Genomic DNA, 144,179 nt, shown 5'->3' with positions numbered 1-144,179 from the left:
TATGTTACGAAAAGCTAGTTATAAAGTATATTTTTCTAACAAACAATGGTGTTTACCTCGCTCAAAGTATGAGAAAAAGTCAAGAGCAATATAAGTTTAACAACCTGTAAAGGAAAAAATTACTAATGAACCCTTTAAATTCATTCACTAAATCACTTATGCAAAGCCATACCCACCACTAAAATTTAAGATTATTTTCAGGATGTATCAAAAACAGTAATGAAATCTAGGATTATGGTAAACTAGAAAAGCACTCCGAGAGTGCAGACCTCCGCCAAGGCAGCAAAGTCTCCACCCAATGCCGTTTCACCCCTAAATTTTCATTCTATAATGATTTAGTTTTTTGAATTTTGATTATTGATTGATTATTGATCCGGATCACCACCAAAAACTAATCATCTGTTCCTTGGCCCACTTCTGACAGTTCCTGAAAATTTCATCAAAATCAGTCCATAACTTTTTGAGTTATGTTGATGACAGACAGGCAGACAGACAAACAAACAAACAGGGGTGAAAACATAACCTCCTTGGCGGAGGTAATTAAACATGACTCCTACTAGCATAATCTTGACTTTGCTATTTAATTATCACCAAAAGATAAAAACACAGTATATAATGTATTTTTACTATTTTTATGATGATATTCACTTCATATTTCTACTAATATATTGAAAGGTCAACTTTATCTAGTCAGATTTTTTAAAAACTTGTCAAATTATTGCCAATAAATTCGACCAAATGCCACCATGTATAGTTTCATATAGTATAAATTCAAGAAACAACTCGGGTTTCAGAACTAGAGGAACGGATAAGAGTATCAAGTTTGCGCCCAGAAATATAATAAATGTGCAGTTTTAAAGCTTTTGTCCGGCTGATTGACAGATTAATTACATTGTACATCCGCCAAGGAGGTTATTTTTTCACCCCTGTCTGTCTGTTTGTTTGTTTGTTTTTTTGTTTGTCATCAACATAACTCAAAAAGTTAAGGACCGATTTTGATGAAATTTTCAGGGTAGGTGGGAAATGGGTTAACTTAGAAGTGATTAGTTTTGGTGGTGATCCGGACCAATAATCAATCAATAATCAATGATAATAATAATAAATTGCTGCCTTGTACATTCTCTGTGTTACAGAGAATGTACAGAGCGGCTTTCTTCTTTGTTATGCGTCTTTAAAAGAAAAAACAAAGCACTTTTTTAAGAAATAAAAATGTTAGAAATACCTGTACAAACCTTAGTCGCCACAACTCTAGTGTTAAATATTTACAGTGCTATAGCAATAGGCGACAGCATGTTTTAATTGGGATGCGTTAATAATAATAATAATAATAACCTCATTCATTTGGGGTGAAAGTCTTTGGACAAAACAAGATGGTTTGTTTGTGCAATAACCTGATAGATTGCGTTAAGTGTCTTCTCTAACACAATCCCACGACAGTGATACTATTATGTAACCAGGTGAGCACTTTTGTGAGAGGTATTCAGATAGGACCAAGGTCAGTAGGAAGAGGAAGAAGCTTCATATGCCACATTGCCACGATTACCACACGTAGACTGGAATTTTGGCACTAAGAACTGATGTAGTTTGTTGTAAGTACTGTATACATGATATAAGGCAACACTGATCGGTTTATGTTGACGATATTTTATCAGAAAGAATGCTTATTCCTCTTCAGTTCAGGAGTAATGGCTCTTAGATATATTTGATTGACATAAACTCCAAAATGAGCTTGAAAAGTTAAATAACTTCTTATGTTGCTTTTTCCAGAAGGAAAGCATTTGTTCATAGAGAAGTGAGAAGATTATTCCAGCCGTCCAAAGGTCTGAACTCGTTATTCGTCTTAAACAAAGCAAGACGACAAAGCAGGTAACTACCGGTACATTCTCAGCTCCCAATGGGTGCCTTTTTCATCTTGCAACAGCGGCTTGTGCAAATATATACTGTTTATTAACAATAAACCGGTGGTTTTCTACAGAACTAGCCGCGACCAGGAAAGCGAACGTATATTTATTTGCTGAGCACTGTCAACCTCCGTTGACTTCAATTTTCATGATTTCAATTTCATACCATCCTTTATATTACAATCTGGAATAAAATGCTCGAACAAAGTATCTGATTTTAAAAGAAATTGAGCTAAAATGTTAGCGTTTGGATTACGAAATTATTTAAGTGGGTTAATCGGAATAAAGTAATTGGTAAAATCATTATTTTTCTGTCTATTAAAGTGATCACATTTAAATTAATCACATGTAGCAATAAAATGCTGAATTTATGTCAGACTACTCACAAAATAAGCAATATAATGTATAAATAAAGCAAGAGAAAGACCAAACACTTTCTGCATCCCTGTGCTCTGTAAACCACATGTTAATTGTCTTTGTGTTTTATGTTATCCTACAGAACCGAAACAATTTCATATTACTACATGGTAACTCCGGTTCCCGCATTTACAAAATCCTGAATTATCATTATCAAAACTAGGCTTTCTGTCAAATGTTTATATTTATCTACTTTTAATTCCGCAAATATATAAAGTTTTTACGGCCGGTTTTCTGTTTTTATGGTAAAATTATCTATGTGGGCAAATATGCAGTCTCCATCAAAATACTCCTCGTGGAGGGATATGGCTTAGCAAAGATGGAAAGAATTAAAGATTAGTATGCTGGCGTGTAACAGTGTGTACATGTACAGGGCATGCAATAGTAATAATGTCGTTTATTATTGTATAGAACGTGTAGGTTCAATTTACCTAGTACATAGCTATTCTTATGATATGATTTCTGTGTCTCTTAATGCATACTGAAATGGATCGGTGTAAAGATTATATTTCACTTTAAAAATTATTAGCTATAGTTTCTTGCATGTGGATTTCGTATAATTTATTTCATTTTTCATTTACTTTCAGTGTCTCTTAACAACCGTCTTACGATGAAATTGGACGCACTCCCAGCAAAGACATCAGATTCGTGTTCGCCAGCGCCCGCACCCATGTCAACGTTGTCTTGCGTTTGTTGTATAGTCAACTTGCAGGGTTGACGTTTGATTTAGTTTGAAATGTAATGTTTGGTTTGGGTTGTAATATTCTGCATCAAACCGTGTATCAAATGAAGTGCAGCGTGTAACGAGTGGTTTATTCATGAAACTTCTAATAAAATGGACTAAATCCAAGCGTCAACCCTGCACGTCGCTGGTTTATTATTATACATATCTAAATAAGCTGTAATACAGCGCTCTATCCGCACACATACCCATCAGTTTTCGAATCTGAAACGACACTTTTGAAGTTATCCTAAAACAAAACAAAAAAATCCCTTGCTTAAGTGATCTATGAAAATAAAATTAATTGCAAATTTATCATTAAGTGATGTGCAGGTAGAGCACTGTGCTAGTAGCCTACGACCGATTTAATGTTTTACTGTAAAATTATATGTGTGGGCAAATATGTAATAAGACGCTTTGTTATGCAATCGAAAATGCATGTTTATTCATATTAAATTGGATACAAATATAGATTTTAATGAAGCTAACTTAGGAAAAAAATTAGTCGCGACTCCATTACGTAAAATGCCTACAAGAGTTTTATTGTGGGTTCTTTGGAAAAAATGAACGAGATGTAAATCTACAATTAACTGTAAACGCCAAATATGACACTTATGAAATTGTAAAATGTGCTCAAGTTATTGCAGAATTGCCCACACGTATTGAAACGGGTCTTTTTGAAATTGTGAATATGCGGTTATGACGCATGGTAAGAATAAACTTCCTTTGGTTCCGGGTGTTTTGATGTACTAGTAGTGTGTCTGATCAGTGATAGACCTATAGTTTTATTACTGGGAGGAGGGAAATTTATGTATTTTCAGAAAATCAAACCAGGGGTTGGGTTAGTTTTTTTGGAAATTAATAAGTTTTTGTTATTGAAGAAGGAAAATTAACTTTTTACCTTCATTACAAGGCGGATACCCTCACAAAGAGAAACAGTGAATAGTAGAAATTGTTTCCTTTTGCTTCAAATAAAATGTATAAGTAGGACTGGCTTTTATCGCATCTTTTACAACTTGACATGTTAAAAAATCCTTATCAAATTCGTATAAAAAATTACAGTTGTCGAAAAGATCTGTTTTGGGGTAATGGCTATTTCCTAGTAATTAAACGAACTTTTGTAGACTGTCAACTTTTGTCAATCCACTAAAAACACGTAATTGGTCCGTTAATCGCCAATTTACTGACTTATCGTCTAAAAATCCTTTTTCTTTTGTAATTTTTTTTTTCTAATCAAATATGAAAAGTCAAAATATTATCAGAAAAATGACACTTTGATTGGTTCGAGTAAGTTTTACACAAACTTGGAAGTTCAGTGTTTTATTTAATGTTGATCTTGCACTTGGTACTTTCTTAATTCTGTTTTGCGGTCGGGATCAAGGGGTGATTGAGAACAAAAGGCCCGATTAGGTGCCAGTCCTGCAGTGCTGTTGGGTTATTTTTACTGAATGTTTCTTGATCACCGAGCACCAGAGATCTTTGAGTCTATTAGCATTTTCTGAGTAAATGTGATTAGTTGATTTAATTTAACCGGTTTTCGCATACCTTTTCAATTTTGTTTACAAATTGTTCTTAAAAATGACTATGACTAGGATAAGGTTGTAAACTGACCATGTCTTCATGTTGTTCTTGATTCGCACGACGCATACATTTAATTGTTCACTCAAAATTGTGCCATCTAAATCCTATTTTAAGATTTAAAGAAAAGAAAAGATGACGCAAAATATGAGGTACACATTTATTTATCTATGAGAAAAGCACTCATCAAATTTGCATAATTGAATAATGTTTGACTGCTGTTTGGTGTTGTGTGTGATCATCAGCATGGCGACATAGAAGTTGTGGTGTCATGAGTGTGTACCCGCGTGCGGGGGGGAACGCTTACATGAGATCATATGCATTTTAAATTTTCAATTTGATACCACCTTTGCCTTTGGATAAAAATGCCCCTCGGCGAAATTTTGTATCAGTCACAAGACTAATACACCAATGTCAACTTTGAACAATGGCTGTAAAATACTTCACGTCAAATCTTCAACTTTCTCGTCGCAGCAAAAACCTGAGAATTTCTTGTTCTGGTCAGTATTATGTCGTCTCGTATGTAGTGTTCTTGAACACTTTTTCAAAACCAAAACGATTGATCTTGAGCGACAATTTTCAAAATGCATAGAACCTCCGACACATTTAGTTATAGATAGTTGTATTTAAGCTCGATTTACATCTCGAAATGCGAAGTCGTTATAAAAATTACTTTTTATGTAGAGCCAAAACGTAATGTATGGGTTTTGCATACATCTGTATAGTGGAATTACTTGTATTTGTTATAATAAACGTACATAAAAGTTGCAAGATATGTAGTTTAAAAAATGTGCGAAACATCATTCTCGACTTTCTTTTCTTCAGCTCGACCCGAACCTTTTTCTATTAACTTAGTCTTCTTCTCCTTCTTGGTCTGTCGCCTTACCCACTGAGTCACTGCCCCAACTTACTTTTTCCTCATTCGTATGATCCTCTTGTAGTAGTCTAAATTGTTTATTTGGGTGTATTTTTGTAAAAGGTAATTTGCTAGGACCTAGAAGCGCCAGGAATCGAACTGGGGACCTTCTGTCTCAGAGGCAAGCGCGTTCACTACTTCTCTAACTGTTCCCACCCACCCTCCCCGGGCAGACTTTCTTCTTATAGTAACCGAAGAAAAATTTTGATAGCACCCCTTTGTAATTCCAAAGTGCCCAAGCTAGAAATCGGACCCCAACCCCAGGCTACCACTGAGCCGTGTAGCCATCAGGAAAACACTAAGACATTTTGTATATTCAGTAAGTTTTTTATTAAGAACAATTCAAATTTATTTTACTGTACTCAGTTATTAATAAAACATGTATCTATAAAACATCATTGTCGTAAGTCTTTTTATTACTGCAAATATCTGTGAGAATATGATTGATGTCTGCATTTAAATTCACTTAAAAGTGTAAAAATATAACATTCTTATCTATTCGACTTGACAAATAAACTGTCTACCACATTAATGGTCTTATGTTTGATCTTAATGAAACGAACAAAATCTTTCAACTTCTTAAAAAAAACAATAGTGGATCTAGTCTCCGCCCTCCCCGAGGAGAGAGACCCATTCTGGACTCACATGATCAAGTCCTCGAAAGAATTCATCACGCCCCAAATGTCAACACTTGTCCCCTTTAAAATGTCCTGGATCCGCCATTGTTTTATCTTTATATAACAATGAAAACTATGAGACATTTGTTAAATGCTCTGTTTAAAATTGCACGCTTTTTTGAAGTCCGACACTTATCGTTGGGAACGAAAAAAACGGACACGCACTTTCGTTATATTTGGCAAAAAAGTGTCAAAAGTCCCCAAAAATTAATACAACGTTTATACAGCTATTGACAAAATGTAAAGACTAATGAACATTAGATAATAAAATGAATATGAAAATTTAAAAAATCGTTACAAAAACAAACAAAAAAAATCTATTTAGAAAACAAACTACATGTTCACTTATGAAATCTGGATTAAAATCCAAGGTACATATCACGGTATTTCTCATATTTCCTACATCCATTTTCAATTTCAAAAATCTTGAAACAAATAATTTGCAACCTTCTGAACATAAATTGTTCTAAATACGAGAAAATATCACGATATTTCTGCATCATCTGGTCAATAGAAGGAAAAACGCTGGTTAGAGAGAATTGCCGAAAACAGTTAAATTTGGAAAAATAACATTATTTTCAATCACATAAATGGTCCTATCATCTTTACCCAGAACCTGTATTTGTTCAACAGATGAATGGCAAAATATAAGTCATTTTCAGGATAAAAAGTGCCATATTTTACATTGTAAGAACTACATTCAGAGATAAATACTAAAAAACAAAATAAGTTGCTTTTCCATCCTATGAATGGCATTTACATGTACAATATCAGCTTTTCAAGAAGGGAATTTTCGCAAATGAAAATTGAAATTTGTAAATTCTACATACTTCACTAGTAAAAAAAAAAAAATAATCGATCTTGTTTCGTAAAATTACATTTCTTTTTCAACAAGTCAGCAAATGTTCAAATTTCAAGGGACGATGTGCCTTTTTTCTCATCTGAACATTAAAAGAAAGACACACAATGATCGTTTGTTGTTACATTCTAGATTTCAGTCCATTTGGAGAATGAGACTGAAGCCGGTAAAAACAGAAATTAAGAATTCGACACCGGGATTGTAGAATTTATCAGCGGTTTCGATAGTGTTCTTTGGCGATTTATTTGAAATTGCTGAATGTTACAGAAAAAAATTTGGGCTTTAAACCGACATAAAATTTGGAATATTTTTGCTTCCTTAATTCGCATTCGATCTAAACTAGAAAGTCACCCATTGCTGTCTTGCTGAAGAATACCACAAATAGTATCATTTTACATGTCACGTGTGACCAACTTGAAACTACGATAGTATAGAACATATTTCAATTCAATAAAATAAGCTTTCTAAGGGATGACCATGCATTCTGATATATGATCACGTTTTAAATATATCACATTTAATTCCTATAAGAACTCAAGTTCGTGATGTTATATTGATAAATAAAACACGTGAAAAAAATCGCCTTTAGACAGAGCCTTTTCAAATCCGTCCCAAACAACATTGCGGGCTATCAACTCGCCCTTATTTCTTGAAGGGTTCATCTTATAATCTGTCACGCAGAAATCTCAAGGACTTCAATTTAGCTCACACATGAAATGAAATATCAAATTTTAATTCATGAAATCTTGTCAATATTCGAAATGGAAGTATATTACTGTACCCCCTTAATACTTGAATTATGTTCTTTACTCCAGAAATGGACGTTATCATATATATATATATATATATATATATATATATATATATATTTATATATTTATATATATATATATACCTAAAAGGCTGTATCATATTCTATAATTCCACTACCAACTGCTCACTAAATATCAACATGTCAATGGCCAGACCCTTACAAGTCATTTCACAGCATTTTCCCCTCCTTGGCCATTTTTCACGGTAAACTTCCACTGCCAATACTATTTCTACCGACGAAGTTCAAAATACTGAAAATGAAGTGCAACTGCATCTTCCTTTGATTTATGAGATGCAATGAGATGAAGTGGTGGAGGAAATAAATAGTACGTGGGGAAAATGTTGGGAAATGACCAAAACCACTTTTAAGCAAACGGGCGTCAAAATACTTTTCAAAAATAAATCACAATTAACTTATCACCAAATACCTGACATTGATTTCTCAAAACGTTATATTGATATGGCTGAAATTACGACATTCTTATACTTAATATCTAAGCCGCCTTCGATCCACTTCCTGATCATTGAGCACTGAGGCAGTGACGTCTCCTTCCAGGCTGTCCATCCCATTACATTCATGGTAGGGGGAGGTGGCAGGCTAAAGTGGCCGCCTTTCCTTTTCAACTCTCACCAATATTTTACGGATGAAACTTCATTTGTACTTTACAACATTAAAAATACATTGGACGAATTTGTGTTTAGCATATTTCAAAAAATGCCAGACGAAAATTAACCTCAGATCCTTATCAACCCTAAATTGAAACGACATTATGTAGGTCACTGGCTATCTTGATGTGACGCAATATGGTACAATGATTTAAATATCTGAGCAGTTTTTGTTGTTTGACCAACAGACCATGAGATTGAGCCATTTGGAGGTAAACAGAAATGCTGCAATCGGAAACTCGGTACTTTGTTCGAGATTTATAAATTTATTATAAATTTATAAATCTCGAGCAAAGTTATAGACATAAAATAACCGGCGAATTATTTGTGAATATACGATGCTTTGATATTTTTATCTGTACAATAAAAGATATTTTATGCATATAATTCTCTCATCTTTGTTCATATTCTTTCATGAATGCATGTGTGAGTGTGTGTGTGCGCGCGCGCATTCTCTATTGTTAGCAAATGCACCAATCGAATGGCGATATGGTACCATACAACTAATGATTTATTGTAAATAAAGTGATAGACAAATATGAGGAAAACAGTAAAGTTATAGGTTATCTACAAACTATAAGAGCTGTTCACGTACAGTTGCCGCCTTACTGAAGGTCAAAACCACATCAAGCGTGAGGAGTTCGATACGTTAGTAAGGTCAGCGTTTGACAAAACAACATTTTTCAATATCTCTAATATGAAATACGCATCTTGATATTAACGCAATAAAAAATAATAAAATCATTAGACTACTGCATATCTGCACCCTATGGCTGTACATAAGAAAGAATGAAAAACTGCAGCGAATCAAAAAAAAAAAAAAAAAAAAAATCATCTCGTCTTTTAACCCAGGGAGACTTATATCACACTTATTTTAAAACAGTTGCACTGGCTCCCTGATAGAGCACGTATTTTATTCAAAATTTTAACTTTTGAGCATGCAGTTTTTTTTAATTAACACTCAGATGATAACTAAAAGCTGTCGAAGAGAGCCACGGTCCTCAGATGTATAAATTGGAGCGGGAGAATACAAAGGAACTCTTTATTTGCGTAGTTTAAAATATGCATGTTATCACTAGCTGGTGAAACACACTACATGTATTGCGGTCTATTTTATCACAGGTGAGGTGAAAATAGCTTAGCTTAAGCTTTGTTCATTGAAGAAAAATGATGAACCTCTGAGAGCTGTTTAAAAAAGAGATTAAAACCAAGTTTTCAGCTCACCTTATCTACACCTGAAATTGACAGTTATATAAACACACGTCAATCATTACACTGATAAGTTAATATAGGTGTAATATAGTGACTACGCCAAAAGACAACGGGATATCTCCAGAGGTATTGATGAATGGAAAATAATTTTTTCTTTTTTATATTTACACAAGTTCATTTGCCGCCAGTTTTAACTCGACTGCAACTGCAATTGCCAATACTTCCATGTAACAGTTAATAAACAGTTATTATGCACGAATAGTAACAATTTATTATACCTCGCCAATATCCTCCAGTTATTTCAACCGGCCAGTACTATTCCATACACACATCTCCAACACATATCATATATCACATGATTATTCGACATACAACACTCAAATGGCATTATGTTTTATCTTATAAAAGAAATGAAATTTAAAGCGCTTGTATTTTATTTCCCCGGGAAATGATATTTTAGCATGGGTCCAAACGTAAAAACAACTTTTCATATACGCGGTATATGCTAACATCTGTCCTGTCTCAACATGGTTGTGACGACAACCACAAAATTAATGGAAATGTGCTAGATGTGATAAGCCGTTGACCACTGTAAATATGTACATACAGGAGGCCATAAAATCACCATTTATCTCACTAAAGAATATCGTTAAAAGGTTTTAATTAACGTCTCTTAGCAGGTTAGTTCCTCATCCAGATATTTCTGTACAAATGTAGAATGAAGTTGTTCATATATCTGTAATAAAAAGTATTATTTGCAATGTATAATACCACAATGTGTTTTTCATTTGTGTCACACGTGAACAGCTCTTATAGTTTGAAGATAGCCTATAGCTTTACTGTTCTCCTCATATTTGTCTATCACTTTATTTATAATAAATCATTAATTGTATGGTGCCAAATCGCCATGGTGCATTTGCTAACAATAGAGAATTTGTGTTTTACATTTGCCGAGCAAAGCGAGACACATTTTATCCTGCGCCACCCTTCCTGTTTCAACTCAAAGTCAACAGGGTATAATTTGCAAAACCTAGTTATTTCTAACTTATTTTCGAACTGGTCATTTTAAGTGACGTCACATTCTACAAACATGTTGCCTACCGCATTCGAAAAGGACATCTTTTTTTTTCAAATGAAAGTCAAAGAAATTACGTTGTAGCTTAATACCACAATCCAACGTTAAATAAATCCTCTCTCGAGCGTGCGCACGCCTTCGCATGCAAAAGCAATAAGGTCACAGACAGACTACACCTGTTCCCTGTGCACCTACAGTAACTATGTCATTTTTCTTTGTTTCCTCTAATGTCAAAATACAACTTTGTATCTATTACAGAGAGAGAGAGAAAGACGCTATTTCTACAGTGAACTTGAACTGTAAATGCGCATAAAGCTTGAATTTTTCCTGTGAAAAATGTAATTTTATGTAATCTGTGTCGACGATATATTGTTTAAGGCTCTACTTGCCTTTCATATTGTAATTTTTCTACTGGTTATAACAAGATAACAAAGATGAAGATGAATGTTCAATGACTCAATAATATACATAAAAATCACGAATTATTCGATTTCAAGAAAGCGAGATCTGGAGCACAGAGAGAAAGCCGTCTCCAAGACATACCCCCACCCACTCCATAATACCGTGTTTTCAGAATCATAAACAGACTATACCTCATTTCGATAGTTCAGAACTAGAGGTCAAAATCTGGTTTTTGAATTTAATTCCTTTCATGCAGAAAACCAGATTATTACCATTGGTTTGAATGAATAGTAATAAAAAGTACTGAGTGAAACTATTTCTGGCAATCAAGTTAACACTCGTACCTGCTACGTCAGTCTTTGAATCAAAATGGATGTAAATAGTTTATACGTTTTTAATTATGGTCATTTAATTTTCATCAGTACTTGAAATACACGTAAGGTAAAGCTTACACAAAAGGAGATCTAATGACAGAAGTCCAGTAACAGAAACACCCTTCCTCGTCTTAATACATATATGTACACATTAGTTGGGCCAAAGAGGGCAGTCCTGAGAAAGTTCCGTGCGTTTGATTTTTAAAATTAATGATGAAATAAGAAATCTTAAACAAAATTTAATTTTGAAGGAATTTTAAAAATTAAAAAATTTTGTTTTAATTAACACACATTTTATACATGTATGTACATTATGTAGAATACATATATATTTACTACTATCTCTGTGTCAGTTATTAAACTCATCACACAAATCTATGAGTTGCAGAAGATACAGGTATATCTAATTATGTCAATAACAATACCTTACGACATTTTGGAGGTGTAGATTGCCGCTTTAAATGAAATTAAATTGGTGTCGGTAACTCATTCAAAATACAGAACATATAGACTAATAAGAGTATCACTTAAACTTGCACAGAAGTTTGAAAGCATCACGGAAGGATTATTGGGGAGGGGGGGGGGGGGGGCAGGGCCATCCGGGCACATTTACGTCTTAGAAGCACTCGAGCTTCAATGGAATAATGCTCGCCTGCAACGCGGGCAGTCCGTGTTTGATTCCCAACAGATGCAAAATCTGTTAAACCGACAACTATTTGGAAAAAATGATGTGTATTAATCCTGTCTTTAGAAACGTATTCTTTGCACAAGGGTGTTTCCTGGGTAGAATACTTTATGGTACGGCAGCTATGGATATGTTTCTAAATGAATTCCTGGGTGGCAGGCTTTGACAGTGATGCGCTTTTATAACTGTTCTCTGATAACTACAAGAAACTTTTGTTATTTGTTCTAAAAACTGCTTGTTAAAAAAAAGAACCAGAAACAGACCTCTTTCAGGTTGTTTTACTTCGACCAAGTGTAGTATAGTTGTTCCCAAAAATTGCACATAGTTGATGCCAAAATAAATCCTAGTTAGCATGTGGCCCATCCTAAATGCATGGCTCAATTTTTGGGGCCCACCCCTAGCCTTTTAGTAGACAAAAAGAATGTAACCCACCCCTACTGATTCCGCCCCCCCTCTCCCCCTGATAAGCCGTCTCCAAGACATACCCCCACCCACTCCATAATACCGTGTTTTCAGAATCATATACAGACTATGCCTCATTTCGAGAGTTCAGAACTAGTAGAAGTCAAAATGTTCAGATTGACACTTCGTTGAAGCTCTCGACCTTGGGTCTTTCTGCTAAATACAAATCACAATAAATCACAATAACTATCACAGTGTACGTCTGGACCTGGTAATGTTACGATGCCAAACCCCCTCCCTCCTTGCACAGGTATCTTGGCCGCAGTCCATTACAAATCCTAAGCCTCACCTTTTTCACAGCGCCATCTATATTCAACAATGTTTATATATGCCGCGTGCAAAGGATGACGCTGAAAAGCCGGATTTTTCATCAAACGTTCTGTACACTGAGAGTCACCTTCCATCAGGACACTTTTCTTAGATGGTTTTGTTATAGATTCTGTTGGCAAACTTTATCGGTGAGTTCAGGATGAGACATCTGAAGTGAAGGAAACAAGTGGTATCGACTGTGTCAGTTGTTCAATTCACAGCTGTCACATCACGATGCAATGTGCTGGTGAAGATTTTACAATGTGCCACAGAACATTGACGCTGCAGATTAAAGTGCTTTTGAAGAACGCTGTCATCTACTTCAAACTCTCCATTCAGAAAATTGACTGGAGAACTGACGTTGTTTCTTCTATTATAATTTGTAAGTAGGCCTTCTTCTTGTTCCTCAGGCTCTTGAGTAATCTGTCGAAGTCGTAATATATGAACTGAACTAAGAATAACACAAACCATGGAGTGTACACTTACGTGACCTAGCACGACCATCCCAAGTTTCAATTAATTAAATTCAATTCATTTATTATGTACAGACACAGAGGTGTCTGTACATATTGCCATCACCTGCGTCTGTCGTCGCCGCTCATGTCGCCGTCACCGTCGCCGTCGCCGTGCACTTTCAGCGTTAACACCATAAGTGGAAGACAGTTTTACTTTTTGGCTTTATATTTACAGAGCTGACGAATATTCATAAAACGCAGGTCAAGTTCGAAAATCAGCATGATCGGGCCATTATTGTAGAATTTGTAATGTCTTGTCTAGTGGCAACACCATGCAGTGGCAAGAGCTCTTTAGGAAATAAAGGATAGTAAGATGGCATGGTCTTGAGTGATGAGTAAAAGATAGTAATGATAGTCACTAATCTATAACCCACGCAGAGTGCAAACAAGCACAAGACATAACATGGTGTCAGAAGCGGTCTCAAGACAAAAGTAAACTGCAGTAATAGAGACATAATGGCAACTGGATTTTCACCTCCAAAGTTCAGGGCACGTGATGTCGCCGCGCAAAATGTCGCGTGGAAAGAATATAAGGAGGAACTGAAAATTTATCTCCTTGCTGCTGGGTTGGAAGACGCAGAGGACAAACGAAAGGTAGCAATTTTAATTTACGGCCTAGATAACAAACACAAAAAGGTGTTTGAGACATTTACCTTCGACAATGAAGAAGATAAAGACGACTTTCAAATCGTATTAGAAAAGTTTGACAAACATTTTGAACCACAAAAACTGGTAAAGTTATATATGAAAAAATTTGATACATGCTATCAGAATGAAGGAGAGAGTCTGTCAGATTACGTATCAAGACTGAGAGAAATTGCTAAGTACTGTGAATATGGAAAAACACTAGAAAACCAGTTGTGCAAGCAGATATCTGTGGGAGTGAAATCTAAAGAATTAAGAGATAAATTGTGGAATGAAGATTTAACATTAGAGCAAATAATGACAAAAGGACATCTCCACGAACAAAAGCTAGAATCCAAAACTATATTAGAACAAAGAGAGACCAGTACAACAGTCCATGTAGTCAAGGGTGCCAGTGGTAGGAAACCGCAATTCCGCAGAGAAACCAGGCAATATAGAGGTCCATTACAGCAACCACAGCGACCCAGAGGACAACCTCAACGAGGAATATTTAACCCATGTCCAAGGACACAATGCACACGCTGCGCAGGAATACATTTCCGTGACACTATTTGTCCAGCTATGGGTAAAACTTGTTTAAAATGCGGAAAGCAGAACCACTATGCAAAATGTTGCTTGACTAAAGAAAGAAACTATAACAGTAACAAGTCAAATGTATATTATGAGTCTGATAGTATTGTAGATGATATGGAAAATGTCCATGTTTGGACAAACAGAGTAAATGGTGTGAATGCACAGAAAAGTTGGTCAAAAGAAATTTCTGTGAAGGGTCATGGTTTAATTGATTTCAAATTAGACACGGGAGCTGAAACATCAGTAATGTCAGAAGAAACATTTACATCCCCAGAAATGCACTGCATGACGTCACGCCTAGCCCACTGCGCATGCGTGCATTTTTAATGAGTTGCTAGATTGCCATAGGAAAATGAATGGGTTCGCGATTCGTGGGTAATTCGTGAGAATTGACAAACTATCGGCCTGATGCCGATAGACAGCAACGCTGTACTATGCTTCAAGCAACTCCTGACCAAATATCGCTAGGGTTTTAAAAAAAATTCTGTTGTACACACGTACTAAGAAGTTTGCTGTATATTGCCTAGACTACCCTCAGCAAAACGCAAATATTTTCAGTAATAGTGATTTTAGACGGTAGATTCACTCAGAAACAAAGGGAAATTAATTCGTTGCCGATAGCACCAGCTGATAGCAGTAACATACAGAGTCTGATTAAAAAATTTCATGGCAATTGAAGATTTTTTACCACTGTACAATGGAGTCCAAAAAGAGCACTTGGCACAAATGTAAAACTGCCCAGTGCAAGGCCAAGAATTCAATCAGTATTTTCAATCATATTATCAGATTCTACATAAATTGACTGACCATATCACTACTCAGTATTTAACTAATCTCTTAATCCAAAATTCCTATCATCATTTATTAATTATGCAAAATTCTTCTTTCAGATTGCTATTTATTAAAATTTTTAATGCTGCAACTGTTCCAAAATAATCTTGTAGTACAGGAAAAATGCAAATAAGAAGTGGAAGACCAATTTTACCCACAGTATTCAATTATTTGAATATAAAAAGAATAAGATCACGATTTAACAAATTAAAATAATCTTTCATGAACTCTTTCATGAATAACATATTAAACAAAAATGAAAGTTATAAATCAGTGGTAATGGCTTATTCTGGAATATATGACCTCTGTACATCATCAGTACCTGACTTGGTACATTATAGTTACTACTTGGATACAGAGTTAGATTTAATAATGTAACAATAAGAACAATATATATTATAATAATAAACTTCTCTGCACATATCAGACGCTTGTTACCATGAACTAACACTACTTGACAATGGGCGGAGCACTTATCACAGAGTCTGTGTGCGATGCCATTCTTGTGCTGTGATTGGTTAGTTGAGTCACGTGAAGCCCTACTGTTGTGCCCTCGCGTATCGCATAAATACTGCACATTTCTGGCCATGAACACTTTAAGAAATGTAGCACTGTTGAAAAGTGATATGTTGATCTATGGTTTAGGCAGAAACCCAAGAATAAATAAACATTTTTTACTATTGTGTTGTTATTATTCATGAATGAATGTGATGTATATATATTAGCTAGCATCAGGCATAAACGGTTTTGAGAATGGCCTACCCATCGTCTTTATTAAGGTCAAGAAGCATTGTCATTACTGGACTGCCTGAACAAATTACAGACTCTGAATTGAAAGACTTTAAAATTCCATCTGGTATTCCATTTAAGCAGTGGTTGTTTGAAGTCAAAGCTCTTCGATGTGGCGGTATTTATTCCGATGCCGTTTTATTACATGCGATCAGAAGTCACTAAAAGGTCCTGCGTCTGATGTTTTATATCACCTTGGTTTGGTTCGGAATGTCGCATTCGATGGTAAACACAAGATTGCTGATAGATGGCAGAGTGAAGTGTTTGTGGTAGTAGATCAGCCGAATGATGGTATTCCAGTGTATGTAGTGAAAAGAGAAGATGGTGCAGGAAAATCAAAGACGCTACATCAAAACATGTTACTTCCCATCTATGAAATGAAACAGGAATATGAAGAAAAACAGAATGAAGAACTTGCAGAAGTACGACCCACAAGAAGTAGGAACAGGCCAGAATGGATGAATAACAAAGATTGGATATTGTAAATAAAATTATATGGCATAATAAATATAAATCAAAGATTGATGTTGTTGTTGTTTTTTTTAATGGTGTGGAACCCATTTCGGGGGGAGGGGAGAATGTAAGGTTTGCTGTGTTTGTTGTGTTAGCTGTGATTGTGTTCGGTGTGTATCGTGTATGTTCGTATGTGTACGTGGAGGTCAAGGGTTGAAAGACCGCGCCCCATAAAATTTGATTTCCACCTGAGAGTCGGACGGAGATGCAGGTTGAATAACTGAAATAGGTATTCCAGTGAGCTTGCAGGTAAGTTTAACTATATTTAATAAAGGACCAATCCATAGTTTAAATTCATACATTTCTAAATTGATATATTTATTTTTTATGGTGTTTTTGGCATTGCTATATTTTTATTTCTTTGTTCTGTCTTTGTCTTTCGTCAGTGTAAATTTTGTATATGTAATTGTTTAAAATTAATTTGTTTATATTGCTCTTCCAGATATTTGGAGATATTTGCAGATATTTGTACAATAACAATAAAGAAACATCAACCCGAGCTATCGGTCTGTTACATTACCCTACCAATACAGCTGAGTCAGTGGCACAGAGAATGAAAGGAGTTAAGTACATGACAGTTTTAGATGCCAATCAGGGATATTTTCAACTAGAATTAGATGATAAATCCAAGAACTACGCGGCATTTGTTACACCATTTGGCAGATATAGATACAAGACACTACCTATGGGAATTACGTCAGCACCAGAGTTGTTTATGAGAGCATTTGGAGATATTTTTGGAGACATAGAAGGTCTTGAAATGATAATGGACGATTTCCTGATCATAGGCAGTACATTAGAAGAATACAATAAAACATTGAAACAAATGCTGCAGAGGGCAAAAGAAAATCACATTACATTCAACATTAAGAAAGTACAGACAAAGAAATGGTTTAGTGTACATGGGATTCCAGAGCAGGTAACAAGTGGTCTTCCATTTAACAGCAGTGAATGGAAACATTTTGCAGAATCTTACAATTTTGTACACAAGACTTCATCACCAGAACATCCGCAGGCAAATGGGATGGTAGAAAAATATGTAGGGATTGCGAAGAAGATGTTAATTAAATGCAATGAGACCAGGAGTGATCCATATTTAGCCTTACTAAACATCAGAAATACCCCCAGAGATGAGAACACACGCTCACCTGTTCAGAGGTTGTTTAGCAGAAGAACAAGGACAATTATACCAACATCAGTTGAAAAGTTAAAACCACAGGTAAAACAATAAGAAAAGGTACAAAAGCAATTACATGAAGATAGGCATGTTAGAAATAGAAAGTATTATGATAGGAATGCAAAAGAGTTAAACCCCATACAGAGAGATTCCACTGTAAGAGTTAGAAAGAATGGGAAGTGGCAACCAGCTTTATTATTACCCCAACATCAGAAAAACCCAAGGTCATATAACATACAAATGCCTATAGTGGCAGAATTACAAGAAGAAACAGAAAAGACCTGTTGAAGTTGATTGTACATGTAGTAGTAACAGTAATTTAGTTTAAAGTGTTTTATTGAATTTCATAAAGAATGAACATCAAGATGTAATATCAGACTTAAGGTGAAATGTAAAAAAAAAAAAAAAAAAAAATAGTTGCTGTATAGGGTTAGAGAAAATAGGTGAAACTGTATAAGACTTACAGTAAAGACTGAGATAAGTGAGGAAGAAAACTACTTTACAAGTTAAAGTAAGAGATTTAAGTAAATAAGAAAAAAGCTGCTTTACAAGTTAAAGTTGTGAGATACGAGTAAGGTTAAAGTGTATTAAATAATATGTCATTGTTAATCACGTTGTGTAAGTTGAAGTATTGTTAATATTTTTTTTTGTTTGTTTGGAAAGAAAAGAGGGTGTAATGTCTTGTCTAGTGGCGACACTAGTGGCAAGAGCTGTTTAGGAAATGAAGGATAGTAAGATGGCATGGTCTTGAGTGATGAGTAAAAGATAGTAATGATAGTCACTAATCTATAACCCACGCAGAGTGCAAACAAGCACAAGACATAACAGAATTTATGTTGTTTTTTCAGCATATATGCAACACTGTTAACACATTTCAAGGAAAACCGATAGGCCTGTTGTCATGAAACTCACAGGAGTAATCAATCTTACTAAAACGTAGGTCAAGTTCGAAAATCGGCATGATCGGGCCACTATTTTAGTAGTTATGCTGTTCTTTCACTTTTCAGCATATATGCAACACTGTTAACACATTTCAAAGAAAACCGATAGGCCTGTTGTCATGAAACTCACAGGAGTGGTCAATCTTACTAAAATGCAGGTTGAGTTTGAAAATTAGCATAATCGGGTCATTATTTTAGAAGTTATACTGTTTTTTCACATTTCCTCAAATTCAATTCTTAGGCATGTTAACAGTCTTATTATTTAACTAATAAGATACATAAAAGTGTTTGTTTGACATTTCCTGCATCTTTACAACATTGTTAGTTGATTTTGTAAAAATGATGGTAAACTTGTTATCGTGTATTGTGTAATAAAGTGTCAAAAATGGAAATGAACTCATATCATTGCAGTTTGCCAAATTCAATCATTCAGTATGTTCAGAATCTCAGAATGGAAGAAATTGGCCATTTAACACTATTCTATTGATATTTTTCCCATCTCATCAATTTTCTTAGTTGATCATATAAAAATGGCAGTAAAATGTTAATTTTGTTTTATGTTAAAAAAGTGTTAAAAATGGAAATAAACCCATTTCAGAACAGTGCTGTCTTGTTTACATTTTGGCATTTTTAAGGTGTGACTTTGAAATTCCATGTTCCTAAAAACCTTTGTTAGTCACGTTTTCTGTTTGTCCATGATACTAATATTCTATTATTAAAAATTGATGGTCATTATGCTGTTAAACATTATGTAATGTTGCATCAAAATTTGAAGAAACCCCTGTTTTGGGCACTGCTTCCATGATGACCATTTAAGGAAAACCATGTCACTTACTGTTCTCAAACTTACAGGAAAGAAACACAGGACTAAAATACAGCTTCAGTAAGCAATGCAGTCTTTTTGGTAAATTTTTCTGGCAATTAAACAGTTTTTTTGTCAAAATTTAACTTTTCACATATTGGCATTTTCAAGGTGTGACTTGGAACCACCACAAGCTTGAAGACCCATGCAAGTCACATTTTCTGAAAATCCATGATACTTATATTTCATTATTAAAAATTGATGGTCATTATGCTGTTAAGCATTATGTAATATTGCATCAAAATAGAAGAAAACACAATTTTGGGAGCTGCTGCCATGATGACCATTATGGGAAAACCATGTTACTTATGATTGTCAAACTTTCAAAAAAGAAACACAGGACTAAAATGCAGCCTGAGTTGAAAAAGCAGTCTAATTGGCTTCTTTTTCTTGAAGTTATACATTTTACTGAAATATTCATTTTTATTGTGTTGGCATATTCATTGTGGGACTCGGAGCACCCATGGACATAAAGCCATATGGTAACCAAATTTTCTACATGTCCATACTATTTATAGTCAAAAATCAAAAATTGGTGATAATTATTCTGTAATTTATTATGTAATGTTACATCAAAATTGACAAAAATGCACTGCTACTACAAACATTTTGAAAAGAAAACTGTGTTATTTATTATTATTATTTTTAACTTACAAGTATGATTTTTAGGATTGGCATGCAGTTCAAATTAGAAAGCCAGCTCAGTTGGGTTATAATTTATTATTAAACTTATGCAAATTTGTGTACAATTTTCATTTTTCTCATTCTGGCACTTTCAAAGTGTGAACTCTCATGGGCCTGAAGCCTTATGCTTGTTACACATTTTACTTACATTGGTATTATACCTGTTGAGAATAATTAAATTTTGATATTGAATTTGCATTTAAGCATAATGTACTTTTGTATCAGAATTGACAGTAGCCTATTTTGTGCATTGTTATTTTCAGCTTTTTGTCTGTACATTTGACAGCTTTGCTGCCTTGTTCCTCTTGTTTTCACATTGAGAACATATAACAGTATTTTTAAACCTCTCATTGATTAGTTTTACGGATATACACAAGTTTTTCAATATATTGATATTCTTTGAAGCAAAAAGATTGTAAAACTTATAAGGGTTTGGTCTGTTTATAAAATAATAAGGCACCAACCTTCTATCATTGGTGAATAAAACGCAATCCATAATATAATGAAACTCATCACATATACTGTGTTAGCATAAATTACATATTCTCTGATTTGTTTTCAGTTTTATTCCATCGACCTACCTCAATTGGTAGTCTATCATAATGGTTACTAGTTCTCTAGTACAGTTTCTCCTTTTGATAGGTCCAATTCTGAATAATTACGTGAACAAAATTCATTTTGTGTCAACAACTTGTAAAAGAAACCTTTTGATGAACTATTACAATCATTACACCAGTTTTGTATAATCTGATCCCGAAGGGTTTGCTCAATTCTCAGGATAAAGCCTTTTTTATTTTGTACATTTTGGGATATCCATATATATATATATAATTCAATCCACAATCTTGTTAAATTGACTGTATATAGTTCAGCCATTTAAACTTTGGAGTATTACGATTTGTATTCAGTGCATACAATAATCTATAAAATATACAGGACAATTTTGCATTCTTGCCATTTAGAAGTTTAATCCAATAATTGGCAATCCTCAGTTTGACTGTTATCCTAAGTGGGAACCATTTCAATTCTCCATATACCATATAATTTGGTGTTGATGTAAGATGCACTTTTTCTATAATATCTAAGTTTTCATATCCCTATATCTCAGCTCCATATAACAAAAGTGGAACTACAGTGTGTATCATCTTATCAAAGAGGTCTAGTCTGCAATTAATTGATAAATTTAACTTTCTAGCTTTTTTATAAATGCCAAACATAGTTCTTGTTGCCCTCTGTACTACACATTTTCGCGTAGAATAAAATGATCCCGTTCTAGATATAAAAATTCCCAAATATTTAAAACTTTTGACAATTTCAATGTCATTATTGTTATATTTAAATGACAATTCTTTAGGTTGTCTCCCTTTTCCAAATATTAGTATTTTAGTCTTGTCAGCATTTACCTGCAATTTCCAATTTGAACAGTATTCAAAAAAGCAATCAAGTTGATATTGAAGATCATCTTTTGTCTCTGACATTAGTAATGTATCATCTGCCTAAAGTATCACCATAATTTTGACATACACATCAAGCTCATTTTCAAGCTCATCAGTTACTGTACACCAACAACATTTTTGTTAGATAGAAAATCCTCTAAATCATTAAGATAGCAAAAAGCAAGGGAGATATGTTTTCCCCTTGTCCATTATAAGTAATTAATACCACCAGCATGTACGCGGTACTCATGGTTTTAGTCCCGACCCGTCTCGTATAGCTCCGCCGGCTCCTGTGGCTCCGTAGGATGACGTGGGATACAAGTCACCGTTACCGCTTCTCCTCTTAGACCGCAAGGACCTGTGTCCCCATCTCTTGGATTTAGGTCACATATAATCTCAACTTGAACCCCCAGGTTTTTTTTTGTCTCAGTTGGTGCATTGGCCTGGGCGTGACACTGGTTGAAACGCACCCTTGTCAAAATTTTTGAAAATTCATTTCAATGTTAAATATCTCCCAAACCGATGGAATTATGGGAAAAATTTCTACAGATTGCTGCCAGAAAGACAGATGTGAGGATTTCAAATATGCCCTTAGATTTGACCTTTGACCTTTATTTCAAGGTCAAACAGGCCAAAATTTTCTAAAAAAGGGAATTTTTTGCAAAATTTTTTTTTTTTATTTCAGTCGATTTTTAGAAACTAAACAGATCTAACCTATAATATTATGGGCAGGAGTTACCCTTAGGGTCATCTTTCATTTTCCTGAGTTTGGGGTCAATCGGTGCATTTTCACGGTAGAAGCGGCCATTAGATGCAAAAACTGAAAACTCTCTCTAATTCTGGAACCATTAATACTAGAGACCTTTATTCTTGCATGTTGTAGAACTTGTCAAGTGCAACACTGGAGGTGGTGCCTGTTTTTTTTTTGTTTTTGATACGGCTTAGGCGTTGCACTATATCAAAAAGTTCAACATCCGATATTCAGTGGTGAAAATAAAATGTCAAACACTCAGAAATTAGCAGAGAATAGTTACTATACAGAGAATAGTTACTATTGAAGTCATATCCCAGTGGGCAAAAGCATGTTTCAACATTGAAACAAAGTTGAACTCAGTGTTGACAAGGTGTTGGATTAACATTGGATTTGAAAGTTGGATCAACGTCAAACAACAATGTTGTATCAATGTCAGCTAACAACATTGTATCAACCCAAGTTGTTAGACAACATTCTTGCATGAAAAGACATTAAAATGACCTGAAATGTTTTTATTTTTTATACAAAAACACAGGTACGCATTTATAATAATATACACTGTAAAAACATCTAAGTGCCTGCTTTGTCTCATTTTTTCAACGCATTTAACTCCTTTTAACTCGCTTTTAGCCTGGATGTGTTTAGCAGTACTAGGACGCGTTTGATGGATAAATATATGTAGGGTATATGTATGGCCTTTAAGTTAGGATTTATATATATATATATATATATAATAATAATGATATTTATTTAGGCCACACTTTTTTATTTTTATGGATGACATCCTGCGCGCGCACCGATTTTCGTCCGTTCTCCAAAAAAAAAAAAAAAAATCCCCCCCTCCCCCCAAGGAAGTCGGTTGTCGTAAACGTCGTTATTGAATTTGCCGGAAAATGCAATCGGCAATCCTCGGCTAATTCCGCAAGCTCCATACTGTCATTGTCGACTGCAGAGACATCCGAGTAGTTCCGAGTGCGGAAAATGAGCTTTCTGCACATGCGTATTATCACCACGTGGAAATATGGCCGCTTTGCCGTCAAATTCATTTCTAGCATTAATTTCAAAATACACGACAATTAAAGTCATAAAGAGAACGGGGGCTGTCGTTTTGGATTGGTTTGCCATTGATATTGGACATGGAGATATCACCCTTTTACAATTATACGAAAGGCTGGCCGTGGCCAGCGATCATCGCCCGGAAAATTTCAGTGACATTCTGTCCAAAGCAGCACATACCAGGTTTTTTTTTGGTAGCGAAAGAAGGGTCGACAAGAGCGTCGTGGTATTTGGTGGACTGAGGGCGGACAGGCCACCTGATAGTTGGCTGCTACGTGTGAGTCGAAGTAGACAAAATGGCATCGAACGAAATTACCTTTTTTAGATTTGGTAGTAGGAAGCATAGGCCTATCTTTGCTTCATTTTTTTAAACAATTCTGTGAAATGTTTACAATGCTTTAATTTTCTGAGAGTACAAATAAAGACACGCTGTTTATTTGATATTTGTTTTATTGATTGCTATACCAACAGAATGCATGAAATAACCCTAAGTAGATTTGGTAATATGCAGCATATATATATTCATGACTTTTTACCTTTCTACGAAGTAGGCCCTATTCTCAATGCTTGAATATTTTGAGAACATGGATAAAGACATATTGTTAGTTTGATACGTGTTTCTGTGGTAAATTTGTGTTTCCAGCTGTGTACTGAAAACATCATAACTTTTCTTAAGCAGTTTTTTTTTTTTTTGGACTGTTTTTTTTTTTTTTTTCCCGCTCGCACCGATTTTGGGGTCCCCAGAGGATGTCATCCATAAAAATCAAAAAGTGTGGCCTTATAGTCTAAAATCCACATATAAAATGTTCAGTAGACTTTACATGGGTAAAATGAACAGAATCAGATGACTAAAATAAATGAAAAGGTAGTTAAAATAATAAGATATGAACTAAAGATGTGAACTAAAATGTAATTGAATTGATAAGATATCAAAAAATGTAATTGAATTGATAAGATATCAAAAATAAACTGTACAGTGTAAAAGACAACAGCCAGTCAAATCAATTGTAAAACTTTTTGAAGATATAAAGAAACGGTCATGGTCCTCAATTCATTAGAGAAACTGACGACGCTGTTTTGCTGTTTACAGGGGCTTCCTCAGAGGTCGTTTGGTATTCTAACCTGCAAAAACCAGTTTGGTATTCGCTAAGAGCCTTGAAAAACGCATTTTGGTCACAATTTGCCCCTCATTCTGAACGGACTGGGTGGCTTTTGTTTAGTTGCAGCAGCATATCCTGAAGGACAGTGAGTCCTGTGCCCTGGTGGTAAAATGTCAATACATTGGGCGTGGTCTCTGTGTAGATACATCAGTCTGGGCATAACTCCATAGAATTGTGCAGACCATTCCGTTTGCCACAATAATCTGTCTTGCAATGTCTGTCTTTTTTGCACCATTCTGGCACAGATTAACAATTTTGTAAAACATTGTTGAACTCATTTTACGCACTGCAAAACCGACCGCTTGCATGCAAAATTTCAAATTCTTCTATGCAGTAGTTGCCGACATATGGATACTTTTTTGACGGAACCATGCTTCGCCAAAGCCCAGCTTAGACCAGGCCAAAGGAGCACTACCCAATTAAATCACTGCATATTACATAATGCAGCAGTGCAACATACTTAGTAGTCAGTTAATTGGTAGCGACACACCTGACTTCACACTTCTCCAGTCACATATCTTATATGAGATCTGAGTTTTATGAAAAAAGAAAGCATTTTTACCTAAGCATACCGTTGAAACTGAAATATTCCATATTAAATGTCAAGTCTGTATATATACCAGTATATATATATAAGAAAGTCAGGGTCACCTCAACCTGTCTAATATCTATAACAGGGTACTGTGAACTGTCAACATCGTAAACATCACTCCATCACATTTACAGCGACTTATTCATCCTTGTGTTAGCTGACGTTGAGAGGAAGTTTATTGGAATGTATTTCTAAATGACAAGTTAAGAAAATTCACTAGTCCACTAAAAACACAAAACAACTGTCACTTTTACTTTAAAGCACCATTTTTAACATTTTGATAAAGTACGTTACAGTATTGATAAACAAAGTATCATGTTTTCAATAATTAATATTTTAAATTACGATCCATGTCTTGCATCACAACAACCTAACAACAATGTTGAGTCAACAACCAAAATACAACGTTGAGTCAACGTCACATTATGACGGCGTTTTGATGTGGCTGGATCAACATTGATTTGACGTTGAATTTAAGTAGGTCAGTGGGGATTCAACGTCCCAACCTGTTTTCAACATTGATCCAATGTCACTATGCCTGCTGGGATACTGGTAATCTAACTGTGATCTTGAAATTGACCTTTGACCTACTTTTCATGATGAACTGCACTTTGCAAGTTTTCCTATCTTTATATGTCCTAAACTGGCTAAGATACACCCATAGTTACTATTGAACTTGGATAGGAAGTCATAAACTGGCAATCTAACTATGATCCTGAAATTGACATCCCAGCGGGCAAAATATGTTGTTTTTATGTTGAAACAACGTTGAACCATAACGTTGAGAAGACATTGAATAAACTTTGGATTTGAAAGTTGTGTCAACCTCAGATAACAACGTTGTATCAGCGTCGGAAAACAGTGTTATATCAACCCCACCCAGCGGGAAATTAGCCTGGATGTGTTTAGCAGTAGGACATGTTTGATGGCTAAATATATGTAGGGTTTAAATGTATGACCTTTAAGTTAAAATTTCCAAGGTTTAGATTAATATATATATATGTATATATATATATATATATATATGTATATATATATGTACCTGTATATATATATACATATATACATATATATATATATATGACAAAGTCACAGTCAACTCAACCTGTCTATCTATAATAGGTTACCAAGAACTGTTCACTCCATCACATTTACAGCAACTTATTCATCCTAGTGTTAGCTGACCTTGCAAGGAATTCAGCTTATTGGAATGTATTTCTGAATAACAAGTTAAGAAAATTCACTAGTTAACTAAAGGCACAAAACAACTGTCACTTTAACTTTTGTTATTATTTTGATAAATTTAGTTACAGTATTGATAATTAAACAAAGTATCACATTTTCAATAATTAATATTTTAAATTACAATCCATAACTGCAAGGTTGTGTCATTGACCAAAATACAACGTTGAGTCAACGTCACATTATGACGGTGTTTCAACGTGGCTGGATCAACGTTGATTTAACGTTGAATTTAGGTAGATCAACTGCAATTCAACGTATCAACCTGTTTTCAACGTTGATCCAACGCAACTTTGCCTGCTGGGCGGGTAGGTGGGAAATGGGTTAACTTAGAAGTGATTAGTTTTTGGTGGTGATCCAGATCAATAATAAATCAATAATCAATAATAATCAAAAATCACTGCCTTGGCAGAGGTCTGCGCTCTCGGAGCGCTTTTCTAGTTGTTGTATTTGTAAGATCCAAATGTTTTCTTAGCTGAAATCAACATTACTTCAGCAGTCATATCAAAAATTGAATCAATTTCCTTTTTCTCCACACTGCCAACATCCCAGACTCCCGATAACCTTTTGTATATCAATGATACAAGCTAAGTCAATGTTTCTATCATATTTGTCGGCTTTATCAGTATGCTATGTGTTCACCCACATCTATATTACCCTCTAGAGTACACCTATTAGAGTTCTGTTTGATTATACTGAGGTGGCAAACCAGAGGTAAATGAATATCTGAATAAATGATCAAAATGATCTGTTAAATGATCAAAATTTTCACCAACAGCTATTTCAAATTCAGACAATTTACTTTCATCATAATAGTCATTCTTATTGCCCACCCTTGAATTAAAATCTCCAGTAATACAGACGTGGCTATGGTTAACAGATAAATTAATGTATTCAAGTTCTATTTCAGCAAATGCATCAGGTGAGCTGTTTTCTAATTCCAGTTAAAACATCTTCTAGACACCCAAATATATAACCCTTAACAGAAAGCCAGTATACATATTTACTTTCACTTTCTATAGGTTTAATTGCATCTGAGAAACATTTACGAACTTCACATACTATTCCACCTGATCGGATTCTGGCAAGGCTACTTCGATTTTTGTAATTAAACAGAAAATTTTCATGTTCTATAGTATCAATATCATCAGTTTTAGTCTCTGTAAAACTGTAAATCGTATTCATCAACAAGTGTTTTAAAGTCAGGATAGTTAAACCTTTTGTTTATACCACTTACATTTAATGAGAGAATTTTGAGTTCTTTTGAATTCTTGTTGTTATCTTTATCACTAGTGGAAGTCCTGTCTTCACTGAGAGAGCTATCATTCAGATAAGTGTCACTCACTGCATTAATTTGTTCGGATGACCCCCTTCCACAGCTTTCTTATCCTGTCGCTTACCTTCTTTAGGTGCAGAATCAGCATCTTTCTTCATTTGTTAATTTCCTTAGGAAATTACTCGTTGACTCCGAATCATTTGCCCTTCAGCACTCACGGTTGGCTTTCCTCGCCATTTCCTTGTCCTTAAATGACCCAAACTTAGCGATGATTGGCCTATGTTTCCCCAGTGTATGTTTTCCCATGCGGTGAACCCTTTCAAATTTTATTTCGACAATGAATCCCAGAAACTACTATAAACGCACCTCTTTATTTTTCGGTACTGGTATAGTGTGTGCTTCAGCCTTGACTTACAACAACACTTTATTTTGAAAGTTTATTTTTTAAATTATTTCTTTGCAGTTTATTTGCTGTAATAAATTTACTGAAATTTCATTATTCTAATATTTTGGATCTTGAGGAAAAAGCCTGATCACTGACTTTTTTTGTCTTTTCCAGTCCATCATCTGTCCGTCATCATCTAGCTGCCACAATGGAACACAATGATTCCAGACTACTACACTGTACTAGGAGGCACAGGACTATACTGCCACAATGGAACACAATGATTCCAGACTACTACACTGTACTAGGAGACACAGGACTACATGTATACTGCCACAATGGAACACAATGACTCCAGACTACTACACTAGCTGTACTAAGAGGCAAAGGTCTATACTGCCACAATGGAACACAATGACTCCAGACTACTACACTAGCTGTGCTAAGAGGCACAGGACTATACTGCCACAATGGAACACAATGATTCCAGACTACTACACTGTACTAGGAGGCACAGGACTATACTGCCACAATGGTACACAATGACTCCAGACTACTACACTAGCTGTACTAAGAGGCAAAGGTCTATACTGCCACAATGGAACACAATGACTCCAGACTACTACACTAGCTGTACTAAGAGGCAAAGGTCTATACTGCCACAATGGAACAGAATGACTCCAGACTACTGCACTGTACTAGGAGACAGTGCTATACTGCCCCAATGGAACACAATGACTGCTACCACTAGTGGGCTTGATTTTGCAATTTAAGTTCACAGATAGTCTGACATGATTTTAAACCATGAGTAAGGCCATTTCTGGTCTGACAGCCAATTAAGTTGTCTCCCCTTACACATTCTCCTATTGTGAGCAGAGGTGAGGGGAGGCAGCCCCCATTGTGAGGGGAGGAAACTGCTTGACCACTTAAGTAGATGTAAGATCATTTTTGACCTTAAAAGGAGATTCAGTCCATTTTAAGACTACTGCTGTAATGTTTAAGATCATGTAAGAGAACTTGTGATCTTAAATTGCACTTTAAGACCAAATCCAGCCCACTACCTGTAGTGTACACTGTACTAGGAGGCACAGAACTATACTGCCCCAATGGAACACAATGACTTCAGACTGATGCACTGTACTAGGAGGCACAGGACTATACTGTCACAATGGAACACAATGACTCCAAACTACTACATTGTACTGGTAAACGCAGGACTACTGAACTTCACATGTAACAGACAAACAACAAGATTTATGCAGCAATTTTCAAGAATCCAATTTTCTTACTTCCCTACGGACATTAGCTTCTTCCATATTATTTGTTTTACTTCAAATTTACTGACTGGATTTGTTTGCAAAGAAACAGGTTACTTTTGAAAATTGGCATAATCAATTTGCATTTACGGTAATTATTCTGTTTTTTTGCACTTCTTTTGGTGATGTTCACCCCGTAACTGCCAAACCTTATTTTTGTTTTACATTAAGTTTACTGAGTAGCTTTGTTTGGTAAAGAGGCAGGATGCTTTCGAAAATTGGCCTGATTAGTTTACACTTACGCTAATTGTTCTGTTTTATTAGTATCACCAGTGTGTACGCTGGCGGTACTCATGGTTTTAGTCCCGACCGGTATTGTATGGCTCCGCCGGCTCCGTGAGCTCCGCCGGCTCCGCAGGGTGGCGTGGAATACAAGTCACCGTTACCGCTTTTCCTCCTAGAACGCACAGACCTGTGTCCCCATCTCTTGGATTTAGGTCACATATATATAAACTTGAACCCCCTGGTTTTTTTGTCTCAGTCGGTGTATTCGCCTTGGAGTGACACTCGTTGAAATGCACCCTTGTCAAATTTTTTAAAAATTCAATGCTATATATCTCCCAAATGGAAGGAATTATGGGAAAATTAGTATAGAAGTGTGACTGAAAGATTTCAAATATGCCTTCGGATTTGACCTTTTTTTCAAGGTCAAACAGGCCAAAAGTTTCTAAAAATGGGAATTTTTTGCAAAAAAACTTTTATTTGTGCTGAATTTCAGAGTTTAGCAGTCATATTACAGTGAGGGGATGCAATTAAAGACTCCTTTCATCTTTGGGAGATTGGGGTCAATCGGTGCATTTTCATGGGAGAAACGGCCATAAGATGCCGAAACTGAAAACTTTCCCTAATTCTGGAACCGTAAATGCTAGAGACCTCTTTTTTTTAGCAGTAAGTAGAGCTTGTCAAGCGCAATACTGAAGGTGGTGTCTGTTTTTTTGTTTGCAATACAGTCAAGGAGTTGCGCTACATGAAAAAGCACAACTGAGCAATATTCAGTGATGAAAATAAAATGTGAAATACTCCAAAAGTAGCTGAGATACACACACAGTTACTATTGAACTTGAATAGGAAGTCATATACTGGCAATCTAACTGTGACCTCGAAATTGACCTTTGACCTACTTTTCACCATGAACTGAACTTTGCAATTTTTCCATCCCTTTTATCTCCAAAACTAGCAGAGATAAACCCATAGTTACTATTGAACTTGAATAGGAAGTCATATACTGGCACTCTAACTGTGACCTTGAAATTGACCTTTGACCTACTTCTCACCATGAACTGAACCTCACAATTTTTTCATCCCTTATATCACCAAAACTAGCAGAGATACACCCATAGTTACTGTTGAACTTGAATAGGAAGTCACATACTGGCAATCTAACTGTGACCTTGAAATTGAACTTTGACCTATTTTTTACCATGCACTGAACTTTGCAATTTTTCTATCCCTTTTATCTCCAAGACTGGCAGATATACACCCATAGTTACTTTTGAACTTGAATAGGAAGTCATATACTGGACATGTAATTTTTGTTTGAATATTTTATTTTTCACACATTAGCATTTTCAGTGTCTTTTATAGACCATGAAACTGAATTACTTGCTAGTTTTTCAGTATGCATGTTACTTTTAGTTCATAATGTAAGAGGGTAAGAGTGATTATGCTGTTTTGAAGCATTATGTAATAGTGCATCAAAATTGACCAAAACATTATTTGGTGCACTCTTTTTTTTGCGTCTGAATGTCTGAACATTTCTCACCTTTGCCACCTTGTTTCCTGTTTGGTGTCTGTATATTTGTCAGCTTTTCTAAAATGTTTGCATTTGTTCATGACTTCTGTTTTGGGTTATATTTGAATATGGTTGTGCTTTCCTTAATATTGTCCATTTCAGTCCATAATAATAATTAATAATAATTATTGTTATTATTATTGTTATTATTATTTTATTTTTTGTCCTTAAGAGTCCAAATATACACACACTGGACAATAGAAGTGTCACCCCCTAAATCAGAATAATCAAAGTAGGCAGATCTTGAGTAGTTATAATGCCTGGGCCCCCTATCTTGAAAGCATCGTGTATTGCGAATCGCTATATCAAATAGAGACTACAATGTATTATATGGGATGAGTATGGGTGAGTGCAACATAGCGAACCTTTCGAGATATGGAGCCCTGGTCTACTTATAATGTGACTATTGAGTATAAAACCGCTGTACCATGGAATTGTATTGTTGGTCTTGTACATGTACAGCAAATGTTATTCCTGTCTTCCTCCAATATGACAAGATACATGCAATTATATAATGATTATAGATGTCAAGTTATTAACCTGAAGAGGTGGAATATAAGCAATGTCAGAATATCGATACAGTTGAATTGTTCAGTCAGAATCGTGTAGAGGGTCTGTTCTCGATATAGAAACACTAGATTAAGAGACAAATTTCCTCTGATGGGTCGTCCAAGAAAAACTACTGACTATGAAGACAGACAACTGATATTGATGTCCAGGTTGTCAAGGTTCTACATTGCTTGTCAGTTGACAATACAGTGGAACAATTTCACACATAAGAATCTGTCTGTGAAAACTGCTAGGCGTCGGTTACATGCTCAGGGAGTTTACAGCAGGGTAGCAAGACTGAAACCTCTTATATCGTTACAAAACAGAGTGAACTAGGGCAAACAGGATCTGGAACTGGACAGTCCATGACAATTGGTCCTATATAGTTTTTCTGATGAGTGTCGCTTTGGTCTGACCTCTGATGACAGATGGGTCCGATGCTGGCGAACTGCTGGTAAAGCGTTTGAACTACATGCACTGAATTCCATGATGGTGTGGGGCTGCATAAGCATCCATGGCGTGGGTGAATTGTTAGTGGTTAATGGAAACATGAATCACTAGAAATATATCGATGTTTTGGAGTCAGGTTTGCTACCATCTATTACTAACAAGTTTGGTGACAGGAATTATCCATTTGTTCACCAGGATGACAATGCTCCTTGTCACAGACCCAGAGCAGTTGATGATTGGTTTGACCAACAGGACATTCGCAGGGTGATGTGACCTGCCCAAAGTCCGGATGCAAACATAATGGAAAATGTGTGGAATGATATGTCAAAACTTTTGACAAATGCCCGTCCAACCAGCAGACAAACTCTGTTAGATTCAGTGTTTCATGCTTGGGCCGGCATAAGCCCTGAATGCATCAGACAATTATATGAATCCTTGCCTCGCAGACTGGCAGCTATTATTAGGTCATGTTGCTAATTTTGGACTTGAAACTGCATATCTTGATAAATGTATATTTTGTTCTCATTTTGTGTTTTTTTTGTGAAATTTAATGTTAATAAAATGATACCAGGAGCATATCATTCCACAGTCATTTATATCCCCCAAAGTATTGGTTCAGTAGGGGTGACACTTCTATTGTCCAGTGTGTGTAGTTGCTTAATGAGGTTTGATGGCATGTAGCTAGGCAATTGAAAGAGGTCTGTTGGTTATTATATCTATACTTGAATTCATGCTAAAAAATGTCAGTGTATTCTTTTGTTTCATTTTCTGTTCTCATTGTTACCTTATATAAATTACATTTTTTCTAGACATTTGCCATTCATTGAGCATTCACTTTTTATTCTACAGTTGCAAGTTTTTACTTCTGACACATTGTCAACAGTCCTGCTGTTATTGATTACACTGTTGTTCTTAGCTTTAATGATTTGGGCAATATTGTCCATACAGCTATAATATTATTTTTGTTTAAAATCCTATGCAACAAGGAACCTGTTGGGAAATGATATTTAATAAGCTGTAAAAAGACTTTACTAACATTGGTCTGTACATTTTCTACTGAATGGCAGATTGAACTATAACTTTGGAAAGTTTTTATAATGAAATTGGTGGTTGAAAGTTTTTAATGAAGTTTGTGGTTGAAACTAGCTGACTCAAGTGTATCTTAGTACTCGCTCTTTGATGTTTTGAACATGTTTTCATTCCTGGAAATTGTGGACAGCCTCATGTTTATTGGGTTCGATATAGCATTGATGGCACTTTCTGAGTGGTTAGATTTGCAGTGAAAATACAGTATTACTGCATTAGTCCAAAAGATCTGTCTTTTAGGTTAAAGGTCACATCTAAGAAGCTGACAGAGTTGTGTGAGATGTTGGTTGTGACCTTTTATCCAAGTTGTTTCATTGTGGAGTTTAAATTTGTGGTTATCTTGTTGCCTTGTGACCTTTGTTTATATATACACCATGTTCAGCTTGTTTTTGAGAGGGGGTCCACTCAAACATGCATTTTTATTGGATTTACATAACAATTAATGGGAATTGCTCATTAAATTTAAATGTGAGTATCAGGAATTTTAAAACTTGTCTACCTTTTTGCCTCTTTAAAAATTATATTTATTAATCTCTATTTAAGATACTCAAATTCTATTTACTTTGCCCATTTCATTTATAAGGCTTATACATGTAGCTCCATATAGCAAGCATCACCATTAATTAGCTTGTGGTCTTCAAAAGTGCATTTTAATTTATTAAAATCATTTTTGGACTTGATTCTTCATGTTTGGATTTAATGTCTTATAGATGACAAGTATTTTTTTAATGTGATTTTTGTCATTTATTTTTCTTTATACAAGTAGCACTGGAAAGTTTTTCTTCTGTCTCTGTAAATGTGGTATAAAGTGGCCTGAAAGATTTTTCACAAAAACTTTTTTCTTTGGTGTTTCTCAGCAGTACCAGTACTGTCGTGTCTGGCTCCATGATCTTTGATGTGCCTTCCCAGTTTTTTTTCTCATTTATTTATTTATTTATTTATTTATTTATTTATTTATTTATTTATTTTTACTGCTTGTTAACCTCTCATGGTGGAAACTTTTCAAAATTATCACCTCTTGCAATGTGCTGTGAAGCCTATAGGTTATAAGTTATATAACTTTGCCTGGTTTTTCTGAAATAGGGAAACAGCTCATGAAGTCTTCATGTCAGAGAGTAAGTTACATGATGTTCCTGACCCCTTCCAGTCACTTTATTTTTCAGCCCTTTCTGACCTTTTATCTTGTACATGTAGTCAAACCTAATTGTTAACTTTTAATTATCAATTTTATCATTTGAGGGCTTGAAGAGATAAAAGCTGATGTCGAATTTCTTATTTTTGTATTAGTCTGACAGTCATATTACAATCTTAATACAGATTGGTTAGGAATTGAACACTTGCATTCATTTACATCATACCTGGTAGATGCATATGCTGGGGTTATACATGTATTAATTGAACAAAAGCATGTGAATATCTTCTTTTAAAAAGTTGATCCACCCATATTGGTGTATTTTGGCAAATTGACACCATGCTGGGTGTCCTTTCCCCCCAAGGGTAGTTCCCCTGCCCACCACTTTAGCCTTTAAAAAGTTATTTTACTCTAACAGTTGCCTTGGCTGTTCAAAATAAAATATGGAATGTAAAGTAACCCTTGATTACCCATCTTTTAGGATTGAATAAAATCTACCATATTTTCATGTCTTTAACTAAAGCTCCACTCAAAGGTGGAATCCTTGGGCAGGAGAATATCTGGCTGGAGAGCTGGAAGGTATATTCTGTGAAGCATGGATAAAGGTATAAAAATACCTAAACATGTGGAACTTTCATTTTCTTTTTCAGTTTAAAGACAGTCTCAGCGCGTTAAACCCTTAAAATAGCACGAAAATGAATTTTCCTGAAAATCTCACCAATTTCCCTATAATGACCAAGGTATATCCTATCCAAAACCGTTCAGAAAATGAAGCTACCTAATACCGTTTTTAAGTTCCATTAAATAATAAAAGACGACTCGTCTTAAATACTCAGCTACCACCTCACAGTACGGCTTCAGAACGCGCAATTTCTCGCTAAGTCTCGCGGTTTACTATGAATGAAGTACTACGGCTGAGACCCGGATGTTACTATTTGGCGCCAAAACAGCAAACATGGAGACGCGCGTCAAGTCTGAAGAGGAGAGCGACAAAAGGGGACGAAAGAAAATAGCCACTCCAGTTCGAAAGATACGAAAGAAAATTAGAGACAGACGAAGAAGCACTCAGACTGTGTATGTTGGGAGGGAGGTGGGGCGGTGGAGGACACTTAAAGCTGAGTTAGGAGGCAATGGCGAAACTACTCCTCGACAAGTGAGTATGCGCTTCACAGGTCTCAAGTGTGTCTCATTATCATATTATCCTGTTCACAATAAATGACAATATTTGTGCTCATACAAAGTTGGTTACGTGTATAAGAGCGTTTTGGGCTTTACGTTTTCTGTTTTTGATCGGTACATGTACCGAAAAGGTGGACAGGCGGCATTTACATGTCTGACAAGTTTCGCTCTGTAGTCGTGACGTCTGTCTCATTCTGACTGAAGCCTGCTGTGATTGGTCGTAAGCGTGGGAAAATCGAGGTCGTGACCTTGAGCCGGAGGTACTTCCGGCTGTGCTCCGAAATCATGATAAATAGTTTTCGTTTTCTAATTTTTTATTCTAGTTGTCTAAACAGAACTTTTGTGACCCAGACTTATTAATATAATAATAATAAACAATCTCACAAAACACAAATCTGACCAAAGTTTTACATAGAACCTGCTTCTATACATTAATCTAACCCACTGAGACTGTCTTTAAAAGCAAGTTATTTTCATCTTGGATCATTTTCTCATTTTGATATTAAAAAAAAAAAGGTTATACTATTTGTGACTTTGCAAATTTTCACTCTGTGATGGAAGCTGTGGGCAAGAGCATCTTTGCCCTCAGAGAAGGGACACCCAAATCATTGTGTCTTGCAAGGTTGACACGTGCACCATGATGGGTGTCCCAACCTCCTAGGACAGTCCCCATACCAAACACCTCCAGCTGTCAGATTATCTGAAAATAAATTTTCATTTATTTCATGCACTAATTGTATTGTATCGTCATTAGTATATCATATTGTACAAGGTCATAGCAATCTGTGTACCTGTACAGAAATAAATTGAATTGAAATAAATTGAAATTGAATTTATTATATTGGTATTATCATTTCTTTTCCAGACTGGTTCCATGTAACACAAATGATATGACTAGTAAGGTATATAATGATGGGCTTGTGTGGGACATCTTTTCTTCCAAGTATGCCTTTCTCTACAGTCTATTACTCTGCTGTTAGTAAATTTCATATTGAACAATACTGTCCCAATTCCAGCAATATTTTTAAAAAATTCTGTGTTTATCATATCAGACTTTGGGAATAATTACCTCCACCAAGGAGGTTATGTTTTCACCCCTGTTTGTTTGTCTGTCTGTCTTCAACATAACTCCAAAAGTTATGGACCGATTTTCATGAAATTTTCAGGAAGTGTCAGAAGGGGCCAAGGAACAGATGAATAGTTTTTGGTGGTGATCTGGATCAATAATCAATCAATAATCAAAAATATCGAAAATTTAGGGGTGAAACAGCATTGGGTTGAGACTTTGCTGCCTTGGTGGAGGTCTGCATTCTTGGAGTGCTTTTCTAGTTTCTCTTTCCTTAACTGTTGCACAACTTGTGTATTGGGCTTTGTGTCAAAGGTTGTACAATCTTAAATCTCTGCCTTGTGGAAGGAGGGACTCCTGGGTGTCCATTTTTTATTCTCTGGTGGTTTTCTCTGAATTGTTTACCTGTTACTGATAACAGATAGTGTGAGATGGTGCTCTTGAGTGACAGATTTGTGTTCAAAATTATTATAGTTGAAAGTGGAATTGGGATGTGCTTTTATTAGTTAAGCCGTTTTTCTGAATATTTTTTTCTCTTTGAATCTTCTTTTATAAAGTTATTTTCTTTTATGTATAAAGCAACCATGACTTTGATTTAGTTACATTTTTTAAAGATTACACTTGTACTAGCCAATTTACATTGTATGGACCTGGCGTGTATTTATTCTTCTCCAAATTGTTCAGTGTGTTTAAACTAAGACATCTACAACTGTGGTCCCTAATTTACTGCAGCATTATCTTTTCAAGTAAAGGTATGTATTAGCTAGTATGTGTATGTGCATGTTTCATGAGTGCATTAAAGGGGTACATAATAATGTATAGACATTTTTGTCAGTCTTCAGCGCTTTTAACATCTAGCACACTTATTGTAATAAAACTTCCTGCCATGACAATAACCAAGTGTTGGGTTCATTTTTGTTTCAGTAAAAGCAGAGAGTGACATAAGTGGTCATTTCCTTTTAAGTCGAGTGATATAGAGATTTTAAATTAAAACCCCATGAAAAAAATTATCTACTTTGTTTGTAAAAATAAAAAGATAATTTGAAAGTCACATAGGGATATAGTTATACATGAAAAAAGTTTGGATGAAAGTCAAAGTTTTTGAACTACAGGGGGGGTATAATCAAAATCCATTCATGGTGTACAGGCCAAATTATTTGTTTAGGCCCATATTCGAGGATTTGGGCTTGAAAAAAATTGCCCTTTTTGATGGAAAGGGCCCAAAACCTATTATGGTACCATATTACTGTTCGGTATTAGGACAACCCCCCTTCAGCATCCCGCCCATCAACATTGCTGGCTACTTATAAATATTAAAATCACCTTTTAGCAAATTTTTTCTTTTATTTAGAAAAGAAAGAAAGAAAGACAAAACCCATTTAATAACATATAATCAATTTTTTTATTGTACCAGTAAAATAAAGGAAAACGATATTCTGAAGTGTTCAAACTGGCTGCCACAGAGCTAATAATAGATGTGCACTGACGACCCTGAAAAATGAAAGATGAAAATATTAAAATATAATTCAGTGCAAATGTATTAGCTGTAAAAAGATGTTGACAGTAACTCTACAACCACCAGCTCCTGGCTGCTATCATATAATTACTGCTTTCATGTACAGTTTTACCAGCTGTTTGACTAAGTTTTCCTCCAAAACTCTTTTAAGTTAACTTTGTTATGTCATTACAGCAAGGAAACAAGAAAAGAACTTTCTTGTGACCTTATAATGAATCTGTTCTTTTATAAATACTGTAATTATTTTCATTTCTAAGTGTCTGAAATGATTAGATTTAATAATGAATGATAATAATAATAACCATTTATGTTCTTGGCCTGCATCTGAAGCAAGATGTGAAAAGATTTAACATCCTCCTCCTCCACCTTGATTGGCAGCAGTCCTTGGGAGCTGAAATATATGACACAGTATTACTTACTAATGTGCAATAATAAATAACCTTCAATAAGCAGTCAGTACATCTTATTTCATGTATGAAACTGCATCAAAATATTTACCATTGTTTAGAGTTAACAAATTTGCCAAGTATCATTTTAAGCTTGCAAAAAGCACAAACTGTGTTGGCACATCATAAGGAGTGTGTATGCATGTGTGTGTGTGTGTGCATGTGCATGTACATTCACAGTCACATTCCATCAGTGTAATAAATAGATCCCTATTCTATTGCCCCTGCTGTCTTAACCTCTCTCCTTCATGTCTGCTGTCACTGCTGTTGTGTGTTTAACATAACTGAAGAAAAAAACATACTTGTCCTCAATAAGGATATCACATATTCAAAGATATACATGCAATAAAAATAGATAACTTAACAGTGAATTAACTCAGTGATTGTGCAAGAGAGTCTGCTTATTGTGTGGGTAAATTTTTAAAGTGTGTTAAATGAATGCCTGTTAAATTGATAGATTTTATGTCGCCTGAAGACAAAAATATGGAATAGAAACTGTGTACAAATAGGATTTGGGCAAAAATACTGAACTGCACGAGTGAAAACTCATTCAAAGACTATTCATTAAAAATTTAATTATTTTCATGGAGACCAGATTTAGTTTTTTAAAGACCAGCTTGCTTGAACAACATTGTTTACCTGTATATATGTACGTGTACATGTTAGTGTGTGTGTGCATGCATGTGCATGTTTCATAAATGTATAAAATCATAATTGAATCTTGGCTCCATTCGACCAGATGCATGGGGAGGCATGTGAGAGGCCCAGATATATTACAAGGACCAAAACTTGCATCCTGAAAATCAACAGGTACAAGGACCAGGACTTGCACCCTGAGAATGAACAGCTACAAAGACCAAGACTTGCATCCTGTGAGTCAACAGCTACAAGGACCAAGACTTGCACCCTGTGAGTCAACAGCTAAAATGACCAAGACTTGCACCCTGAGAGTCAACAGCTACAAGGACCAAGATGTGACTTACACCCTGACAATCGATATTTCCATTTGAATAAACTTGTTTTATTTTTGATAACTATTAATATTAGCAAGAGCACAGCTCAAGAACATATTTTTTTATCCCTTAGAAGTATTGCAGAGGTTGTGATGGGGGTCAGTGCCACACAGCATTTGGCAATGATGGGTGCTTTTGTTATGATAATTGCAGGTCAAGGCACAACAAAAGGAATAATCCTGGTTCTATTCATTCTATTCAAGCCTAGAAGAAATTAACAGAATTTTCAATAGAATATCTCTAAAAAAATTTCTAACTACATTTATTGCACGCTCACACACATACACACTGAAATTAATAATAATAAATTGCAATATTTGTAATAGGTAAACTTAAACAGCACCATTTACAATCAATCTTTACCTTAAACTGCACTATTTATACTTAATTCATGACAGTATTGATAAACAAAGTTTATCTGGAATTGAACTTTGGGCAAAGTTGCACACCCATCATTAATTAAAAACCCAATTTGAATCAAGGCTTGAAAATGTTAGAAAACACATGCAAGTCAGGGCACCACAAATTGTGGTGTACCCACTATCATGCCCTAATCATTGAAGGTCCTGTTTCATTTAATGTACAATAATTATAAATTTAAAAAGTTTTACAGATGATCTACATCTTCCCATTATACAGTAATTACAATTACTTTATCTTTTCAATATGAAAAAGTTGTGATTTTTACAAATATTGTATCCAGTATTTTCAAAGTCATAATTTCTAAAAATCAGATCATTTCTATGGGATAGTACTAACAAAAGTATAAACATACTACTATATAGTTATATTCTATGCAGTAAAAGCACCACACATGCTATAAAGAATAAATATTGTATTTGTGAAATGATGTATCTGAATGTTTGATAATTTTTGCCCATCAAAAAGATTGAGTGTTTACTATATATTTTTTATTTTTGTGGAACAACTGTAATTTCTTTTTAAAGGCATAAACTTAGAAGTGATGCATTTGCAGGTGTGTGTGTGTGTGTGTGTGAGAGAGAGAGAGAGAGAGAGAGCAATGAATCATGTAAACATCGCAGAAAGGAGAGAGAGAAAGAGAGAGAGAGAGAGAGAAATGAATCATATTTAAGCAGCGAGTGACGGACCTCCACAGAATTAGGACCTGTAGATTTCTGGTACATAAAGTGCAGGTCCTCCGGACCTTCAGTACCTCCAAAGTTTTCCCCATGTTTAAATTTGCAATACACAAATGGAAAATAAAGGTATGATAACAAAACACACATGCTGCCATATCCTCAAGAGCATTAAGATTGGTTTCCCTAACCAGACTAAAAACCAAAGTTTTGTTGACAAATCCAGTGGGTTAACAAAAACAATTCCGTAATGGTCAATACCAACAGTCCCTTAAAAGATTATTTGCCTATCACTTATTGACAAGACATGCAAACACACATATCATTCATCTGTGTTATATTGCCATTTTTATAACACTATTCCACCCAAAACGCCAAACCAATGCTGCAATAAAACTTATTTTGGGTTGATGTTTTTTTTTCTCAAAATTAACACAATACATTTGCACACACCCCCACACCCCGGGGAAAAAAGTAAACATGTGTTTAAAGCCAAAATTTAAGATTCACATATTTTAAAACATGCCTATGGTTAGTTTACAATGCTGTGTCTTTCATTCCTGTGACATTGTACATGCCTATACATCCCCGCACCGATACTCCCCCGCTTCTTTACACCCCCGCACCGATACTCCCCCGCTTCTTTACATCCCCGCATCGATACTCCCCCGCACTCATACTCCCGCGTACCGATACTCCGCAAAAGCACTACTCCCCCAAGGCATAGATTCCCTTGGCTTTGTAAACATCCTTTCTATAATGCTTTTTTTTCAAGATGCGCCACCCTCTTGGGACCCAAAATTGACACATTTTATTCGAAATATATTGGGGAAAATAAAGAACGTTATACGAAGTCGATCTCAGACTTTGTGTGCAGCTTGACAGTACGTAGGCCTACAGCTCTTCCTTGTGATTTTTGAGAAATGTTTTTGCAAAATTAATATCGTCCTCCTACTGTAGTTACCGTATATATATTATACGCCCTTTCATTTATTTATTTATTTATTTACTTAAGGCAAAGTTAGTTTTAATCTAAGATAACGCAGCTATGTCTTTTCTTCAGGCAACGATGAATTCGTTAAATTATTAAGTAATAAAAAAGCAGTGCTAAAGCGCTTCGTTTTCTGTCTTCTTCCTCCAACCTTCTTTTCTGTTCTTTAAGCTTCTTTCCCTTGTCTTTTGGAGGTATATTAGAATCTGAATTGAGCAAAATTCAAAATTTTTGAAAATTGTTGCACAACGAAATTGTAGAGACACGAGCATGCGTCGTGAGCACGCCTTTTATACTCGCAGTCCCGCCGTGTTTTCGACTTACTTCGTTATAGATGTGAGGGCGTGCGCCGTACTCAACACGCAAAGGGCACTTTCTCCTTCATTGCTTGCGACGTGCATCTTGGACCACGCAAGTCTCACTTGCAAACTCCTCGCAAACTCCTGTGGTGCGGGGGAGTAACGGTGCGCGTATAACGCCAATTTTAGAGGGGATTTATCGATGCGGGGATCTGTCGGTGTGGGGTCGTATCGATGTGCATAATGTAAAAATTTAATAAGGGGAAGTATCGGTGCGGGGGAGTATTGGTGGAGGGGAGTATCGCCATGACCCCGTGACGCATTCATTCCTCACATGAGACCAGAACGCTACTGCCACACCCTGAGCTTCAGAGCTAACTTGACACTAACCTATTCACTGTACACCCAAACCCAATATAGAGGTGCAAACGATGTCACAGGCATGTTCCTAAAAATATGTAATGCACAGATTACAAACTATGTTTGATTATTTTAGGGTCCCACGTAAAGAAGTTTGTATTAAAGTTTCACTTTCCTGGAACCTCGAATAATAAAAAATAATTCATCATCTTACCCCAAAAAGGAACATACGTTACTGTCACAAATGCATAACGTCTAGCTGTGGAAACGTTATAATCACTTTGAAAATTCAATCATCACGGGTTTTGTTCTTTAATTTATCTCCTACAAGTATAACGTTGTAAAAAATTACGAAAAGCTTTTGTATAGAGCAGTTAATTGTTTTTTAGCGACTTAAGTTTGCCTGTCACTGAATATTAAAAAAACGGGGAAAATACACCCTACCGACAGTAAAATAAGCATTAAATAAATTATTTTCCCCCTCGTGCTCCAAATATTATATCTGAAATGTCAAACTATCAATGGAATCACTATAGATTTTTGTGTCAGCAAAAGAAAACATTGTTTTCTCTTGCACCAAGTACTTGCACAAAATGAAACATTTTGTCAATTTTCCTAGGGAACATACGTTACCTAGTATTAGCTGTGACGCAGGCCCCATTAGCTACGGTTTAAATGTTTATAAAAAACGTCCTTACGTCATATTTAATTTAACATGATCGAATCACTTTAAAATATATAAGAGCACGTTATGAAAATAAAAATTAGGTGGCCTGGAACATACGTTACCGGAACATACGTTACCAGTGAAAATCTACTTGTACCCGAAACTGGCTCCGAAAGAAAAAATTAGCTTCTGTTTGAGATGTGAGGTGGTTCTTTCTGACGTCTGCTCGAGCTAAAGCTTAGATGAGGTTAGTTACAAGTGTAAATAAATCCATAAAATCCACAGTAACGATGTAAGCGAAGTGAATGATTTTGTTGTAATAAAAATTTTAATTCAAATACAGAAATGAATGTCAAAGACGGAAATAAATGTCAAACAAGACTTTGGAAGGAAAAAATAATCGCCAAAGAGCGCAGTGAGCGCAGTGCCAAATACATTGATACCGAACGGAACATCATTATTTCAGAAAAATGCGAAAACAAGATATATCGATCTCGTAAAAAATGAGGGTGACGCTTATTTGGAAGCGAAAGAAAACGGGTTCTAAATACTATGTAGGCCTACCTTCCGCCTCTTTATAAATGTCGTGAAAGACAAAAGAGGCATGCGAAGACTAAATCGCGAAAACGTAGACTTCACCAAAGGAAAGAAGAGCTCCTAGCTGCTATAGAAGTTCCCGAGGCAAGTCCACAGCAATCACCACCTGAGAGACTTGTTGTGTGTGCGAGGTGGCCGCAACGTGGAAACGATTGAGAAGAAACTGAAGGCAGTCACAATGAACAATTAAAGAACTACAATCACAGGTTAATTCCATAAGAAAGAGGGAGAATGCTATCCGGCAACGATTTAGCCATTGTAGAAGACGAAATACGGAACCACCTGAATTTCCCACAAGCCCCAAAATTAAGACAGAACGCATCATACAGCAGGCTATGCACCCAAGCTAACACTGTGCAGAAGCAATTACTTTTGTCTCCTCCATCCCAGTGTACCACAAACTTTCATAGTCTTATTTATAACAAAAAGAAGGCAACAAAGAATATCGATTTGGTCAAACAAGGCCGCTTTTATCTTATAACCCCACCCTAATTATTTTAGCAATAATAACAATGTAGCAAATTGTTGCCTTTATCCTTAGGGATAAAAATAATATTATATATACATAAAATATTCAATAAGACTCATCATCCTAAAAATATGATGACTTATAGAAAATGTTTTTTTTAGCTACAGTGGGTCAAGTTTAACGAGTTACACCAAGAAGTACGATGAAAAACATTGCGAAGATTGCGAAGAAGAAGATTGCGAAGACGTACCGTTGTCTCAGATTTCTTTCCGCTGCTACTGGTATTTGCCGGAATCGTTGGTCGAGAACTCGCGAAAAGGGGGATGAACTGATCGAAAAGTCGACGGATGGGAGTAGCAGGAGCAAGCTGTATACATTTTTGAACGAGACGACTATAGTAGAGCCCAAGAGAGCCAGTAACCAAAAAAAAAAAAAAAATCATCCATCACGTTGGCACAGTAAAAACACTGTATGAACATCTAAGAAATCTCAAGGAAACTTTTACAAGAAATCATGCAGCCTATAATTTGTCTTAAATAGCGACTGACAAGGACCGTAGAGACCCTTGAACTCTGAAGTGATATCTGTTTCTTATACCCACTCAATGGAAAGACTTAAAAACGTAATTTTGTGAGCCACTTACTTTTTATAGATGGAACAAACATGATATATATACATATTTTCTTTTAAATTCCCAAAAGGGCCGATATCTGCAAGACAATTTAGACCTTTCAGAGAGGATAGTAAAGCTCATTTGAACGAATTCTCTGATGTATTTGAAAACCTATAGGTGTGTTGAAAAAGGCTTCGTTTAAAGAGGTGGTAGGTAACATGTTTCTGGGATCTGTGTTTCTTTACATGCAAATGATTAAGACGTTTGATACCCGGTTCGTGTTTGTGTAATAGGTTATCACTTTTGATGTCTGAGTTACTTTTAAACACCTCAATAAATTCTACGAAAAAAAGAGAAAAAATATCTTATCAATATTTATTAAACTCGTGTCCCGTATCTTTTCTATGGCTGTGGAACATACGTTACATTACGGTATGCGTAGTATGCGAGGCGTAGTTGGTATTGTAAGTAATACACCCAAAATTTGAAACTGTCAATGAGTTTTAAATTCACGACGAATATGACCAGTGGTAGATAACTTTTAGGTAACAAAGTTTTCAATTCTCTATGCAATTGACAATTACTGCTATTGAAAGAGTCATCAACGTGGACATTGTAAAGAAAAATTATCTTTAGTTTGAAAGTAATTTTCCTAGATCTGGTCAATTTAAAGGTATTTTCCTATCACTTTTCCATTATTAATGACTCATAGGGTTCTGATAGTGTTTAGCTTGCACAAATTTCCACAGCACTCAACTAATGATCGTGTTTGTATCAGGCGATTCAGTGGTAACGTATGTTCTTTCTTACGCTTTTTTCACTTCAAACGGCTATCAATTTATTTGCTTACAAAACAGAAACGCGTGGGCGTAAAATTGGGACATTTGTGGATTTTTGTTCTATACACATGTAAGTTTTAAAACATTGGATAATACATCGAATTCATTCAATTTCATTTTTTGAGACTTGAACTTGTGAAATGCACCTCTATATTGGGTTTGGGTGTGTAGCCTATCTTCATCGTGTCAGGTAACCTCTGACCAGATTCGATTGCCTCCGCCGCCCGCCAATCAAATTTAAAAGCCCGCACTCAATGGCTCATTAAACGATCTAGCCAATGAACGCGAACGAGTCAAAGCGCGCTTTGTTCAAATCCGGACCAATCAAAGATAAGGCTGAATATCAGGGACTTGCCGTAACCTGTGGGCAGCACGCAAATAACATGGTCTCTCAGTAGATAATGATGCAGGGCCTCAAACTGCTAGACCCTATGGTTTCAATTCCGATTTACTCATATTTTGCAAAGAATCAAGAGATAACTTAACACATTCTTTTTCGTAGTCACTCGCCTTGCTTTCTTTGTGTACGGTAATACACTCGGAACTACTCGGATGTCTCCGCACTCGACAATAACTTTGTTGTTAGTATGGAGCTTGCGGAATCAGCCGAGGATTGCCGATTGACGGTCAACCAATCAGCGTTTTCACCAAACTTTGGTGAAAAATTTTGAAACTTGGATTCGATTGGCTTATATAAACTAGGTCAAACTATTTTCGTCAGAGGTTACTTGACACGATGGAGATAGGCTACAGTGAAAAGGTTAGTGTCAAGTGAGCTCTGAAGCTCAGGGTGTACTGCCATCACTCGATTGACAAAATTACCTTTACCCGGTATGGTGAATATACAACTTGTTGGAAATGTTGAAAATCTACAAGTTACAGGCCATCGCACATTTAAAAAAACTTATATGTTCAAAAATGAATGCCAAACTATGAAAAAACAGGAACAGATAAAGAAAAAAAACCCATTAAGCTACATTTGGCACAACTCAAAAGTTTTGTGTGCGGCCATTTTGCTACACGCCAGTAAATTAAGAGAATATTCAGTGAAATCGATACACGGATATTCCTTATTATTCCTTTGGTGTATAAAATGTTACATAATTATATCCTGTATCGTCTCGTTAAGTTTATTAGTATAAAACTCGAAAGGCCATTGTAGAAACACCTCTACATCTTACCGGTCTCTGTGCCTTTCTCTCCCGCCATTTTCTCATGGAGCTAATAGCCCCCTTTATGAAAACGAGGCCAAGTCTAACAATTTCCTAAATAACCGCCATACGAGCCGGGAAGCCGTTTGCTCCCACAGGGTACATGTATCTGTGCATTATTATGTAATTCAGGTGAGGGGTGTTCAGAGAGGTCAGTAGAAGATGGAGGAGACAGATATTCAGGGTACGTTGCTACAATTGCCACATGTCGACCAAAAATTAAGCACAAAAAATGACATCAAGTTGCATTTGCCTTCCATACATGATATAAAATAACGTTGCGTATTTTGTGTTGACGACGTTGGCCCAAATGATGCAGTTCGCGGTTTAGTCCTTATGACCGTAGAAACATTGTACAAATGTCAAATACACTCGCCATTAGAAGTCAAAAATCAACTAAAAGTTTGAATAATACATTTTCTGTTATTTTAGAGAGGAAATGCATTTGCCAATGAGGAAGTGATGGGCTTATTTTGGCTGCCAAAAGGTCTGAACTGGACATCCGTCTTCAGCAGTGTAAAACTATTGAGCAGGTATCTACATTCATTTTATGGGTTTTGTTTTATGGGAGAGGACATCGACTTTTTTCAAAGTATGAAAAATGCCCTGTTCATTTAAAATAAACATACAAATGCATATTCAGCAATAAAATGTAATATGTCACTGCATGCCTGGAAACGACGGACTCAGGCTGGGTGCACGAGTGGAATTAGGGAGGTCAGGTCAAACCGTTCACGCAGTCGAAAATCTTACCTCACTGTTTGTTGTCCATCATGACTTCCAAGATTTGGGTCCTGTGATGAATGTGAAAATATATTTAAAAAGTGCATTGAATGAGCTTTCTAACAGTATGTGTAACAATGTATCATTTCTCCGTTGTTAGCCTCCAGCCATGAAAATGCTGCCAGAAATGACTGTTTACTCATTTGGTTCCCACTATTTACAAATTTTGCTCAAGAGGTTATTTTATTTTTCAAATAAAGTATGAAATTACGTACAATATTTATGGGCCTAATGCTTTATTTTTCACCTTTAAACATGTTAGTGATCATAAAAAGGGGAATCTTAATTAAAATCATGGAGATATGCAATACCTCTAGGCTCTAGAATGGTTAATGACAGTCAAACAAAAGTGAACAAAAGTAGTATTTATTTATTTTTTTCTTAACAAAAATAAAAAGGGAAAATTCCTAAAACTGCCATTACGTTATGGCAGTCTCTCCAAAAAATCTCACTGGTTTTTGTATTACCTAGCTGCTATGATGTCTAATATCAGTTTAAATTTTTTGGCAAAATGATAACTTACCAAAATTACTAATAAAATTATTAACGGATATTACTAATTTTCATTGCGCATTCTGGCTTTTTTTTTTTTTACTAGTTAAACCTTAAAATTGTATATATATGCAATTGTCATTGTAATATTGGTTGCCATGGCAACAGTGACATGGTACTTGTTTACTATTGAACTTAAATTCATAAATTGAGTAACAAGAGTGTTTCCCACTTTATATTCAGTTAAAAAATTAATGATAATGTGCAAAAAATAATTCAAACTGTTACCGTAGCAACAGCTATCATAATGACGATTTCCATAGCAACAGATACATTCCATAGAAGCCAGTATTTTTGTTTTTAGTGATGGCACATTTTTTAGAAGCATTTTCATCCAAAAATAGCCTTTGGGCAGTGATGCTGAAGCCTTAAGGTTGAAAAAAAAATAGTGTTGATCAGTATTGATATTTAGCAACGGTTGCCATGGAAATAATGGATAAATTACAGAAAATTATATCTTGTCAGATTCATCTTGGCATACTGTAACTTTCCAGAAAATTTCAAATGGATATTTCACTCCATAAAATGATTCAAAAGTTATGCCAATTTTGTTTAATTGATAGGGCAATTAGGTGACACTTTTGGCTTCCACAATTACATATACTTGCATACCACTTTTCAAAATTTTGTGGGCAACTAGTATTCTTTTAAATTTAATAACTTTTGATTGGCTTGCTTGATTTTTCAAAAAATAAAATGTTTTGGAAAGCTCATGAATTACTCTATCAAATGAGATCATTTTGGGTGATATTTATGTTACTATCAAAGTTGACCTGACCTCTCTAGTAGAATGAACAAGGCAAAGTCTAGCTAGTTTTTCATCAATATTTCCTACAAATAACTGTAAAAGGGATAACAACTGGTTGTTTTGGCAAAGAAAGTATTTACCTGGGGAAAACAATGATTTTCCCATACCCATACAAACCAGTGTTCAACTAATCCATTCCAACATTCAAAGATAGTTTTTTTTCTTTTTTTTTTTCTAAAAAGTTTTTTTCTGGTAATAATCTGTTAAGAGATTGTTACGGAGGCATAAACAGCCACCTGGTCTGTTGGCAAGCATTGTAAAGTCCGCTACTGAAGAAAATGTGGTGCTTCATTAAATATGTTCATATCATTTTAACGTTGAATAGAATTTTATATATAAATGCTAAAATAAGATCTACATATGATCATAATGATCTACATATTGCTTTATTGAATTGTTTTTGTTTTGTTTTTTTTATGTGATTTTCTTCTTTTAATTTCAGGGACTCCCAACTACTGCGTTTCCGGGAAATAGGATACATGCTCCATGAAAGATCTAGGCTTCAGATCCAGACTGCCATGTTGCCGGCAGACTTGGTTGTCCAGCCAGGGTTCTGGCAAATTCAGCTGTCCTGCCATTCTGATGGGTGACTCGGCTGTCCTACCATGAAGCTGACAGACTGGGTTGTCCTGCCATGTTCTGGCAGTCTCAGTTGTCTTGCCATGTAGCTGGCAGTCTCAGTTGTCCTGCCAGAGTTTTGGCAGACTCGGCTATCCTGCCATTCTAATGGCAGTGTTGGCTGTCCTGCCATGAAACTGGCAGTCTAGATTGTCCTGCCTTGTTGTGGCAGTCTCGGTTGTCCTGCCATGTTCTGGCAGTCTCAGTTGTCTTGCCATGTAGCTGGCAGACTTGGTTGTCCTGCCAGAGTTCTGGCAGTTTCGGCTGTCCTGTCATTCTGATGGCAGGTCCGGCTGTCCTGCCATGAAACTGGCAGTCTAGATTGTCCTGCCATGTTCTGGCAGTCTCAGTTGTCTTGCCATGTAGCTGGCAGACTTGGTTGTCCTGCCAGAGTTTTGGCAAATTTGGCTGTCCTGTCATTCTGATGGCAGGTTCGGCTGTCCTGCCATGAAACTGGCAGTTTAGATTGTCCTGCCATGTTCTGGCAGTCTCGGTTGTCCTGCCATGTTCTGGCAGTCTCAGTTGTCTTGCCATGTAGCTGGCAGACTTGGTTGTCCTGCCAGAGTTCTGGCAGATTCGGCTGTCCTGTCATTCTGATGGCAGGTTCGGCTGTCCTGCCATGAAACTGGCAGTCTAGATTGTCCTGCCATGTTCTGGCAGTCTCGGTTGTCCTGCCATGTTCTGGCAGTCTCAGTTGTCTTGCCATGTAGCTGGCAGACCTGGTTGTCCTGCCAGAGTTCTGGCAGATTCGGCTGTCCTGTCATTCTGATGGCAGGTTCGGCTGTCCTGCCATGAAACTGGCAGTCTAGATTGTCCTGCCATGTTCTGGCAGTCTCGGTTGTCCTGCCATGTTCTGGCAGTCTCAGTTGTCTTGCCATGTAGCTGGCAGACCTGGTTGTCCTGCCAGAGTTCTGGCAGATTCGGCTGTCCTGTCATTCTGATGGCAGGTTCGGCTGTCCTGCCATGAAACTGGCAGTCTAGATTGTCCTGCCATGTTCTGGCAGTCTCGGTTGTCCTGCCATGTTCTGGCAGTCTCAGTTGTCTTGCCATGTAGCTGGCAGACTTGGTTGTCCTGCCAGAGTTCTGGCAGATTCGGCTGTCCTGTCATTCTGATGGCAGGTTCGGCTGTCCTGCCATGAAACTGGCAGTCTAGATTGTCCTGCCATGTTCAGGCAGTCTTGGTTGTCCTGCCATGTTCTGGCAGTCTCATTTGTCTTGCCATGTAGCTGGCAGACTTGGTTGTCCTGCCAGAGTTCTGGCAGATTCGGCTGTTCTGTCATTCTGATGGCAGGTTCGGCTGTCCTGCCATGAAACTGGCAGTCTAGATTGTCCTGCCATGTTCTGGCAGTCTCGGTTGTCCTGCCATGTTCTGGCAGTCTCAGTTGTCTTGCCATGTAGCTGGCAGACTTGGTTGTCCTGCCACAGTTCTCGCAGATTTGGCTGTCCTGTCATTCTGATGGCAGGTTCGGCTGTCCTGCTATGAAACTGGCAGTCTTGGTTGTCCTGCCATGTTCTGGCAGTCTCAGTTGTCTTGACATCATGTTGGCAGACTTGGTTGTCCTGCCATGAAGCTGGCAGTTTGGGTTGCTCTTCCATGTTCTGGCAGTATCAATTGTTCTGCAATGTTTTGGCAGTCTCAGTCATCCTGCCATGATACTGGCAGTTTAGGTTATCCTGCCATGACACTGGCAGTCCCGGTTGTCCTGCCATGACATTGGCAGTCCCGGTTGTCCTGCCATGACATTGGCAGTCTCGGTTGTCCTGCCATGACACTGGCAGTCTCGGTTGTCCTGCCATGACATTGGCAGTCTCGGTTGTCCTGCCATGACATTGGCAGTCCCGGTTGTCCTGTCATGACACTGGCAGTCCCGGTTGTCCTGTCATGACACTGGCAGTCCCGGTTGTCCTGTCATGACACTGGCAGTCTCGGTTGTCCTGCCATGACACTGGCAGTCTCGGTCGTCCTGCCATGACATTGGCAGTCTCGGTCGTCCTGCCATGACATTGGCAGTCTCGGTTGTCCTGCCATGACATTGGCAGTCTCGGTTGTCCTGCCATGACATTGGCAGTCTCGGTTGTCCTGCCATGACACTGGCAGTCTCGGTTGTCCTGCCATGACATTGGCAGTCTCGGTTGTCCTGCCATGACATTGGCAGTCCCGGTTGTCCTGTCATGACATTGGCAGTCCCGGTTGTCCTGTCATGACACTGGCAGTCCCGGTTGTCCTGTCATGACACTGGCAGTCTCGGTTGTCCTGCCATGACACTGGCAGTCTCGGTTGTCCTGCCATGACATTGGCAGTCTCGGTCGTCCTGCCATGACATTGGCAGTCTGGGTTGTCCTGCCATGTTCTGGCAGTCTGGGTTGTCCTGCCATGATGCTGGCAGTCTTGATGGTCCTGCCATGTTCTGGCAGTCTGGGTTGTCCTGCCATGTTCTGGCAGTCTTGATGGTCCTGCCATGTTCTGGCAGTCTGGGTTGTCCTGCCATGTTCTGGCAGTCTGGGTTGTCCTGCCATGATGCTGGCAGTCTTGATGGTCCTGCCATGTTCTGGCAGTCTGGGTTGTCCTGCCATGTTCTGGCAGTCTTGATGGTCCTGCCATGTTCTGGCAGTCTGGGTGGTCCTGCCATGTTCTGGCAGTCTCGGTTGTCTTGCCATGAAATCTCGAGAGAATTTAGTACACAAGTAGCAAGCATACTGGTCGGTCACCTGTGTTTGGTACCGTAGATAGCATATAATGTGAGTAATTGTAAAATGTATTTTTTTTACTTTAACGCATATACTTTAGTTTGTTTCTATTATTTTCTAAGAGTTTATTATTTATCGCATACTCACGACATTTTTTCATTTTTTTTAGATTTGTACAAAGAGTCCAAAGTACACAGAGGACAAACGTGCCATGGTGTCTATTGTGCTAACGAAATTGTTACAAATTGTGTTATCTATACGTCAGTAAAGGACTCAGTCTTTTTATGTTTAACGTCGTCTATAATACTTGACGGTCCTGCAATGTTCTGGCAGTTTTCAGTTGTCCTGCCATGATGCTGGCGGTCTTGATGGCCCTGCCATGTTTTGGCAGTCTCGGTGGTCCTGCCATGAAGCTGTCAGTTTTCAGTTGTCTTGCCATGATGCTGGCAGTCTTGATGGCCCTGCCATGTTCTGGCAGTCTCGATGGTCCTGCCATGAAGCTGGTAGTCTCGGCTGCCCTGCCCTGATGCTATGCTATGTAGCAGATATCATACTTAAACATGGTCTGAACACTGTCATTTTTGCAGATGACACACAAGTCTATATTACATGCAAGAGCAACCAGTCCTCAACAATCACTCCTATGGAGGCTTGTCTTGCTTAGTTTTTGAGAATGGATGAAAGTGAACATGTTGGCTTTAAATGATACTAAGATTCAGTTGATATGGTTTACATCAAGGTTCAAAGCAAATTGGAAAAAATGCAGCAAATGTCAACATTTGCATAGATGTTCTTATAAAACCATGTAGTTCTGTAAAAGATCTGGTAGTTACCCTCAATGAAAATGGCACTGTGGGGAAGCACGTATCTGAAGTGTGTAAATCAGCATCTTATGCACTATGGCGCAATGGAAATTTAAGGAAAGTGTTCAATAACAGAACCACTGAGAAATTAGTACATGCATTTAAATCATCAAGATAAGGTGACTGCAAGTCTCCTCTTTGGTACATGTGACTATTAGATTAAGAAATTAAGAAAGGTTATTCAAAACTCGGCTGCAAGACTGGTTTGTCAAACAAAGTGCAATAGTGCACACCATATCACTCCCATTTTGAAAGGATAACACTAGCTGCCAGTGAAGCCATGAAACTAGCAGTCTCGGTTGTCCTGCCATGTTCTGGAAGTTTCAGTTGTCCTGACATGATGCTGGCAGTCTCACTTGTCTTTCCATGTTTTGTCAGTCTCGGTTGTCCTGCCATGATGCTGGCAGTGTCACTTGTCTTGCCATGTTTTGGCAGTCTCGGTTGTCCTGCCATGATGCTGGCAGTCTTGGTTATCCTGTGATGCTCAAATTAGAAAACCATGCAGCTCTATAGGATTATCTTTTTTTCATTAAATTTATAGTTTCATTTTTCTTATTCTGGCATTTTCAAAGTGTGAACTAAACTTTCATTGGCCTGAACCTTTTGCTTGTTTCACATTTTACTAAAATCAGTTTTACCTGTTGTGCATTTTTCAGGGAGTGGTTACAAGGCAGCAAGAGAACTGATATAGACCTGTCATCCAGTGATTCATGTCTAGATGTCTTACCAGTACACCTGTGGCAGAGTACCCCAGTACATCTACCACCACCCTTGGCTCTGCAGTCAGCAAACCGATGAATTCACCCCTCCCCCCAAGCAGCCACCTTTGCCCCTGTTCTCATTTGGACTCAAATGTTGTGATCTAGCCAGTCCCAGTCTACCTGACAGCAGCAGCAGCCATCTAGCCAGCAAAGTCACGTGTTATCCTTTCCACCTTACTTAACTGCAGGCAATCCGTCAATAGAGAGTGCAGTGAAAAAATTACAAATGGTTTAAAATTAACATTTAATATGTGGTGTGCATTTTCAACTGAGAACAAAATTATTAAAGGCATTTCTTCATCTGCATCATACATTGAAATGCAGATTACATATTTGTAAAAACACATCAACTTATTAGCTCTTGATAGTTTTCATGCAGCCTGGTTTTGGTTGATATAAATTTTTTCGTCGTGTACTCTTAATTATGAATCTGTACTTCAGTGTGAAGTCGTGTACCTGAAGCTGACTGATTTTGATGGCCACAATGTACAGCTCTTCATATCTTTTGTGATCTAATGTGGGCAGTTTGCCTCTATGACATATATATATATACCGTGTATATATATATATATATATATATATATATATATATATATATATATATATATATATGAACAATGAACAGTTCAGTTCACATTGTATATATTGCATAATTTAGTCTTTTACAAAGCCTTTAATGTTTTTTGTTACTTGCAGTATTGAATAAACTTAGAATAGTTATCATTGAAAGAAACTTATTGATGGTTGTTTTCTTTGTCATTTCCTGGGTAAAGTAATAAAAGGCGATTTGCATTATTTTAAAACACACATTGGTACTATGGTGAAAATGTAGATGGCATCCTATTCAAATTGATTGATTTTATTTATACCATTTAGGTGCAGTCTTCTGTTGAGCATTTTGGCTATTCTGTTGATTTTCAATTTATTTCTCTTGAACAACCTCAAAACAGTGAAGGAAACATGGAAGGAAGCAATTGTTGCAAGTATTTTTCTTTTGTATTAAATAAAATGCAGTTTTAGTACAGCCTGGGAGCCACTGGCTTATGTGACGGTTATTTAGGAAAATATTAAATTTGGCCTCGTTTTCAAAAAGGGAGTGGTGAGCTTCAAGAAAAAAATGGAGGGAGAAGAAGACACTGAGACAGGTAAGATGTACATATGTTTATACAATGACCAGTTGATTTATATACTAATAAATTTGACAAGACAATACAGCGTATGCTTCAGTTACATTTTATACGCTAAAGGAATGTGTATCGATTTCACTGAGTATTTTCTGAAGTTACATTTGTCTTCCAAAGTGGCCGCACACAAAGCAGCATTGTAAATGTTTTTGAATTGTGACAAATGTAGATGGACTTTTCCTTCATCTGTTCAGGTTTTTCCATAGTTTGACATTCATTTTTGAACATTTAAAATTTTGAGCACTGACCAAACCTGTAACTTGGTGATTTTCGATATTTCCAACAAGGTTTATGTTTAGCGTAATCAATCACAGCATCGGCTGATAGCCCTGGTATTTTAGTCTCGTGAATTCACAATTAAATATTTAATGCATGCTTTCTTATGCCATTACATCATGTTTTGTTGTTAATAAGATGGAATGGTTTGTGAATTGGCATCATGTTCCGCCCTGCATGGGGTGAGTGTAGGGGTACACATGCTTGTAAATATAGTTGTGAAAGATACAAAATTGAAAAACAACCACAAGCATGTTTTCAAAAACATGAATAACAAATTTCAACTTTACACGTTTACCCCTTGGTCAGGGGGCAAATGTATGATGTCAATATGGGGGAAAACTTGTTACTCAAATATAAGTTTTATTAATTTTTTTACCTTCATTGGTTGACGATTTTTAATAGATAAACCCTGTGCGTCATAAAATGCCACTATTACATTGTGTGTTTTCAAATTGTCATAGCCATATCATAGGCAAATTTTCATCAAAATTTTTTTAATGTGCTAGAGTATCTGCTGGATGTGTCAACAAAACTGGTTCTCTAGTTAGTGGAACAGATCCTAATGCTTTTGAGGATACGGCATCATACATACATGCATTGTTTTGTTACCATAACTTTATTTTTGCCTCGCAAATTGACTGCCATATGTGCTCTCTTTCTTTCTCATCACACACACACACACACACACACACCTGCATACACATGGCTTATTAGTTTGTTAAAGAAAATTGTTTCATGAAATAGAAACCTTATATTTGTAAAACTCCTCCTTTGTTTTAATATATAAATATGGTGTATTTTGTGAAACAAAATGTACCAGTACAATAATAAGTGTATGATAGTCATGAACACTGAAGTTTGTAGATGTACCCCAGAATGTACCTGTATTTCCTAAAATCTTCAGGGTTTGATTTCTATGGGGTTTTAATTGATTTGAAGATGTGCATGTTTGCCACAGTTCAGCTCCTAATGATAAGCTTTATTTATCTATACTGATACACTATTTAGATATTCCCTATTACCAAGAATGTGATTTATTATTTATATTGATTTTAGTGTGTTGTGTTGTGTGTGTGTGTGGAAAGATATTTCCAGTTAGAAAAGTGCCTTTAGGTTACTTTTTAAAACTTTTTAATTTTTTAATTTAATATTTTTCTAGGCTTGAAGAACATGAATGGGACCAGGATTAATCATTTTGCCATTCCTTGGCCTGCAATTATTATGACAGAAGCACCTATCATTTCCAAATGCTGTGTGGCATTGAGCACCATCACAACCTCTGACATTCTTTCAAGGGATGAAAAATATTTTTTGCTGTGCTAGCTGATGCTAATAATGATAATATTTATTGATCATCAGTATAACAAGTTTGTCATATTATTTTATTGGTAGGAGGTTTGAACCATGCACCAAAAGTACAGGGTAGGATATATTAAAGGGATAATAACTCTTCGTTTTGGCCAAAAAATTAATTTTACTGGAGTAAACAACAATTGTTCCAAACTTACCAAAGGTTAATGAATCCATTTTTACATTCAAAGTTAGTCATTGTTTTTTTTTTCTAAAAGTTTTTTTTTGTTATAATCTCTTAAGAGCTTATAACAGAGTATAGCCATCAATGGAAGTAACGTGGTCTAAAGACAAGCTCAGATATTAGAATAATAGCTATAACTGCCACAGATATTGCAAGTACGACTTTTTTCTGCATACTCGGCTGTGAATTGATTTGTGTCATTCACGGATGAAGGTAAAGTTCCTTACATGCTTACATTGACAGAAAGCTGAATAAATTTGCCACAACTTGCTGTAATTTAAAAATCTGACCTGTTCTTTATGAATGCAAGCATTGAAGATAAAGTTGAATTTCCGTTATAGCTTTAGTGAATTTTCGATTTCAAACTCCCTTTTGTACACAAAATAGGATTTAGATCAACTCAAAGAGCATCACACATGATTTGAAATTTATTTATTAAAATAACCGTATACATGAACGTAACAAAACGCTTATACCCTTAATAGCCGAGATATTCCACTGTTTCTGACATCCTATAAATTAAAAAAATACTCCATTAAAATATCTATAACTTCTGGTTTGGTTAAAACCACCTAGCGGCAGACTGGTGGCTCCCGGGCTGGTGATGTTTTTATGTACAGACACAGATGTGTCTGTACATATAGCCGTAACCTGCGTCTGTCGCCGCCGCTGCTGTCGCCGTGCACTTTTACCGATAACACGATAAGTGGAAAACCGTTTTTTTCTTTTGGCTTGAAACTTACAAAACCGATGAATATTCATAATAAGGTCAAGTTCGAAAATCAGCATGATCGGGCCATTTTTGGAAAGTTATGCTGTTTTTTTTCAGCATTTATGCAACACCGATAACACGATTAGTGAAAAATTGCTTTACTTTTTGGCTTGAAACTTACAAAACTGATGAATGTCCATAATATGTAGGTCAAGTTAGAAAATTGGCATGATCTTGCCATTTTTATAAAAGTTTGCTGTTTTTTTCACTTTTTTCAGCATACATGCAACACCTATAACACATTTTAAGGAAAATCGATCGGCCAATTGTCTTGAAATTCACAGGAGTGATCAATGTTACTGAAATACAGATTAAGGTTTGAAAATAAGCTTTATCAGTTAAGTTTTGGTGAAGTTATGCCTTTTTTTGTATATAAGTGTTTTTTCCTCAAATTTAATTCTCAGGCATGTTAACAGTCTCATTAGATATGTAAAGTTGTTCTTTTGACATTTTCTGCATCTTAACAATATTTTTAGTTGATTATTTAAAAATGATGGTAAACCTGTTATTGTGTATTGTGTAATAAAGTGTCAAAAATGGGGAAAAAACTAGTATCTTTACATTTTGTCAGATTCAATCATTCATTATGTTCAGAATCTCAGAATGGAGCAAATTGGACATTTAAAATTGTACTATTGATATTTTTATCATGTCATCAATTTTGTTAGTTGATTATTTAAAAATGACAGTAAATTGATTATTTTGTTTTATCTAAAAAAAGGTGCTGAAAATGGAAAGAAAATCATTTCAGAACAGTTTTCTCTTGTTTACATTTTGGCATTTTGAAGGTGTGACTCTTAACTTCCATGACCTTGAAGACCTTTTCATGTCATATTTTCTGAACATCCATGATACTCTTATTTTATTATTAAAATTGATGGTCATTATACTGTTGAGCATTATGTAATATTGCATCAAAATGAAAAAATAACCTATTTTGGACACTGATGACCATCAAGGGAGAACCAGGTTACTCATGGTAGGCTACTTACTGAAAAGTGCAGCTTGTGTTGGAAAATCAGTGTGATTGTTTTCTGTTTTGTAAGCAATGCACTGGTCTTACTTTAAATTTAAGCTATTGTTCATACAATATTTTACCAATCACCCCCTCCTTACTGTACTTAGTCCAAAAGTATATTCTAAATGGTAATTTAAGATTGTTTAATAAATAACTTCTTACACCATGTAAATAACTGTATGTGTCTTGAAATAATAGCTAAGAATACATCTTTTCCGTCAATATTAATTGTTCTGACTCCCAGTTCATGGTTTGTCATTCTTAATTTGCAGAGTATAATTTATCTTGATTTCACAAAGTTAGTGTGTGTGTGTTGTTCAAATTTACAATATAATTTAAAGAATATTAAAAATAAATATTTTGTTGTAGTTTTCCTTATATCTGATCGACAGTGTGTCTATACAAAATGCAGAAATGAATGGGTACACAGTAAAAAATGCGTTCTGGGAAGGGCAGAGAAATGTTGGGAAAAGAGGGATATTTATAAAATTAAAGTATTTTCCTTGTTATCCGTAAAAAGTGTCTTATTTTTCTTCCAGTAGGCGTTTAGGTGTGTACCGCAGGCGGTACAAATGACCGCCAGCCTTCTGCGCATAGTTACTGTGCGCATACTCCCGCTCCACCAAGCATTTTCCTCAGCTAGCCTATGGTCAAGAAGATATAAAGAGGACCTTTTTTTAAACCATATCGGTCAAAAAACATTTTATTCGAGATGAGACAAAAAAAAAAAAAGAAGCAACTCGGCGTGAACCTACGTAAATTGTATCTAATTCTGGGCTGTTGTGCAAATGGACCAAATTTATCCAGAGTGGAAATTTTCCCAGCAAATAGAGTTATTTCGAACCGCCCCCCCCCTCCCCAGCTCGGCTACGGCCCCGATTATGTGTACTGGTACCTAAAAATCGTGATTCGGATTTTGTTTTCGGACAGTGGAACATTAAGTGACACAGTTTCAAAATAATCGTTATCTTGTTCATTTATCTTTTCATCACCATCACTGTCGGATCCAATTAAGGTACAAATAACCTGACGTGTTAGACTTTCTTCCTTTCTTTTCCTCTGAATTTTCCTGTATTCAGTCCCCAAGAAGAACACCACAGGTGTCACAAATAACCTGGCAGCTAGTGTACATGTAGGCGTTGATCAGCTTCAGTGATTTCAGCCATCGCCCCTAGCGCATTTTGGTTTTTGTCGCGATTACCAAAGATGAAACAAACGGTGCGATAACATAGGGATATTTGTTCTCAACTACAACATTTTCCTATGCATCAGGAGAGCGCTGGAGAGCGAAGTGCTGCACATAGCTGCCACAAAGGGCGGGGGTGGGGGGGGGGGGGGGGTGGGGGCTCTAGTCAAACGTTGCATTTTCTTAAATTAAAAGAAACATTCTTGAAAAAACAAAGAATTTTTTTTTTAAGATTTGGTATTAACTCATTGCATTTAGACCCCCCACAAAGAAAATTCAGCAGGCAATGCCGAACTTTCTCCATTCTTGGTTCACACAGCTGTACTCGCCTAGTGTAGAAATGGCACACGAAAAACAAATGCAGACTTGACATTTAATATGGAATATTTATTTCCAAATCATTATTCATCAGTTTTTTCTTGTTTTGCTGACTGATAAATGAAAATAAGGATTGAAATCATGTTTTAATAACTTATAATAATCTCTTTGATGTCATTGTGACATCATTTCATTAATTGAATTCGCCAGTGAAGCAAACAAAAAAACATTGACTATTCTACGTCATACGACAACTATTGAAAGCGATATTTTGGCTCTCCATATTTTCCAAATTATCGTCTTTAAAAGAGTTACACGCCCCACAAACGACCCTCATGTTAGTGTCTAGTCACAGCAACAGTCGCTCTTATGCCTGACTTCATCTGGCCGCTACAAGAGCTTTCAAGCGGCAAGGCATTCCTTGGGATAGGTTTTTAGAGTTTAGTTTGAAATAAAATTCCAGGCAACTGTCAAAACTTGTTCAATTTGGTTCTGTTTTGTTGTAGGACATACAGGCCGTTGATTCGGCGAGTAATGACCTACCCACATATTGTCTATGTGGTTAAAAAATGGCGATTTTGATTACCAAAGTAGCTGCTCATTCCCTTGGTTCTGTAAGTTATCTGCTATTAAAAGTGCTCTGTGTGAACCAGCAATCTCATCGTGCAACCTTAAATTGTTCCTAAGGTGCCCCCTATCAAATGATACCACATTGATTCCCAGATTATTCCTTTATTTGATCTGGTTCAGGTTTTCATCGAGAACTACCATTGGTGTTTTGGCACCAATGTGGTATCCACTCCAAATACTGACGCTGTCAATGACCCTAGTCACTTTAAAAGCAGCACACGTTTCGTCGAAGGCCTCTTCAGGATGTTTGTAAACTCTGTTTTGACCAGTTGAGCGGTGCAGGTGAAATCTGACCTCAATAAAGAAAGCCACGCAGTTTCAGTGTTCTACCAAGAAACGGTCATGGTCCCCAATTCATTAGAGAAACAGACGACGCTGTTTTACTGTTTACAGTGGCTTCCTTAGAGGTCGTCTGGTATCCTAACCTGCTGAAACCAGTTTTGTGTTCACTAAGAGCCTTGAGAAATGCGCTTTGGTGACAATTTGCCCCTCATTCTGAACGGACTGGGTGGATTTTGTTTAGATGCAGCAGCATATCCGGAATGACAGTGAGTCCTGTACCCTGGTGGTTAGATTTCGATACACTGGGCGTGGCCTCTGTGTAGGTAAATCAGATGTGGCATAACTCTATAAAAATGTACAGACCCTTCCGTGTGACTCAATAATCTGTCTGGCAATGTCTGTCTTTTTCGCTCCATTCTGGCATAAATAAACGATTTTGTAAAACATTGCTTAACTCATTTTACGCACTGCAAAACCGACCGCCTGCATACAAAAATTCAAATTCTTAGATGCAGTAGTTGCCGACATATGAATACATTTATGACAGAACCATGCTTCGCCAAAGCCACTACCCGATCAAATTACTGCATATTACACAATGCAAATGTGCAACAGACATAGTAGTCAGTTAATTGGTAGCGACACACCTGACTAAACACTTCTCTAGTCAGATATCTTACATGAGTTTTTTTAAATAAGAACGCATTTTAACCAAGGTATACCTTTGAAACTTATATATTCCATATTAAATGTCAAGTCTGTATGTAGGGGAGACCGGGGCTAGTTGGACCCCGGGGTAAGTTGGCTCTCCATCAAGTCTCTATAATAAAGTTACTTTAAGATGCTAAATTATTTCATTTGGACTCACTGCCGACGCTTTCTTAACACTGTTGGATACGGTCACTTTACAAAATGATGTGATCAATTCTTTTACCCCAAAGTTACTTTGTCATAAATTGATGGGGGGCCAACTTACCTCGGGGTCCAACTAGCCCCGGTCTCCCCTACGTCACGTAGAGAAGGCCGTGGAGAGGGGCAGGGACGCGGAGAAGGTCGTGGGGGGGGGGGGGGACAGGGGAGAAGGCCACGGGGAGGGGCAGGGTGCGGTCAATACACACTCTACACATCAGGACTTGACTTTTTAATGATGGCATCGGGTCAGTCTTGGCTGTTTACATGATTCTCGGACCATCCCCTCAAGACAACCCCCCAAGACACCCCACCTTCCCAGAAAAAATGTTCTGGTTTTCAATTATCTATTTTATACATCTATTTAATTAAAACATTTCTTGCTTACCCACCTCTACCTGAAGACAGAATTTTATTAAAAGCAGGCATTTATAATTTTTCTCAATATCACATTTTTACTCTCATCATTATATTCATTACAGTGGGAATTATCCGGGGGTGGGGGGTGGGTGTCCTAATTTCCCGGAAAGATTTTTGAGATCTAAAATTATCTAAAAACGAGGATGAATAAGAACATTTGAAGCTTTTTTTCAAATAATACGCCCATGAAATTTCTTTGGGAAGATAAGGTTTAAGAAATTGAAGTTGACTTATCAACTCTATCATTTATGGCAGTTTGAAAAAATTTGTTCGGGACTTCTAGGTCTTATTAACGGATTAGGCGTTTACTGACACTAGCCGGAAATCTATTAGCACTAACGCCCATGTTAACCACAAGACCCACGAATTACCCAACACATCTATTTAGCACCAACAATATGATACCTAGTTCTAACATTCATCTGGTAGTGCTGGTTGATTTATATGTTTGGAGGTTAATATAGGTGTTAGTGCTAAAAGATTTGTAGGCAGTGTTAGTAAGCGCCTAATCCGTTTATAAGGCTTGACTTCCAAGCAGTATACCAATTTGACTATAGTTTTAAAGTCAATCAAAGATTGATGTTAAGGAAGAAGCACAGTGTAAGTGCAAATGAAACGTTCTGCTTGTTTCGACAGTGATCTCCTTGTTGAGCTGCCGAGTCCTATTAGTCTGTGGTTTGGGACAAGTTGAAGACAGAATCCATGGGCATGATCCCAGAGCTGCGGTTATCTGTCGCTGGGATCGTGAGCTAAATGTGGCCTCAAACAGATATGGAAACAAAACTTAAAATTGCGCTGATACACACCATTATTCAATCTTGCGTTTGCTGGGGACACAGTGATCACATCTCTTTAACTGATCTAGTCTGTGTAAACAACATAAAGAACAGTTATCTAATATTCAGAGACCAAGTTCAGTGTTTGGAATCTTATATAGTATAGAAAACATGCATGAACAGTTTCGGACAAAGTTTACAATTTCACGCCTGTGTTAATCCAGACACCAAGTCTATTTTTCGAGAAAAGAACACCAACCAGTTTGTATATATACTGTATACTCAAAATTGAACAATCTGTTTTAACAAGGGTAATGTGCTATTAGACTGCGGTGTTTTGCTTCTGATGCTGTTTCAATCATGATTGTGACAGATTCCACAAATATCACCCCATTGTGTTAGTGAAGACTGAATGTAAGGCGAGGAGTGGGGGGGGGGGGGGGGGGGGGGTGCACCGCCCTTTTGTGATACGGCAGATAGCATGTGCGTGCATTCCAATGATTGGAGTGTTTGAAGGGGAATGAGGTGGAGGGGGGGGGGATAACGGGGATGGATGTAGGAAAGAGGAAGAGAAACGTACGAAACGATCAGTTCGTTACAACAGCCGTAGGCCTACATCCTCAAGTGGTCCCCGACAGCACGTTGAGTCTAAGAGATTTTTGGGGACACCTCAGCGTACCTTTGGAGTGGTATAAGTTGTAGAACCAATAAATGTAGTAGTTGTAGTACAGCGTAGTACGACTATATGATGATGATGTAATAGTAGTAGTAGTAGTAGTAGTAGTAGTAGTAGTAAGAGTAGTTGTAGTATAGAAGGCAATAATAATAATAATAATATTATAAACTGGCAAGGGCTGTATATCAGTAATACTCACATACACGTTGCTGTGAATACAATACAGTTAAACCAATTGATCAATGTGCGGATCTCGTTACAGCACCCTTATTTAATGGTTATATCATACAGCAACAAGGAGACAAATTACCTCTAAATCAGAAAGCTCCATGAAACGCGCCGTGCATCATTTTTCGGACTTTGTTGTAACACGTATTAGTAAACACCGAGTATATTTATCCCTGGAACTTAACTTGTAATGTGTAAAGGACACATACATATTTATTTATTTGATATAAATATACAACATTGGTCAAAAAGGTTGTCCCACCTTCAGTGTCACGTGCTTTTATTTATAAATGATCAGATCACAGGTGAAAATTGTTATAAATAGTGATGTTCATTCCAGATATCATAACCAACATGATTAGAGATACAGAAAATACAAACTAGCGGTGAAGATATCAATATTTTTAAATATTAAAATACCATTTATTCACATAAGATAAGATATCAATATTTAATACCATTTATGCAACCCCTCAAATCCGACGTTTCACTGTGATTTTCACAGACGTAAAGAAATGTCCATTATATTGAAATGACACCACTAAATGCCTCCAAATTTACACACATTTAGCATTAGGGTCTGCTCGTTAAAGGCTATGTGTCTAATAGCGTTTGTGTTTACCGCGTACTGTAACTATCTCCTGTAGGCGGCGGCCTGCCTTCAACAAGGGTAACAATTCTGTTTTGTTGAATATTGTCCCATTCTTCCTAAAGAACTTGGGGGCATTGGTCCAGATTATTAGGAGTTTGGTTCTCCTTTGCATTGCACACTTCACTTCATCCCACAGATGCTTAGTAAGGTTAATAACAGGGCTCAAAGAGCTAGTTTGTATTTTCTGTAACACTAATCATGTTAGTTATGGTGTCTGGAATGAAAATCACCATTCAAAGCAATTAACTCCTGTGATGTGATCATTTATAAATAAAAGCACATGAAACTGGGGATGAGACAACCTTTTTGACCTATGTGGTATATTATTTAATGCATTTTTTATTATTTATAAAGTGTCGCTAAAGGGTTTCAAGTGCACACGCGTTTTCACTTTTGCTGCTTGTCTACCGAATTTGACAACTATTTAAAATTACTTTTCAAACGAGGTAATATTCTGGCGACTGTCGCGTCTTCGCATGATTGTGACGTCTACCACAGAATTGATGGAAATGTGCTAGATGTGACAAGCCGTTGGTCGCAGTATATTGTAGGCCATAAACACATTTAAACCAGCTATTTCACTAAGAATATCGTTGAATGGTTTTTAATCCACATCACTTGGTTCCGCATCGACCCACCCGAATACAAGGTCCCTTTATACAATTGTTAGAATTAAGGTTTATTTGTGTCATACGCCCAGACATATGGCCACATTTAATCCGGAGTTGTTTTCATGATTTGATAACTTATTCAATTGTGGACCTAAGAGGGGCTTACTCCCCCCTGCTCCCCCCCCCTCATGCTTATAGTTTCTGATACATGTATATCCATTTTCCCACTCCCACCCCGACCCCATATATTGTTTTAAAAACAGCATTGCAAGAAAAACGAGACAAAAGTAATCCCTTTTCACCCACGTTTGCCGCACGTATTATACTAAAATTCTCTTCCCCTACTGTTTTACATTTGCCGAACGAATAAGGATAAATTTGATCCCTGTGCCATCCCTCCCCTTTCTAGACAAAACCTTTGATTCCCAAGTGCGTTATTACATTATGCTAACTACGGAGGTTAAGGGGTTAATTTTCAGGATTGGGCGCAGATAACAACTGTAAAAAACAAGGAATTTAAGGCATACATGTTTTTAAGGAATGAGATTAATGAGTACGATCTCAGTAAAAAAAAAGGCAACAAAAAGTCAACTGGTAATTCATTGATTTTGGGCTGTGCGGAAAATAAAAACCTGCAGTCACATTTTACATGTATGTTTCCTGATTTGACAGTCTTTGTGATTTTCTACAATCACTTTATTATTTACAAAACCTTGTTATTTTAAAGTTATTTTCGAACCAGTCATTATAAGTGACTTAAATTTTTCAAAAACATAACGCTTTCCCTATTCATAATGGGCGTCCTTTAAAGATAAATGCATTCTTTCATATCCCCCTTCTCTCTCTCTCTCTCTCTCTCTCTCTCGCGAAATCAACACTTCTCCTTTTCCCAAGAACGTCTCAACTCTTGTTCGTCCTATTCCCTCTGCACAGTAAGTATGAGGACCTTTCCTGAGATTTGCACCGGTAAATGTTAGATTTTTTCCGTTAAGAACAACTGTATATTCACACGGTTATATGCATTGTATTTTAAAATTAAAGTGGATCATTTTTCTAAAACTATCCTGAATATTCCATTGTATAGCCAAGTAGGTAAGGTACTTGGAACTCGCTGGCCTGAAATACAGGGTCTCAAATTATTAACAGAACTCAGTACTTTTTATTTCTTGGGCAAACATTTGCAAACTATAATGTGATTAAAGCCGTCTCCATAGCAACACTTTCACATTATGCAAATTGACGGAAGTAATTTTTTTTTAAAAAACCGGTCAGCGTTTAATTCCCGACCGATACAAATTCTGTTAAACCGATAACTATTTGGAAAAACCTGTGAGCATCCTGTCTTGAGAAACGTATTTACAATAGCGAGTTTCCAGGGTAGAAGATATTCGGATGCGGAGATGTGGCATGTTAATGGATGGTACAGTCGGGCCATTCACGTTTTGAAAAAAACAGTTTTGTTGAATCATTTCTAAAAAGTCCAATATAGGATATTTTATTTGTATCTTTCTTGTTTTTTTTTTTTTTTTTGTAACTTGATGCCTCTCTTTGTGTGTGTGTGTGTGTGCGTGTGCGTGTGGGCACGCTTGCGTTCGTGTGCGAGAGCGCGCGCACACACGTGAGTTGTTGTGTGCCGGTTAGGCACGTGAAATGAAGGCGTTTCGATACATTTTATTTCATCCTTTCTCGGCCCGTAGCCAGAGGGTTGGGGGGGGGGGGGTTCGCTGGGAAAAGATCCCCTCTAGGTAAAAATTTATCTAGGTGCACGAAGGTTCAATGGTAAAAGGTTCACCTTTTCAGAAAAAGAACACCCCTTTTGAAAGTACAGGCCTGTATCTCGATATTTACTAAGAGAGGGCCAATGATACTTTCTGACCACAGGGTCGCCACAAGTATGTTAACAAAATGTTGTAATTTATGTAATTTTGTCTACCCCTGTGATATCAGTGTATATTAGTGTGATCAGCGGTAATCTTTTCAATGACTGTAAAACATACAAAAGGATGCACATTTAATGCTGTTATCAGTATGTTACATGTGGTATTTAGAAGACTGAACAATAAAAAGCGCACCTGCAGAGACGGGGTGAAATGGAAATAAACTCATTTCAGTACAGTTATATTTCATTTACATTTTGCCATTTTAAAGGTGTGACTTTTAACTTCCATGGGATTGAAGAACTTTGCTTGTCACATTTTCTGAATATCCATGATAGTTATATTTTATTATTAAAAATTGATGGTCATTATGCTGTTAAGTATTACCATTTTCATTGTGGGACTTGGGCATGAAGCCCATGCAATGGTAATCAAATTTTCTAAATGTCCACGTTAATAATATTAGGTAATTAAATTTGGTGGTAATTATACAGTTTATCATTATGCAATAATTACATAATTACATCAGAACCTACTTCACCGCAAACGTTATGAAAAGAAAACTGCGTTACTTTTTAACTTACAAGAATGATTCTTAGGATAGACATACAGCTCAAATTAGAAAACAAGCTTCATTGGATTATCACTTTTTATTGAATTCATGCAAGTTTGGGGGAAATGTTCATTTTGCTCATTCTGGCATTTTGACTGTGAACTTTGTGAATTGAAATTCTCATGGACCTGAAGCCTTATGCTTTTACTTTTATTCGTACTTGTTATGCATAATGAAAATTTGATACTGACTTTGTAGTTAAGCATAATATATTATTGCATCAGAATTGACAGTATCCTAGCTTTTTGTCTGTACATTTTACAGCTTTGCTGCCTTGTTTTTAATAATGTATTTAATTAAGTGTATTTCTGCTTCGAGTGCCCTATAAATCACTTACCAGTTCTTCAATAAAAGATTGAGTAGTTAGTGTATTTTGTTAAAATTTAACCCAAGTTTATAACGTCTCATTAAGTGGACTATTTTACACAAACTCCATTTATTGAGTATTTTGCATATGTGTTTCTGTGTTGTTTTCTCCTGATACCCAAACCATATCCTATTAATTACTGTACATCAAAAATACTGCCTGATGTAGACAAAGGCAGATGAATTTAGAACTGTATAGATTCTGACCTCCCACGTGTACAAAGGCATGTATAATTGGGAATCGTCCCATGTCGCCCACTAGATAGATTCGCCATGAAAATCAATCTTAGAAAAAAATGCAGTTAAAAAGTATAATCGTAACTATGCAGTCATGTTTTCTATGGAAGCAAGCTGTTGACTCCCTTTGCTTAAATCTACATGTATATCAACAACGATTTGTTTGCACACTGTGTATATTGCCAGTACTGGCAGAGATTCGTTGTATAACTCTTTACCGGTATTTGAAAAAAGGAATGTATGGGCGCATTCAGATTCACACATCGTACTACCTGGGTCGGTCCAACTCTGCGGGAGGTTCTCGATAAAGTGCGATCAGTGGAATCAGCTTAATCAGGACACAATCCTTGATTACAACCCAGCTGCTCACAGAAGCTTGTCAAAGAATCCAGCTACATTAGTTTTAGGCAGAATAAACGTGATTTGAATTATAATAGTCACAGTCACTAATAATGTGAAAAAGTGAGTAAAAAGCTTTCGGATATCAAAACATTGATACCCCAGGGGTAAGTCCCGAATTCCACGCCAAGGGGGCGAGCATCAGCATTGTATCTGAAGCCTGGCATTTCGAAAAAAACTACCCTCTTCAAATTATTCTTGATTCGCACCTGTACTTAAATGCTTTGGAATTCATAACTATTCTAAACCTCATAGAATGATGCCTATAAAAGCCTTGAGTCAAATTACAAAGAATAAAAAGCACGATGAAGTGTGTATGCAGCCCTCCCTCCAAGCTGCTCTGACAACTGTAAGTAATACCTACATACCGTTGTATACTTCAACCAGGAAGAGAAATATCAAACCGCGTGGGGAAGCAAAACGAATAATAGTAAATGCAATTTATTTTGTACTCCACTTTGTTGCTCTTACAGCAACAGCAGAAGTGTACATTTCTACCTTCTATTTCAGTCTCAGGCCCGTAGCCAGGGGGGGGGGGGGGGGGGGTTTCGGGGGGTTCGAAAGAACCACCCTTTTTGCTGGGAAAAGGTCCACTCTGGGTAAAATTAGATCTATTTACTTGAGGATTTTATGGTAAAAGGTCCACTTTTTCAGAAAACGAACCCCTCCCCCTCTGAAATTGCTGGCTACGGGCCTGAGTCTATTAATCACTCTTTGAGGCGAATTACACAGAGTGTTTTATTGTTAAGTTATTAATTTATCTTATTATCAGGCTCTGTAACGTAAGAACGTAAGAAAACACGATCGTTTTTATTATACTTCAGCAGGTAAAAGTGCTTGTTGAAATGCGTTCGCAAAACGAATATTTGAAATTGAAAAAAAAAAAAAATAGACTTTCGTGTACAAGTACAAGTACAGAAAGTATTATTAAAAGTCTATTCAAAGTGTAACCACCCATTCTCCAGGGGAAAACAGATTTTATGGTAAACATATATTTTATGAATATTTTTTTGGTAGGTGGGTAGGTGGGTAGTAGTCAAGCAATTAAAAGTGACAGATAATCTAAGGGATACTAGGATAAGCAAGAGAATCTGTTTATGCCAACTCTCCCTAGAGGTGCACCTTGATTCAAGGTTTACTTAATCAAGGGGGGGGGGGGGGTAATGAAGCAATTAAAAGTAACAGTTAATTCATCAAAGGGTTACCTGAGAGTGGGATCATCTGTTTACCCCACCTTTACCTGGAGATATGCTTTGATCAGATTTTAAATTAAATTTTCTGTTCTTCCATTTCTAAAATTTTCTGTACTTGTACTCCATGAAAATAATGTATAATGAGATTAGCATTCTCTATCCTCGAGTTGCATCATCACACTAAGAAAAGTTCATAAAATGGATGAAAAGATTTGAAATTATATATATTTGTACATAAATATACATTCTTCTGGGGGGAATTTTCCGGGAAGGGGGGTTTGTCTGATATCCCCTCCCGTTTTATTTAGTAGCACAGAAGTGAGCTTTGATCTTTTCAAGATCTGTGTGCTTCGTCTGTGTGCAGCCAAATAAGGCATAGGCCTACATGTCTGATTCAATTTTTATCCGATTGAAAGCATATCTCACTAACATATAAATAACTGTTCACTAATACAGGGATATATTTGTCGACAATAAAGCCGCCATTCCCGTCAAATTTTTCTATGTATAAGTGCTCAGTAGCCATTATTTAACACAGTTTACTTAACGTCAATACTCTGCCCTACCAGTTCCACGAGGTTATTTGAAATAGAACATGTTCTTTTCTTTTGCTGTTTAATATGATAACTTTCATATTGTTTTCTTGATACCTTTCTACCCGGTAAGTCTATTACACCATTTTCAATCACAACTTTTGAAGTTTATCGCGTGTGAATGTTTATCGCGTGGAAATGTTTTCTTTTCTTCCATTCTTCTATTATGATTACCAGTCAGCGTTAGTGATTGACGTGCGACATGAAAAAAAAAAAGGCGGCGTTTATATAGAGTACCTTTAGCTCACAAGGAACCTTTAGCTCACACGATTTGTCTCAGTTTTTCCAACGCTGACACCGTCATTGACACCTCACCGAGCGCGGATTTGACGTTACGACGTAGTGACCAACCGTTCTACGTCAATTCTTCGATTATCGTTCCCCCGGGGATCACGCTTACGGTAGAGCCTGGCGTGACTGTTACGTTTGACCCTGGGGTCACCTTGAGTGTCCGGGGAAGACTGGTAGCCAAAGGGCAGCCTGGTCAACGAATTCGCTTCACTGCAGCTGATACACCCAATATTCCAGCACAACGCGACAGCCCTCCCATTTGGTTTGATGGCGCTCGCCTTGCGGGAGACTTCACGTCAAGTCACGTAGGGCGTTTAGAGCTTTTGTTGGGAGGTAAGCTTGTGGAAACTCGTCTAGTTTTTATCCTTTATTTATTGCCATCAGCTTGTATCAACTTACCGTTTCGTGTTGTATTATTAGAAGTTAAATAAAACCCTACGTACGAGGTGTTTTCAGTCAATTTCAGTCAGGTGAAATACAGTTTTTATACTTTGCCCATAACACTGGTATATCTATAAATTTAATGAAATGTGTGTGTGTGTGCGTGTGTGTAAAATAGATAAGGGAGGGGGCACAGGAATAAAGATATTTACTTAGCATCACTCAGCAATAATAGAATATTACGCAAAATCAGTTTAACCATAAAATAGCTGGACCTTGTCACATATCGCTGTTTTTGTTATTTATAATTTTTACTAGTCGTGTTCCTTTAAAAGCTTTTTAAAAATATATTTCTTTCTCTATAAAAATTTTTCTTTGAAATATGAAAGAAGAAAAGAAAATGTTGGCTGTCCTTTTTTGAGCAGGCATAAATACAGATAAATGGTAGAATTTGGAGACTAGGATTATGACATGTATACTATTATATTTTCTTAAGAAGCGTATTGTTCCATTTTGTTTGGGGGAAGGAGAAGGGAGAAAGGTTTTCTCCAGAGTTAAGTGAGCATGAGTGGGACAGGAAGTCCCCTCAGCAGCCATTGCATACTACATGTATACTGGTATACTTTGCAATTTATAACATCAAATATAAGTATATTATTCTACCGTCTAGATTTATAAGCAACTTATAGCATGAAGCTAAACACCCAAACCCAATATAGAGGTGCATTTTACATGCTGAATTATCAAAAAATAAAATTGAATGAATTCGAAGTTGCATTCAATTTTTTAAAACTGTGTATAGATAAAAGTCTGTCTCAATTTTACATTTATATTTAATTTTTACCTTGTCTGTGCATAATGTAAAAAGCCTAAATGGTAACGTAGCCTATGTGCCTGTTATACTTGGCCATTTAATTTTATTTCACTTTCCGACATATTTTGCAGTGATTTAGTCATAGTTAATTATATATGACGTAAGGATGTTTTTAAAGGTACCTGTGTAACGCATGTTTCCCCGAAAAAAAAAATCAGCAAGTTTTATCTTGCCCCAGTACTTGGTCCAATAGGTAACAGGGGTTTATGTTGCTGACTGAATAATATATTGTGATTCCATGATAGTTTTAAATTTTTGATATAATATTGGGATCACAATTGGAAAACAGTTTATTTAATACTTATTTTACTGTCAGTAGGGTGTATTCCCCCACCCCTTTTATAATATTCAATGACAGCCAAAGTCCCTAAAAATAATTAACTGCTCTATACCGAAGATTATCATTTTTACAACGTCATACGTACAAGAAATAAATTAAAGAACGAAACCAGTGATGATTGAATTATTCAAAGTGGGTATCACGTTTCCACAGTTGGACGTTTTGCATTTGTGACAGTAACGTATGTTCCTTTTTGGGTTAGACGATATTTTTTTGTTATTATTTATGGTTCTATGAGAGTGAAACTTTGATACAAACTTCTTCATGTGGGACCCTAAAATAACAAAACCTAGCTTATAATCTGTTTACTTAACATTTCTAAGAGCATGCCTTTGATTTCATTTGCACCTGTATATTGAGTGTGGGTGTAAATTGTCTCACGAGACCGAGGTCGAAGTTAGCCTAGGGAGTTTTTTTTCAGTAGAATAAAAGCTTTTTTATTTTGCTGGACATTGGAGGAGTGATCATTAGGTTACATCGATATCTACATGTACACAGCTGGGATAGAGAAAACAGTTTTTCACAAAGGATCTGATGAAAAAACAATTTTTTTATCTAGCAACTGCATAATTTTCAGCAAAGACATATACCGAGTGGATAAAACATTTCACCAAAATTTACATCTTAATTTCTAAAAAAAATCTTGTAAATTTTAGTGGAATTTCGTGTTATGCTGTTATTTGGTGTTGCCCACGTTGTTGAATACAAAACTACCTGCTGTAATATTTTCATGTGTGCTGTGGGGATATTACCTACATTGTTGTACCCTGTAGGTTATTGGGACTACTCTGCGCCAGTGGCGGTGTCGTAGATTAGTGAATAATAACATTTAAAATCATTTCACCGAGCATTGTTTCGGAAAATTTTCTCTCTCTCCCATATTCAATACTAACCCATGTATACATGTATATCTGTACTCTTGTATATACTGGGTATGTATATTTCAGGAAGTTACGGCACCGTTTGTCAGAATGGCTGGAACTCGCACTGGTACTACTCCTACTACAACACCAGAGTTGCTGCTAGGATGCTGGGATATAAATATTGTACCAGAGTAAATAACAGAGGCGGTGGTACTGGGAATATTCTACTCAGTAACGTGAGATGTAATGGACACGAGGACTCTCTATGGGACTGCCGTCATGATGGGGTCCGTGTACACAACTGCTGTAAGTACGTTGTAATATTTAGGCCTATGTGTTAATTTTACTTCTCTATATATGGATCTCTTTACATATTATTTGCTTGGATTTGAATAGGGACAGCATTCTTCATCAGTATAAAGTCTTAAAGGTATTGTGCTTCTCTTCAGGAAAAATGTAAAAAAGTGGTGCCACAGTGCGTTCTTTTTTCTACTTATTCTACATTCCATCTAGATTCTTAATTGCTCGCCATCATAATGCACTCATGCAATGAGAAGTTTGCGTTTGCGCTTCAGCAACTTTGGTCTGGACGCTGGGTGCAAGATTTTGAAACATCAAAACATGGGTTTAAAATAAAAATCAAACACTTCCAATAGTCCTCCAGGGTCCCGTAACTCGAAAGTATCGAGCATTGCGACCGAGCGCAAGCGTCTCGGTTCCATAATTCGCCCATACTCGCCCCATATAATACATTGTAGCCTCTATGTGATATCGCTATTCGCAATACGCGATTCTTTCGAGTGACGGGGCCCAGTGTTACGAAAAACTTGTGTGTGACTTCGACTCCTCACTCTTTATGGATAGACAAATAGCAAATATTCCTTTATTGTGTATTTTAACAAAAGAACATCAGTGATATCCAAAATTACTTAGATAAATCCTCTGTAGTAACATTTTTACATGCGGTGGATATCTTTCGTTTTGATTACCGCAACCCTCTACTCGATGGCTGCTACTCAATGGATGACAAAAATTTACGGCAGATTCAGAATATTTCGGCACGCCTTATAACTCTCACGCCCGGGAAAATTGACACCGGTTGTAAAACAGTTGCATCAGCTCCCTGTTAGAGAAAGTATCTTATTCGAATTTTAACTTTTATTAATGGAGTTATTTATTATTCACCCCCTCTTCCTAATGAACAAAGTCAAGCATTATACTCCAGAACGTTATTTAAGATCGATATCACTCCATCATTTATTGCTGACATCATGTAAAGCCTGACTGAAAACCAACGGCGACCTAAAATCCATTTAACGTTCAGTAGACTTTACAAGCGTATATTAACAAAATAAATAATAATAAAATAAAATAAATAAACAGCTAAAATGTTCAGATAATAAGTATATAGTACAAAGTAGAGTTTAAAATCCAGTAATAAAACTTTTTAAATATAAGTTCTCTTTTGAAATTGCTTTCAGTCCCTATAGTGTTTAAGTACATCGCGCCTAACTTTGTGTCAGCTATTTCAGAAAAGGATGATGAAACATTCTATATGCTAGCTAAATAGGTTATGTATGGATTTTGATGAAATAAGTGTTTAGATTTTGGTGGGAATCTATCACCTGGTTCATCATCTGGATCCAAGAGTCTTAAAAAGGTTCTTCACCATTGCAAGATACGGCCAATGAGTTTGACCCTTTGTGCAATGAACGTGCTCGCAACTACCTACTGGTGCAACGATTTCTCAGTGTTTGGCAGAGGTCTGCGCTGTCTGAGTGCTTTTCTATAGTTGAAAAATAAAAGTACCATTTTCATATTTTGTACGTCCACCATACTGGGTAACAGCAGTGGGTGATTATTTTTAATAGTCTGTCAAAATAATCCTATTCGTTGGATTACAACGGGGGTGCAAGGGTATACAACAAACAATTTTATATTTCCAAACATTGCTGTGTATTTAAAACTTCTTAATTCTTAGCCGAAAATGACAGCGCTTAAATATGGGACACCGGCATACCAGTCTGTTTTGCAGGCTTATATTATGAAAAAGAAAGCTCTCAGAATAGCATTGTCATGTCTTTTGGTCGTTTCAGGGGTCATTTAAGGCACACATATTAGAAGAAAAACAAAAATTGCTCTTCGTCGCAAATTTTGATGGGCGGAGAAAACGGGTTGTTGTGCGTTACTATCGTTTCCGTATTTAACTTCAGTACAAAGTATTATCTCCCATAGACATGAACTATACAAACCGTTCAATTTCGGAATTTTAAATACCTCAAATACCCTCTGCTTTTCATTAAACAACACTGTGTAAGGAATCCTGTCACCTGAGCGTGTAATCACAGGTGTTATAACCCAATCCTGTTTCGTATCCTCCAGACTCGTTCGGCAACGAAACCACAGTTAGCGTGTAGTTTCATTTCCCCATTCAGATTCGGCCCAGTGACTTAGCGTAAATAGAGGAGATATCCATTGATGAAGTTATGACCCGGTCACATGAATATTGAATAAGACTAATTAAATTAGCTATACTCGGTCCCCACTTTTTGGCGTGTAACTCACGAAAAACGACTTCATGCCATCGCTATTTAACCGCCAATTCAGGATAGCTGGGAGCTTTCTCAACTCTGTGTAGTTAAGTGTGCTCTTCCCTGATAATTTCTTTATGTGTTTAATGTCACACTTTCCCCACTTAATGAATATGAAGCAAATACCCTGTACGATGTATATTATATAAACAGAAAGCGTGCACACAAGAGATGGTTTCATGTCATCACTGTTAAAAAGCCGATTTAGGATCGTAGCGTGCTTTCCCAACTCTTTGAAGTTTAGTGCACTCTTTCCTAATAATTTTGTATGTGATTAATGTTACATTGTCAAAAATGTATGAATATAAAACAATATACAATGCATATTCTAAGCGGAAAGCATGCTCACAAGATCGGCGCCATGTTGCCCATGTCCCGATGTTGTTACCCTGTATCGCGGACGTGCAGACATGATTTTTTTTGTTTTCGTTAACATTTTCTAAAATGTCGTGCATGACATTCTGTCGTTTTTCAGTTCACAGTCAAGACGTGTGGCTGCAGTGTTCAGGTTACTCTGGATATCGCGGGGATGCCAACGAAACAGCCAAGTACTGGTCTGGGATACAGCTGGTGACTAACTCCTCCGAACCAGGAGTAAGTGATCTCCAATATGTCGACGTTGAATTCGCCGGTCTTCCTAACATCGAGACACACTCAAACGATACGGCAGCCATATCTGTCTCTGGAACCCCGCCTGTGCTTGAAAACCTCAATATAACAAATGTTATCGGTAATGGCGTTCTACTTAGAGATATAGCTGGGCATGCGTTAATCAATGATAGTTACATCGAGGCCAGTTTGGGCAACGGGGTTTCCTTCAGAAGCTTTGGTGGTGATCTAGCAATGAACAATGTCCAGATATCTAATGTCAACAAAGCAGGCGTATATTACAACCGGACACTACCACTTCCTTCCTATAAGATGTGCCTCACGCCGGAAACAACGGTTCCTGATGGACAACCGCTCATAGTCAGCTTTGACAGTACGGACCTTCACCTGGGGTTAGAGACGTCGTGCTCTCAGGTAAGTCAAGTCACCCTTATTTTAACTCAATTAAATCATGAAAAGTCATCAATAGCGGGTATGACCTTCAGCAGCCGCTTGCAGCGCCCTCATCCTACATGGCATACCCTGTGACAAGAGTTTTAGAGTTTGGATTGGGATATCATTCCACGCAGTGATATTTGCCTGTCGCATTTCATCACTTTTTACCTGCCGATGGCCATAGCTACTGATTCTGTGAGTTACTTCGCCCACAGGTTTTCACTTGGGTTCATGTCTGGGGAGTTTGAAGACCAGGGCAGTTGCTGAACCTATTGGTGATTCTGCGAGCTCGATGAGGTGTTGCGCAGTGGTCTTGGTACACAAAGTTGTTCCTGAAGATGACTCTTACAAATCGAAGCATTGTTTGCTGTAGAATGTCTCTGTAGGAATCCTGATTGAGGTTGCCTCCTAGAAATACCAACTGGTTCTGCGCACCGGCATGAAATGCTCCCCAAACAGAGACATTACCACCCTCTGCTTGCCCCCTTTAGTACACGATCATCGTTTTATGCCTCTCGTACACGTCGGCGGACACGGATTCGACCGTCAACCTGAAAAATCCATATCAGGCCTCATCACTGAAAACGATGTGATTCCAGTGTTTTGGCTGCAAACGCACGTGGTCCACAGCCCATTGCAGACGTCGCTGTATATGAATTGCTGTTAACAGTGGTTTCTCTACTGGTCCCCGTGCAAAATAACCGGCTTGCAGTAATCTCTTGTTCACGAGGGACCTTGAAACGTGCGTTTGAATGACATTCTGCCACTCTTTTCTGAGGTCACTGGTTGTCTTTGTACGACCAGCACGGCAAGAAGAAGGGGATCCTGTCTTCTTGGTGTGATACGCGGACACCCTTGTCGAGGTTTGGAGAAGGTGCCCCTGTTGTAGCATTTCTTTGGAGGACTTGACTAACGGTCCCTGATAAATGTTGAATTGCCTGGCAGTGACTGTCCGTTTCTGGTCATTTTCTCTGAGAGCAAGAATCCCATAGTAAGCTGTGTTGCTTAGCTGTCGAACCATATCTTCTCTAAGGTACCTGTCAAGTTTCAGAGCGACCCCTTTGTTGCTTCTCTTAATACACTCCAAAGATTGACCAAACCCATACGTTTTTATGCAAGGGCAGAAATTGCCGAAAAGACCACCCCTCACAATTCTGACCACCGAACATACAATGCATGCATCAATTGTTTCGGGAGTTGTGTGGTAATTAGGTAACACACCTGGCTACACATGGAGTGACACCTCATTTTTGCATTTAAAACAATAAGAGAAAATATAATTTGTAGAAAATTTAACCGCCAAACATAATATTTCATATTAAGTAGTAAGTTTTTATATGATTTCCGAACTTTGCTAGGCTGTAAAATGTGCCATTCTGTGATGTTTGAAAATGCCTAATGAGCTTCACCATATTGTTGGCGTTAAATTCACAAAGGAACGTTCCCCTGCATTTGTTACAAGAATGAATATTCATTTAAGTCTTATAATATTTTTATCTGGATGTATAACTACAGTTTTTTGAGATCAAGGTTCTCTTTAACCACCCAAAATGGACCAATGTAATTAAAGTTACAAATGGTTTCTCTTTTTCCGCATAATTCTCGGCTTTGTTGTCTTTTAAAGAGGCTTCATCAGTGAGTGTTAGTCCTTCTGTTAACCAATAGGAGGATCCGCGGTCAAGATGACATTATACAGTGTATAAAGGGCTACAGGGGGTAATGGCAGACCTTGATGCAAAACAGTCTATCGTTTCTTCCACCGCGAGTCCCTTTATTTAATGTAATGTAATACTCATTACCCGTTTCATTTGACACTCTCTCTTTTTATCTCCCTTCCCCTTTCTCTTGTTAGAAGGAGGGTAAATAATTAAGCACTCAAAATCTGCACCACCAATCTTCAGAAAAACATAAGTCAACGAACCAATGGGCTGATCCACAACATCCGACACAGCAGAATGAATCAAATAACAGCTAGCACAAATTTATATGCAGTTAGCTATAGTGTCACCACATACATAATCAGCTGCACGCGCGAAGCTGTTGAACAAAAGGATAGTTCGCTACGGGAGACCGTTTTTTTTTTACCTAAGTACTCTAAGGGGGCGTGGCTACCCAGGCGACCAGGGGATTAGGCTAGTTACTATATGCCGTCAACAATCGTTTAGCGACCCTATCATTATACACTCTCTCTATTGTATTTTCCACCGCATTAATCGCAGTGTAATCTTCAAATGGTCCACGGGGTAAATGTACACATTCTTAATCCTAGTACGGTATAAATGTATAGGGTAGGTATTAAATGTTGACTTCTCTTCATTCTGGGGACAAATATTTATATGTTAATGTCATATAATATATAGAAAACATTTGTTTTTTACGTTTTCTTATTACAACCATCTATGTTCAGGCTCAATTCCTTTTTTCCAATATGGCCGCCAGCAAGGGTATTCTTAAGGTTTTATAAGACTTAATTTTTTTAACATTTTTTTTCAGTAGGGACTTACTGCAAAAAATTGTAATTAGGTATTTTAGAAAGCTCTATATCCAAATTAAAACATAATAAAAATCTAGAAAAATCTAAGTAGTGGAAAAGGGTTTTTAAGGGAGCTTTCCCAAGATAGCCACCATTATATTGCATCACTGTAAGTAAATGGTGTCTTTTAATTTAGGTGGTATTTTGCTAAGATGAATGGGGGTTAATCCTTGAAATATACACAAAGTTGTCGACAAAGAATAATTTGTTGAAAAGATAAGCTTACTTAAAAGGAATTATTCACCAAAGGTCACTGGCCTGGGGTCAAAGGTCAGGCAAAGGTCATTTGTACAGATTTTTAACATGAAAATTTGCCTAAAAGTTTGCAATAAATGTTTTTAAAGATTGGTTATTGAAACTTTTGGTGTTAATTACAATTATTACATCACTCACAACAAATCTATGACGTTTGGCTGCAAAATATATGTATTTTTAGGAGAAATATGAGACAAATTGTGAAAAATCAGATGGATAAAAATTATGTATAAGTGGCTGGGTAGGTAATTAATATTGACTTCTTTTCATTCTGAGGACAAAGATTTCTATGTAAATGTCATATAATATATAGAAAACACTTGTTTTTTTTTACATGTTCTTCTTACACCCATTTACGTTCCGGTTCAATGCATTTTTTCAATATGGCGGTCAGTAAGTGCATTCATAAGGTTTTATAAGACATAATTTTTTGAACGTTTTTTTTTCAGTAGGGACTTATTTCAAAAAATGTAATGAGGTATTTCAGAAAGCTTAATATCCAAAATTAAACATAATAAAAATCTAGAAAAATCTAAGTAGTGAAAAAAGGTTTTTAAGGCAGCTTTTCCAAGATGGCCGCCATTATATTGCGTCACTGTAAGTAAATGGTGTTGTTTAATTTAGATAGTATTGTGCTAGAAATAAATGGAAGTAAAACCTCGAAATACACACAAAGTTAAAGAAAATGACATATTCACTGAAAAAAGCTTATTTAATAGGAATTATTCACTAAAGGTCACTGGCTTGAGTCAAAGTTCAGGCAAAGACCATTTGTACAGATTTTCCCTAAAGTGTTGCCTAAAATTGCAAGTTATGTTTTTGCCTTGTTTTTGAAGGCAATTGAATTTGTTTGGGTGTTAAATATAATCATTATTTCATTCACAACAACTCTGTGAGATTTGGCTTCAAATATGGCTCTTTAGGATAAATATGAGTCTAAGTGTGAAAAATTAGACAAATAAGGATAAGACTTCTTTTCATTCTGGCCGGGAACAAATAATTCTTTGCTAATATCATAAATATATGATATATGAAAAACACTTGTTTTTTTTAATTTATTTATTTATTATACCCATCTATGTACCTGTTCTAAGTATTTTCCAATATGGCTGTCAGCAAGATAATTCATAAGGCTGTCTTCAGTAAATATTCCACTCAAGATTGTGTCTTTACCCCCCTTTCTTAATATATTGATGAATAAGTAATGGAGGTAAAAAGTTGTACAGTTAAAAGTGGCACCAAACACAATATGAGTCTTTTTTCGAAGAGTACATGCCTATAGATTTTTAGATCAATCTATCCCCGTGGGTAGTCTCACTAGATTGTTGTCAGCCTGACCAACTTAAATGTCTGTCCTGCCTACTAAAAGCTGTTAGGGGGTAATTAACTTTTGTGCGCGCTCGGCTCTCGGAACCTGACAGCAATTTAGCATGAACCCCCAAGGAGTTAGGTCGATCCGGATAGATTGATCTAAATCTATGGGAACCCAGTCTAAGACAGACTGAAATGTTGCATCAATTGGACAAGTAATCATATAATCAGCCAGGCCAAATGTACTGCTGGCCTGTCCAAATAGGTTTGAGTGTCCAACTGCATAAACTTTTTGGAAACAGATTCCTAATTGAATGGATTCTGTTGCTCGTACTCCTAATAGTAAGATATGAGAGGGGCTCCAGGGCCACACAAGGGACAGAATCCTGGAGTATTTGTTGCCACATTCACCAACATGGAAAACCCCAATATCTAGGAATAAGATCTTATCAGAAACCATTTTTTGGAAACTGTCCTTACCTGCTTTCCAGCCACAGCCCAAACAGCTATGTAATGATTACATGGGCAAATGGTGACTAGAGGGAATCACCCAGCAAAAGCATCTGTTATGTCTCTTTCTCTGATAGATATAGATCTACAGAAAGAACTGTCATGCATCTACCCCACATTGAATTTAATTTATTCACGCGTTCAACAGTTCAGAGCAACCCCCAATAATTACCTTTAATCAACCACTGTGGAGGAAGGACCAGACTACTGAACAAGAATCCAATATACTACCATCTCCAGTTGCAAGGCTTGTTGGCTTCCACACAGAGATGAGCTACCTTTAGTGCATATGTCAACCCATGACAGGATCAGGACTTTGAGAACTTCTTGAAACTATATTTGCTGTCAATACAGTAAGTCACATGATTCCCAGGGAATGCTCTGGCTAGGGCAATGAGGGTCCAGCTATTACTTGATCTATCCCTCATTGCACTTCTCATCTTCAAGCTTTTGCGGTATAATGTGCCAGCCACTGTTGCTCAAAACAAGAAGCACAGCACAGTGAAACACAGTGCACAGATGACATTGAAGGTACATGCATGCATTGTCTGGGTGATTTCCAATTGATGGAGACAGAGCCGACAACCAGATCTCCATTCTTTGGACCATGGTAACATCACATGTGGGAGAGAGTGAATTTTTGACAAAGACAGACCAGCAACTGGCTGTTGAGAAAACCACTTTGAAAAGTCAAGGAACTGCAAGGTTCAGGGTACAATTTATGGACATTTCCTCTTTGCTAGAACAGGCAATATAGTCAGATGGGTTTGAAAGTGAAGGTGAGGTCCAGTACATTTTAGATGGTGTGGCGCTTCTTCATCACACACCAGGGAGATATAGGAGAGCTATAGTGTAGCATTATAAAGGGATCATCTTGGATGTCCCCTCTACTAAGCTATGGTTCTGCACACCTAGTTAGATCCAATTAACAGTATGAGCACAGCTATTGTCTTCACAGATGAGACGAAGCTGTAGAGTGGAAAAGAAAAAAATTCTTACCAACAAATAAAACAAACAGGTTCATTTATTTCCTTGGTGAGAAGTTGGGAGGTGTTGCAGTTAAAGTAATCCAAGTTTCAGGTGATGCAGACCTCCATATTTCATTTAAATAATGAAAGTTTATCTGAAGCGCACATCATATGATCATAATCTTCTGAGCCTTGTCCCAAAGCCATAATTGCTCGCAATGTCATTTTCTTGTTTTTGAAGTGAAATCTAGGTCATCCCTGGTGAAGACAGTTAGGCACTAATTGACTGGTCAGTTATTTTTAACTAAGATTCAAATGGAATAAGACATTGAACTAAGTGTAGGGACAGGATGGCAATACATTTTAAGTAGGAAATGATGTTGTTTACTTCAGGCAAGTTTATCTTGGTGCATGAATTGGATAAAGAGTTCCTTTAAAATCATTTTATTTAAGTCTTTATGTCCTGGCCAATCTAGTACAACAACAGAAAGTGGTAAAAGACCATAAATGTACTTTTGAGCTTATTTTTTATTCAATTTTTAACTTCAAATTTGGTAATTTGTAGCCGCCATTTTAGTTTTGGCGGCCATTTTGTATTTTGCTGAGGCTATCTGCATTTGATTTAATTGGAGAGAAGTGGCACAACATCCCTTTATGGATTTTGTACCATTTTAACAAGCTTTTGTTGAAACCAGGTGGAGCAAATTTGCACCTACTAACTGTAGATCTCTGTGCTGGCGGCCATTTTTGATTTTCCCCAAAAAATACCTTTTCCACTACTTGGATTTTTCTAGATTTTTAATATGATCATATGGACCACTCAAAGACTCAAAAAAACCATACTACAATTTTTTTGCAATTAGTCCCGGGTTAAACCATTTTTTCTTAGACTATAAACCCCGCTAACTAAACGATGGATGAAATTGTGTTTCATAAACAGTGTTTAAACAGTCCGTTAGTTGTTTGAACACTGTTTATGAAACACAATTTGGCTGTTTGAACACTGTTTATGAAACAAGTTAATGGGTGTTAGGAGAATTTATCCACTGGTAAGACTTATCCACTGGTTAGTGCTAAACGTCCATTATAAAACTGGGCCCAGCATATTACGAAATCTGCTCGCTTTTCTATGCGATTCAGTAAACTGTGCATTGTCCGTAATTTACAAAAAAAAAAAAAAAAAAAAAAAAAAATCGTTAAACACTCTTTGTACGTTGGAAGACGAAAGTAAACCTTGTTAAAACTAAAGGGATATTATTAAATAGTTTTCGATTGAGTTCAGATGTAGCGCATGCAGCCTGTGCTTGGATGTGGTTTTTTTGTACAAAGTTATCTTGGACAAAGGCAAAACAAACGTCAGCAAGACAAAAAAGGTAATCTAAAGACTGTGTCACCCTGTGCGTGCAACTTTTGGGCAACCTCTTTGCAACCTCAGTCGCAAGGAGTTGCCATAGTTTTTAAAGTGGTCGCATAAGGTTGCTAACAGGTTGCCTGCGATCGAAGACACATGAAGGACTTTTTTTTGTGCAACGACAACCAGTGCGACTAAAGATGAAAAATATCGGTATCCTTAAGTTTTCCTATCGTCCTCTTCTTGGTGGTCAGTAGGTTGCTATAACCAAGAGCATACGATTTGCAACTGCACGGCCGATTGACAGTATTTAGTCGTCTTGTGGCTTACAAGTTTTTTTTACCAGTCACAAGTAGTCGGCAACAGGTCGCTAGAAGGTGGCAGCTGTAACTGCATCGTCTATTGACGGCCTCCAGTGGCTTGGTCGCTAACAGGTTTTTTACCGGTCGCAGGCATTCGAAAATATGTCACGGGAAGGTAGCAAGCGACTGCAATAAAAAAGGCGTAGGATAGTGGTCTATTTGGGCAAAGATTTTTTCCATAATTTGGCATGTATGCCTTTTAAATATCAAGATAATAAATTATAATATTTTAGAAAAAGAAAACATAAATTGCATTTTTGGCAAGATTTTACACTAATTGCCAAGGCTTTCATATACCACGCATTTCAAACTTACGAAACAAAAAATAAAATAAATGTGAGGCTAAAAATTAATGCACGTTTTTTTGACGCTAAGTTTAATTTATTCTTTCATTTTGTAAAAATCATAGGTAAAATACCGATAACCTCAATGTTTTATCGCTGTATGTCATTTAAAATTGGCAAAGCTACATTATCTGTGTAAACAATGAAACAAATACATGAATTGGATACCGCAAGTAGGTTTTTCGGTCGCCAGGAGGTTATCGGTGCTGCACCGCAAACCGGCGCAACCGGATATTAACCCAATGTTTATTTGTTGCAACCAGTCGCCGACCTTTTTGCCACCGGTAACAGTTGCAATTTGCAAAGATTCGTTTAGTGTGACCGTAACCAAACAGGCCTTGCAACCTCAGAGAGATTAAGTATTTGAACAAGAAAATATTAAAGGGTATTATAAGATTAATAAGGATTAAAACATATTCAAATTTATGTTCTTATTACAGCACTGGTTTCGTTAGGCGAGGGTGTAGTCTGTTAAAAAATTCACGAAACATTGCTGGTTTATTTTTAAGAAGGAAATGAAGTCTTCCTTATTTTCAAGTCCATGTTCTTTCATTAAATGTTTTATTTATTATTATTATTACCAAACTTGCAACCCGAGGGTTGGATAATTACAATCATTGCGTCATAGTTGAATAAAACCATTAGTAAGTATATAAGAATAAAGGAATATTAAAACACATATGTAAACACATTTAAAACACTATATCTAAAATGCAAGGTTTAAAAAAGAAATAAAAGTCTATCAGTTAATTCTGAAACTTGTATATGGCACTTGTTAAAAAGTCACTCATTGATCGTTTGGTTTTAATTTTAGGTTTTTTGAATGCTTCCTGTTCCCTTAATGAATATTTGACATTTTGTTTTGGTTGTAAAAGATAATGCAGTCTATGATCAGGTTCATTTGAAATACTGATAAACAATTTTTTGCATGCATTGAGCCGTCTGTCACTCAGTAGTTCAAGTTTACTATGTTCACAAGCAGCGTCATATTCAAGATCAGGATAAATTGTCTTAAGAGCTCTTTCTTGAGACTTTTCTACTAGGGCAGTAAATTCATTCGTTAACCCAAAGTGCCAGACATTGCTGTGGACTTGAAAACCTTTCATCATTGCAAACTACGCCGGCTTTAGGGATTTAGAGTAATTAAGAGGATTGATGCATTGAGCAGAGCATTTCCTTATCACCAACAAGTATGGTATAAATCAGCTGTATAGTCACTGTTAGATAGTGCCCAGCAAATTGTATTTACTTCTACTATCTTTTTGTAGGTAACAACGTTGAGGTTTTTGTCCGACAATGATTGAGTAAAGACGCTTTGTATGAGACATCGTGCTAGGGGATAGACAAACGCAACGTCAAAGATTTATATCGTATTATATCGTCATTTTGTAGGTGTTTTGGAGCCGAAGCTCAGCGCAGATCTTGGCAGTGCGCATACTATATATAAGGACAAGTTGGCGTGGAAATGTTAACATTCTGGATATATATGACGGAAACAGTACAAACCACGAGCGACTTGAGAGAGTGCATATGTATGGTGATGAGGTAACCATGCCGTCTCCTCTCTACACAACTGGCGGGTCAGTCTTGTTGTCATTCTCAAGACTGAATATTAATTTTTGGGAACGGTACCAAGGAATGTTTTCAATCCAGTCGGTTGCAGGTGAGTGAACCTGTATTTGCGAACACTTTTTGTAAGCCTAATTTTATGGAACTTTGCAGCAAAGATTAAAACCCATATCATTTTAAAGAAGGGAAATGACAGTGGACGATTTAGACCAACGTACATATGGCATTATTTACACTATAGCATTCCTATACCAGTAACTATGCCTCTGTCAATGGGAACATGGTATACATTTTCAGCTTCAGTCATAACAAGTTTTAAATCAATGAAACCAGCGAAGGTAGAGGGTCATTAAAAAACAATGTAATACGAAAATAATGTATGCAATAGCTGTGTGTGTGTGTGTGCCTTTTCAGCTCATTCAGATCAAGTTGGGTTATCAGTTCATAGCGTGGACATCAGGAAAGCAGCCAATGGTATTCTCATTGAATCTCAACTGCATCATCTTCTCATCTCAGAGGCTCGTGTCGCACATTCCTCAGAGACAGGCCTGTACGTGGGGAAAGGGTCTGGTACTATTGTGCTTCAGGACAGCGTCTTTATGGATAACAGCATCCATATGTACTTTGAACATATCCAGAGGAATGTTACCGTGGACAAGAATGAGTTTAATGACTCCTCTAACTACGCTTTGTCTGTTGGCTCGGCCTCAGTATGGATATTATCAAACAACGTCAGGTTCGTTTTTCAAAATAACACCCTGCTAGACAGCAGTTTCGGTATATGGATGCCACATGCCAGAGAGTGTGCCCTAACAGACATCATAGTGTTTGGCAATGTCTTCAAAAATCAAAGTACAACTGCCATTAGGTTGGGTACAAGTTACAGATGTAATACACACAGACTCAGAAACGTCCAGGTGATGGAAAATGTTGTTTATGAATCAAATGGGACTGCAGCCTTTTTAATAGAAACCGGTGTGAGCACAGAAATACTCAACAACACGTTATTTGATAATGATGTGTCCCAGTGCGTTCTCTGTGTTTCTGCCTCAAGTTTGTTCATGACTGGAAATACGTTTAGAGACAACAATGTGAGAAATATATACAAACGGCATCAGGTCGGAGCCAGCCTGATAGTCAAAAACTTTGTTACTGTTTTCACATTTACAAGCAACATTTTCGAAAACCCGTCTGTTGAATATCAACTGGCAACTTGGCATGAGAACTCCGTCTTACGAAAACTAGATGTGTCCCGAAATTACTGGGGAACATCAGATCCATTCGCTGTTTATTCGGGAATTCTTGACAATACGAAGCTCTATACTTTGAGAACCGAATTTCTATACACACCTTTCTATATCACGTCGGATCTCTCCAGTTTGTCCTCAGACGTGGATCCAACACCACCTCCTTACACACTCGGTGGCCGCATTAAGACCGACCTTACTCTTAATGACACTGATAGACCGTACACGGTAACACGTGACTTGAACGTGACAGCCAACGCCACCCTTACCATAGAACCAGGGGTAGCTCTAGAGTTTGAGGATTCTGTGGGGATGTACGTTGAGGGAAGACTGAATGTCAGTGGGACTGCAAGTAAGAGGTGTATCTTTACCGCTAAGGGAAAATCTGCTATAACAAAAAACATGACATGTCCAGCTGCAGATTCCGGTCTGTTTGTGTTGTATCGGGAGCCTTATCGGTATGATATTAACACTTTTTACGGGCGACTTTACGGTAAAGAAAACGGACGCACACTACCAGTTTGTTACGATTCTTCAATTAGAGGACCAATGCTAAACGCATGGTTAGCAGAAGAATGCAAGCGACTTGGTTACACTTTTTTTGGTCGTATAGACACGATTACTGATACGGCAAAGATGGGATTACAACTCCATTGCGCTCGAAATGAATCGAACTTTGAAGATAACTGCTCTACGGGCATGCAAAGATACAAATGTGCTTCGTTCTTCAGAGTTGTTTGCGCCAAACATTCACGGGACTCAACGTGGGCCGGCATACGATTAGGTATGACAGCTCGTTCCAGCTCTATAAAACATGCAGTACTGCAGTTTGCTGGATACCTTGACTCCGGGTCAAGCAGCAAAGGTCCTTCTCTACAGGTGGACTTTAACCGACACAACATTAGCAATGTGGCTATTCTCACATCTGGAGGAGGCATCCGACAACTCTACGTTGACGGGACGGAACGGAGTATGTCTAACATGGTGATGGCAGACATTGATAACAACGCTTTTGAAACATATACGTTGAGTGCATTTCTAAGGGATTCCAGCATGAAAGATATTAGTTCACATGCTGTATTATTGCAATCTTCACTCAGTTGGACTACAACAACATACTTCACGCCCTACAAACACGACTGCGGGACGTCACATCTGGCCAATGAAGGTGACATGCTGCCGTTTGTTAGTTATTTACATGGACCATGTGGTACCTTTACAACCAGACCGGGTCTCAAACTGCGTGTTTTTATTATCTACTCAAATTATCTTGATTATCAGTTGCTTTTGACGGATACAGTAAAAAACTGGACAGTAGGTCTGAACTCGACGGATTCTGTTTTCACCACCTCTACTAACACTGTACAGTTTCTCAAGGCTTGGAGAAAAAGATGCAGTGGGTGCAGTGTGTATATTTACGCTGTAGTCATGGCGGTGGAAGGTAAGTACTACAAATTAAACTGAAATAAATGAAGTTATGGAATTCAGCAACCTATGAAGCATTAAAGAAATACAAGACGGCGTAGTGAAATGAATGCAGTAATTTATAGTTTATAATGAAAATACTGATAGATATAAATAATAGAGATAAATCCCTTATGCTTATTTAAACAAATTTTAAAACTTTAAGGCTAAAAAGTCTACCGCCCACTCGGAGTGCTGCAACCAATTTTATGTCAGAATGTCAGTTCTGTTGTATTCTAAAATCAGATGTCAGCTGGATATGATTTTTGTCAGTCATTTTCTCAGAAACGCTGTTCTCTGTTATCTTTGCATGACTTGCGTCTTTCAATCAGTAACAGTCCGGCAGATTATTACTGCATGATGTCTGAAATTTGGTATTCTCAAAGACACGTTTTGGCAAAGGGGTCATATATGAAGGATAAAAACGCTTTGAATGAGTAATGGTACAGTTCTTATAGTATGAATATACTTTTCAGACCATTTACCGCCATACAAACCCAGTCTTAAATTGGAGAATATTTTAATCAGTGGATCCTATACAGTAGTTTATGGCCAACACCAAGGCTCCACTAATGGAATACGGACTGACGGAAGACATCTAGACTACCCCTATGTGGGACAAGTTGGTGTTGATATAAAAGACTCAGTCATAGTAGGAAACTACAGATTCATGGATGTTAGGTTATATAGTGTATCTCATGTTCCACTGGTGAATGAACTGTTACCGTCATTTGCCATCACGGTCAAAAATACAACCTTAGATTCCAATGACTATGGAATTTATATCTACAATTACCGTGGCAGTAGAGAACAGCTAACCATTGACGGATGTAAGATCAGCGGCACCAGGGGCACATTGTTACAGTACTTTGTCAGGGATGACAACCCCAAAGATGTGGATATCCGGTTCCCGAATAACATAATAACTGACAACAAAGGGAATATACTCGACATCAGTGGTGGAACTCTGAATATGACCGTATCAAGGAATGAAATCATGGGTAATGGCTACAGCTCTGGGTCAATGATCAGGTACAGCGGATATGAAAAAGTAATACATTTCGTTAACAATGATATATCAGGTAATAGTTACAAGAATATCATCGACACGAATATGGAAAAAACAAAATACGGCCTGAGTAACTCACCAAGCATTGTACTGACAGGGAATATCATGATTTACAACACCTATTCATCCGGCGCCAACAGACGTCAGCCAGCAAGACCTCCGTCGTCAGCTACACTTACCATCAGTGGTTACATAGATCATCTTGTTCAAAACAACACGCTTCAAAACCCGGGCCTTCAGGCAGAAGTGTATGTCATGACTCGCTCAACAAAATGGAAAGACGGCTTTGATGCCAGATTCAACTTTTGGGGATGTGATAACACGACCTGTGTGCGAGGACGTGTGTATGACGCCCACAATGACATGTACCTACCAGAGGTGCGATTACTTCCATTCGTGTCGAGATCAAACGAGATGGTGTACACTCCTGACGTCACGGAGGGACATCCACAAGGAAACGTGCTTGGCGGGTGGTTGAACCAGTCCATAAGATTAGCAGCAAAAGATTCACCTTACTATCTGAAAGAGGACTGGACTATTTTACACAATGTTGAGGTGGTCATTGAACCAGGAGTTTGGGTCAAGCCGTCAAGGGACAAAGGTGTCCTTGTTCTTGGTAAGCTTATTGCTGACGGTGACAAAGAGAAGAAAATTGTTTTTGGATGCAAATACCCTTATTCAGGGTGTAACCAATGGCAAGGGATAGTGTTTGCATCAGATAATTCAACGTCAGAGATTATCCATGTCGATTTTTATAGCGCAGGATACAAAAGTGGCTACCATGGCTCCACAATTCAGACAGTAAAATCCAGCATCGTTGTAATGAAATCGAGAATTTTTGGTTCAGCTTTCAACGGTATAGAATTAGTGATGCCAAAGGGCGAAAATATAATAAAAAATAATGACTTTATTGACAACGGAGGTGTGGGCGTCAATGTCATCTCAGTGCAAACCAGAAGTCAAGCTTTAGACACAAGTGTCCAGTACGAGTCAGTTGGATGGCCTGGGGTATTATACGGGTTAGATAACATGTGCGACACAAATACCAAAACATTAAGAATCGAAACTGACTCTATTCTGTATTTTTCCAACAGACCCATATTTTATCGTTACAACTGTACCAAGACCATTCTATCAACAAGAGAAATAACTGCCTTACAGATCTTACAATTCAGCATGCGGTTTAACTACCTTCTCGAAATATTTGAGGGAATTTCTCCTCTAACCGCAAAACGAATTATCCATGTCGACCAAAACGATCATTACATTCCGTATGATATACCAATCAACAGTTCCAGCGTGACAGTCAGACTTGTTAACGGCTACAGAGATTGGAAATACTACGGAACAGAGAGTATTGTGTTTGGTGTGAAAGTGGGAAAGGATCTGTCCATTCTTAAAGGTAAGCATATTGATTATGTGCTAGTTGCAAGCCCCCCTCTCTCTATCTACCCCCTGTCTCTTTGCGTGTCAGTGCACAAAATGTGTGATTGCGTAAAAGTGTTTATACATGCATTTAATCATTATTCACGACACTGTTTTCTAGTCCTATTTTTGGGAGGTAGAAATGCAATAATGTACATGAACATTATGGTGTTTGAAATAATCAGTTTTGCTATTTTCAATTGAATCATTTAATTCTATTAATATATAGAGACCAGAACCAGAAGAGAGATAGAAGGAAACGCTTTTTCAAACAACGGTCTGGGTGGAGTAAATATCACCACAGTGGGAGAGGATGACGTTGATTTTGCTATTACAAAGAATACATTCCGTTCAAACGGCCAGTCATCGTACTTCCGTGCTGAATACTGGAAAGCAGCTATCCGACTGAACATTGCTGGGTCCTGCAGTGTCACCATTGCTAACAATTATCTAGATGGGAACCACGGCGGCATTCTTGCAAGAATCCACAGCCAGAGCATAAACATTAACATTTGGAGCAACCAGATCGTCCGTACAACCCAGCAGGAGAGCATACTGGTTGTAGCAGTAGAGGACGGTCCACACACACACCAATGCAGTATAGATGGAAATGTAATACAACACGGACAGGGAGATAGGTACAGTGATGTCCTCCACCTGGAGGGTGTGTCTGGAACCGTCACAAACAACTACATCTACAACAACACGGGTCTTCATGTGATGTGGTGGACAACACAACCCAAAAGAAACACGATGGAGGTCACTACTGACAACGTCATATATTATAACATCGCAAGAGACGCAAACAACATGGCGGCTGTAGTTGCTGGTGTGTCATCATCGTTTCTCCATGGTAACTATTTTCACAATCCGTCTTTTAAGTTCGAAATAACAAGTGAAGGAGCTTCTACAGCTGTGAATGCGTCATTCAACTGGTGGGGACTGACAGGGCATGCGCAGATCAAGCAGAGGATTCGAGACAATAGCACTGGGTTCTCCCTCCCTCACGTCATAATACAGCCCATACTAGATTCAAAAGCAGATTTTCTAAATGGTAAGTTTTTTATTTTAATGCTACTTTTTAAGTTCTTGTTGTCTTGGTCTTTCCCGTCTATAGAATTGTAGATTCAATGGATATTCCTTTTTTTATATCTATAGCTTTTTCTTTTACTCAATTTTTACCATATGACATGGCAGCATTCTACCGCGATATTCTTTGGCAGCACTTCCTATATTTTTGTTGAAATCTTCACCCCAGGGCCCAAGGTATCCCCAGCATATTTCCCACGACAAATCCCGGAAGTAATAAACGGCACGTTCCTGCCGGACACCAGAGATTGTAGTCGATTCTATGAGTTCACAGCACGCGGAACCATCCCTCGAGTATGTCCACGTGGTTTAGTGTGGAACCCGGAAGTTAAAGCGTGTGATGTACACGGATGTCTTCCAGTTAAACAATTTGGTAAATAATGTGCTATAATATAGTTAGACGTGAATCCAAGCATCCCCCTGTAGCTCTGCATTTGGCTTAAAAGTTATGTCGATTCACTTGCTTTGTATTTTTAAAATATCAACCTGTGTATTACCACTTGTATGTACAGTTCTGGTGTATTTTGATTACAACAGAACATATAGAACATATATAATTGCCATCACATATCTTTCTCTTCCTTGACATGCCATATAATAGCTAAAATTGGCATCAAAAGGTACCAGACGGGAGGCCATAATTATTGATTGGAATGTTTGTAACTGTAGGTGACCAGTTAGTACTAATATATATATATGTGTATGTGTGTGTGTGTGTGTGTGTGTTTGTGTGTGTGTGTGTGTGTGTGTGTGTGTGCTGGGCTCCTTAGAACACATATGCTGCTTGATGCATGCATGGTGACTACGATGACTTAACTTGAAGACCTTAGTTTAGACATTTCAGATAATGTGACCTGGTTCCAGGTTTGTGTCCGTTGGGATGGTTGCAGAACGATAGCATATGTTACCTGTACGTTGGGGGAGTGCAGACATTCTCAGATGCTGTTGGATCTTGTGAGGTAAGGATGTTCTGAAGGGGCAGATTATTTGCTGGTGCTAGCCGATCACAAATACGTTATCCTTTGTATAGTTGTGTTCATATTATGCATCGCTAAACTCATTCTATCATTTTTAAATGATTCGATCACTTTTTTAAAAAGTTAAATGTTCATTGCCAAAGTTGATTTGTACATTTTAGCCCCGTCCTAGACGTCCTAGTTTTTGACACACTTACGTCGCGTAACTCTTACCTATATGAATGTAATAGAAGATGGATCTCTGTTAAACGAAGCCTACGGTAGATCAGTATCTTAACACCAGAACCGATACCGTAGCGGATGCTGTTGTTACTGATTAATTGTTACCGTATTACTGTTTTTGTTACTTTTTTTGCTTCAAGCACACAAGGATTTCTCATTGTCCTGAGTACCGATCAGAATAGATCCGATTTTTCTTTATATATCTTGATATATTTTTGATATTTTGATCATGTGGACACGTCATCCAAAGGTTAACCAAAGGTTAATCTCACACTCGCTGTCACAGCCTACTTGTGGGTCTAAACCGTTATTTTTTAACGTATTTTGGCTATTCATGGTGTTGTTTATCTTATATCTCAGAAAGAATACAGCATGCCGTTCAGTCCACAAGGAGAAGAGGAAAGCGACTTTGTCGCAAGCGTTCTTAAATCTCGCGCAATTGGACAACAAAGCTATGGGCTATGGACTGGAAATCAAGATTGGGTAGAGTATTTTACGTTACAGATATGCATTTGGTTATGCTGTAAGCCTACCGTGTAGTAGTAATAGGTGTTCCTATACAGATGCAGCTGCAAATGACATTTTATTTGACCTCAAGTGAGAACCATTTTTTTCAACGCCCTCTTTTGTCATGTTTACTAGTATATGGTAAAGTTATCCCGCACGAAAATGCAGTAGTATCGAAGTAGCAAAGAAGCATTAACGCAGTAGTGGTGTGGAGCATATTTGCAGTAGAAATGCAGTATACCCTACTGCAATTCTACTTCAAAAATTACATAGGGTTGTACAGAGGAGGAGCATTAATGCAGTAGATTAGCAGCATGATAGAAGCATGTTTCAAATATGCTAATTAGCTCCCAATGCGAAGCAGATTTGAAGCATATTTGCAGTATGATTGCAGTAGTCTACTGCGCTGGAGCATCTACTGCGTTTTCGTGCGGGATGCGACAGGTCCATGGTCATTTCCCCGGGAGCTTCCTATAGTCCCCCACATTTAATTCAAGTGATGTTATCTTCCAGAAAAGTGGCAAGTGCTCACTGTTTAACATCACCGCGGTAGATGGAAGTGGGGGCACTTATTTGGAAGAATGTTCCCACTTTGCGCCTTTCATTTGCAAACGTACAGCAGGTAATAGTAAGGATGCTGTGTCCAGGCGATTTGATCTATGGCCATAATGACCATCGTTGGACCGCTCGTTTTTTTTAACTCTTTAGTGCGTTGCATTTTATTTCTACGATGTTTTTTTATCTTATATATACACGCTTTGGTTTCAAATTTCTTTCGTGTCCCAACTTTTATTTCATAAGTAGTCTACAATTATGTCTCAAACGAACCGGTTGCCCTTTTTTGTATTTGACTATTCTGAGTCTCCCATTAAAATGGCGTTGAGTTGAATGTAAGTTTGGTTGTACCCATCTTGCCCTAATTTCCATGAAAGAAATTTCAAGGTCAGATGTATAATTTTGTAAATGTAAGTCAGTATTATTTACCAGCCTTTTGTTTTGTTAATACTGCAGGAAGCAAGTGTCTCAATGGCTGTTCGTACAATGGACGCTGTGGTTATGATAAACGTTGCCACTGTAACCGTGGTTGGGAAGGGAAGGACTGCTCCGTGTACCACTGTAGAGACAGAAACAAGTGTGGAAAGTACGGGACATGTGTGGGACCGAACCAATGCATGTGTCAGCCTGGCTGGCAGGTAAATCTCTCATTTGTACATACTGTATAACTACATTCACGTGAGGTGTCATTTAAACATTACCGGTGCGATAAACAGTTTAAAGTGAATATAAGTTTCAGCGCCCTATCACTGAAAAAACATTCTCTGATATTTGTCTTTTAATTATCAGAAGATATATATACTTGCCAAAAGATGATTGAGACATGTAAACAATGCGATCAGACTTTTGAACCTTCATACAATTTGAACACACACACACACACACACACACACACACACACACACATAGAGAGAGAGAGAGAGAGAGAGAGAGAGAGAGAGAGACCAGAGAGTGAGAGAGAGAGACTAATGACCTCGGCATTTATATCTGTAGGGTCGTGCCTGTTCAGTAAGCTACTGCCCCGTGTACAGCACGTGTAGATCATGTACTGAACAGCCTGGATGTGGGTGGTGTGACCACAAACAAAGATGTCTGCCAGGCTACGAGTCTCAGCCGTTGAGAGAGCAGTGTGGAACATGGTTCTATCACGACTGTTTCTCTGTAGACACCCACATGGGATGCTCAAAGGAGATCGAGGTAATTTATTAATTAGCTACCAATACCTTCCCTGCTGAAGTACACAGCCCGTTTGTTGTGCAAGGTAGCGAATTTCGTGTCTTGGAATGTTCGTTAACCATTTATTATCTGCGGCGCAGCCCAGCAGGTCTATGTAAGGCGCACTTTAATCACAGTTTTTTTTTTTTTGCAAACGAGTATAGTTTCCGTCGCAAGTTCTATTATGAGGCCCGGACTTAAGACTTGCTTATTTTATAGATAAGATACACGCATATAGCATTTTTATTCCTTCGTGTACACACAGCAAAAAGTTTCCAGTGACTGTATACTTTCCTAAACTGTTCCAGTATATCGGCTGTGAGTACCGGCAGTGTAACTCCACCATACGGTATGCCAGTGATGAGCTCTGTCACAGGTGTAGAGACGTGGAGGCCTGCTTTAGTGACGATGTAAGTAGTGGTTGTTGATATAAGGAACTTATAGCTTATTCATCCTGATACCGCCGAGCGCCGTAAACAGCGACCCCGCCCTAAAATTCAGTCTAAATAAAGTTGGACCAACTAGCTTACCAAGGCGCTGTGCTCTACATAACTTAACATGACTCTTTATATGTTGTTGTAACTGTATTCGGAGCTATAAACTATTTTTATAGAAAAAACATTTCCACGCGACTTCTTATTCATGATCAACCCGGCTGTTATATAGTTTTGTTCAGAACGACGGTATAGTAATATGCAGGCCTTATTGAGGACACTTACATGGAGACATGTGCATGTCACAATTGAAAACAGCCTAATGAAAAAAATTCGATCAAATTCCCTTTTAAAAGAGTATTTCTTGCCAACCAGCAGGGTATGTACATGTATGCGGTTTCAGTTAATACCAGTCTACATGTTAAACTCAGTGTTTGGCTGAATAAGTTCATAGGCTGTGGTCCAGTATCCATTTTTGTACTTGAAGTACTGCTTCATGTATCTCTGTAAAAAGACAATTCTAAATTTTAAAAATTAGTTTTAATATCTTTAATTAAAACATTATCGGTTCTTTAAGATGTCTTACGGCTGTCGTTATTGGGACATGGGGAAGTGTCCTCATGGCTTAGTGAGGCCCGACTATCACCATGGCAACAGGGCGTTAGACACAACTCTACATCCCCACGTGGTGGCAATAAACCCTTCTAAAGCAGAATTATATGTGTGCCCACTTCCGAGTAAGCCAGGTAGAGTATAATTTTATCCATTTGTTGTGAACGTTATATAATGTACCACGATTTAATTTTAGCAAAAAGTGAGTTTTCCTGGTTGGCTCTAAAGACAAAAAGCGAAACAACGTGACAATATTTGTTAAAACCTACAAGCTATAACCATATTTTGTGCTCCATAAAAGTCTGCCTCACATAGTGGTTATTTTCTAAAGGCACTGTTACACCTAGAGTAAGAAGCATAAGTGCCGTTTGTCGATGAAACGTATAACTTAGAGCATATGAAATATTGTATAACTTGCGTTTGAATATTGTGTGAGTAACCAAGGTGTGTCATTGTAAGCGTATATCGCCATATGGGGTACGGATGAGTACGGTATATTGTAGCATTGTAGTAGCATATTTGAGCGATAAGTTGTGTATATGAACGTTTCTTTAGCGTGTATGAGGCTTTGAGTACCATATATAAGCGTACGATTAACGTATATGAACGAATGAGCAATGGATTAGTAGCGGACTTCTGTACATGTTTTGTTGACAGTTATTAACTGCAAACTGGATCAACTGAATCAAATGGTCTTAGAAAATACATGTATCTACATCTTTCCTCTCCATCTGGGATGGTTGTGATGAAAATGTGCAAATGAAACTCTTATTTTACCACAAATGACAAAACGCAGGGACCGTTCGTTAAGTAAACGCAAAATACGATCGGCATACGCAAATATACGCAAAAGACATGTATATACGGCATACATACATTTACATAGGTTTATTAATTATTACAACAACGTCTGTGTGTCTTTATTATGATGCACATGTTATCCATGCGCCGCGTATATCTAACAATCGCATTGAAGCGTAGCTGTTACGTATGTTTAGCACCAATCTAGCCTATTTGTCGTACGTTAAGCGTATCCCTAACGTATGGATAGCGTATGGGTGATTTTTGAGCATGCTGAATTCACCCACTTATGCGTATGTAGGCGCACACCAACGTCTGCCTTCGTATACGAAATGTATACGTGTACGGCGTAATTCCGACGAACTTATTGCGTTTGTCTGCGTGTGAGCAGTTTACTTCATATGTTAGTGCAATATGCTACAGGGCGACAGTGCCTATTTTAGTCCGTTTTGGTAACATTTATGTTATGACATTGATCTTTATAAAAATATAGTTCATATTCGGTTTTAAAAACAATTTAATATACATGAAGTTCATTTTGAGGTTTAATCGTATCGTCTTGCCATGGAATTGATTCTGCTTCGGGTTTGATCCAGTGCTTCAAAGGGTCCTCAGCTTCTTGCCTCTCTTGAAGGAAGTGTAATGATTATGATAATATGAAAATAGCACTATATTATTACCGCAGATAACAAAGCGTTGTGTTACTTCTTTCTGAACGCCAGTCAAGCGTAAGTGAAGCACGCTAATCAAACGTTACAGATACTTTCAATACTTGTTCGCCATCATTATGTTACTTGTGCGCTTCAGAAAGGCAAAATGCATCGGTCACCGTGTGAGAAACATATCTTAACCTTATCGTAACATTCTACCGTATGCCAAGCGTATCCTAAAGATATATCGTATGGGTAACGTGGGAATTTTTGAACATTCTCAAAACGTTCTGCTGCCTCTGCGTATGCGAACGTACACCAACGTTTACCTGCGACATATGTCTAACTATAAGATGTTGCGTTTGTCTGAGTATGTTTAAAATTTCTCATATGTTGGTTCATTATGTGACATTGCCTTAAGATACATGTATTTGCAAACTTGTTGTAACTGTAAGTATGACATAGCATTATGTATGTATGTATTAAGGATATATATGATCCACTTTCTATTACAGGTCAAACCATTATTGTATCCAGAGACAGGATAAGGTATCCACGGCATAGAAACTTTTCCATCGTCAGTAGACAAGCAGGAGGGATAATGCATAACGTGTATTCAACTAAGGAAACAGGTATATTGTTTTCTAATTTTTTTACATATTTTATGGATATTCTTTGTGGATGCATCAGTTCTTTTGTGAATCAGTTCTTTTGTCAATTACGTACGCGTATTTTGACTTTAAAATCTATCATGAAAAACGTATTTCAGAATGTCACCTGTTTCAACCATATAATAACTTAAAATAACCATTAACGTAGGTGGTGATAACCAAGCTATGTACCTCCAGTATACACCATGCATTTTTACAACACAGTTTCGGGACACCAAAATATGTATTTTAGGAACGTATAAGTACTTTTCCACATCAACAGCCAAGTTGGAAGATATTATCCAGTATGCCAACATTAACCAGACCGTACCTGTACATTATCTTATGGACGACAGGACTCTCGACCATATACCGGAAGTGCAAGTACTTCAAAATGCCCTTGTACAACAAGGAAAAGTAGTAAATGGTTCCACGGTCCGCGCGATCGAGGGTATGTTTAACATAAAGTTTCAATCAGCACTCCCGTACATGACTGTGTGCTTTCCTGATACTTTTGTTGTACATGAACCAATATTGCAAGTTTATATACAGACTTGACATTGACATTGATGGGAGGGGGTGCATAAAAAATAGTCAATGTTCTGAATAAGTATACATTAATATAGGTTATACAAATGTAAACGTTATAAAATATCACTGTAATTCTACATATGGTCAACTTAGATGCATTATTTTATTTTTTGCAGCTCCACAGCGGGTGTATAAATGTCTTGGTCATTGGTATGACGTTAGCCAAAGGCCCATTGCGTCACAGTACATTATTCTGTTAAAGAACGCGGTGGTAGGAGTTCAGGTCGGCGATGTAATGGTCGGTACTGTTAGCCATGGGTTCCTGGAAGATGTAGAAGACATCGTCGAAGAAGCCGGGGCAAAGTTATACCACGGCCAACTGAAGACATGTGGAAACGCCATGTCCTTAGCGTAAGATATGAGAATTACAAAAGCCTGTGAAATCACGTGGGCATGGCGAATATTCGGCTAATTCAACTCACAGATGACATTTGAGAGTGGATTTTTACACTAACATTCTCTCTCTATATATATATAAAGTAAAGAGTACAAAGTTCAAATTTTTTTTTTCATTTTCTGAATATTTCTTAGTGTGATGATGCAAATTGAGGATAGATAATGTTAATTTCATTAAACAAAGTATTTTCGTGGAGAACAAGTACAGGGATAGAAGTGCAGAACATTTTATTTAAAATCTGATCAAACTATATCTCCAGGTAAATGTGGGGTAAACGGATGATCTCACTCATCCAGGTAACCCTTTGATGAATTGTCTGCTACTTTTAATTGCTTTATTACTTCCCCCTTGATTGAGTAAGTTTTGAATTAAGGTGCATCTCTAGGTTGAGGTGAGGTAAACGGGTTTTCTTGCTTATCCAGGAATCCCTTTGATTATTAGTCACTTTGAATTGCTTGACCACTACCCACCTACCCACTAACCACCACACTAAAAATATTCATAAAATATCTGTTTACCTGTTTAACTGTTTACCCCACCTTTACCTGAAGTATACTGTAGGTGGTTATTACTTTGATTAGATATTTAATAAAACTTTCTGTACTTGTACTCAGTAAAAAGGAATTTGTTATATAGTTTTGAGATTTGAAATTGTGTAACTGTCGCCTGGAGTTTATCCTTCCTGTATTGTTTGGTTGCGTAAATCACATATTACAGAAAGTATCTGATTTTGTATAGCCAGCCACCTTTCCTTTTTCCGGTGCAATAAATAATGTTCATTTTGCAGCCCGTTGACCATCCGTTCATACTCAATTTCTACGGTATCTGTACCCACCGTAGCACTCATTGGGCTAGATTGCTTTGTTTTCCAGGTCTATCAAAACTCCCCCTGGTGACATATCAAAAACAATGTACTGTCATGGTGGAGAACACAATGACAAAAGCCTGCACATAGCTCAGCCGGTGACCGAGCAAGCGGAGACAACTGGCAAGGGTGACGTCATTCCTGGACGTGCATCAGGATCATTTCTAGGGCGCGTCAGTACAAAATAGTATTGAAAGAGTCATGTCAAATGATTGTAAATTTGATAGAAAATGTAAAAATGTGCTTGTACACATTTGTGAGTGCGTAAGCGCACGCACGCGCTTGTGTTGATGCATTATTAACAAGTATTGCACACGAACTGTAGCATCTATCTCGTTTGAAATTTAGTTTAAATTCTACTTATGTAGTATATTCGATATACATTGTTCATGCATTTAAAAGTTTAAATATGATTATTGATAAGTCTCTTCTCTCTCTCTTTCTCTCTCTCTCTCTCTCTTTGTACGTCTTTTAGCAAATGTAATACAAATGCGGATATCCAATGTGGCCCATATATACTTGTAGGTGATATCATTGTTTGAGAAAGGCGATTATATTCTAATCGAGTGTATTCCTGTCCATGACATAAGCGACAGTGGCATTTACACCAACGCCCCTTATACTGCATTCCGCCCAGGCAAGCGTCTAATCACCACGTTGTCCACCGGCAGTGTATTTACAACAGTGAAAAGAAAGGCAAAATTGCAGGTTAGGTGTTTCTAATTTTATTTTGTCCATTTTATATTTTGGTATTTAATACTGAAAATTTGATATTTCATTACAGTTGATGCAATTTAGTATATATATATTTTGTATTAAAAGCTTTGAATGTATGATACATCAATTCAATCTTTTCGTTAAAAAAAAACATTTCTGCGTTCCATCTGATTTTGGAAAACTCATCAGACGTGAAATGTTCAGTCTGTTATTAAGGCACCATCTAAGTACAAACACCAGGTGGAGCTTGAGATGACCATAGGTGTGGCAGCACGACTGGAGCTCCACTTACAGTCCACGTTGCCTAAAGCACGAAAGATGGGAGTTCGACTAGACACCACTTTTGAATACACTCTCAACGGCAGTTATGAAGCATTGTCCGGGTAAAATGCATTTCTTATGTGGGAAGCCTTGTACTCTATACTAGTATGTAAAAGCCCTTCCGTTTTAATTTAGTATTCGTTTTACATCCATGTTTACTACCGTTTTTTATTGGTGGGTCATTATCTGTTGAATACTAAACGCTTTTAGAAACGACTGTATAGTAATAGTTTAAGGTAATCATGGATGCTCACAATGATTTAAATTGCTTGTCTGTCCGTGTGTGTGTGTTTTAAAGGCTATGTGCATTCACTTACAGAAGCAACGACATAAGGATTTATCGTTCAGTTCTTGGTCGCACACCTCTTGGAGTACACTGCTTGGATCTGTCATCAGTTCTGTGTTTACCTGTCAATATCAATATAGCTGAGATAAAATACGGATTTATAGCGGAAACACAAGTAAGTTTTGCTAAAAACGTGCTTATTGAATGACAGTACTCAATTACATCGCTTTAAGCCACGCGCTTTTTTATATACATGTAGTAGAGAGTTTCAGCGCTGTGTTAATCATGTATTTGTGAGTCATAGATTAACTTTTTCACAGTGCACTTGTGATTGCTTTCATCATGAGTAGCTATACATGTATAGTTTATAAACAAACTAGAAAATTCCTGAAAGCGGTCAATAATGTAAAACCTTACTTGTGTTAAAGTATTATATGAAGGAACGAGAGAAGGCCGCGAATTGAAATCTCGTTTTATTTTTAATTAGAGTACTCGGTCGCATTGTTTCTTTGTTTGTTTGTTGTTATGTTTATTGACTACAGTTTTTCAGCTATCGTTATGGAATTTACAGAGCTGTTTGGCACCTGATTGTTTGGGCGTCAAACTGTACGTCGTTGACAGTAGAAAAAATTTTTAAAAATTAGAATTTGTTTTATGTTTGAATTTATTTATTTATTTATTTATTCATGATATAATTTATTTATTTGCTTTTAGGGGATGGGGGTGTTATGGCGACATTCGCAAGGAAGCATTATGGAGAAATTGGGAGGAACTTGGAGAAATGGAGCAGAAATCGTGCATTTTCCTCGCGATGTTGTAAGATAACTGTTTTTGATGTTCGGCAGCTGTGTTAGCAACACGTTTATTGCTTAACGAGGAGCCCCGTTAGTTATGCTGACACCATGAATTAAGAGCCTAGTAATGTATAAGTTGTCTTTAAAACATTGAAACATCTTCAAAATTTGTGGTACCAGCAAACATATTACGAAATAATAATTAAGATAACCGTACTTAAACTTTATTATAGGTCACCAATGTCTCCAACACTGTGCAAATTAATGACGGAATTGAAAACGTAAACATCAAAGTTGACATTGAGACAAAATTTAAAGTGACCATTCCAAGTATTTCCGCCATCATAACCAGCAGTTTGTATCGGCCACGTCATATATTAGACTTTCTTAGGGAAATATTAGGTAAGCTAGTTAATAGACAGTGCCTCCTTAATTATAATGGGAGTTTTTATTAACTAAAGGGCACGTGATTTAATCCTTGAGAGAATCAGCCAACTAAGTTAAGGAAACAATATTATTATCAGTGTAACATAAATGTAGTATAGATATATAAAATAGATAGATAGATAGATAATGTATAAGAAGACCCTGACTTATTTTGCCAGACACTGAAGCCATACCGGGGAACACTGTAGCTTTCGGGTATGAACCGACTGTTGTTATTACGGACATCCTCAGTATTGACACGTGCTCCAAGGCGTGTTTTGGACGTGGTGGAGACCACCTGCTGGTGCATAGGGCGGGAACTGGAGACAGCAAGGGCGTCCTGGTGTTGCGTTTCGGTACCTCGTGGAAGATATCCAGTGGTCGTGAGGAAGGCAGGTTACCCGGTGTGACAGCGTGAGTATGCTACTGGAGTGTTAGTGTTAGCAAAACACTTTTATGTCTGGTATCAGACAATGTCAAACATTAAAATATGTTGGGAACTTAATACAAACAGACATACTTGCGAAATCCACAACTACCCAGATCTTGAAATAGAAATAATTAACGAAATAAAACGAAAATTTTGGGAAGAAATCCATAGAAATACCAACAACAAACTCCGCACCTACAGCAAAATTAAGAAATCCTATGAAGCTGAGCCATATTTGGAATTAAAAGTCCCTTTTACATATAAAAAAATTCTAGCCAAAATGAGGGTCAGTGACCACGATTTAGAAATTGAAAGAGGCAGATATACTCACCCCAAAACAAAAATTGAGGACAGAAAGTGTCCTCACTGTAATGCAATGGAAGATGAAGTTCACTTTTTTCTTGAGTGTACTACTTATAAACTAGACAGAGAAACATTATTTGCTGCCTTACCAGAGGTAAATGTGCAGGGTCTAGCAGACGATACACTATCTGCCCTATTAAATGTGTCAAACGAGAGATTTGTGTCGGCACTTGTAAAGTTTATAAACAGTGCTATGAGAAAACGGAAGCCACCCAAAATGAGATGACACCTGGTATTATACTTTATTATTACTATGTACATGTATTTAAACTTAAGTATATTATAATTAGTAGTGTAGAGAACCTATGTGCTCATGTGCTCAATAAATTATTATTATTATTATTTATTGACGTACGTTGCCTTAAATTGCAACCTTAATGTAACTTGTAACTTTATCGCGTATTTTTCCTTTGAATGCATATGCCTTTTTTATTTTACAGAAAAATCGTTGATATTTACGTTGTGTATAGTCAATGCGCATGATGGCCAAAGGCCACGGGATGTTAAAAGTGACATCTTCAGCTCTTTTTCACCTTGGGGTCTTTGGAAAACCGTCATAAGGAGTTGAAGTATAGAAAGCAATAATTTAAATAGAAAACGCAAATTGGTTTATTTAGCAAGACAGCTGACATTTTCCGAGAATGGTGTTCCATAAACACCATATGGTACTGCGTTTCCTCCCCTTAAGAAGTGGGATGACTTATAACAGCAGAGCAGTTAATATAAATTTGTTTTAGTGTTTGCAGTATCAACGTCACCACGTTCATTTTGATACTCCCAATTGCCAGCACTAGTGGGCTTGATTTGGTCTTAAAGTGCAATTCAAGTTCACAAATAGTCTTACATACATGATCTTAAACCATGAGTAAGACCATTTCTGCTCTGACAGCCAATTAAGTTGTCTCCCCATACACATTCTCCTATTGTGAGCAGAGGTGTCCTCCATTGTGAGGGGAGGTATCCCCCATTGTGAGGAGAGGAAACTGCTTGACCACTTAAGTAGATGTTAGATCATTTTTGATTTTAAAAGCAGATTCAGCCCATTTTAAGACTACTGCTGTAATAATTAAAATCGTGTAAGATCACTTGTGATCTTAAATTTCACTTTAAGACCAAATCTAGCCCACTAGTGCAGTCAACTGTCAAGTTTTCTGGTGATCATAACAGAGATGCAAAACAATACCATTTTATCAAAGTGTCAAAATGGACAAGAAACTACCGAGTTACATATAATTATTTACTTTTGTGCACCTTTTGATTTGTAGACACTGTAAAGCTGCCACTACTTCTACCATGTGCCCGGCAGATCCGAATTCCTGTTCGTGTGCCGATGGCAGCAACAGCACCATGGTAAGGTGATGCCCTTCTGCCACCTATAATGATCCTGAGCTTTATTAACAAAAGATGTGAAATGAAAAAAATGCCGATAAAACTACAAAACAATAGCGGACCAACACATGTCGTACCTAGATAGAATTTAAAAGATTGAAAGGGAAGATTTATGGTTAATCAATTAATAACATAATTTTTTCAGATTTATGCGTTTCGGTTACTTAAACATTGTACCCTAGATTGTTTTATTATTTAAGTAACAGACTGTAAATTCAACAACGGATATATATATATATATATATATATATATATATATATATATATATATATATATATATATACAATTAAAATTAAAAAATAAATAAAAAGCACGAGCCATGTGTCAACCCCAACTGAGTTTCACGGGCATACCCATTAGCAGTTTTTAAAAGAAAGTAACACTCAGTTTGACATTAGATGGGACGTCATAAAAAAATCCGCGCCACAAAGGAGAAATCAGCATCTTTGCAACCTTTGCCTGGATAAAAAACTGCTAATAATGATAACGCTAGATACTCTAAATAAAAGGGGTGAAATTATTACCTGTGTCGGCAGAAGGTGACGTAACTGCCACGGCGTGCGACGTAAGTGTCGTCACGCCGTGTAGACAAACGGCTAAAACACCATTTTCAAATAAACACCTCCTGACGACCGGGCATACCTTCTGGGTATGCCAGTTTAACTCGGAGTTGGGGTTAATACATGTTTCGTGTTTATTTAATTATTTATTTTAATTGTGCATAAATGCTCTGAGCAATTGAGCACTCTGTACCACACGCACGCTTGTTACATATATATATTCTCCATCAATTTTTAAATGCTAATAAAGGTATTAAAGCGTATTGTATCTATCTATATTTAGCTGAATAAATTCTACTTCCAAACATTGCAGATTTCGCTTACACAATTAACTCAGTGGCTTGGTATTCCTTTTCAGTTTAAAAGTGTCTGCCAGTGTGAGTTATGCCCAGACGGTATATTTAAGAGAGCGGTTACCAGCGATATTTCACAACCCACGTGCCCTTGCTTTTGTGTAGATAACAAAGCAAGAGAGATGAACAGTGACGGCAGCTGCCCGGTATGATGTAAACCTGTCACATTGATACTTTATTTAAGATATACTTCTCTCTATCTCTATTTCTCTCTCTCTCGCTCTCTTTTCCACACGCACACAGTAATAATTTTGACACAGACCAGTCTGGCTAGTTAACTGTACGCAGTATACACTTGATACCCCCGTCACACTAGAGGCGGAATGAGCTAGAATGCCGTCGGAAAGACAGTTCTTTGTGCGCTCGTGGATATTCGAAGAGCATTCTAAAAATTCCGAGTGCATTCTAAATATTTTTACCCATTCTTGTGGCATCCCGAATGTTTTTGCCATGTCAAAAACTTTCGAAGTGCATTCCAAGTGGAAATTTATCGAATGGCATTTGAACAGTATTCTAACTGCACTATGACTGCATTCTAAATATTCTCACGGCATTCCGACAGCATCCGAAACATTTTGATAACATTAGAGGAATATTCGAACTGACAAGTGACTTAAAGCCCCCGTCAAACTTATTCGAAATCAGAAGGAATCAAGCCGGAATTACTAAATTTAAAAATTCGTACCATATTCGGGAGGGAATTTCAAATTATCATAAAATATTACGGCTTTGTAAGAATGCCTCTGGAATGCTAAGAATGCACATCGAACCCGCCTGGAATGATTCTTGCACATTCCAGGTATATTACCTCTCAAATGTAGTTGGAATACTGTAGGGATATTGCGATAAATTTCCTCGTGGAATGCACTTCGAAAGTTTTTGACATGACAAAAACATTCGAGCCGGCCACAAGAATAGGTAAAAATATTTGGAATGCACTCAGATTTTTTATAATGTTTTAGAATGCTTTTCGAATATCCTGTAATGTACAAAAAATTGTATTTCAGACACCATTCTTAATCATTCCGCCTCTAGTGTGACGGGGATTTTATATCCCGCCAGAATGTTTCGAATGTACCTCGGATGAGCTGAAATATTAATGTTGCCAGGAATCGAACTACACTAGTGCGCCGTTCAAAATATATTCTAAATATTCTTACTGCCTTCTTACAGCATTATAAATATTCCTAGTTTTCCAACTACATTCGAACTGCTTTTGAGAGCTAATACAGTCGAAAGTGCACTTATCATTCCAGGCGAATTCAAGCGCATTCTGAGTATTCCAACGGTACTCTTACAATAATTAAGGTCAATTTGAAATTTTTCCTCGAGTGTGGTGCGAACTTTAAAAATTCTTCGTTCAGGCTCATTCTTCTTCATTCCTGTTGATTCCGAATAAGTGTGACGGGGGTATTATAGTTCACTTGGGGCACTGACAGACAGTACGGTCTGTCACAATGACTACATTTTCATCACATATCAATATTTACGCCATCCCCAATCTTTCTTTTTGTTATTTGAAAATCACGGGTGTTGCTTTAATGCAGAATTGTATTTTAGTGTGATTGCCAATGTCCAAATGGTAACAATGGATTCATAAAACAAGATGGCTCATGCCATTGCCCCTGTCAGTGCAAGAATTGCCAGTTCGCTCTGCAGAAATATGACGGAACATGCGACTGCCCTAACGATATGTAAGTTTTTTTTATATTTTCGCCCTTACAACCTCCTCCTTATCATTGGCTTCTTATTGTAAACATCTTCAGTAGCTTGTGTCACAATATACTCAGTCCGTTAAGGGCATACCATCAAAATGTGTATTAACGGAGAAATTTATAACTCGGCTAAAATGAAAATAGCTGTACGACAAGCAGTTTCGAGACAGTTAGGATAAAAAAGGATGTCCGTCCTGTTTATACAATTATACAATGCGTGTGGCCCTATATATCGCAAAACAGTAAATTCCCCTGAATATGTAAGCAGTTTTACCTTATATCAAATTGATGCTTGTATATCCTATCAACAATATTTAAACATGCACATCTATAAAACCTCTTTTGAGTTCTAAATTGCAAACATTTACTGCCATGAAAACAATTTACATATCTCCATCTGGATTAAAAGAGTAATACAAAAACTTTCCAGCTGCCCTGTGTGTGACTCTGCATACGAGCCCGTGTGGGAAGACTGTCACTGTGTTTGTCGTGAGAAGACCCAGTGTGGACTGTACCCAGCCTGTGTACGAGGTCGACGTGGAGAGCAGTGTGACCAGCCGGACTGTGAACCCTGTAGTTTACAGACGGACAGTAGATTACTTGGTCTGTTTATACCGTACACTTATACAAAACTCTTTTATACTGCACAATTGGATTTTATGGCTGACAATGAAAGTGCAAATTCATTTTCTGCCATTAGAAAACCAATACACACGGTTTTAGATTATACTCATTTTAGGAAATTATTACCCAAAAGTTTTGAAATTTAGTTCAATTGATATCCGAATTTATACAGAGCTTAAACATCTTCCCTGACGCCAGACGTATTATCTTTTTATTTTGAGAAACCTTTCAAAGAAAACAGTGTCGACAGATTAAGAGCGCGTCCATGAGAAAGCCAGACAGATCAGTCAGAAGGCGGCAAGGTGGGGGTCAGCAGATTTTAATAATTTTTGGTGTGGTAAACCATCAACATGAAAGATATTGTGAGCCACTGGCTTTCTTATTTTGGATCATTAGTTTTAGAGATACGGGGGCAGTTCTTTTATTGGCAATTTTGCCAAAATATAGCATTTTTTAGCTCTTGAAAAGTTGTAATTTTAAATATTCTTTTAAAAAATCATGTACATCATAAGGAATTATTTAGGTAAGCCACATGATAGGTTAAGGAAAGACCTTTAATACCCAGTACAGAATTTTCGAAAAGGAACTGTCATGACCACACAAGGTTGATTCTAATTAGGCATGTTTTCCGTATACTTGACCCCCTCCCCTTCTTTAAATGCACACAACTTCTTTTTTGCAGGTTGTATCCATATAATTTTGGTATGTGCTGAAAGAAAAGGGTTGAAAAATAAATTTTGTGAAATAAAATCTGTGTTAAACCTTGTAAAATTAGAACTATAACAATTTTAAAAAGGGCCTAAAAACGAATATTTTTATACTACTTAAATGCTAAAGTGTTTCTTCAACTAAATTAATAAGTCAAAACCATGTATAGGTTTGTGAAAAGCCCTTAAAATAATCATGTTTGCTCTGCAGACAAACTTATGAAGCAAAAATACATTTTTTAAATTTGTTTATGTTGTAGAAACTAAATGTAAAATATCAATGCTAACTCTGTGACCTATTTTCAACATGGCGGGTACTAGGATTATCACCGGAGCAACTGTGGAGCAAATCACATCGTCTTTACAGTGTGAAAACATAATGCTTTCTTAATTTTATGAAGAACAAGCACTAGAGATGCTTAGGTACATCTCAGAAGGATTGGTGTGCACCAGAATATCACAAGAAATGACCATAGCAGCTGGTCGTCCTAAGAATGTAATGTTTATTTTTTTGTTGAACCACTTCAGACTGTTGTCAGGCTTGGGTTCCTCAATATATCCACCTCATCGATTTACCTCTGGATGTTTGTTGTAAGGTAAGTGATCATATATATATAAACAGACAAAGTCGGTTCTGTCACTATTTCAGGTACTGTCTTCTATATGTAGTAATACCCTGGTCCCTGTTGTTGTTGGCCAGTGGTGGCATACATATACTAGAATCAGATACACTAAAAACTCAAACCAGTTTGAATAATAAGTTTGAATATTTTAAAGTTATATAAAGAATTAAAAGATGTACTTGTATATTTTAATTCATAGAATTTTACTTGATTTCTATTTCATGGTAAATATGTCTGCTGAAAAGAATCAACTGTGTACCTAACTTACGAAGTATGTTTGTGCATTAAATTCTAGGGCTTTGTTACATGTGTTATCATAACACAAACAGTTAAGGACAACTGAGCTTGTAGACAGCTTCATTAGAAATTTCTAACCCAGAATCAGAGGTATGTAACACATTCAGTTTCAAGTTTTGACATTTTAGGGGATGTTACTTGTGCCAGTTTTTTATGTTTTAGTTTCAGATTTATGTGTGTTTACAATGAAGTCGAAGTTAACCACCTAGCTTTATGTGACTTTGTAACACACTGTGCTTCAATTTTCAAGAGTACACTTGTACAACTAAAAGTACTTTAGTAAAATCAGGAAAACTTTGCAGTCCATTATGTTGTTCATGTTGCTTTGCAAGGGGGTGTGCCAGACAATTTAGCTGATTACAACGACTGATCCTGAGTGTGATACTCCGCTGAGATGGATTGATCCTGCTATGGTAGTTTCTATTCTGAACACAGTAAGCCTTTGTTGTTGTAAAACATTTATTGATGTTATGTTTATTTTTCAGATTTTACATCCTAGGCCTGGATGTGAACCTTGACCTGGACAATCTTACAGACAATAATAGAAGAGTCACCTGAAATTGCACAGGCAAATTCATCAGATTCAGATGTGAGCACCAACTCTGTCTTTCTATCATGAAATTCTGGTAGCTACATCATGCATATTTGATTTCATTTTCAATAATTGTTTTTACTTGTGCAATATGTTTGATCAGTATATTATTTAGTCATTGTTTTTATACAGCAATTAACATAAGTTTTAAATATGTTTAATACATTTTCTTTTGACAGCCTGTCCTGCCATCTTCAGGTAGACGCAGTAGTGGATATCCTGGCAAACCTTTATTGGACTTAGAGCCACCTTGGGACAATCCCCCACAACAAATGTGCATCTTAGGCTTGGCAATCTCAGTCAGTTTTGTAGGAAAGGAGGATTGGCACCATTGAATTGACAAATATTGACAATTGACAGTTTAGTCACACTAAACTATAGTGGCATGTTGCTTCAAGTTACCACACTTATTCTAAGATTGCTGAATTATCATTACTGTAGGAGACCCTGGGTCTCTCAACCAGAAGAAGAAACTTGGGGATCAATCAGTCATAAGATTAAAATCTGTGGAACACTAACCATCACCATGGGCGTAACTAGGCATACGCACGAATGCACTGTGCGTACAATTTTTTTGCCAACCATGATATTATTTTATATAAATTTAGTGTATTTTTCACGGAATATAAAAGAAAATCCTCTGCTTATTAAAGTCGCCTGTATGTACAAATCCTCTGTATCAATTGTAAAGGCACAATTGTTCTGCCCCCCCTCAGTAAAGAAATACAAGTGCGTACAATTTTTAAAGGTCTGGTTACGCCCCTGATCACTGTTGTGTTCAGTATATGGAAAAGATGACAGTGATATTGGAACCTTGGAGATTCATAACTTGATTTCACTCCTGTGAAAAGTAACTGCTTTGTTCTTTTACTGTCCAATTGATAATATGAAAATAAAGTACTCCTCCTGTCATTGTATGTTGCTGACTCTGTTTTAATTTTCTTTATAGAAAAAGAATATAGATATCAAGATATCACATGTATTTACAAAGCCTATGAATCATTTGAAAGGAAAAAGAATGGTTAAAAAATGCAATATAAATCATTTCAAGTGGATTAATTAGTGATGCACTTGAGAAAACTGATAAAAGGAGACAGTCATTCCCTTTTACCTTTAGAAAAATCCTTTGTATTTTTTTTCTCTATTGCTCCCTGAAAATAAGGTATATACACAATGCTGATGACATTGGATGTGCACAGTAATAACTCATTAAATGGGGGAGGGGGGGTTGAATAACTTGTCACTAAAAATTTTAAATTTATTCAGAAGTTGTATGGCTCTGTTTGAAAAGAATATTATTTGAGCAATCCTGTATTACAGATCTCAAAATAAAAAACCTGCAAAAATGGGCCTCTTGATTATTTTGAGGAATTAGGGTAACTGTATTTTGGACAGAATTGATGGCAGCCATCTTGTATTTATAAAAATTTGATAGATTTGCCCTTATCAAAGCACAGTTTGAATTCCTGGCCGTGAGTCTTTGATAAAATTTGATTATTGGAAGGTATTATCTCAAAATGTACTGATATCTTAATATCGGCCATTTGGTTTTCTGCTAAAATTGCTAAAGTTTGAGGCACTTTTTCAATATCTTCTGTTGTGTTTAACACACTTTTTAAAATTTGTATGATGAAAACAATATATGCTTAGGATCCCTATACAATTTTATGGCTGTCAACCCTGCAAAAAGAGAGATATGAACGCTTGAACATTGCTTGGTAGAAATATGAGTTTGGGGGGTGGGGTTATAAAAATGGGCGTGGCTCGTAAGTTTGTGGGTTAAACTGAAATTTAGTAACATATTCTCAATGGCAAATGACTGGTTTAAATAAGTAAAATTTCAATTAATTTTAAAAAGTCATCAGTTTTGACATATTTGCTTATGAAGTGGCTTTATTGACCGAAGCTGAAAATCGAGCCAAAAATGGCCAAAACATATAATATCATATTATAATTATATCCAATGCTTTCTTTTGGGATTGTTGCCTTCAATCTTAATATCTCCTATATATGCAACAATATTATGAATTTGGTTGAAATCTGTTGACCCCCACCTTGCCACCCTCTGACTGGTCCTATCATGGATACACACTTAAGAAGATTGAAAACTTTCGCTTTAAATCTCTAAAAGTGAAGCATTTTAATAAAATAAAATAATTTATGAAAATAAACTTTTTGCGTTTTTTCTTTATAATTACTTCATCTTTAGAATGTTTTGGCAATGGAGTCTGCACACCGGATTCACACTTCTGCCGATCCAGTTGTGTGTGTACCCGGTTCTGGACCGGTCGCTGCTGTAACGTCAGAGTAGGGAGAACCATGGGAGGAGACCCGCACTTAACAACATTAGACGGTGAGAGTGAATCGCTGACTAACTCTGCGAGAATGTTGTGGTCCTTGGGTTATTCTTTTAAAGTATGTCTTTTACGCTTACAGGGGGTTGATCATCGTTTATCTGTATATAAATTCAAATTTTCTGATCACGAGAAAGTGCGTTTGTAATGTTTTATTCAACTTCGTACATGCAATTAATTATCATATGAGCCATTAATGTGAGCGTATATTTACGTATATATTAATCATTGTTTAACAATATCCGTACATATAGGTCTTGAATACGACTACCATGGTATTGGAGAGTTCTGGTACTGCATCAGTCCTGCCAATAACTTTGGAGTTCAAGTCAGATTCTTCGGCTACAAGCTGGCGTCCCTAGTTGGAGCAGTCGCAGTGAAAGTTGGTCAGAGCGTGGTTACTATAACCACCCCAGACCAAGCTACAGCAATGTCGTTACCAATCATCAGGTGCGTATCCTTAACCTATTTTGTACAGTGTGTTGTCTTCCACATGAATAACAGGCGTTATTCTGCATTAATGTTCACTATTCATTCAAAAGTTTGATCAGCAACGAGAATATGTATCTTGATGTCTTGTGCCTACAGTCTCCTTTTTATAAATATTTTAAACCTTGAATTACTGCAGTTAAATAAAATAGATAAAATAACATTTCTATTGATCATTTCGGATTTTCTCACAACAAACCACTTACATGTAAGTGACAAAAATAACCCAGTTCATGTAAGCCGATCATTTCACAATACAATTAAAGAGGACATGCAAGTTTTGACTTTGATTTAAAAAGAACTTACGTGTGTTTAATCTATGTCTTGTTTACATTTTAGAATTGACGGTTCACAACAGTCCCCAGAGTTGAACAATACCAGACTGGAATTGAGCAATGGAACGGCCATTGTTGATATTGTTGATGTCAGGAACATCAGCGCTGGCGCCGTGATGATGATCACGTTCCAATATAGTTCTGGTATGGACTCTCCTAGGTGCTGTAATATCCGCTGATCAAAGTTACAAAAGTGGGTTGTTTCAATTTCTGAATTATATCGTTTTGTCGTCTGCCTTCGAGTAGTTGTCACTTTTTACGCGTCATTATTTGAATAACACTGATGTTTTAAAAATTCTCAAGTTAACATTTTCTTCGCTAACACATATTTAGAATATGTACAAAATTTAAAAAGCATCATTGTATCCGAATTAAGCGAAATATTTTTTCAGGTGCAAGTATTACAGTAGGAGTTCACTTCAGTTCTACTATGGGTCGCCTCTTCCTGAATGTAGATTTTACCCCGACTGCCAGATTTAGAGGAGACACGTCAGGGTTATGTGGACTAATGGACGATAACGAAGACAACGACCTCACAATGCCCAATGGCACTCTTGCTGGAGACGCGGTGCAGTTTGCAGATTCATGTATGTAAAATGTCCGAAATGCAAAATACTCGATCTACTCGATTAAAGTACAGGTAGTCCTTATGATATCCCACAGGGTAAAAACTTTCCTGCAACTTTAGATTTTAGAAAATGTACAAATTTCCTTAGCAGTTTTTAAAAAGTTGACTCAAAGTTGCAATTCAAAATACAAATTTTTGTGACGAAGATGTTCTTTCTTATTTTGCCTCAAGTACAAAAAAACTTTTTATACTGTGTTTGGTTTGTTGTCGGTTCATTACTGCAGGGAGGGTTAACGCCTCATCTCTTTCTTCTGGCGGTTGGTCCTGGAACAGATCTAACTTCCATGTTGATGACGTCATGGACCCCTCGTACACAGACCCCAGTCTATACAGTCCGTCCTACAGCACTGCCAATGTGTCCCAATCTGAACTAGAGGTATGTTATTTTGGTGCAATTAATTATTTCTCGGATAAAACCTGAATCTATCACTTTTTTTGCTTTGTAACATAATTGCCTCAAGTGGAATCATTGATATTTGAAGAATGCGTGGCAATAGAAGCAACTTAAATTCAAAATACGAATAGACATTAAAGGGATAATAACTCTTCGTTTTGGCCAATAAAATGAATTGGCCTGGAGTAAACAACATTTTTCCCATACTTACCAATGGTTAATGAATTCAATTTTTACATTCAAAGTTGGTCCCTGGTTTTTTTCTAAAAAGTTTTTTTTTGTTAAAATCTCTTAATAGATTATAACAGAGTATAGCCATCAATGGAGGTCACGTGGTCTGAAGACAGGCTCAGATATCAGAATAATATCTACAGGGGTATAACTGCCGTTTTTCTTGTACAACAGAATATATCATATTTCTATGAGTTGTTCACAATGTTTTTATTGTGAAATATAGATCTCATACGAAGAGTTATTATCCCTTTAAGTCATCCAGTATAATACAAGAACCCTTTGATTTCTTACGTTTTGATGGATATAATGGTAACAAAAATTAAAAGTCAGAATTTTCTTCATGTTATTTTTGTTTATATTATTAAGGTGGCTGAAATAGCGTGTAAGGCCAAGGGTCTCGAGGGGGTGCTATTACAACAGTGTGTTTTTGACATAGCTGTGACAAAAGATGAGGCATTCGCCAACTTGGAAAGATATCAAACTGGTAGGAGTTTTATTGAAGCTACTTTTGTTTAAGAACATTTAAATTTATTTTACATGGGAATTTACTAAGCTTAAATAATTTTGGAATATAATTTGACACATTGACTACAGATGCACATTATGAACGGCACTGTATAATAGGAAAGTCGCTTCACGAAGCTCCTTGAGGTCCTCAATATATTTTGCTAGATTATTCTGAGGGTCCCATTGGGTATTTTCGTTACCGGTTAAGGACACTTTTTATTTTCTGGGATGCGTGAAACCTCTATTTTATTCGACGTGATCCGTAAAACACCCCATTTCTGTGACTCTTGAATGCGACTTTTTATTTTTTGTCCTTTGTGAGACGACGTAATTATGTTCTGTGACTTTTTATTCGCACTTATTGTATTTTTCATGAATAATGAATAAATGTTTCCCCTTCGATAGAGGTCAGGTTATTTCCCGTGATTTGTGAATTGACCCGTGCACTGTGACCACTGCCCCCCTCCAATGGGACCCTGTATTGTTAATGCGGATTTACGAAAATGGTTTGCGGTATTGACATGTTTTTTGTCGTCTGAATCTTTGATATGTGTCATACACTGTATAAACACAAAGCTTATTGAAATGTGAGAGACAAACTGTGGTGGTGAGACCCAGATAAAACAGGTCATCCTCTCCATGGTCTGTTCCAGGATGTCCCGGTCACTGCAATGGTAAAGGCAGGTGTGTCAAGGGCTCATGTGAATGTAACGACAAATGGTCGGGTCCAGACTGCTCCATAGGTATGTAGCTGAAATACGTATGGCAATAATTCTTGTGAAGGATAATTTTGTACGTTCTCATACCTGTGAACGCAGTATTGATACGTTATTCACACATAAGTTACATGTGAATATGTGGTAGAATAAATTCGGTTGTGCCACTGTTCATTTAAATTTCATTATGTATTCGTGAAATACGCATTTGAAGTGGATAATGTGACAAAATTTACAAATCTAAGAGTGTTTGTGTTTATAAATCAGGGTTTGGTAATTTTGTTTGTCTCAGAAAAAATGTTTAATGTTACTAATATAAAAGCATTCTTATGGTTAATATCTACTAAAACTTTTAACGGGTTTTGATTCCACTGATTTTTATATTTCAATGTCACTCATTACTATAAGGTTTCTGTGGAGCATGCGCAAACGGTGTCTGTGACAGCGGTTTTTGTGTGTGCAGCGTGGGTTGGGAAGGCAGCACGTGTGAGGAAAAAGGTAGGTATTTTATTGCAGGGACATGACTGAGAGTAAGAATTAATAATTATGAATAGAATGGTTATTAAGAAAAATGTAGGCGCATTATCTGAATTAAGTAAAGACAGTGAAGAAACTTAGAAGTTCTGTATGCATAATTTTGTAAAATGCTTTAATGCAAGTACCTTTTAGATTAGAATGCATATATTTACCAACTTTAAATGCTTTCTGAGGAATATTTTACAAAATTCTTTGCACAATTTTATGAAATTGTATTGTTAATTTTTAAGACCTAATCATTGATATCGAGCAGCGTCTGTTAAGATTCTTCATGGTATATTACCACTTCATGGGATAAATACTCCTGTCCTTCTCCTTACTGTCAAATCGACTTCATAGGATAAAATGCGACTTCCTCTCCACATAAGATATTGCCTGCGACTTCATGGGATAATGGTGAAAAAGTACCTGTTGTTGGCCCAACGTTATGAAAGAGAACTTTTTTGAAATATAATGTTTTTGTACTGTAAATATTATCCATAATAGGTAAACTGCACGTTTTAATTTACTTGTATGACTGAATAGGGTTTCTTTAGTGGTATTGGATGCATGTTTCTAACCATTTTAAAATACACAGGCATATGTAGGTGAGGATCCAGTATTTCTATAAAATCAGTACATAATGCGAGATTATGGTCAGCGTTGAAGAAAAGGGGGTCCAAACCCCCTGGGTCCTCCCTTGCCAGATCCGCTTGATACATAAAACTACTGGATCTGGTAAACCAGGCTATGAAAACATAATTTACGCGTAGGTTACTGGATTATAAGATGGATATATAAACAAATAGGAATCAATTATTGAACATAAATATATAGATAATGGTGGTGAAAAAGAAGCAGAGAAGGTACATGTATACATTTGTGCACTACAATCGTCTTGATCAAGTCGTGTCCAATTCTGAAAAGACTAATTTTTCCATGAGGAAAGACACGCGCAGGTGTAATTCTTTGCGTCTGTCCCTTGGCTTCTGAGAGGCTCAGTTCTGGTCCTACACCTGTGAATGTCCATCATGGCGTGATCGAACGTGTTCCCGAAATGTGCACTTGGGTGGCTCTGATTTGACCCGAAAGTATTATCTGCGGCACATACAGTCTGCATTTGGAAACCTGTCAATAAGGTGTTTGGAGGGTTTGCCTACTTGTTGTTTAGCAGCCTAATTAACGTAGTTAATCTGCGAGATCAACAGGCTTGAAGATTGATATTTATTCAGAATAAATTGATGAATTGAAAAAGTTAAGTTGCTAAGTAACATTGTGTCTCAAGTATATTGCTTATGATTGCTTATTTCTTTTGTGCTTACACCTCACCCGAGCTCTTGTAATTTATAAATCAGGCCAGTAGCCAGCAATTTCTAAGGGGGGTTCTTTTTCTGAAAAAGTGGACCTTTTACCATATAATCCCCATGTACCTAGGACAAATTTTACCCAGAGTGGACCTTTTTCCAGCAAAAAGGGAGGTTCTTTCGAACCCTCCTGGCTATTTTATACATATCACAATTTCTGTCATCTCTCCCAAGCACACAACAATCAGTTTTTTATTCGATTCCTTGACCTACATTCAAGCACTCAGCTGTCCAGTGCTGTGTGCTGCCCTTTTCTTTTTCAAATTACTTAAGGGCCCATTCACAATCATAATGACAGTTGTGGAGCCGCATTTTGCAACTGAACGCATTTTGCAACTGCAACGCATTTTGCACCCAAAGAAAATAGTGAAAACGAGTTTTGCAACTGCAATGCATTTTGCAACCAGGATTTTTGTAAGTCCTTGAACCGGTTTGAAGTACGAGGTTTGATTGTCCCATAGGGTGATTGATTGTAATTTTTACATCGTAATTTTTGCTATCTACCCGTAGATCTTTAGTAGTGTGACTTTGCAGTCCTTTGGGGAGGGGTATATTTTTATATCGTTGTTACTGTTATCCTCTGTCCATTAAAGTGAGGAACATGAGACGTTGGGGATATTAAAACTTGCCATTAGGGATGTGCACGTGTCCTTCGGATTTTTGGTGACTATATGGGTGTTGCCGTCCTTAGGGGTGGTCGATTATTATCTTTAAATTGTATTTCCTGCTATATATACCCATAGGTCTTTAGGTTGAGGAAACTAAAATGTAGGGGTGTGCATAGACACATCCTTTTTTTTTGACTTGGGGTGTGGTTGCCCCTGGGGATGGTTGACTAATATATTACCGTAATTTATTTCATCTCCTCCTAGACCATTCGAATTAGGAGCATGAGTCTTTGGTGCATGAGTGGGCTACATAGGAATTTTAGTGTGACTTGGGGTGTGGCCAGCCCTAGAAGTTTGTCAGACAATGAAGCTGATTCCATAGATTGCACCTAAGTCAGATTCCTTGCAGAGTTGGACCGACCCAGTTAGTACGATGTGTGAATCTGAAGGCGGTCTTCGAGTTAGGAAGGAAGGGGAAATGCAGAGAAAGCAGCAGACAGTACTTATAACAGACCTTCGGTAGTATTCTTGAATATAGGAGTTAATTAAAACCCATTCAAGACCCATACTCTCAGGAATCCTAGGGTCCAAGTCCCGTTGTTCATTAACATAAAACACACATGCTAATTACTGCTCTTGGGTCATAAACATTTTTGGTTTGTGTTAAGAAACAACAGCAGTTAAACGCTAGATTCCTGAGTGTGTGGGGCCTTGAATTAGTTTTTAATTGGATTCCCCAAGAAGTTGTACAACTTCTTGGATTCCCTGACCTATGTTTATGCATATGGCTGGAAGTCGACCCATTTAGTTCTGTACGTATGTGCTTCTGCTGTTCTCTACATTTCTCAAGGACCCATGCACATTCATTAAAAATGACTGTTTCATCTATCTCCGTTTCATGTTCCTTAAAATTTAAGGGTATAGATGGCAGAAATAACGATGTGAAAAATAGAATCAACCAACCCCCCGGGATAGCCACACCTGAAATATCATACTAACATTCCCGGAAACCTGTGCATATCCTCAATAGTAAGTCTTATCAGCCCGGAAGGTTTTATGTTCCTAACTGTAAAGGCGTAAGTGCAGAAGCACGAATAACGATGTAAAATTTAAAATCAGCCTCCCCAGGGACGGCCACGCCCAATGTCACAAAAACTCAGAAGGACCCATACACATCCCCAAAGACAGATTTTGCAATCCCCATAGCCTTGCGTTCCCAACTTTATTGGTCTAAGGGTAGATAGCAGGAATTACAATGCATGCCAATTAGACTCAACCGCCCCCAGGACCCCCCCCCCCCCAAAAAAAAATCCGAAGTGTCCTTCCACATCCAAAATGGTATGTAGCCACGTTTCATGTTCTTAGCATAAAATACGATGTACAGATTAGAATAGACCACCCCCAGGGTCGACCACACCCTTAGTCACAATTAAATTCCGAAGAGCCTTTGCAAATCCCTATAATGATAGTTTTATTAATCCCCGACGTATCAAGTTCCTAACTATGATGGATTAGGAAGTATCAATGTGAAATAGATTGTGCATGTATATAATTGTCCACCCCAGGAGAAAGCTTGACCAATGTCAGCGTACCTAGCCGAGAAAACCCCGTCCCCATTCCGACTCTACCTCTATAGAACTTCACACTATTTATTGACCAAGAAAAATTCTGGTTGCAAAATGCGTTCCGGTTGAAAAATTCGTTTTCACGATTTTCTTTGGTTGCAAAATGCGTGCGTTGCAGTTGCAAAATGCGTTCATCTGCAAAAATGCGTCTCTATTTGTAAGCAATTTTTTTGTTTTACCCATTTAGTTTTCAGATTTCAGGACGATTAAAAACTGACAATATTTGGACGTTGAATAATGCTTTCCGTCACAGGACCGGAGCTCTTGAAATAAAGTACATTGTTAATGGAAGTTAATATCACGGGTATCTACGAGAACATCTGAAAATAACAGCTTCATTAAACTCCAACGAGAGAAAATACGCACTGTCGTGTGAGTGAGTAATGTTACTCCATCCCACCCCATTGCAAATACACACGTCATTCTCGAAATCATGGTCTAGAAAGAAACATCATATCAACCTTTACGCCTTATTTCCACATCCAACCAGAACTGAAACATGTTTGGATACAATGTCCCATGAAGTAGTAATATACAGACTTGACATTTAATATGGAATATTTCAGTTTCGAAGGTATGCCCAGGTAAAAATGCGTTCTTTTTTTCAAAAAACTCCGATCTCATATAAGATATGTGAATGGAGAAGTGTGCAGTCAGGTGTGTTGCTACCAATTAACTGAATACCAGGTTTGTTGCGCTGCTGGATTATGTAATATGCAGTGATTTAATTGGTTGGTGCTCCTTTGGGCAGGTCAAAGCTTGGCTTTGGCAAAGCATAGTTCTGTCAAAAATGTATCCATATGTCGGCAACTAGTGCATAGAAGAATTTGAAATTTTGCAAGCACGTGGTCGTTTTTGCAGTGTGTAAAATGAGCTATGCAGTGCTTTACAAATTTGTTAATCTGTGGCAGAATGGCGCAAAAAAGACATACACTGCCAGACAGATAATTGCGCCAAACGAAACGGTCCGCGCAGTTTTATAGAGTAATGCCCGGACTGATGTACCTACACAGAGGCCACACCCAATTATTGACATCTTACCACCGAGTACAGGACCCACTGTCTTGCGGAATATGCTGTTGCAACTAAACAAAAACCACCCAGTCCGTTCAGAATGAGGGGTAAATTGCCACCAATACGCATTTTTCAAGGCCCTTAGTAAACACCAAACTGGTTTTAGAGTACCAGACGACCCACGAGGAACCCACTGTAAACAACAAAACATCGTTGTATATTTCTCTAATGAATTGGGGGCCTTGACCGTTTCTGGGTTGAACACTGAAACCTCGTGGCTTTCTTTATTGAGGTCAGATTTTTCCTGTGCCGCTCAACTAGTCAAAACAGAGTTTACAGACATCAAGAGGAGGCCAACGACGAAGCGTGAGTCGCGTCTTAAGTGACATAGGGTATTAACAGCGTCAGGTTTTGGAGTGGATACCACATTGATGCTAAAACACCAATGGTAGTCATCGACGAAAACCTGAACCAGATCAAATAAAGGAATAATCTGGGAACCACTTGACTCTCATTTGATTGGGGGCAACTTTGGAACAATTTTCGGTTGCACGGTGAGATTGACGGTTCACACAGAGCACTTTTAACAGCAGATTACTTACAGAACTAAGGCAATGAGCAGCTACCTTGGTCATCAAAATCGCCATATTTGAACCACATAGACAATATGTGGGCAGGCCATTACTCGCCCAATCAATGGCCTACATGTCCTACAACAAAACTGGGCCAAATTGGACAGATTTTGGCCGATGCCTGGAATGCAATTCCAGATTGAACTCTAAAAACCTATCCAAAGGAATGCCTTGCCACTTCAGAGCGCTGGTAGTAGCCAGAAAAGGTCAGGTGTAACAGCGACCGCTACTACACTGACATGAGAGTCCTTTGTGGAGCGTGTAACTTTTTAACAGACAATAATTTGGAAAATATGGAGATCCAAAATATCTCTTGTAATGGTTGTCATATGACATAGAATAGGCAATGTGCTTTTGTTTGCTTCTCTGGCGAATTCAGTTAATGGACTGATGTCACCATGACATCAAAGAGATGATTAAAAGTTATTAAAACACGAGTTTAACCCTTATTTTCATTTTTCAGTCAGCAAAACTGATGAAAAATGATTTGGAAAAAAATATTCCATATTAAATGTCAAGTCTGTACTATGAAGTCTCCTCAGGGTCTTTATTTTTTAACCAATGAAGTCGCCTTCTATCATGAAGTAGTAATTCTTATCCTATGAAGTGGTAATATACCATGAAGTATCTTAACCAGGTAGAAACAGCAATGTAATTTTTAATAAAAATCTACTTGCCTTATATTTCCCATTTAGCTGTATGCCTTGACGTAAATAACTGTACAGACGAGGAACACGGTGTGTGTGAGAAGACGAACACATGTCGCTGTGCAGCAGGGTTTATTGGTACGCTTTTTACGGTTTTACGGTTTTAATGTTCAAAATAAGAACGTAAACTCTATGTTGAGAGTTTTGTAAACAAGTAGTTTCCATGTCAAATATTTGTTTTTGCTAACAGTTTTTCAATCACTTATCAATATAATTTTTATGTAAGAAATAATAACAAGAAAAGCATTAGTATACCGGTAGCGCAGATCTCAGCTGGAGCCTGTGCGCTGATAAATTGTGATAGTTGTGAACACATTCAAGGCATTATCCCAGCCGTCTTGCAATTTTAAAGAATCCTTTTTATGTACAGACACAGATGTGTCTGTACATATAGCCGTCATCTGCGTCTGTCGTCGCCGTCGTTGCCGTCGTCGCCGTCGTTGCCGTCGTCGCCGTGCACTTTTACCGATAACACGATAAGTGGAAAACTGTTTTTTCTTTTGGCTTGAAACTTACAGAACTGATGAATATTCATAATGCGCAGGTCAAGTTCGAAAATCAGCATGATCGGGTCACTTATAGGGAATTTATGCTGTTTTTTCACTTTTTTCAGCATATATGCAGCACCGATAACACGATAAGTGGAAAACCGTTTTACCTTTTGGCTTGAAACTTACAGAACTGATGAATATTTATAATACTCAGGTCAAGTTCGAAAGTCAGCATGATTGGGCCATATTTGTGGAAGTTATGCTATTTTTTCATTTTTTTCAGCATAAATGCAACACCGATAACATGATAAGTGAAAAACCGTTTTACCTTTTGGCTTGAAACTTACAGAACCGATGAATATTCATAATACGCAGGTCAAGTTCGAAAATCAGCATGATCGGGCCATATTTGTGGAAGTTATGCTATTTTTTCATTTATTTCAGCATAAATGCAACACCGATAACAGGATAAGTGAAAAACCGTTTTACCTTTTGGCTTGAAACTTACAGAACTGATGAATATTCTTAATACGCAGGTCAAGTTCGAAAATCAGCATGATCTTGCCATATTTGTGGAAGTTATGCTATTTTTTCATTTTTTTCAGCATAAATGCAACACCGATAACACGATAAGCGAAAAATCGTTTTACTTTTTGGCTTATAAGTTACTGAAATGATGAATATTCATAATACGCAGGTCAAGTTCGAAAATCAGCCTGATCAGGCCATTTTTATGGAAGTTATGCTGTTTTTTCACTATTCAGATGGTAAACCTGTTATTGTGCATTGTGTAATAAAGTGTCAAAAATGGAAATTAACTCATATCTTTGCAGTTTGTCAGATTCAATCATTCACCATGTTCAGAATCTCAGAATGGAACAAATTGGACATTTAAAATTGTTCTATTGATATTTTTCCTATGTCAACAACTTTCTTAGTTGATCATTTGAAAACGACAGTAAATTGATTATTTTGATATATGTAAAAAAAAGTGTTGAAAGTGGAAAGAAATTCATTTCAGTACAGTTATCTCTTGCCTACATTTTGGCATTTTAAAGTTGTGACTCTGAACTTCCATGGCCCTGAAGACCTTTCCATATCAAATTTTCTGAATATCCATGATACTTTTATTTTATTATTAAAAATTGATGGTCATTATGCTGTTAAGCATTATGTAATATTGCATCAAAATTGAAGACGACCCCATTTTAGACAATGCCTCCATAGTGACCATTAAAGGAAAACCAAGTCACTTACTCTTCTCAAACTTACAGAAATGTAGCATAGCACTATAAAATTATAGCTTCAGTTGGAAAACCTGTTATATCGGTTAACTTTCTTGGAAATTATATAGTTTTTTGTTACAATTAAAATTTTCACATATGGACATTTTCAAGATGTGACTTAGTCTTTGAACTTCCATTGGCTTGAATACCATTGCTAGTCACATCTTTTGAATAGCTATGATACATTTACTTTATTATTAAAAATTGATGGCCATTGTGCTGTTAAGTATTATGTTAAATTGCATAAAAGATGAAAAAAAAAACTTTTTTGGACATCGCTGCTGGGATGACCATTAAGGAAAAACCATTTTACTTATGATATTCTAACTTACTGAAAAGTTTCATAGGACTGAAGTGTAGCTTGTGTTGGAAATCAGTGTGATTGTTTTCTGTTTTGGAAGCAATGCAGCTCTATAGAGTGCTATGTGGGGCTACTGTTTATGGATGGTGGTAATTGTCCCTTGGGATAATCACTAGCTAAATTCAGAGCTACAAAATTACTTGCCTGATTAATTTTCAAGTGCCCATTAAATAAGATTACATAAAACACACGTTGAGATTTCCCATTCAAGTCCTGTAGGTTAAGCTCTCTTAACTGTCACATAATTAGGAATTGGTGATAATTATGCAGGTAAATGTTGTTTAATATTGCAAATAAGTTTACAAAAGAAAAAAAATTGTGTAATGCCAACATTAATGCTATAGATGAATAACAGTGCCTTATTATCCTCAAACACATTGGGATTATTCATATCATGTTAATACAGCAAGATTAAAAGTTTGAATAGCAGCTTTATTGGAATTTTTTTGTTGTTGTTGTGTTTCCTCTTTAATTTTTTTCTAAACACTGGCATTTTCAACTCACATCCACCCGAAGCTCTTCAGATTTTCTGTATTACCACATAAGCAGTTGCATAGGTTTTTATGTCTTTAAACAATATGTAATATTATTTTATGCACTGTCAACATTTTTCAAATATTGGGATTTTCATTATGTGAATTTGAACTCTCATGGTCCAGAAACTGTAATCTTATTGCAGGGGTGGATTGAGGCCGTCTTCTGGGTCTTTCAGATGACGGTCAGATTTTAAAGTTTACATTGACTGGTATCAATTTTTTTCTGTTGGAAGACCATCAAAAGTGGAGGATGGATCAACAAAGATACTTTGGAATACTGTCAGAAAATATCTCTGGATCTGCTCCTGTTATTGACCATGTTACCTGTTGTGCATGATTAAAAATCAGTGTTAACTGACTGTGTTATTATAAGCATTATTTATTATTGCATCAAAATTGACAAAATGACCTATTTTGCATCTTTATTTTCTGTTTTTTGTCTGTACATTTGACAGCTTTGCTGCCTTGTTTATTTTTGGATTCAAATCGTTATCCTGGTCACGGACCCCTACCAAAATTTAATTTACGCTCTGAACTATCATGAAAATGTCATCAAAATGCAGGTTAATAGGCTGGTGACAAACTGACGAAAAACAAACAGACAAAAATAAGTGAATATATTTCTCTTTGGCGGAGGAAAAATGCATTATTAACCATAAGAAGATGATAAGAAGTAAAACAAACATAGCTTCAAGTTTCGGAGGAAATAGGTCCATGACATAACAATTGACATTATTCAGTTAACGGTTTGATATTATAGTAAAATTTTGATTTTTTAAAATTAAAAATCAATATACTTGAAATTAGACATTTATCTATCTATCTATCGTTGTAGGAGTTGACTGTAGCATCGATGCCACCTGTAGTAACGTATCTGACTGTTCCGGTCACGGGGTCTGTGTGGATTTTGACGTATGCAAATGTGACAGCGGATGGGCGGGGCCAAATTGTACGGTCTTTTCCTGTGAAAGTTTGGCGGCATGTTCAGGTTGTTTTTCTTATTTGACTTGAAAAGATAAACTGGTTTTCAGATTGAATCCGAATAGTACGTTATTGACAATGCAGCAATACCATTTGGTTTGTTTAGACGAAGTCTAATGAAAAACGTAAACCGCCTGTTGAACTGTATCTAGATTCTTGGGTAGAATGTAAACGTGTTACTTCTGTCCTCAGTCACTTTTAAATACACGCTTTCTGAAGTTTTACTCGCTGTTTTAGTGAATTTTAAAAACCCAATACTAAGATGAGTTCGAGCTGTTGTGGTTTACTAGTTTTGGAACCAAAAACAAGAAGTGTGTATTAAAATAATTATGTTGATTAAATCCATTTAAACTGATCATCTTTCTTACAATCTACCCATTACCGGTCTTTAGGGCATGGACAATGTGTAGGATACGACATATGCAGATGTGATTCTGGTTGGCATGGTAACGGTTGTGCTCTACCAGACTGTTCCTCCAATAATGACTGCTCTCTGCACGGCGTATGTACCTCTCCTGGCATTTGTTCGTGCTATGACGGTTACCATGGAGATAACTGTTCAGAGGTGATAAATTGTTCAATGCTGAATGATTGTAATGGACATGGGATATGTGTGGCCATTGAAGGCAATGAAAACCATACAATGTGCAGGTAAGTGTTTCTTCAGAGATACCACCCGCTATTTAAGGTGATTCATGTTTTTACATTCAATGCAGTTCATGTGTGAAAGCTGACCAACACATTTTATTTAAATACATTGGAAACAGATATTTAACATTAAGGTTTGAGTTGATTAATGCTTTAACAGGACATTCCTCCAAGAAATTTTAGTTTTATATTGCCTTAAGATCTTAAGATGCATGTCCCGTTTTATTGCCAATTTAATAAATAACAAATCCAGGTGTTATGATGGCTACAGTGGCGCCACCTGTGCGACTGTGTCTTGCTCCTTCATGAACAACTGCTCAGGGAACGGCGTGTGTTTGGAACCCAACCTTTGTGACTGTGAACTAGGCTTTTCAGGAAGTGATTGTTCCAATTTTTCATGTGAAGCTATTGGTTACTGTTCTGGTAAGCGTTTTTCCCCAATAAAAAGGCGTGCATTGTACACAGCTTGATGTACGTAATTTTAACTACATGTAGATCCTCCCGTTATCTTGGTTTATTTTCTGAAACTTGTGGCCAGAATTAACTTCGTATTACAAGTGAATCTAAGGGTGTATTCCCAGAGATTTAGATCGATCCAGAGATTAAGATTTAGATCGACCTAACTCCCTGGGAGGTTCACGCTAAATTGCAGTCAGCCGAGCGCGCACCATAGTTAATTACCCCCTTACAGATTTTAGTAGGCGGGGCAGACATTTAAGCCTGTTAAGCTGACACCACTTTTGTGAGACTCCCCAGGGGGATAGATCGATCTAAATATTTATGGGAATGGGGTCTAAGTGCTCACTAACACACCAACATAAATCCATTTGTGTTTACAGAGCGTTTTATTTACACGCTTCTTTAATGGATTCCGTGTAAATCAACTTGCTGTTACAGTATGTTGTGCATTATCTGTCATCATAATGGTTTTAGTTCACATCACAAACAAGTTTTAAGCTGTGATTCTGTCCTTGAAAACTTATAAATAGTTATAACTTATCTTTGTAATTATTTATTGCGTTGAACATGTTTTCTTTTTTCTCCTCAATTACATGAAATATTTCAGACAACGGACAATGTGTGTCATTCGACACATGTCAGTGTTTCATTGGCTGGCTCGGAGCCCGCTGTGACGAACCCGTCTGTGCTGACGTTTCCAATTGCTCCGGCCATGGTACATGTGTTTCAGCGAACCAGTGTGAATGCTTTGATGAATACGACGGCGACGACTGCTCTGTCCACATTGGTCCAAACATTCACAGTCCTTCCTTTGCACATGAATGGTACAATACCAGCATACTTGAGAACACTGTTGAAGGGTCTGCCATCATATTTCAGAATAATATCACAAATGTAAGTGCTATAGACGCCGATGCAGGTCGAAATGGCGAATTGTCGTATTCCATGTACGGTAGTAACGGCGCAGGTTTCTTCAGTGTCGACAACCAGGGACAGATCCTTATTATAACCACTTTTGACTTCGAGAACCTTGCCCAGAAAGAATTCATTATGACAGTAGTTGCGACTGATAAGGGCGAGCCACCTAAAAGCACTGCCGCGAAAGTATCTATCACCGTCCAAGATGTGAATGATAACGCGCCAGAGTTTCAGTTGTTAGTTTTCCCAGATATTCTTCTGGATGCCTCTGGAGCATTAGGGCGTATTATTGGGACGTTTGTAGCAGTAGATGTAGACAGCGGGTCAAACGGTAGGGTTCATTACTCATTCACTGGTGACAGCAACCCTAACAACACCTTTGCTGTCGACCAGGACACTGGGCAGTTGACAGTGATGCGATACCCGGCTCAGTCTCGGTACGAACTCTTCATAGTAGCGGAAGATGGAGGTGAACCACCAGGATCTGCCATCTTACCAGTCGTAATAACAATATACGGACACGTCGCAGAAAAACCAGGCGGTGCCTCAATCTCTACATCGATCTCGTCTTTGCCTGGATATTCAGAAACTGATCAAGAGACCGGTAAATATGATTGGACAACGTCAACAAATATGGATGGAATATACAACCTGTCTGCGGCTTTCTATGGTTAGTTTAAGGCACCACCCGTTCAGCAACCTTTCAAATTATGTAAACGATATTTTTTTTTTTTTTTTTTGAAAACCAACATACCGGTATCTGGTGTTTAGTTGATTGAGTAATTATACAGGAATGTCTGCACAACAGTTATGTATTTTAATTGCTCTTATTTGGAAACCGTAAGCTAGAGACCCCCGTTTTGTTGCATTTTGAAGAGCTTGTCAAATGCACTGTTAAGGTGCATTTAGAACAAGTTGATCCGCGGACTAACAGATCCGCGGATCATATATGGCCGAACTTCTTAAAGCTTGCCGTGCAATCCCTTAATAGACAATGAATAGATTCCCCGCTGGGACTATGCGGCAGGCTTTCAAGTCGGTCGGCTGTATTTGATCCGCAGGTATGTTAGTCATCGAATCGATTTTTGTTGTGCATGCGGCGTAAGTAAGCTCTTTTTGTTTTTGTTTTGTTTTCCATACGGTTAAGGAGTTGTGCTATTTCAGAAGACTATGTGATTAAACATGTACAAATGTCATAATGCTCAACGGTGGAAAATTTCAAAATAACATGTATATTTTTCAAAAACTTACAGAAAAATGCCCATTGAACTTAAATACGAAGCCAATATTGGCAATCTTACTGTGACCTTGAATTTGACATTTGACCTTCTTTCCACCATGAACTGTACTTTACAAATTTTCCGGCCCTGATAACTTGAAAGAACTAATAATTTTGCTGATTGTACAATATTTGACGGCGGCATTGCCGTTCTGATCCTGTATTCTCAATATCCTTGTTACCTGTTATACCTTATTAAGGTTTGGTGTTGATTTTGCTGTCGTGCAGTATGTAATATTGCATTGAAATGGACAATATCCTATTCTGTGCACTACCACCATAAGCAGTGTGAAGGAGAACTGTTTTTTTTTCTCTTATACTTACAAGAGTGATTCTTACGACTAAAATGCCGTTTGAATTGGAGAACCATTAGTTTCCTTTTGTTGTGATGTTTTTGTGATGTTTTACTTTTTTCTACTCAGGCTCGACAGAGACGCTTAGTGAAGAGCACGTTGGCATGACTACAACAAAAGCAGCGGTAACAACACCTGCAAATGGTATGTACAAATGTTGTGGCGAATTGAATAAACGGGATTGCCAAGTGAATGTTGTTTTAATTGTATAAGATGTAGAATGTGGGTGGATCATATGTTTAATGATATGTTTCCATTTTATTTACAATGACATAATTACTTGGAAATATAGTTAACGTATTGTAATAGTGAAGTGATTTTTTTTAATTTGTAAATGACAATTAATTGATTCACTTTTTGCATAAAGATTTTACAACTGAGACAAGTGCACATTTGTATTGTGTAAGTGTATTGTCCCAAATCAAGATTGGTTTTATGATAGTTAATTTGGTTTATTCTTAACAATACTATACCTTAATCAGGTACTGTCGGGCAGGCCCCTTTCAAAGCATGGTACCAAACGATGGGATTCCAAGCAGGTGTGGGAGTAGTTGGGGCGCTCTTGGTACTTGGCCTGTTAGTGTTTATGATACAACGTTGCCTGTTGCTCCAAAAAAGAAAGGTTCGAGTGAATGCCGTTAAATATGTCAGGGAGACGCAGGAGTGCACCCCCAGTGTCTCATCATTGCGTTCACACCGTGAAGTGCAAGGGCTTTGCAAGAAACATACATTGCCACCGAACGCAAAGCCAGATGGAAACACGCCGTATTTGGCTCAGATTCCTGGATATGATTCCGCTGTCAAAGATCACACGGCAGATGTCAACATTTGCAGTCCTCCCCCTGTACAGCACCAGTTTTCTTTTAGTTTCCGTCCATCCCAACCCCGACAAGTTTTACCGCCCTTGAAAGACAGGAATATTCAACCTATCGGACAGGAGTTTGAGCTCCCTGAAAAGAAATAATATTCTTAACGTCAAAAGGAAAGGTACCCCTCAACCAGAACAGTATCATCTTGGCAAATGATTCCGTCCCTATAGACAAAACGCACTTGAAGGCTTAAGATCAGTATTAAGCATTCTAAGTGCCATTTCAGTTACCCAAGAATTATCAATTATTTAGATAAAAGTATTACTAAATATTGTTTCTAATTGATATCAATTACCCAAGAAAAAAATTAATTATTCTAGATTAAAGAAATTTATATTCTCACTTCATTCGCAAACACGAGCTACATGTATACATATATAAATGGATTCGTGCCACGACCAAACCCTGCACTTGGTTCAGCAAGTGTAAATTTACCGGTATCAATGGGCATGTAGGGGGAATGCCAACCTTCTTCAGTAAAACTTTACATTGTTTTCGCACATAGTTATACTTTTTAATATTTACATTATTATTTTCATTTATTTTTGTGGGTCGATTGTAGTTTGCAGTGCATTTACAGTGTACGTCTTCTCATAGAAAACTACCTACAGACACACTGTAATTCGCAAGTGTCACTTACCTATTGTAAAGAACTTCAAAGGCTATAGGTATACATGTATGTTGCACAGATTATACAAACTCTGATAAGACTGACTTTATATCTGCTTATTTTTTCAGGCGTAATAAATATTAATTTTTCGTCAACTTCATCTTCGTTGTCATCTTTAACAAACAAATACACACGCACACGCGTGCATTTACACAACAATGTAGTGAAGCAGCTAGCCAAGCTGTATGACTGTTGTGGTTGAAAAGAGTCCGAGGCGGGGTGGGGGAGCTCAGTTCTTCCTACATTCCAATGCCCCCCATACCTATTTATTAACATATTCAGTATGAAAAACCGGAGATAAGACGGAACATGGAATTGAACAAGAGCGCAAAACATGCATGCACGCCCACACACACGCACAGACCCATGCATTTAATTTTACATTTTGAACAGATGAGTTAGTGCAAAGGAAAGACAAAAGATTGACTGATCTCTCGGGCAATTCACATTTTCCATAAAATATCAACACAAAGAAAATTGTTTTTAAAGTTATAGCCTATTGTTGAATATTATTTTTTTCTCGTACAATCAAGACTGAGAACGATGGTGTGTCCAAAAATTAGGAGCCTTGCGCCAAGGTCTGTGGTGTGAAAAATACAATGCATTTCTGTATTGAGAGCCATAGGTGATTGGCAGCTGGCGATAGGTTCACTGTCTTTTACGTGGCAACCAATGACTCCGATCAAACTCCATTACGTCCACCTAGCTGGGGTGAGAGCTGTTGCAAATTTGAATTTCCCCTTATAGGCTAGACGCTACAGGCCTGAATTTTCTCTTATTTGCTCGGCAATCTTTACTCGGTTTGACAATGTGTTGTGATAGACAAATGTATCACGGTTTATTTCAGGGTGGTTGTCTTATTATGCCAATGGGCCGTAACATTGATACGAGGGTCGAAAGAGATTGATAGGTGTCAATCAAAGCTCACATACGGACGGTTTGATTGACGGTTACATAAACAAACGTCAATCGCAGTCATCTTTAAAGGAATTTCTACCTTTCTGGAGGTGGGTTGACTGACCGTAATATAAACGATCGTCAATCATCACACTGATAATAAAGTATAGGCGTAGGGCAGTAAATGCGCCGAAAGGAAACACGTATAACGTGTGTTAAGATACTTCATGGTATATTACCACTTCATAGGATAAGAATTACTACTTCATGATAGAAGGCGACTTCATTGGTTAAAAAATAAGGACCCTTAGGAGACTTCGTAGTATATTACCACTTCATGGTACATTGTATCCAAACATGTTTCAGTTCTGGTTGGATGTGGAAATTAGGCGTAAAGGTCGATATGAAGTTTCATTCTAGACCATGATTTCCAGAGTGACGCGTGCATTTGAAATGGGGTGTGTGTGTGTGTGTGTGTGGGGGGGGGGGGGGGGGGGGGAGTAACATTACTCACTCTCATGATAGTGCGTATTTTATCTCGTTGGAGTTTAATGAAGCTGTTATTTTCAGATGTTCTCGTAGATACCCGTGAGATTAACTTCTATAAATAATGTACTTTATTTCAAGAGCTACGGTCCAGTGACGGAAAGCATAAAGCTAGTTTTTTGTTTTACCCATTTAGTTTTGAGATTTTTCAGATTTCAGGACGACAATATTTGGACGTTGAATCATGGCGGGTCTAAGGCACTAGATGTATAAGACAAACGAAGTGTATAAATAAACACATTGCCTGCCTTTAAACTAGGGCATAAAACTGACCATGTGTGGTTTGATTGACGGCGCAGGTTTATAGATGTGGCTAGTACACAGTAGCAAGAATGTATGTCTTTCCACTGTAGAACTCTACTAGGCAGAGAGGTTTTAATCTCCACACTAAGTGTACATTAATATCTTTAACAAACCGTCTATTCCATTATTCGTGTTATAGAAGTATCTTTTTTGTAACTATGACATAAATGTTATGACTTGCAATAACAAGCTGTAAAAATAGGCTTTTCTATTGATATGCAACATAAATGTTTCGAAAATATCTCGGTCGTTTAAAAAGATTGACCTCCTGGCCTATATACTTAATGAAAACGCTTAGGTCGGAAAGTCTGAAATCTGAATGATTTGAAACGGTCAACTGTCCAGATAGATGTTGGGGAGAATGAAATACTGGGGATTCATAAAACTGGTGTAGAGCCGCATTTTGCAACTGCAACGCATTTTGTAACCAAAGAAAATCGTGAAAATGAATTTTTCAACCGGAACGCATTTTGCAACCAGAATTTTTTCTTTGTCAATAAATAGCTAGTGTGAAGTTCTATAGAGGTAGAATTGGAATGGGGACGGGGTTGTCTCGGCTAGGTACGCTTACATTGGTCAAGCTTTCCCTGTGGTGGACAATTTATTATATCAAGAAGTTATATCTCTTTATAACTTCTTGATTATGTACATGCATAATCTATTTCACATTGTTACTTCCTAAACCATCATAGTTAGAAACTTGATACGTCGGGGATTAATAAACCTATCATTATAGGAATTTGCAAAGGCTCTTCGGAATTCAATTGTGACTTGGGGTGTGGTCGACCCTGGGGGTGGTCTATTCTAATTTTTACATCGTATTTTATGCTAGGAACATGAAACGTGGCTACATACTATTTTGAATTTGGAAGGGCACTTCGGATTTTTTTTTTTTTTTTTTTGGGGGGGGGGGGGTTTCCTGGGAGCGGTTGAGTCTAATTGACATTGTTATTCCTGCTATATCTATCCGTAGACCAATAAAGCTGGGAACGTAAGGCTATGGGGATTGAAGCATCTGTCTTTGGGGATGTGTATGGGTCTTTCTGGGTTTTTGTGACATTGGGTGTGGCCGTCCCTGGGGAAGTTGATTTTAAATTTAACATCGTTATTCGTGCTTCTACCCTTACACCATTACAGTTGGGAACATGAAACCTTCCGGGCTGATAAGCTTACCATTGAGGATATGCATAGGTTTCCGGGAATGTTAGTATGATATTTAATTCAGGTGTGGCTATCCCGGGGCTGGTTGATTCTATTTTTCACAACTTTATTTCTGCCATCTATACCCTTAAATTTTAAGGAACATGAAACGGAGATTGATGAACCAGTCATTTTAATGAATGTGCATGGGTCTTTGAGAAATGTAGAGAACAGCAGAAGCACATACAGAACTAAATGGACTTCCAGCCATATGCATAAATATAGGTCAGGGAATCCAATTAAAAACTAATTCAAGGCCACACACACTCGATCAGGAATCCTAGCGTTTAACTGCTGTTGTGTCTTAACACAAAACAAAAATGCTTATTTCCCAAGAGCAGTAATCAACATGTGTGTTTTATGTTAAAGAACAATGGGACTTGGACCCTAGGATTCCTGAGAGTATGGGGTCTTGAATGGGTTTTGATTAACTTGACCTATATTCAAGAATACGACTGAAGGTCTGTTATTTAGTACTGTCTGCTGCTTTCTCTACATTTACTCTTCCTTCCTAACTCGAAGACCGCCATCAGATTCACACATAGGATGTAGTACTAGCTGGGTCGTTCCAACTCTGCAAGGAATCTTAAGTGCAATCTATGGAATCAGCTTCATTGCCTGACAAACCACTAATCACTCCACCCCCTAGGGACGGCCACACCCCAAGTCACACTAATGTAGCCCACCCATGCACCAAAGACTCATGTTCCTAATTCGAATGGTCTAGGGGGAGATGAAATAAATTACGGTAATATATATATGTGTACCATCCCCAGGGACAGCCACACCCTAGGTCACAAAAAAAAAAAAAAAAAAAAAAAAAAAAAAAAAAAAACCTGCCTATGCACACCCCGACATTTTAGTTTCCTCAACCTAAAGACTTATGGGTATATAGCAGAAATACAATTTAAAGATAATAATCAACCACCCCTAGGTCACCAAAGTCACCAAAAATCCGAAGGACACGTGCCCATCCCTAATGGCAAGTTTAAATATCCCCAACGTCTCATGTTCCTCACTTTAATGGATAGAGGATACCCCCCCCCCCTCCGAACGCCTTATTAACAGGTTTCCAAATGCAGACTGTGCCGCAGATAATACTTTCGGGTCAAATGAGAGCCAGCCAAGGGCACGTTTCGGGGACACCACTGATCACATCATGATGGACATTCACAGGTGTAGGACCAGAACAGAGCATCTCGGAAACCAAGGGACAGACGTAAATCATTACACTTGCGCGTCTTTCCTCATGGAAAAATTAGTCTTTTCAGAGTGGGACGCGACTTGATCAAGATAATTGTAGAGCACAATTATATACACGACCTTCTCTGCTTCTTTTTATTATCAATTTATTTATCTTTAATAATTGATTCCTATTTGTTTATTTATCCACCTTATAATCCAGTAACCTACGCGTAAATTATGTTTTCATAGCCTGGTTTACCTGATCCATTAGTTTTATGCATCAAGCGGATCTGGGAAGGGAGGGCCCAGGGGGTCTGGACCCCCTTTTCTTCAATGCTGACCATAATGTCCCATAATGTACTGATTTTTAGAAATACTGGATCCTCACCTACATACGCCTGTGTATTTTAAAATTACTCAAAACATGCATCCAATACCACTAAAGAAACCCTATTCAGTCATACAAGTGAATTAAAACGTACAGTTTACCTATTTTGGATAATATTTACAGTACAAAAACATTATATTTCAAAAACGTTCTCTCTCATAGCGCTGGGCCAACAACAGGTTCTTTTTCACCATTATCCCATGAAGTCGCAGGCAATATCTAATGTGGAGATGAAGTCGCAATTTATCCTATGAAGTCGATTTGACAGTAAATCAGAGCATTTATCCCATGAAGTGGTAATATACCATGAAGTATCTTAACGTATCTCTCGAAGTATTACATTGGTATGAGTGGGAGAAGGATAAATATTTTTCTTTTTCTTAATTTAAACAAGTCCAGTATCCGTCAGTTTGCAACTGAGTTGCTAGGATTTTGTGATTGGAGGATATAATACTTATCATTTAAAATGCCATTTACATGTAATACTCCATGCATGAGCTTCCGGTATAACAGTATTATTATTATACCTCATCCAAGACCCTCATTCATTCAAAGCGGTCAGTACTTTTACGTCCGGTACAGGTCTAAAAACATATCATACATCATATGATTATTCCACATACAACACTCAAATAACATTATATCTAAATATACTAACAAAAATGAGCTATAATTTGCCGCGGGTATTTTTTCTCTGGAAACGATATTTCAGCAGATTACTTCGAGGCTCAGTTTAGATGTATTCGATATATACAACTGTACTTACATGTACTAGGTATGATCTGTCTTGAAATATCATTTATACACATTTGCTCTTGTGCAACCAGTGCATTTCTACTATACTAGACTGAAAGCTCCACTCAACGGAATTTAAATCTACATCATGTAATTCACTCGCGTTTGTGTTAATTCACAATGATTTGTAACATTTTATCCATTACTAAACAATATGTACTTCTTTTCTAACTATATGCGACCGGGGCGGTCCCATTTTGAAGCCTGTCCCGTCTCAACATGGTTGTCAGTCTTACAGAATTGCTGGAAGTTTGCTAGATTTGAGAAGTCGTTGACCACTGCAGATTATAAGTTACCGTAAATATATTTTTTAATCATTTATGAAGTGTTCTGTGTTTCAAGTATCCACGCATTTTGCTCCTCCTCTACTGTCACTAATCAAAGTAAAATGATATTCTATATAATTGTAAAATAAGTTACTGAATTGGACAACTACCCAAACACACTCGTTATATTCTTGTGTCTATCCTGACTCAACATGATTGTGACGTGCACCACAGAATTGATGGAAATGTGCTAGATGTGACACGCCGTTGACTGTAAATAAGGAAGGAAGGTTAGATTGTGCAATTTGATTCAACTCGGTTTTTTTCGTTGTAGTTGGATTAATAGTGTGGATGGCTGTCCTCTTGTACTTTCACAAAAGCTTGCGTAATAATATTCATATATATGTGAATTACTCATTATTATGTCCTTTCTTTTACTTAGTGCCTTAGTGACATCAGGTTGCACAAGACTGAAGATCACTCGATTTCTTGGTTTCTTAAAGCAGAAATAACTGTTCGTTTGTGAATGAAAGATGGAAGGTTAGATTATGCAATTTGAAGATCCTCTGAAGGCCCTACCCGGCAAAAATGTGACAAAAGGGGCATAAGTGGGAAGTACTTCATTTATCTTGAAACAACTTCCATCCTCGGATGCACATAACAATTAAAATATCTTTTTGAGAAACACATTTAACGTTTATTTAGCTAAAAAACGTAACCTTTTTATGATGGCAGAATAACACCCACTCAAACTTCTATTCATATATAGCCAGCCAGTTCTTGAATGAACATTATAGATAATTAAAATATTACTTCTAATTGTCATATTTTTTTCAGTGAAGGGTGGAGGTATAGGGGTCTTGCAGGTAATCACTGAAGGGAGAAGGAAATTTAAGTATAAGGACCTAACTAAAGCTTAAATACACGTTTAAAAAATCCCTGGCATGAATTTTTATTTCATTTTATTTATTTTTGGCTCACCTGTCATTGTTCACTAAAACCTACATGTACTCCCAGGCAAATTGTAAATTTATATTTTATGACTAAAAAAGAAAACTGTCCCGAGCAGAGATTCCTGCAGGTTATGGAAGTATATTGATAAACATTACAAAAGTTGAATTTAAATAATACCCTCTTTAAATATGAAAAAAAAATTAGACAATACGGACTGCAGAACTTTATCCACAACTATTTGTAAAGAGGTAATATTATTTTATTAATTGTAAATTTTTGGCTTTAAAAAACGTCCTATTTTCTTTAACAAGCATTTAAAAAACGTCCTATTTGCTCGGCCTGGGAGTTGATGAGCTATGTGGTCACGTGGTCCAATGACGACAATCGAGCCACTGGAGAACAGAGCGTGCTTAGCTGTCAAACTGAGCTGCATTGTCTACCTGTAAGATGACTTCTCTGGCTTCTGATAAAAGTTTATACTCATTCAAATCTCTTACCCGAGGGGTCTAAATCCTCGTGAAGCTGTGTAAAACCATTTCCCGTCTAGTCATTTCTTTAACAAGCATTTCATTATGGTTATCCCAAGTTGTATAAAACACTGCATTTGAATGAGTTAAGGGAAATGTTGATTATTGCATATGAGGTCCATGTTATTTGTGAAATTCAATTTATTTTATTAAACCGCTACCTGTGCGTTAGTTACAAAGCGCAGCTCCCGTAGACCTGGGGGTACTAGATAAAATCTGAATTTTAACACGGACTTAATCCAGCTTAGACCTCCAAACTAACAGGGTGACATGGGCAATTTTCACAAACAAATCATAAAACTATATTTCAGTTAACCGCCTTTAAAATAAATATACCGTTCTGGGTAAATTAAAATAGTTATTAAATCGCAAGAATATTTTTGACTTAAATGATGATTTTATTATTAATGGAAATTAAGCTACTATATGAGGTACATTTGCTGTGATTACGCTGTCCTTCATGTTTTGCGTAAGTCTACATTTTGCTGTATGTGCTTGTACACTGTAATCTTTTTAAATATGTGCGTACAATTTTTGCAGGTCTGGTTACCCCCCTGTTATGTGATGAGAGTATTAATTTGGCAATTAGTTCCTTAGCTTATTTAAATAGAATTGCAGGGTAAAATTTTCAACAAGATGTTGGCGAAGTAGCCCATTACTCTTTGTAGGTATTTCCCCCGTCAAAGTTTGTCTAAAAGTATCTTTCAATCTTTACTCTTTCAAAGACAGTATAAAGTTACCTGACATATTTCGTGTAAACTTAATGACAAGCCAAGTGTCTCCAGTTCATTCCGTACTCAATTTTACCCAAGCAAATTTTTTTCTTGAGTAGATCTTTATAGCACGGTGTTATAAGCTTACAAATTTGCAAAAAAAAAAAAAAAAAAAAAAAAAAAAAAAAAAAAAAAAAATTGCGTACTGACGCAGAATTTGCGTTTCAAGTTATAAAATAATCAATCTTTTAAATTATTTAATATTTCAGATGAAATAATCTTCAGAAACAAATCCTCAAAGCATAAACGAATTAGGATAACGAACTATTTTATTATAGCAGTTCCCATTTTTTCTTTAATATAACGCTCTTTTTCCTGTTTTTCCTCAACACGTTTTCTTCCACGGAAGCTTCAAGATACCTTGAGAGCAATTTCTTTTATTTATGTTCGCGACCGTGTTTGAACTTAATTGTTTATTGATATTTAACGTCATTTACAAATACCAATAAAATAACCCCATGAAATAAATGAGATATATTGAAAAATATGAAAGCCCACCAAGACTAGTTTCATACCTGTTATTACCTGGCTTGGGAATTGCAGCGGTGCATAATTAACAGGTTTGTTGTAAACGAGCTTTTGGTCAACTACAAAGCATTTAAAATGCATCAGCAATCAGTAAGTTTGCCAACTGATGACAGTTAATCTGAAAGACTACCAGCTCTTGATATGATCTAAACCACCTGAGGTGACCATGATCTAGAGCATCGCAACTATTGTCACCGAAGTTAGTAAGTCACGGAAGACCGTCACAGACAAAGAAAGATTGTCAAAGAGAGCTGCAATTTTGGTGAATCCCACGGCAACACACCGAGGCATAACGAAAATTCCTCAACTCCGTTCAACACAACTTTCCTTAACTTCTACGTCTGTATAGTATGCACCATGCAGCTCAGTTGAGTCTCATAGACCTTTATCGTGATTGTCGTCACAGTACCACGTGACCCAGATCTGTTGCTTCATTTTTGCATATTGAGGTGAGGTTTACTAAAACGCTTTTTTTTCTACTAATAGATTGTTTTTATAATTTTTAAATGGCGGGGATCGATTAAAACATACCTCTAGTGTATAGATTGAGTGCTGTATCTTCAAAATTCGAGAAATGGATTTTTACATGAACATTGTCCTTTAATGAATGTCAGTGTTATTTAAAGCGCTTTTAAATATTCTGGGCGGTGTTAGAGTTTCATAACTATTCCTTTTCTTTCATTACGCATATACTGTATAAGCATTAATTCAAGAAGTTCTGTTACCTAACCCTCCCTTGGGCAGGCATCAACATAAGAATACCTGGTCTAAAATACCAGTTCCGACACTCCAACGTGGAGCATGTTTACCCTCTACCAGGGTGGCAGATTATACATTGTATAGGGAAAATGGGAAAAACCAGAGATAGTAAAACCAGAGACAGTAAAATGACCGTCTATTTATCTAAAGACATATCTGTGAATATTCTGTGAAAAGTCATCTGTGGCCCTGGTAGAGGGTAGAGCATGGTACCCTTAAAGAAAATATCTGGTCTAACTTGCATTTATCCATGGATCTAAATTAACGGGCAGCCCTAATATCCCTAGGATTTTAGGAACTTATCAGTTCTTCACTCCTAACTCAGAGCAGGATAACCTTTAAAAAAATAAAATACTTGGTCACAAACCTCACCTCGAGGTAAACTAGCCTGTTTTCACCACGCCATATGAGCCTCCTTCCTTCATTAACCGTCACAACTTTTAATTATCATTCTCGCATAATAGAAAAGTACTTAAGTAGCCTACACCGGTCGCGTGTTTGTCTGTCTGTGTGTCCGTTTTTAATTTCTGTCTGCCTACGCACGTGCTTTTCCTCGACCGGTGCTGTCCGGTTAATTTCGTCGCCCTTTTCAATGTTACTTAAGCATTCAACTGTGCCCTTCGTTGCATACTTAACTGCCACGAAGTCGTTTTTACCTAAATCACATTATTCCGACGTTATCTCCGATCATTACTTCGTTACCTCTGATCATTATCATTATCTTGATGGCGCAAATTGCAAACACCTTATCTTACCCACTGCCTCTGTCGGCACTTGCTCAACTTCACAGGCATTTGTAATGATTAATCATTTGTTCACTTTTAAAGTTACTTTTCGTGATTTACATAATTTACCATGAAAATTAACTTCCACAATAAAGATCGCATATGTCTGATCGCACGCTATTACCGAAACAATAAACGTATACTAGTAAACGAAGACTAAATGCAAAATACCCTTTTTTTTACAAAGCAGGAATATTGTCAGTCACTAAACAATATTTACATACAAACGACGCAACAGTTATAACCCCAAAACACGATGTATTACACCAACACCGCAAAACTCGCCTTACTCATATACGCAGATCGACGATCTCTGGCCTTTGCCGAAAATGTATTAACCTGCTTGTTCCTACCACGTATCACGTGTGCGGAGTTTCTTACCGACAAAAACATTTTCCGTGCACTAATGACCTCTTGTTTCTTTTGAAAAACTAAGTAACCTGCCCATTCCTGCTTCGTACCTGTAATACGGGTCCCGACATCAAAAAGTCTGAGACTCCCGTATAAAATCGACTTAAACCACAGAGAAGCCATCAAATCTCTCTCTAACGATCATGAAAATTTAACTTTAAATAGGTAAACTAAAACTGAACTGTGACGATCTTAAAAAATAAACATTATATCGACAAATTTCTCTTATTTTGCAAAGAATTTGAAAACTTAATTCATCTTTTAAGATGAAAAGTTAAAAATTGGTACCGCGACATGAAACAAACTAAAAGGCGCTAAATACTATACATCAAAATTTACCCAGAATTTAGTTAACATCAGCTCTTATAATATAGAAATAACATTCATACTTACCACACCGGTCTGGTGATACCGCCTGACCGGCCGATCTTCGTCGTGCGAAGATGTATCTTTTCTCCTATACACCTTTCCTCCTGGCCATTTTGTGTCTATAGAGTCGGATTTTCTTTGGCGCATTTTAATGTAAACTGGCGAAATATGTAATGAACCATACATATGGAATGAATGTCCTAAACTTATAATTTTGTTCGCTTCATTCAAGCGTGGGCCCGAAATACGACATTACGTTTTTGACTTACTTAGTGGATAACGCAATCTAGAGATTCCACGGTTCGTGTCAGATTTACTTAGGGTCGCGCAAAGAAAACCCAAGTCCACATCATGACCAGTTAAATGGTGACAACCAAACAGCATTGGAGGGGGCAATGAAACAAATCCAAGTGCAGGACCACGGGAGCACCAATAAGATTTTTTTCAAAGAAAAAAATAAATCTTGCCAGTAAATCCTCTTAAATATTTTTGTTGTTGTTATAACACGGTAGTGTTATACAATTTGTCTCTGCCTTTAAATCACATTTTCAATCACGGAAGAGAAACCAAAATTAGAAACAAAAATCTCGGTAGAGTAATTTATTTTAGTAATTGAAGATACACCCCTTTCAGATGACAGAAAATGGAAACCTGGTGCCGACTCTAAAATTGTAGAAATACTTTGGCCTCATTATAGTCATTTCGCTCTTTTGATCTTTTCCACCAAAAGCACTCACTACACATGGGAAAATTTCAGTTGAGGCCATTCCCAGGTCCGAGCGTTATGTAACCTTCCTGCCCGGAGAACATATCCGTGTTCAGGGCTACTATGAAATGTAATATAGTCCCTGCATTTAGTTTTATCATACTTCCTATTAATCACGTATGTTACATTTAGTTCTTTTATTATTCCTATAAATTACACACATTTAGTAATAGTTATCGGGCACGC

At 37.2% G+C, this 144,179-nt stretch overlaps 2 protein-coding genes and 3 long non-coding RNA genes across 5 annotated transcripts; all 5 read left to right on the top strand.

Moving 5' to 3' along the window:
- The first annotated feature begins 1,291 nt into the window (after window positions 1-1,291).
- On the top strand, window positions 1,292-4,751 carry LOC147759542 (uncharacterized). Its single transcript, XR_015331269.1, has 3 exons — window positions 1,292-1,589; window positions 1,768-1,866; window positions 2,906-4,751. It is a non-coding gene; the product is annotated as an uncharacterized LOC147759542 (long non-coding RNA).
- A 42,374-nt stretch (window positions 4,752-47,125) lies between these two features.
- Window positions 47,126-51,749, top strand: LOC106181179 (uncharacterized). Its single transcript, XR_001240181.2, has 3 exons — window positions 47,126-47,370; window positions 47,619-47,719; window positions 49,772-51,749. It is a non-coding gene; the product is annotated as an uncharacterized LOC106181179 (long non-coding RNA).
- A 280-nt stretch (window positions 51,750-52,029) lies between these two features.
- LOC147759541 (uncharacterized) lies at window positions 52,030-54,790 on the top strand. The gene is made up of 2 exons (XM_086998178.1): window positions 52,030-52,686; window positions 54,155-54,790. Exon 1 carries the CDS (start codon window positions 52,294-52,296, stop codon window positions 52,672-52,674), a length of 381 nt encoding a protein of 126 aa, XP_086854304.1. The 5' UTR covers window positions 52,030-52,293; the 3' UTR covers window positions 52,675-52,686; window positions 54,155-54,790.
- Window positions 54,791-55,376: 586 nt separating this feature from the next.
- On the top strand, window positions 55,377-132,636 carry LOC106153054 (uncharacterized). Its single transcript, XM_086997510.1, has 45 exons — window positions 55,377-55,404; window positions 71,274-71,636; window positions 73,846-74,067; window positions 76,828-77,375; window positions 86,423-86,693; window positions 87,014-89,287; window positions 89,787-91,781; window positions 92,034-92,858; window positions 93,063-93,266; window positions 93,758-93,852; window positions 94,453-94,575; window positions 95,113-95,221; window positions 95,611-95,792; window positions 96,148-96,351; window positions 96,678-96,779; window positions 97,381-97,549; window positions 99,382-99,498; window positions 99,770-99,967; window positions 100,224-100,458; window positions 101,377-101,542; window positions 101,895-102,077; window positions 102,303-102,469; window positions 102,727-102,868; window positions 103,408-103,509; window positions 103,721-103,889; window positions 104,093-104,327; window positions 105,972-106,056; window positions 107,015-107,155; window positions 108,570-108,703; window positions 109,155-109,327; window positions 113,777-113,920; window positions 114,176-114,371; window positions 114,750-114,889; window positions 115,138-115,332; window positions 115,598-115,749; window positions 116,368-116,485; window positions 117,162-117,251; window positions 117,633-117,722; window positions 123,679-123,768; window positions 127,200-127,352; window positions 127,738-127,996; window positions 128,247-128,416; window positions 129,060-130,040; window positions 131,072-131,146; window positions 131,485-132,636. The coding sequence occupies exons 1-45, from the start codon at window positions 55,377-55,379 to the stop codon at window positions 131,964-131,966; spliced, it is 13,296 nt and encodes a 4,431-aa protein (XP_086853636.1). The 3' UTR covers window positions 131,967-132,636.
- LOC106157603 (uncharacterized) lies at window positions 109,600-112,484 on the top strand. The gene is made up of 4 exons (XR_015331299.1): window positions 109,600-110,651; window positions 110,974-111,065; window positions 111,461-111,564; window positions 111,747-112,484. It is a non-coding gene; the product is annotated as an uncharacterized LOC106157603 (long non-coding RNA).
- Window positions 132,637-144,179: the final 11,543 nt, after the last annotated feature.

Source organism: Lingula anatina, chromosome 10 (genome assembly GCF_051362555.1).
Source record: "Lingula anatina isolate TDL-2025a chromosome 10, LinAna3.0, whole genome shotgun sequence".
Lineage (NCBI taxonomy): Eukaryota > Metazoa > Brachiopoda > Lingulata > Lingulida > Lingulidae > Lingula > Lingula anatina.
The sequence above is the reverse complement of the archived record's forward strand: the minus strand, read 5'-3'. Positions and strand labels throughout refer to the sequence as shown.

What these genes read in the sequence shown, in the direction of transcription:
- LOC106153054 (XM_086997510.1), top strand. Translation starts at nt 55,377, where the DNA reads ATGGAGGGAGAAGAAGACACTGAGACAG. An exon ending in ACAGTGACGGCAGCTGCCCG is followed by an intron (nt 107,156 to 108,569) that starts GTATGATGTAAA and finishes ATTGTATTTTAG; the next exon opens with TGTGATTGCCAATGTCCAAA. An exon ending in TGTCCCAATCTGAACTAGAG is followed by an intron (nt 115,750 to 116,367) that starts GTATGTTATTTT and finishes TATATTATTAAG; the next exon opens with GTGGCTGAAATAGCGTGTAA.
- LOC147759541 (XM_086998178.1), top strand. Translation starts at nt 52,294, where the DNA reads ATGTTCTGGCAGTCTGGGTTGTCCTGCCATGATGCTGGCAGTCTTGAT.